Raw genomic sequence first — 144,179 nt, 5'->3', positions numbered from 1 at the left:
ATAATAAAGTAGACTAATATCTATGTATAATTTACACATTGATGACATATATAAAGTTTTCTTGTTTTTTTTTCTGTGTTTTTAGGCAATGCAGTTTGTTTGCAAGTTTTTTGAAATTGTCACCAACCTCCAAACAAATTTCCAATATATTTATTTTTAAAAATGTGTATAAAGGGACTCATGCCATTCAAACCTGGGTTGTTCGAGGGTTAACTGTAGAGACCATAATGGTCTAAAAAACACCCAACTTTCCACTTACTCTTTCTCATGAGTAGATATTTGAAGATTTACTGCTTTTAAAAATTGAGTTATTAATTTTTAAAATAATTCAGTTGTAGGAGTTTCTTGTACATTTTGAAAACTAACTCCTTGTCATATATATGGTTTACAAATATTTTCTCCCATTCCATATGTCAATTGGTTCCTCTGCTATGCAGAATCTTACCAGTTTTATATCATCTCCCTTAGTTATTTTTGATTTTGTCTTCTGTGCTTTTAGTGTCCTATGAAATCATTGCCAAAACCCATGTCGTGAAGCTTTTAGGTTTTATGTTTAAGTCTTTCATCTATTTCTAGTTGATTTTTTATTAAGGGTGTAATATAAAGATTCAATTTTATTCTTTTGCCTGTGCATTATTTTATATGTGTATTCTTTTGCAGTTTTCTCAGCACCATTTGTTGATAAGACTATGCTTTCCTCATTGCTTATTCTTGGTACCTTTGTCAAAGACCAGTTGACCATATATACAACAGTTTATTTTTGGGCTTTCTATTCATTTCTTTTGGTCTATATGCATGTTTTAATGCGGTACCATAAGCTCTTGATTACTGTAGTCTTGTCATATATTATGAAATCATTATGTGTAATGCCTCTAATGAGCTAAGGTCATAAATAGACCATATTCAAAGAAGATACAGTCGTCCATTTTCACACTGATTTAAAAAACTTACTGATGCTGGGTAGTTTATAAAGGAAAGAGGTTTAATTGACTCATAGTTCTGCATGGCTGGGGAGACCTTATAACTTACAATTATAGTGGAAAGGAAAGCAGGAATGTCTTACATGGTGGCAGGTGAGAGAAAGCTGTGAAGGAGGAACTGTTGAACACTTATAAAACCATCAGATCTCATAAGAATCCACTTACTATCACAAGAACAGCATGGGAGAAACCGCTCCCATGATCCAATCACCTCCCACTAGGTCCCTCCCTTGAACCATGGGGATTGTGGGGATTACAATTCGAGATGAGATTTGGGTGGGGACAAAGAGCCAAACCATATCATAAGATGTACAAATAGCCAAGAGGTAAATGAAAAAACATTAACATCACTAATCATCAGGGAAAGGCAAATCAAAACCATGATGAGAGATACCTCCTAACACCTCTCAATATGGCTACTATCAAATAACCAAAAAAAAAAAGTGTTGGTGATGATATGAAGAAATTTGAACTTTTCAGGTTGTTGGTTGGAATGCAAAATGGTGTAGCTGCTGTGGAAAACAGCATGCGATTTCTCAAAAAATTAAAAATAGAACTATCAAATGATCCAGCAATCCTGCTTCTGCATATTTACCCAGAAGAATAAAAATAATGACCTCTAAGAATATGAGCACTCTTTCATTCATTGCCTTACTATTCACAACAGTCAAGATGTGAAAACAACCTGAATGTCTATTGACAGATGACTGGATAAAGAAAATGTAGCATATACATGCAATAGAATAGTATTAGCCTCAAAAACAAGAAAGTTCTCTTATATTCAGCAATATGCATAAATATTCTTCCTCTTCTTCCCCTCTTCTCCTTCTTCTTCTTCCCCTCCTCCTCCCCACTGTCCCTCCTACCACCCCTCCCCATTCCTCTCCCTCATCCTCTTCTTCTTCTCCTTTTCCTTCTTTCTCTTTATCTTTCTCCTTCTTCTGATAGAATCTCACTCTGCTGCCCAGGCTGGAGTGCAGTGGCACAATCACAGTTCACAGCAGCCCCTACTTCCTGGGCTCAAGCAGTCCTCCCACTTCAAATTCCCAACTAGCTAAGACCACAGGCATGTGCTACCATGCTCAACTAATTTTAAAAACGTTTTGTAGAGATGAAGTCTCACTATGTTTCCCAGGCTGGTCACAATCTACTGGGCTCCAGCAGTTCTCCTGCCCCAGACTCCTAAATTATTGAGATTACTGGTATTGAGCCACTGCTCCTGGCTAGTATATTGATAAATCTTGAGAACACTGTGCCAAGTGGAATACACCAGTTACAGAAAAACAAATACTGTGCTGTGTTATTCTACATATATGTGATATCTAAAACAGTCAGATTCATTCAACGGGTTGCCAAGGGCTAGAGAAATGGGGAAATGGAAAGTTACTGATCAATGGACATAAACCTTTAGTCAGACATCATGAAATAGTTCTAGAGATGTGCTGCATGACATGGCGCCTATAGTCAACAATAATGTATAGCATGTGTAAAAATTTGTTAAAAAGGTAAATCTAATGTTAAGTGTCCACAATAAAATTAAATTTAAAAAGGTTTACTCAACAAAATAAGGAAAGAAACCAAAATAAGAAAAAATCAGATGCAAGACATGGAATAGTGTCACCAAACAAGGGCTCCAGCAGGCCTGCAGGATGATCGGACTGAATTAATGAGGAAATCATCTAAAAACGTCTGAAATTCAAAGGCCAATAAGCATTTGACTTCATTTTTTAAAGCAAAATACAACTAGAACCAGCTTATTTTTATTGCTCTGTAAACTAGCATGGGACTACGCATTTCCTATGAATTTATGTATAGGTTAAATGTGACAAATGGCAAACTCTAAACATAAAAACAAACACAAATTGGTAAAGCTAAACACAAGTTAAACCTTCTTTTACAAATGCAAGTTATGTCCCTCCATTCAACACAGAATTTTTGTTTGTTTGTTTTCCCCAACAGGTTTGCCTGTGTAAGCCCATTCCACACTGTAGGCCCACAGTTAATGCTATGACATGACCAAGTGAGCCTTTGTCACTTGCTCACTCTGTCTCTCTACCCTCTTCCTTCTATTAATGTCTACAGATTTCTCCCTCTGCTAATACCTGCCCTCTGCAATTCCTCTAAGACCAGGCAAAGTGTCTGGAATGTCAACAATTTACCCGTCCTAGCGGCACATCTTTGACAAGAACCAGACTATTCCCTCCTACCCTCTTCTTCCCTTAAGAGAAGACAGAGATATCCTTCACAAAATTGATGCTAATACTTAAATTTTCATCATTTCAAGAGTTCCTCTGGCTGTTATTCTCAAAACTCTTGGGAAAGTAGAGTTGTGAGAATGATTAGAAACCTTGTCAATAGAAATTACATCAGTTTCTTTTTAATCTCTTGATCAGTGAAAAAACAAACAAATAATGCAAGGCATTGTGGGTTTGGCTGTCTTCAAGAGGACTTAATGTAGACAGATCTGATTACCTTAAAAACCATCCTGTCTGCCTCTTACTTTATCTTTTAGTGAGTTTGTCATGTTGATCGATTAGATGAATTTAGCCAAGGGCTGAAGCATCAACTTAATTTCATTTTGGTATACGGTCAGTTTAGGGGTGTCTTTCCTTTTTAAATAAGTATAGTATGGTTTAGTTTTAAATTTCAATTTAGGATAATTTATACCTGTTTAGGATGATTTATATCTGTTTATGTGTCAATGAGGTAGGTACTTTTTAGCTCTTGCTATATGGGGAGATTTTTAATGATATCAGGCATTGGTGCTGCAATTAATTTTCATTAGTAAATCCAATGGAATCTTTTTCCTTGGCAGAAAATTAAGTTAAAAAACTGTTGGAAGTTCAATGCTGTGTGGCTAATATATGCTAGTATTATTCTGAAGAGTTAGCACCCTTCAGTAATTGTTGAACTGAGAGTCAAAAAACCTTCTTTGGTTAGAAACTAAATATGTAATAAAATCACTTAAATTTTCTAGATATCAACTTCTTACTAGTAAAATGAAAGGATTGGACCAAATTATCTCTAAAACCAATTTCTAGGAATATCTGATTTATATGCTTATGATTGAAAAAAGTGATAAAAATAAGAAAGTTAAAAAGTCTTACTAGAAAAGTGAATACAAGTAACTGGCCTCAAATTCATTATTGAGGTAAAAATGATTTAAGTGTTGCCTGCAGAAATTATTGTAATTATGAAAAAAAATGTGAAATGAAAGAGATCTACTTCCAAATTGTTGTTTTCCTTTTGGGTATCCTTACAAGTTTTGAATTCTACAGTTCTTATTAGTATAATACTGGGCTCCCAATTATGTAGTACTTTAGTTTCCTAACCCTCATCCATTGTTTATTAACAAGAGCTATCACATGTAGATGCTTATTATAAGCTCTTTTAGGAACATTTTCCAATTTAATTCTCATATTCATATGAGGATAGTATTAAACAAATATATTGAGGCATAAACTGAGGCACAGTGAGCTTGGATAATTGTTCAAGATCATAAAATTAGCTGATGACAGACTTTTTAACCTGGAAGCATCAGACTTCACACGCATCCTGTTAACCAAGGTATTAACTTGCTTTTATTTCTCCAACAATGCTTTCCTCTTTTTTTAGTCACTGTGTTACGGGCTGAACGTTCACATTCTCCTCAAAGGTACATGTTGAAACTCCTCCCATTGTGATAGTGTTAGGAGGTAGGGCCTTCGGGAGGGGATTAGACCTGGGTGAGGTCAGGAGGGAAGAGACCTCATGAATGGGTTTAGTATCCTTATGAGAGTCCCTAGAGTCTCTACTCTCCTTATGAGGACGCAACAGGAAGTCCATAGTCTGCAGCCAGGAGGAGAGCCCTTACCAGAACCTGACCCTGCTGGCACCCTGCTCTCTGACTTTCAGCCTCCAGAACTGTAAAAATTAAATTTCTGCTTTTTGTAAGCCACCCAGTCTCTGGTAATTTGTTATAGCAGCCTGACCTGACTAGGAAATTCTGTAAAATGTTGTCAGACTCTTTTTTCTTCTGAGCAACATTCTCACCATTGCAAAAAAAGAATAAAATAAAATAAGTGATCAGCCATTTAAACACAAATGAAAGTGTTAACCATAGAATATATATGTTTCTTTGCCATTTATATGAATCCAAGATCTTGTGAAACAACCAGAAAATTAAAACAAAAGATTCGCTTGACATTGTTATTTAAATGTTGTTTTTTCATGAACTACATGAAGCAACTTTATTAGCTACAGAGTCAGTGGTGAGTTAGAGACTAGTAAGTTTGAAGAAGGCACAGGTCACTTCCCCACTCAAATCATTAAAACAATGCAATATCTAGTTCCAAAAGAACACATGTTTTCTCATAGCCAGTTGACAAACTCTACTTGTAACATTCAAGTAAAAAAAGAACAACAAATAAATTTAGTCTTCTTGTAATCCATGTGTTATGGGTTAAATCATGTTTTTCCAAAATGATAGGTTAGAGTCCTAACTCCCAGTACCTCAAATGTGACTTTATTTGGAGATGAGTCTTAATTTGGAGATGGAGTCTTTAAAAACTTTTAAATTGATTGTACTGCAAAGTTTTCTAGGTCATGGACTAAATTTGGAAAATGACAGGATTTTAAGTAGCTACTGCTTTAAGATTTAGTACCATACTTTCTATTATCCCAAAATAGTTTTTTTTCTTAACCTTTACCTTCTACTTCTGAATATGTTATAAACAGTCCACTTTCATTTTCAAAATTAACAGCTATCATGAGTACATTAAAAGGGCACCATTGTGAAGTTTGTTTTATGTTTCTTTCCATTAACATGTATTATTTTCAACATCTTGCTGTTTTACTTCTTTTCCCTGGTGTGGAACACAATTACCACCATATTCTTATGACTCTACTTTAAAGCCTTCTTTCCAGCTGAAAGCCACACTATATTGTTAACTCCACGAGGTCCAATAACATTTTCCCAAACATGTTGTGACTGTCACCACTGGAGAGCAAGGCTTTCAGGGAAAAATGTAGAGTTGTTATGTAGCCCATTCCTTTCTTTCTTTTATGCTTTCCTAATTTCAGGTAATTATCGAGTTGAAGTTTATTAGCTAATTGTATACATGCTGTGGTATTCAAGTACTTTCATTTATGTGGTTGACAGTAACTAGAGTTTTCTTCCATATAGGATTTTTTTTCAGATTTGGGAGGTGAAACCTACTCTAATTGTGGTACTTGGAAGCCTAGGGTGACTCTAACTAGAATTTAATCAGTTGCATTTATTACAGAATTATTCCACGCAACTTAGGGAATTACAATAATTTTTCTATACTAGGATATCATCCAGTGAGAGATACACCGAGATGCCCACGAACCACAAATATTGCTTTGCCTGTAACACTGCGGACAAAGTCAGGAACAAAAACTTGAACCACCTGAATCAAATAAATGGGTTCGGGTTCAGTATTGTGGTGACATTTGCACATTTCTAGTTCTGCTCCTCTCAATCGTTTCAGAAAACATATAACTGATTTCAGTTAAAATTAATTTCTTGGGCACATACTTAAAAAACCCTTAGCTTAGTTTGAATTGACTTACTGGTCACTAAAAAATAGATTTTATACGTTGAATTTAATTTCACTGCTACCTTCAGCAAAACTTCATGGCATCCTTTATTTTTAGTTCAAGGTGCCATTTGGTGTAAAGCCCTGTATGAATAAATCTCTTTGGTAGGGATGAACATTTAACAGACAAGATTGAAATTTGTTCATCAATTCTCAAAATTGGCCTTGGGCTAAATAATTGCCAGTGCTTTTCCTAGGATTGCGTATAAAGGTTGGTCATCTGACAAAGGGTACCATGTCCTGGGAACTGAGAGAAACCACTCAAAAGAAGCCCAGGAATTCTGACCAAGATCAGTTGAGAGAAAACAGTGATTTAAGACATGTGAGACACCTCATTCTTCTTCTTCTTCTTTTTTTTTTACAGCTTTATATTGGATATGTAATAAACTGCATGAAGTAATTTATTTTCAATTAAGACTTTGTTTGAGTTGAGGTCTTGCTCTGTCGCCCAGGCTGGAGTGAAGTGGTATGATCATCATTCACTGAAGTCTTGAACTCAAGTGATCTTCTTACCTTTGCCTCCTGAGAGCTGGGATAACAGCTGCATGCCACTGAACCTGGCTAATTTTGTATATTTTTTGTAGAGAGGGGGTCTCACTATGTTCTCAGGCTGGTCTTGAACTCCTGGCCTCAAGCAATCATCTCACTGGGCTTCCAGAAACACTGATATCACAGGTATGAGTCATTGCACATGGCTGCACATATTTAAAACTTACAATTTGATCAGAAGCCCAACTGTTATTCCCCAAAGATTCCTCATACCTGTCTGTCACTCTCCCCCCCAATTCTCTAACTGCCTCATTCCCAGGAAACCAACAATGATAGATCACATTTTCTAGATGTTTACATTGATGGGGCTCAGGACATGCCACCTCCAAATATGGCATGTTGGCATTTGAGAAAACAGCAAAAGCAAGAAAGTTACTCTCAAATTCCCCTCACCCTTTCTCCCCTGAGGTAGGCCATAAAACCAAGCTGATCTTCTCTTGAAGGAAGTCATAAAACTCTCATTCTGGAGATGCCATTTGTATATTTCATATCCAGAGGAAAGAGACATCCTTATCCCTGAACACACAGAGATGCCAAAAAGAATCTGAATAAACAGGCCTAAGATCCCCATAGTTTATTACCATTAGATCATACCCCATTGCCCATTCACACTTCTGCACAATTGTCCACTGTTCACCAAATGTATGCCTAGAAAATACACACATTTCTCTATTTCTTGAATCTTCATTTCTCAAGGCTCCCATGCCACATACAATTTACATAAAATATATTTGTATGATTTTTCTCTTGCTAACCTGCATTTTTGCTATAGGAGCCTCAGCCGTGAACTTCATGATGGGTGAGGAAAAGATGTTACTTTTCCTCCCTGGTGATATAAATGGTATCATACAGTATATATTCCTTTTAGATTGGCTTTTGTCACTCAGAATAATTAGCTTGAATTTCACTGACATTACTGTGTGCATTAAGAATGCACTGCTTGTGTTGCTGACTCATGTTCAACTGTATGGATATACCATGATTTGTTTATTCATTTACCTATTGATGGAAGCCAGAAAGAAAATAAGTACCTCAGCCTTACAAACTACACGGAATTAAATTCCACTAACAACCTGAATGAGCTTGAAATGGAATCTTGAGCCTTAGATAAGTTTGCACATATTTTTTTTTTCAGTCTGGTGAGACTCTGAGCAGAGGACTCTGGTTAACTGAGGTTAACCGAGGTTAACCAGAGTCCTGATTTACGGGAACTGGGCGATAATAAATTTGTCTTGTTGCAAGCCTCTATACCTTTTGTGATTTGTTACACATCAGAGATCAAGAAATGCTGCCACAGGGAAGGAACACATGAAGGAGTAGGCTTCTCCAAGGTGATATTAGGACAGAGGCAGTAGCCTGCTCAGATGCCCAGTGGTGGTAGAAGGGAACACAGAGCATTCAAGGAACAGAAAGAATGTTCTGGCTGGAGTGCAGCTACTCAAAAGAAGGAACTGAGTTGAGGCTGGAGATGTAGTCAGACCCTATGATTTTTTTTAAGAGGAAAAGTTTTCAATGGGTGTTTGGGGGTGGAAGAGAGGGTTGAGCGACTTAACATGATGAGGCTTACTGTGTTGGAAAGATTATTCTCACTGCAATTTGGAGGATGGGCTTGGAGAGTTCAAGAGCGAATGTGGAAACTGGTGAGAAATGCAGTGTTGTAGTCCTGGAGAAATAAGTGGGCAGCATGCATGTGGGCAATAGCAATGGAAACTAGAAGTAAAGAAATTTGAGAAATACTTAGGAAGAATCTTGGCGACAACCAACTACACAGAAGTATTGGGTAGAGAGTTACATGTACTGATTCAAAGCTAAAAAGGTAAATCCACACTGGAGAAAGACTCATTGGCCCATAGAGGGTAACCAAAGCTGTGGGCATGTATGAAATAATCTAACATACTAGATGTTTCAACACTTAGTGTCTGCAAAATAATCTTGCAAAAGAGACTTTACAAAGGAGTTACCAAAGATATATAAGGTAAGAAAGTGTCAAGAAAGCCAAAAGAAGAATATTTTGAAAGAGAATTTTGAAAATGAGGAAATAATCCACCGTAAAAATAAATGCTGAAAAGTCAAATAATATGATATTTGAAGATGTCAGTTGTATTCTGAGGCTCTTAGAAAGAACTGCTTTGGCGTGATAATGAGGGTGATGAGAAAAACGGGAACATGATAATTTGGCCAGTATTTGGGAAAGTTTGTGGAAAAGAGGATGGAGAGACTCTAGCTTAGAGAGAAGAGAGGTCGATGAGACTTTTTGTTTGTTGATTTTTTGCTTGTTTGTTTAAAAATAGAAAATATTTAAATACCAAGGAAGAGATCCAGTTAAAGGGTGAACCATTAAGTAATTCACTGTTGCTGTGTTTTTATTGCTTAGGGTGACTACTTACTTACCCCATGGAAAATGAACACGTTCTTATTAACAGCATAATCTTCAAAGGCATTTGATCTATTCTTCTTTTACCTCATTTTTTAATAGCTTGTCTTAAGCTTGAATCACAAATAACTCTGAAGAAAGTTTTTTTTTTTTGTAATAAATAAGCAAATACAGAAACTCATTTGGAGCTCACAGTACTTGTTTTCATAGGTGTTCCATGGCATGAGTTCATCAGTTAACAAGGCAGTAACCTTTAATAAGAGTCCTTTTCTTCTGAATACTGTCTAAGCATTTGTGATAATTGTTCAGGCTCTTAAAGTCAGGATTGCTGCTCCCCATGAGTTCAAAATTCAATGGATGGAGAGATGAATAAAAGCACTGGAAGGCTTGTGGAATACTAATGGCAGAAAAACTGAAGGAGAATTTCTCTTTCCTGCAGTATCATTAAATCTCACTTTAAAAACTAAATCCAACCAGGCATGGTGCCTCACACCTGTAATCCCAGCACTTTGGGAGGCCGAGGCGGGTGGATCAGTTGAGGTCGGGAGTTCGAGATAAGCCTGACCAACATGGAGAAACACCGTCTCTACAAAAAAAAAAAAAAAAAAAATTAGCCAGGTGTGGTGACACATGCCTGTAATCCTGGCAATTGGAGAGGCTGAGGCAGGAAAATAGCTTGAATCTGGGAGGCAGAGGTTGCGGTGAGCCGAGATTGTGCCATTGCACTTCAGCCTGGGCAACAGTAGCGAAAGTCTGTCTCAAAACACAAACAAAAACTAATTCCTTATCCTAAGAAGTTTATATGATTTTTTTTCATGACATATATGAGAACTAGAGCCAAGAAATTCTATTATTATCACCTTTAAAATTGGGCTGTATTCATGCCACACACACAAAAAAGATTTTTCAGAAAGCCTGACAGTCATTCTTTCACTGATTAGTAAACTTTATGAAGTCAGTCTAGCAGACAAACTTTTTTGTTCCAATAGCATGACCTCAGTCTTCACCCTCTCAAGCTTCTATTTTTCCTACTGAAATCCTGTTATTCAGGCAGCAGCCACGACTTTTCTATATGTCCTACCCTTAGGGTCTGCTTGGTATTTTAATACCGCTGAGTCATCACTTACTTTGTGTTTCAAAATAAAATTGACAAGTACAGCAGAATAAAATACAGCTTTGAAATAAATAAACCTGGACATTTTGAGTACCAAGTCCAAAGTTTACTGAGCATCGGCTGTGCTGGGAAATACTTTCTGTGAGTACCCTGAAAAGTTGTTTCACGATTAGCATCTAGCACACAGTCTATTGATCATCTAGCAGGGGTGATAGACAAGTACACAACTCAGTCATTTTCAGCATATTTGCAGAGCTGTGCCACCATCCCCATAATCTAATTTTAGAATATTTTCATCACCCCCAAAGAAACCTTGTACCCATTATCGGTCACTCCCCTTAGCCCTTGGCAACCACTAATCTATTTTCTGTCTCTGCAGACTTTTCTTTTCTGGACATTTCATGTAAATGGTATCGTAGAATACATGGTGATATGGTTTGGCTGTGTCCCCACCCAAATCTCATCTTGAATCTATTGTGGAAGGGATCCAGTGGGAAATGATTGAATCATGGGGGCAGGTCTTTCCTGTGCTGTTCTCGTAATAATGAGTGAGTCTCACAGAATCTGATGGTTGTTATAAGGGGGAGTTTTCCTGCACAAGCTGTCTTCTCTTGTCTGCCATCATGTGAGACATGCCTTTTGCCTTCTGCCATGACTGTAAAGCCTCCCCGGCTATGTGGAACTGTAAGTCCAATAAACCCCTCTCTTTTGTAAATTGCCCTGTCTCAGGTATGAGTATATCTTTATCACCATTGTAAAAATGGACTAATGCACATGGTCATTTGTGACTGTCTTTTTTCACAGAGTTCACCCATGCTATAGCATTTATCAGTCTTCATTTCTTTTATTATGTTTCATGTACAACATAATATTCCATTGTACACATAACTACTGTATCAGTTGCTGCACGTGTGGGTTGTTTCTACTTATAAATATTGCTGCTATGGACACTTTTGTACAGTTTTTGTGTAAACATATGTTATTTCTTTTGGCTAGATAGCTATATAACACATGACAATTTTTAGCAACTACCACTGAGAGCTTTAGACCTCTATAGACCTGGTGTTTGGGAAAAGTCTAATTCTCCCAACCCTTGCCCTCACATGCAATCTATAATTGGTATATTAGTCAAGGTTCTCCAGAGAAACAGAACTAATAGGATGTATGTACAGGAAGAGACTTATTAGAGAAATTGGCTTATGTGAATATGGAGGCTGAGAAGTACCATGATCTGCTGTCTGCAAGCTGGTGACCCAAGGAAGTTGGTAGTGTAATTCCAATTCAAGTACAAAAGCCTTGGAAAAAAACCAGAGGAGCCAAGGGTGTACATTTTAATCCAAAGGCAAGAAAAGACCAATGTTCCAGCTCAAGTGGTAGTCAGGAAGCACAAAAGGGCAAATTCCTTCTTCTTCTACCTTTTGTTCTATTCGGGTCCTCACTGGGGAGGGCAATCTGCTGAGTCCACTGAGTCAAATATGAATGTCATCTGAAAACACTCCCATATATATATACCCAGAAATGATGTTTAATCTGGACATTCTATAGCATAGTCAAGTTGACACAAAAAATGAACCATTATACTTTGCTAAGATTAATCAGCATTAGAGTAAGCTCTATGCCAAGCACACAGTGTGGTGAACTTTTTTTGTCTTTGCACACATCATTTATAAATATTTTACCTAGCTCTACATTGATTTATGTAGTCAGTACACAGGAAGTTACAACAAACTAATTGGAATTAATATAATACTTAGAAGAAATTGAGGAAACTCGGTATTAATGAATGGTTTCATGCAAAATAAATGAGTCGTCTAAAAATAATTTAATTGAAATAAATATCTATAAATAATTGAGAAGTTTTGGGAGCAGAATATAGTCTAGTACCGAAAAAATATCCTAGTAAAATCATAGACACTAGAAATAGACCTAGTTTTGAGTTTCAACTTTTTCACTTACTTTTTATTTCGCTTTGAGGAAGTTGTTTAACCTGTCTGTAAGCCTGTCTCATCATTTCTGGAGCAGGATTAAAAACAGTACTTATTTTTTAGGATTGTTGTTAAAATTAAGTGAGATAAATATTTGTAAAGATTGAGTGTAGAGCGCAGTTTAAAACAAGAGCTCAAGAAATAGGCTTTTCTCAGCTGCCACCAATGTGCTCTTTCCTTCTGAGGAAGCTAAGGCTGCCTTGGGGTGAGACCCATTTCAGCAGATAACTAACACCGCACCTGGCTGGCAGCACCAACCCCAGACTTGCCTGCACCATGGCCTCCATCTCCAAGCTACCTGCATCTACTAAACCCTCATTTTGCACAATGACGAGGTGACCATCACAAAGGATAAGATCAACGCCATCTTTAAAGCAGCTGATATAAACGTGGAACCTCTGGGCCTTCCATGGTTATTGAAGTAATGAGCATTTTACAGGCATTCTTGTGGATTACTTTATGCAATTCTTCAGCATGAATATTTCTGTTTATGTTAAAAAAATCATTTTTGATAATTTGATGCTATCAGGTAAAATTGCCCTGTTTTCCTGCTGCCTTCTTTTGAAAAGTGATATTTATGATATGGAAGTTGCTTAATTATATGGCTGACTTGGTTTTTGAAGTCTACCAAAGAATTTGTTTTTTTTAACTTAGGGATTGTTTGAGAATATCTTTCATGTGAAATAGTGTAAAATCATGTAACTAAGAAATATATAAAATATATACATAGAGAAATTTCTAGAAAAGTATAGAATAAAATGTTTACAATAGTTAGCTTTTGAGGAGAATGTTGAACAGCAGAGATAGGAATGGTGGCAAAGGCTGGGAAGAGAGAATTTAACTGTTACTGTGATATTTCTACACTGCTCTTTTTGATGGTTGAACAATGGTCTGCTATTAGCTTTGTAACTGAAAACATGCGTGCCTCTAGACACTCATCTGGCGTTTTATGCACATCCTTGACTTCGCATTTTATGATCCATTTTCCCCCTTTTCTAGGTATCACTGTTTCCAGTTTTACATATAAAATACACCAAAAGAGATACCTCCCTGACTAGAGAATGCTTTTATTATTTTCTTCTTTTTCCTATGAAAAAAGATTCATAAAATGAGAACCCTAGAACATTGGGATTAAGTGAAAATCAATAATGGCATGAAATTTTCAAGACAGAAATTCAGTAGCATCCATTAATCACACAGTATGTGTATCTTGCTTATAAATCATCTCCAAATAAACTTACTTTGGTAGAGTAAGTGGATTTTGGTTTAGTAAATGTTTAGAGTGATATGTTTCCAGAATAAGAATTTCAACAATGGAATATATTGCACATTCATGTTTTGTACAGGGAGTGACAAATCCAATCAATGCTTATTGTACTTTTTATTATTCTCATAATAAGAAATACATTAAAGTAGAATATAAATGGCCCGAGGTATTCACTGCTTTATATAAATAAGATTTTTAATTAAGGAAGAAAAGACATAATTATCTATTTTAATTTAGTAATATTTTTTGTCATTTTATACCTTTACATCAACTGTTATAAATTCATGTCTAAAATACCATTGAACCAAATGAAAGGCCGGAAATGGTAAAGTGAATGTTGCTGAAGAACCTGAGATGTTATTTCAGGTACATTCTTCAGGAGGAAATCTCCTTCGTCTTGTCTTAGATGATGATCTTGAAACATTTGATTTTTTTTTTAGCTACAATTATGACTTTTCATTCTCTTAATGTCACAAAGTAGTATTGCAATCTCCAAGTGATTTTGAATATGGCAATTTTAGCTTTTATAATAATTTCTTGATAGTTAAATTCTAAGAGTATCAATTAATCACAAAAAAGTCATCATTCTGATTTTGGAAACAAATCAAAATAATAGGAAGGAAACCTATCTAAAATCATTTTTAAAGTTATTAAGACAACTTTTAAGGAAAATATTACTATTACTTAAAAATAACGGAAAAAATTTTAAAGACCTTAAAAATATTTATTTCATAATCTAGTGAATATTTATCAAGTGATTCCAAGAATGAGACAATCATACAGGTATTTTAGGATATTCATTCATTCATTCATTCAAAAATATTTACTAGGTAGCTACTGTGTATCAAGTTCTATTCTAAATTTGACCACTATTATATTCCAGACACTATGCTTGATACTGGGGTATGGTAACGAATTTAAAAGAAAACATTCTCTGTTCTCATGGAACTTATATTCTAATCGATACAAACAAAAATATGAAAGATAATGACTAAAACAGATAGTATGTTTGACAGTGGTGAGTACTAAGAGGTAACATAAATAAAGCAAAGGTGGGTGGTTGTATGAAATTTTAGATAGGGTACCAGGGTAAAACTAACGGAGAGCATGATTTCTTTAATAAGCACTTGAAAGAAGCAGGCATCGCTCTATCTGGGAGATTATCTGATATCTATGTGAAGAGAATCGTAGGCAAAGGCAACAGAGTATGCAGAAGCCCTGAGGAAAGATTGGCCAAAATGTTCTGGGAAGAGCCAGGAGGTAACATGGCCACTGTGAGGAGAGCAAGATGGAATGGATAGGAGATAAGGTTAGAGGTGCAATGGAAATCGGCTACCTTTGTAACATTGTGTATGATCTTATAGGTCATTGTAAGAATTTGAGCTTTTACAGTAAGAGAATGAATCAATAGAATTTTTCAAGCAAGGAGTTGACATGACTTATGTTTCAACAGGATTATTTTGACTTCTGTTTCAACAGTATCAATTTGTCTGTTGCCTTCAAAATATATGGCAGAGTGGCAAGGAAAAGCAAGACTAATTGGGAGGCCACTTTAATTAGACTTCAGAGATGGTGTTGGCTTTGGTTGTGGTGGTAAGGTGTTTGACACCTAAAATATTGTGAGGGTGGATCCAACTTCAGCATTTATATGGAGACAACTCTATATAAATATTGTCACAATATTTATACAGAGGATGACAGAAAGGACCAAAAAAGTGACTCTAAGATGTTAGGCTGATTTTCTTCAAATAAGTGTCTGCCATTTATCTGAAATGGGATAAAGTTATAGCAGTGGAAGAGTCCCCTCTGTAGCCCCACCCTTGGGAGAGGTGTTTAGTAATTCAGTTTTGCATGTGTTAAATTTGAATGCCTCTGGTCATTCAAGTGGAGATATCAGCATGTATAGTGAAGATCCAGGCTGCTAAAAACATTGAACATCATTTCCACATACATAATAATTAATGCTACAAAATGAAATAAGTTCATTTAAGGAGTTAGTATATATGGAAAAGAGAAGACTTCCAAGGACTAAACCTCAGATAATCCAATATTTAGACTTTGGGGAGATAAGGAAAAAAAACCAACAAATGAGACAGAGAAAGAGTCACCAGAAGCATAGGAGGTAATCCAGGTACATACTGTGCCTTGCAAGCCAAGAAAATGAGTACTTCAAGGAAGCAAGAGTAGTCAACCATGCCAAATAACACTAGATAAAGTACTATGAGGACTGAGACATAAAAAAAATGAGATTAGCAAAATGCAGAGGTTTTAAAAAATGACCCTGATGAGAACAGTTTTACTGGCGTGTTAGGAATAAAACTTTGAGTGTGTTCAAAAGAGACTGGGTTGGAGGGGAATAGAAATTGCAGGCATTGAGTAGAGCATGCACACCTCTGCCAAGGAGTTACGTCATAAAGAAAAGAAAAGAAGGAATGGAAGCTGGAGGTGGAAATGAAGTCAAGATATAAAATATGTGGATTTACATAATGTTTAAAATTATGTTTTTGAATCTTTTATTACTGCATTTTGATTATAGCATCTCATACAAGTCACGTTACCACCAATAATTAAGAAAAAATAAGAGATCATAGTCTGATTCGAATGTAGAAAATGAGAGAGCCGTGATTGAAGAGACATAATGCCTAAGAGCTCACCTGTCAATCAGCATGATTTTTACTGTTGTGTTATGATTGTGGTGAACTGATAACTCAGAAATGTCAAGTGATTGGCAACACACTTTATAGGAAAGTTAACTAGCAAGAAGCCATTGTATTAGAAAAGGCCTTGACCTTGGTGAAGTCACAACAGATTGCCAAGTCATAACGTCATTTTTCACTGAAATTGGAATTAAGACTTTAGGAGGAAAATGCCCCAGTGGGAGGAGAGACTTTCCAGAAGGAATTACAAAAAGTCATATATATGTTATGAATCCTTGCTCTTTGTGAAGAAGTGTTCTTGAAATAAGAGATGGGAATCATAAAACTTAAATATTTCATATGCTGGGTTTATTATTATGTATTATGAGTTAAATTGTGTGTTCCTAAAAGACATGTTGGACTCTTAACCTTCAGTACCTCAGGATGTGGCCTCATTTGGAAAGGTGACTGCAAATGTAATGAGTTAAAATGAGGTCACGCTGGATGGAATAGGATGTGCCCTTAACCCAGTATGATTGGTGTCCCGAGAAAAGGAAAAGAAACCGAGAGAAATAGATATATAAGAGGAGAACACTGTGTGATGACAGAGGCAGAGATTGCATACTGCAGCTGTCAGCCGCAGAACGGCAAGGAGTGCTAGCAACTACCAAGGTGATAAAGAAGCAAGGAAGGACTCTCCCCTCCAAGTTTCAAAGGAAGCATGGCCCTGCTGATAGTTTGATTTGGATTTCTCCAGAATTATGAGATAATAAGGTTTTCTTTTTTATTTCCAGATTTTGTAAGCTATTAAGATCATGTATATGAAAGCCACCCAGTTTATGAAAGCCACCCAGTTTGGGGTACTTCGTTACAGTAGCCTTAGGAAACAAATACACCATCTGTTGCCAAAAGGAGGAAAATATAGTGAAAAAAATCTTGCCTAGAATTTGAGTTCCAGTCTGAAAAACAAAAACAATGCAGCAATGGGCAGCCATGGACGATTAGCAATATAAACTGAAGAATCCAGCAGTATTGCATTATTAAATACAGTTATCAAGAACCGACTATGTGATACTTTCCCTGCATTATCCCAAATATCCAGAATAGCCTATCTGCAGTGGATGTATTACAGCTCATATTTCATAGATGAGGAAACCAAAGCTTAAGGGAGTTATAATAGTGAGTGAGACAGAATTCTGGCAGATCCAATTTCTATGAAACGTCTCCCTTCCTTAAGGTACAGAAGAAAATTACACATGAGAAGGTTATCAAAGATGAAAAAGTATGTGTGTGAAGACATGTTCCCAAAACTCATTTAATAAATTTTCTGCTATTAATAAAAGGCCTGTGTATGACTTTCTCATACTTCATTTTTTAAAATACAAGAATTTTGCTTCATGTTTTATATGAGGGTAAAGAGATTTAATCTATAGAGCCACCAAACAAGTATTGAATTGGTGCATGACCTGTATAAAATTAAGACTTTTAAAAAACAAATACCATAATTTCTAGAAAGACTGTGCAGAAATTGTCCCCAACCCAAACAACCAAAGAAACAGAAAAATCTGACAGAGATCTTTATTAAAATGTATCACCTCAGGTAAGAAAATATACAATCTGTCAAAATCAGAGTAAATGAACATAAATAACAAAACGTTAGTAAGACAAACATTAGTTTAATAACCGTATTAAGTAGAAAATATGGAAACATTTGAACCCTAAAACGTGAAAGAGAGATAAAATGTATTGGTGACTTTTGGTTAGTCAGATGTCTGTGTTTTGAAGAAAATGAAAAAAAAATATTATAAGGGAAAATATTCTGCTAAAAAAAATTAGCATGAAAGTTAGAGAGAGCATTTTTGGTCCTATGTAGCAGAGGTCCCCAACCCCAGGGCAATAGCCTGTTAGGAACCAGTGGCACAACAGGAGGTGAGTGGTGGGCGACTGAGCTAGTGATACATTTGGACCGTGTCTCCACCCAAATCTTACCTTGAACTGTAATAATCCCCATGTGCCCATGGTGGTGCCAGGTTTAGGTAAGTGAATCACGGAAGCAGTTTCTCCCATACTCTTCTCGTGGTAGTGATAAAGTCTCACGAGATCTGATGGTTTTATAAATGGAGTTCCCCTACAGACACTCCCACTTGCCTGCTGCCATGTAAGACAAGAAGTGCCTTTGCTTCTTCTTTGCCTTTTTATTGTGAGGCCTCCCCAGCCATGCGGAACTTTGAGCCCATTACACCTCTTTCCTGTATAAATTACCCAATCTCAACTATATCTTTATTAGCACCGTGAGAACAGGCTAAGACGGCTAGCATTCCTGCTTGAGCTCCGTCTCCTGTCAGATCAGCTGCGTCGGTTCTCATAGGAGCACGAACTCTGTCGTGAACTGCGCATGCAAAGGATCTAGACTGTGCGCCCCTTGTGAGAATCTAATGCTTGATTACGCCTGAGGTGGAACTGTTTCATCCAGAAACCACGCCCCAACCCCGGTCTCTGGAGAAATTGTCTTCCCCAAAATCCATCCCTGGTGCCAAAAAAGTTGGGGACTGCTGCTATATAGAATCTGCATATGTGTTTTAATGTTTAGGTTACTGACCTTTTGCATTATCTTATGAATCTCCCACATATCAATGTTTAGTGAAGAAAAAAAAATTTGAAAAATAACACTTGATCAGATAACAGGCTTCAGCCTTGATGGAAAAATTTCCTTGCATTCAATTCTTCAAAATGATCTATTTATACGAGTGTCATATGGCTAAGTTCCTGGCCATAACCTCAGTTAAATTTCAGTCTTTCTTGTCCTAGGAGGACAGACATCTTTATCTTTTTGTCAGATGGGAGAAAGATAAAAGATCAAGCAACTGGAGAGAACTGTGGCTGCGGAGAAGGAATAGTTACTATTCTTTGACTCCAGTCCTCTCCATCTGTGGCCACTTACTCCCCTTTACCTCTGCTGTCTTATTCCAAAAAAAACTGCTCATTGAGGCAAGTGGCATTTTCAAAAAGGTATTGCAATGGCATCCACAAAGCCGATTCATGTTGAGAAAGGAGAGAGAATGTGCTTCATACAGTGGTCTCATAATATAGGCTTTTATGAGCCAAGATTTCCTCTTCTTTAATAGCAAAAATTATTTGTAATAATTTCATGCATTATTGTGAAACAAACAGCATAGTAATTAAGAGAATAAACTTAGGTACTAGACAGAACTGGTTTCTAGTTTCAGGTTTTTCAACTTCTAAGGTGATGCTTGGCAAATGGTTTAATCTCTCTCTAAGCCCAAATTGCCTCTGGTGATTGGGTTTATGAGAGCAAAGGACATCATACTTAGAAAGCACCAATTTCAGTGACTGTAGAAAGTGCACAACAAGAGTAGCGTGTTGTTATTGTCTATCTATCTGGCCTTAGATAAGTTACTCAACGACTCTGTGCCTCAGTTTTCTTATCTGTAAAATTGGATCATTATATTGTCTGCTCCATAGAGGTATTGTGACAAAAAAAGAAAGACTATCTGTAAAGCACTCAGAACAGTGTTTGATATGTGCTAAGTGTTCAGTAAATGTAAGTCACCATTATTATTGTTACTACCATTATTGTCAGAAATGGCATTTATTAATGTAATAGTAATAAAATAAGACTTGAGTTGTGTTCATTTATACTTGATACACATTAAGGGTGTCTAGCTAGCATTATATAGGTATGATTTGGTGGTTGCTAGAAAAAATCTCCCTCTCACTCCACCTCAATCCACACACATCTTGTGGGATTGAGGTGGAGTGAGAGCTCCCAGCAACTAAAAGTTCACCATGAGACTGAATGTAGAAGTCTCCTCTCTGAAGTATCTCCCTTAAAATGAGAGAGATTAAAAAATGTAAGCAGTCTAGTTTTAGAAATAAAAATACCCAAATTAAATTATAACATGGATCAATTTATCAGGTAGTTTTTCTTCTTAGAAGTAAGAACAGGATAAAATTCAAGAGCAATAAGATTCCTAGAGTGTTGAAGCAAGATCTAAGCCAGAATAAAATCAGAGCAAAAACAAAGAGAGAATGTGTGGAAATTGACAGAGATAAGCACAGTCACTTTAAAATTTGAGTGGGTTTTACTCAAATGACTGACAATATTGAAGGTACCATTCTTGTTATTCCCTTGATGCAAAGGTAACTCCAAAAAGGATTGGGCAGGGAATCAGTGGCAAACATGGTTCATGAAAAATTTCCTTAGACTGTTGCAGGAGGCAAGCCCAATATAGAGTGTCTTTTCTCAGAAACCATGAAACAAATGGATGCATTCATTCGAATCTTCCATAATGGGGAAAAGAGGCTGCTGATAGGAAATGGCTGCCTTATTATTCTTTTGAGGAATAAAATGTAACAGAAAATGTGCATAAGAAAAGGAATTTGAAAAGCTTTGGCTTACGAAGAGGAAAATGTTATCAGTAAAAAATCACTAAGTTATAAAATAATTTGCTAACTAAAAAATGAAAGGTGGAATTGGAAATTCAGTATGGTTATATACTTTGGATGTTTGTCTCCTCCAAATTTCATGCTGAAATGTCACCTCCAGTATTGGAGATGGGTCTAATGGGAGATGATTAGGTCATGGGTGGATCTTTCATGAGTGTCTTGGTGCCATCCTTACGGTTATGAGCGAGTGCTCACGCTGTGAGTTCAAGCGAAAGCTGGTTGTTTAAAAGAGCCTGGCACCTCATCCCCTCTCTCTTGCTTCCTCTCTTGTTATGTGATGTGCCCAGTTCTCCTTTGCCTTCTGCCATGAGTAAAAGCTTCCTGAGGCCTCACCAGAAGTTGAGTAGATGCTGGTGCCATGTTTGTACACTCTGCAAAATTATGAACCAAATAAATGTACTTATAAATTTCCTCAAGTGTTCTTTTATAGCAATGCAGAATGGATTAACACATCATAGGTATATTAAGTATTAAAACTTGCATGACATTGTTGGTTTTAGTGACTTTTACCCAGCAGCAAATTAATGTAGGGTTATAAGCAGTGTAGTGACTCTACATTACACAGACAACAAATGTGAACATTTTAGAGAAAGTAGTCCCATCACACAGAATTTTTAGTTGACTAACCTTAGAAATTCTTTTTATGGCACAGGTACAAAATAATCCAGATTGACTTTCCATGTGTTCACATTAACCACATAATAATCAATCAAGAGATAACAGTTTTTGAATTCAGTTTAATTTTACAGGCTCAGCCACTGTAACAGGACCTCAATTTGCAGGGTTGTAGCCTAAAGAAAAGTGACTATAGGTGATGAAATATGTAATCAAACTAGTATCATTTTGGTCAACTCAAGAGTAAGTACCTGTTATGGTGAATGTACAGACAAAAATAGAGATAATTTTATATTTGAATACCAGGATGAGTCTGAGGCAAAGCCAAACAATGGGCTATCAAAAGAAGAAAGAAAGAAAGAAAGAAGAAAGAAAGAAAGAAAAAAGAAAGAAAGAAAGAAAGGAAGGAAGGAAGGAAGGAAGGAAGGAAGGAAGGAAGGAAGGAAGGAAGAAAGAGAAAGGGCTTCTGAGGGCCATCAAAAAGCAGATTGACCCCCAAATTATCTTCCCATCAATTTACACAGTAAAATTCCTATCATTAAATTATCTTGTTTGAGTTGACATGCCCAGAAGATATGATTTATTTATCTAAAGACAAGTTAGCTAAATGGGTGATGGACATGAACACATTTGCTTCTATTAGTTATCAGATAAGTTTGCTGTCACCAAGCAGAAGAGAAAGGGACCTAATGTATGATATATCTAGGATAAGGACTTACCAGTGGAGAATTGATTTAGATTATCATGCAGGATGAGAGTGCCCAGTGCTTGTTTAAAACCTTGGGGTGGGTGAAGTTTGGGGTGGCTGTGGCAATTTATTAAAATAAGACAGCAATGAAGTTTGCCACATTGATAGACTCTTCCTTTCGCAACAGATTTCTCTGTAGCACGTGATGATGTTTGGTCACATTTTATCCACAGTCGAATTTCTTTCAAAATTGGTATCAATTTTCTCTAAGACTCTAAAGGTTGGGGATGGAAAACCAAACTGGGATTGGGTGGGGGTGAATGCAAGTTCCATGGAAATTGTCACTGACTTATCAATTTTACTTAAACATAGTTCTTTACAACATTTTCAACAAAGGATTTTACTAAAACAAGCACCAGTTCAAAAATCGTTGAAACTGTTTAACATGACCTTAGAAACTCACACATACATGTAATATGTCTTGTTATCTCTAGTATTGAAACACAAAAGTGAAAGCCAAACCTGTAATTCAAGTCAGATCATTATCATCCTTATCTCTATGAAAAAAAAAAGCAAAGCTTGATTTCTATCTCACTCCATACTCTAAAGATTTTGTTTGTTTGTTTCTGTTTTTTGAGATGATATCTCACTCTATTGCCTAGGCTGGAGTATAGTGGTGTGATCTTGGCTCACTGCAATCTCTGCTTTCCGGACGTAAGCTCATGCCACCATGCCTGGCTAATGTTTTGTCTTTTTGATAGAAACAGGGTTTCACCATGTTGCTCAGGCTGATCTTGAACTGCTGAGTTCAAGCTATCTGCCTGCTTTAGTTTCCCAAAGTGCTGAACTTACAGGTGTGAGCCACCAAACCTGGACCTACAACCCAGAGTTAATTCATGATGGATTATGGACCTAAACATAAAACAGTACTATAACACATTTAGAAGAAATTTGGTAGGTAGAAATTTCTTGGACAGAACACTAAGAGCAATACTATAAAAGCAAAAAATTAATAGATTAGATTTAATCAAAACTGAATAGGTTTATCAAAAGTCACCACAAAGAAAATAGACAAGCTATAGATTGGGAAAATTATTTGCAGCATATATATGGCAGAAGACTTGTGTCTAAAACATATAAAACCAACCTACAAGTCAGCAATAAAAATATAAATTATTCAAAAGAAGGTTGGAAATAGAGATACTACACAAAAGAACATGTACAAAATACCAATAAGATATGAGATTATTAATTGACAAGAAAATTAAAATACCAATAAGCATATAACATTAATTGCCAAGAAAATTAAAAATAAAATGACAATCAGATACCATTTCACACCCACTAGAATGGCTAAACTAAAAAAAAATAATAATCCTTAATACAAGCATACCTTAGAGATATTTCAGGCTCAGTTCCAGGCCACTGCAATAAAACAAATATCCCAATAAAGCAAGTCACACAATTTTTTGGTTTCATAGTGGATATAAAAGCTATACTTACACTGTACTATAGTCTGTTAATTGTGAAATAGAATTATGTCTAAAAAGCAATGTATGTATCTTAACTAAAAATACTTTATTGCTAAAAAATGCGAACAATCATTTGAGCATTTAAAGAGTTGTAATCTTTTTGCTGGTGGAAGGTCTTGCCTTGATGTTTATGGATGCTGACTGATCAGAATGATGATTGCTGAAGGTTGGGGCAATTTTTAAAAATAAGACAACAATGGAGTTTTCCCACTTTGATTAACTCTTCCTTCCATGAAAGATCTCTCTGTAGCATGTGATGCTGTTTGGTTGAATTTTACCCACAGTAGAATTTCTTTCAAAATTAGGGTCAATCCTCTTAAACCCTGCCGCTGCTTTATCAACTAAGTTTATGCAATATTCTCAAGCTTTTTTTTTGTTTGTTTGATTATCATTTCAACAACGTTCACAGCGTCTTCATCAAGAATAAATCCTGGCCGGGCGCGGTGGCTCAAGCCTGTAATCCCAGCACTTTGGAAGGCCGAGGTGGGTGGATCACGAGGTCAGAAGGCCGAGGTGGGTGGATCACGAGGTCAAGAGATCCAGACCATCCTGGTCAACATGGTGAAACCCCGTCTCTACTAAAAATACAAAAAATTAGCTGGGCATGGTGGCACGTGCCTGTAATCCCAGCTACTCAGGAGGCTGAGGCGGGAGAATTGCTTGAACCCAGGAGGCGGAGGTTGCGGTGAGCCGAGATTGCGCCATTGCACTCCAGCCTGGGTAACAAGAGCGAAACTCCATCTCAAAAAAAAAAAAGAAGAAATCCCAACTTTCTTAGCTTTTCTGTAAGAAGCAACTCCTCATTCACTCAGGTTTTACAGAGAGTTTGCAGCTATCCAGTCAGGTCTCCAGAATCCACTTCTAATTCTAGTTATCCTGCTATTTCTACCACATCTGCATTACTTCCTCCACTGAAGTCTTGAAACAGTCAAAGTCATCCATGAGGGTTGAAATCAACTTCTTCCAAACACCTATTATTATTATTTTAATCTCCTCCTGTAAGTCACAGATGCTCTTAATGGCATTAGAATAGTGAATCTTTTCCAGAAGGTTTTCAATGTAATTTTCTTAGATTCATCAGCAGAATCACAAACTCTGGAAGCTATCACCTTACAAAATGTATTTCTCAAATAATAAGACGAAGTTAAAAATTAGTCATTTATCCATGAGCTGCAGAAAAAATGTTGTGTTAGCAGGAGTAAAACCAACATTAATCTCATTGTACATCTCTATCAGAGTTCTTGGGTGATCAGGAGCATTGCCAATGGGCTGTAATATTTTGAAAGAAGTGTTTTTTGTTTTTTTCTTTTTTTTCCCAAGCAACAAGTCTTGAGAGTCAGCTTAACATATTCACTAAACTGTGCTGTAATCACATGTGCTGTAAATTAGGTTTTGTTTTTTTCAGTAACAGAGAAGGGTAGATTTAAAATAATTCTTAAAGGTCCCTGGATTTTCAAAATGCTAAATGAACATTGGCTCATTAGTGATTTAAAGTCACCAGCTGCCTTAGCCCCTAACAAGAGATTCAGCCTGTCTTCATAGGTTTGGAGCCAGACATTGACTTCTCTTCTCTAGCTATGAAAGCCTTAAATGACATCTTCTTCCACTTTAAGCCTGTTTTATATAATTGAAAAGCTATTGTTCAGCCACTTTCATCAATTACCTTGGATAAGTCTTCCGGATAAATTGCTGCGGGTTGTACATTAACACTTGCTTCTTCATCCTGCACTTTTATGTTATGAAGATGGCTTCTTTCCTTACATCTCATGAACCCACCTCAACTAGCTTCAAAATTTTCTTCTGCAGCTTCTCTAGGTCTCTTTGCCTTCATAGTATTGAAGAGAGTCAGGGCCTTGCTCTGGATGAAGCTTTGGCTCAAGGGAATGTTATAGCTAGTTTGATCTTTTATGCAGGCCACTCAACGTTTCTCTGTAGAAGCAATAAGACTGTTTTGTTTTCTCATCCTTTGTGTTTTCACTCGAGTGCCACTTTTAATTTCCTTCAAGAACTTTTTCTTTGCATTCACAACTTGGCTGTTTCATGCAAGAAGTCTATCTTTCAGCCTATCTTGGCTTTTGACAAGCCCTCCTTGCTAAGCTTAATCATGTCTATCTTTTGATTTAAAGTAAGAAAAATGTGGCTCTGCTTTCACTTGAACACTTAGAGGTCTTTCTAGGGTTGCTAATTGGCTTAATTTCTGTATTACTGTGTCTCAGGGAATAGGGAGCCTCAAGAAGAAGAACAGAGATGGGAAAATGGCTGATCAGTGGAGCAGTCAGAATACATTTATCAATTAAGTTCGCTATCTTTTATGAGCACTATTTTTGGCACCCCAAAATAATTTCAATATTAACAATAAGGAACATTGATCACAGACAACCATCACAGATATAATAATAATGAAAAATTTGAAATTTTACAAGAAGCATTAAAATGCGACAGAGACATGAAAGGAACACATGCTACCGGAAATGGTGCCGATGGACTGGCTCAGCACAGCGTTACCACGTGTCTTCAATTTGTAAAAAAATCACACAATCTGCAAAGTGCAAGAAAACAGTGTGTAATAAAAGGAAGAATACCTATATGGGCTAGGCTATAGGGCAACTGAAATTCTTTTTTTTTTTTTTTTTTGAGACAGAGTCTCACTCTGTCACCAGGTGCCAAGCTGGAGTGCAGTGGCACAATCTCGGCTCACTGCAACCTCTGCCTCCCAGGTTGAAGCAATTCTCCTGCCTCAGCCTCCCGAGTAGCTGGGACTACAGGTGCACACCACCACGCCCAGCTAATTTTTGTATTTTTAGTAGAGACGGGGTTTTATTATATTGGCCAGGATGGTCTCCATCTCTTGACCTCGTGATCCGCCCGCCTCGGCCTCCCAAAGTGCTGGGATTACAGGCTTCAGCCACCGTGCCTGGCCTCAGAAATTCTTATACATTGCTTGTAGGAGTTTAAAATGATCCAGTCATTTTAGAAAACTGTTTGGTAGTTTATTATAAAGTTAAGTATATGCCTACCCCATGATCCAATAATTCTACCTCTAGGTATTCATTAAAGAGAAATGAAAACATAACATCACAAAAAAGCTTGTACAAGAATATTGCTTTCAGTTTTATTCATAATAACAAAAAAACCGGATCACTCAAATGTCCATTGAAATGTTAAAGGAGAAAGAAATTGTGGTATAGTCATACAATAAGACATAAAGCAATAAAAAAAACAGTACTTACTACATTCAACAGCATAAATTAAATCTCATAAAAATTCATTATATTCAGCAAAGAATGCCAGGCACAAAAGAAGACATACTCTGTGACTTAATTTACTAGAGTTGGGCAAGTGTATAATAACACACATTTTGTGGGGTTTTTTTTTGAGACGGAGTTTCGCTCTTGTTACCCAGGCTGGAGTGCAATGGCGCTATCTCGGCTCACCGCAACCTCCGCCTCCTGGGTTCAGGCAATTCTCCTGCCTCAGCCTCCTGAGTAGCTGGGATTACAGGCATGCGCCACCATGCCCAGCTAATTTTTTGTATTTTTAGTAGAGACGGGGTTTCACCATGTTAACCAGGATGGTCTGGATCTCTTGACCTCGTGATCCACCCGCCTCGGCCTCCCAAAGTGCTGGGATTACAGGCTTGAGCCACCGCGCCCAGCCAATAACCTAAATTTTAAAGGTTTGCCTAAGTGATGGAAAGGTGGGGTAGGGGAAGGGGGATGGTAAAATGGACTGGAAAGGAGTTTGAAGGAACTTCCTGGAGTGATGGAAATGTTCTACATCTTGTTTTTGGTGGTGTTTTCATGGATGGAAAGAATATCCAAAATCTTAAAATCCATGCATTTTTTACACATTATTTGTACATCAATATAAAATAATTCTCAAGTGGATTCTCGTATGTTGAATTCCTATTGCATACCAGGCATTCTGCTTGTGCCTTTACAAGTAGTATCTATAAATAAACCTATCAGTCCTTATGGGAATTGGTCTATAATTTTTTTCTTATTTTATTATAGGAGGACATTGGAACTCTTTAGATCAACTTCATGAAACTTATATGGCTAGTAAACGTCAGAAATGGTATTTAAATCAAGATTTAATTTAAAAAGCATGCCAGGGCCACACATGTCTTGGAGGGACTGGAGACAGGCCAAGGAGCAACTGGAGCTATACCTCCTGCACCATAGCTGTTTGCTAAGACAATACTGAACTGTCCTGCTGAACTCCGGCTGGCACTAGTGGGATTGGGTCTGTTGCCTGGGGATTGAGGCTGGCTACAGGACCGGCTCCTCCAGTTCCGGCATAGGACCAGTGGCCATGGCCATCACTGGCCTCCTCGCCAATGCCAGGGTTGAATGACGCCTTTCCAGTCTGTGGGTAGCTACAGACGGGTTGTTAGTGTCCCAGACCTGAGGATGGACTTTGGGGAGGAGTTCGGATAAGGCTTTTTGGGGTTCGGTATCTGAGGTGAGGGCTAGGAGAAAGAGGCTGTGTGGGTTGGCGGTGGGGAAGGTTATGACGGCCTTCAGCTTTGAAAGGATGTCTCGTCAAAACATGTGCTCTTCCTAAAATGTCACACTTGGAAGTCAATGCCACTTATAGTCTCTAACAGCAAAACAAACAGACTTGGAAATTTGTGGGTGCAGTTGAAATAGATGGAGTTTTGGAGAATGCAACTCAAAAGACTGTGACTTGATGTGAGAAATTTTGTTTGTAAGAACTCGTGTCACACAGAGAAGTACAAAAGGATTCTTAGCATAGTGCCAAACTTACAATGCCCATTATCTAAGTAATTTGGATGTGAACTATTTTAAGAAGCTAAGTTATTTGGTGCACGTGACTGTTAGAATAAATCACTTTATAATTCTTTCATTTGATAGAATTTCGACTGTCAAAAATATTCAGACAAAAAAGGTTTTCTTTCTCCTTCGATTGTTCCCTGCTAAAATAGCATTTTACTAAGAGAAAGCAACAATAGAAACATGGAGAACAAATATGACTTTTAAAAGCACAGCCTAAATACTACTAAATGATATAGCTAGAGAGGCTCTCAGAAAGTATCTTTCTATACATAAGTTTCCCTTGCTCTTTATTACAGTATTCAATTTTGTTTCTGTATCAGAGATCCATTTCTTTTAGGGTTTGATGGTATTTTGCCCCTCATGAATACCTTAGGGAAATGCAAATATCTCTCAGAAGAAGTGAACCATTAAGCTTTATCAATAAAAACATGAGTTTCTGGATAAGAAAGTAGAAAACAGAAAGCAATTATGTTAGTCAGGATAGGATAAGCTATGCTGTGGTAATAAATAAATCTTGAAATCCTGGCCAGGTGCAGTGACTCATGCCTATAATCCAGTACTTTGGGAGGCTGGGATGGGTGGATCACCTGAGGTCAGGAATTCCAGACCAGCCTGGCCAATATGGTGAAACCCCATCTCTACTAAAAAAAACAAAAATTAGCTGGGTGTGGTTGCAGGCGCCTTTAATTCCAACTATTCTGGAGGCTGAGGCCAGAGAATCACTTGAACCAGGGAGTTGGAGGTTGCAATGAGCCAAGACTGTACCATTGCACTCTAGCTTTGGTGACAAGAGTAAAACTTGTCTCAAAAAAAAAAAAACTTGAAATCCCAATGATTTTCATAGCAACATCTATTTCTCACTTACAAACTTTTTGATGTAGGCTAGGTGACTCCACAGACACTTTTTATCCTGTGTTGACGTGGGGATCCAGATTGTTTTCACCTTATTGTTTTGCCTTCTTTAAAGGTGGCATTCTGGCTGGGTGCGGTCCTCACGCCTATAATCCCAGCACTTTTGGAGGCCGAGACGGGAAGATCACCTGAGGTCAGGAGTTTGAGACCTGGCGAACATGGCGAAACCCCATCTCTACTAAAAATACAAAAATTACCTGGGCATGGTGGTGGGCACCTGTAATCCCAGCTACTTGGGAGGCTGAGGCAGAAGAATCACTTGAACCTGGGAGGCAGAGGTTGCCGTGAGCCAAGATTGCGCCATTGCACTCCAGCCTGGGCAACAAGAGTGAAACTCCATCTCAAAAAAAAAAAAAAAAAAAAAAGGTGACATTCATGGTCTCATGGCCTCTGGCAAAAAACATGGTGAACATCACTTCTGCTCACATCCTGTTGATCAGGACTCAGTCTCCCTGCCCATTTTATGGAAAATGAGGAAATATTTTCCTACATGTGTAGGCATAGAAAATGATGTCATAAAATAAACACAACATGCCACAGCAGAGTTATCATGTTGTGAGAAAAACACGGAAACAGAGGCTTCCAGATTCAAATGTGAATTTAGTCAATTTCAAGAAACATCTAGGGTGGTTAAGCCTGTATGAAAATGTAAACTTTAGAAACCACATCTACCTCGTCACATATTTATATGTTATCTCAGTGTATTATGTAGACACCTGCAAGGGTCCAAAGCCCTTTTGATTGTGCCATCTTGTTAACTTTCAAACCTTATCCTTAGGAGAGATCTGATGTGCCCTTTTCTATGAAGGCATAGGACAGTCACCATAAAGACTGTGACCAAGCATACATCAGTATTTTTTCCCATTCCTAAGAAGTACATAGCTAGAATTATGTGGCATTCCCTCAAGTAACATAAACTTAAGAGAGTGCTATTTATTGTAAATCTGTAAAACCAAAACAAACAACAAACCATTTTATTTGTAGATTCTGTATGTTCTATAAATTCCATAATTTACAAGCTCCTTTGCAACATGAAGCACAGCTTCCTAAAGAAAGAGACATAAAGGGAAGACAAAGCAAACTGACTATGAATAAATCACAATCTTAATTAATATTCATTTTCTTTAATTATTCTTTACAGAAAGTTATTTTCCAAGTTTTCTCATCAGAAATTGCAATTATGATGAAATGTATCATTGAGAAATTGGATAATAAAATTTTGCCTTGTGTTTGAATATTACCTTTGCGAAAATTAAATTACATAGCCTTTAATATCCAGTGGATTAAAAAATAAAACCAAAAAGGAAACAAAAAATTTTTTGAGACAAATGAAAATGGAAACACAGCATATCAAAACTCAAGGGGTGCAGCGAAGCAGATCTAAGAAGGAAATCTACAGCAATAAATGACCATATTAAAAGAGTAAAAAGATCTTAAATAAACAACCTACCTTTACACCTTAAGGAACCAGAAAAAAAAAAAAACAACCAAGCCCAAATTCACAGGAAAGAAAACATAATAATAAATATCAGAGCACAGAAATAAATTAAATGGTGACTAGAAAAATAATAGATAAATAAAACTGAGTGTGTTTTCTTAAAATATGAACAAAATTAGCAGACTTTAGCTAAACTAAGAAACAAGAGAGAAGATTCAAAGAAATAAGATAAAAAATTAAAGAAGACAATTCAACGGATTCCACATAAATATAAAAGAGCATAAGAGGCTATAATCAACTATGAATAACTATATGCCTGTAAATTGGATAATTTAAAAGAAATGCATAAATTTCTAGAAACACAGGCTACCAAGACTGAATCATGAAGAAAAAGAAAATATTAACAGACCAATGATGAGTAAAGGAATTAAGTGATCAAAAACCTCCCAAAAAGAAAAGCCCCAGAATCCATGGCTTCACTGGTGAATTCCAGCAAACAGTTAAAGAAGTAACATCGATCCTTCTAAAACTCATCCAAAAAATTTAAAAAAAGGGTACACTTACAAACTCATTATATTAGACCTTTATTACCCTGATATCAAAACCAGACAAAAATACTGGAAGAAAAGAAAATTACAGGTCAATATTTCTGATGGGCATCATCAATGCAAAAATCCTCAACAAAATATTAGCAAACTGAATTCAACAGCACGTAAAAGGATTGCACATCATGATCAAGTGGGATTTTTCTCTGGGATGTAAAGATATTTTAATATATGCAAATCAAAAAGTATGATTACATCATATTGATGGAATAAAGAAAAAACCTATAATTGTCTTAATAGACGCAGAAAAAACATTTGACAAAACTCAACATCCTTTCATCACAAAAATTGTTAGCAAATTAGTTGTAGAAGGAATGTATCTCAGCATAACAAAGGCCATTTATGACAAGCCCACAGTGAACATTATACTCAATGGTGAAAAGCTGAAAGCTTTTCCTCTAAGATAAGGAACAAGATGGGGATGCCCAATCTTACCACTTCTATTTAATAAAGTACTGAAAGTTCTAGCCAGAGCAAATAGGCAAGAAAAAGAAGCAAAATGCTCCAAATTGAAAAGAAGTAAAGTTGTCTCTGTTTGCAGATGATATAATTTTATATGTAGAAAACCTTAATGCTCTACCAATAAAGTGGTTAGAACTAATTAACAAATTCAGTGAAGTTGTACAATACAAAATTAATAGTGTATTTGATTTTAATGTTTCTGTGTATTACCAATGAACTACCCAAAAGAGACATTTTAAAAATGCTATTTACAATAGCTTCACAAAAATGCAGATAAATTTAACTAAGGTGGAGAAATAGCTGTATAATGAAAACTTTAAACCTTGATTAAATATTTGATGAAGATACAAATAAAGGAAAGATATCCTATATCCATGGATTGGAAGAATTAATATTGTTAAAATGTCTGCACTGCCAGGCACAGGAAGACAAATTATTTGTGGGATCTAAAAATCAAAACAATTGAACATACAGAGATAGAGAATAGAAGGATGGTTCACAGAGGTTGGAAAGGGTAGTGGATGCAGGGAAGTGGATATTGTTAATGAGTATAAAATACTAGCTATAAAGAATTAAGAAGACCTAGCATTTCATAGCACAATAGGGTGACTATAGTCAATAATAATTGTTATACATTTAAAAATAACTAAAGGTTATTTAGTTATTTACAAAGTGACCTGTTTGTAACACAAAGGATAGATGCTTAAGGAAGTGAATATTCTGTTTTCCATAGAGTGATTAGTACACATTGCATGCCTGTATCAAAATATTTCGTGCACCCCCGAAATATATACACTTACTATGAACTCACAAAAATTAAAAATTAAAAAAATAAAGAAAAATGTCTGTACCATCCAAAGTAATCTACAGACGCAATGTAATTCCTATCAAAATTCTAGTGATTTTTCCACAAAAATAGAAAAGGAATACAAAATTCATATAGAACCACAAAAGATCCCAAATAGCCAAAGCAGTCTTCAGATGAAAGAATAAAGCTGCAGACCACACACTGCCTGATTTCAAAACATACTACAAGGCAATAGTATCAAAACAACATAGTACTGGCATAAAAACAGACTCATAGACCAATGCAACAGAATAGAGAGCCCAGAAGTAAATTCATGCATTTACAGTCAAATGATCTTAGCGAAGGTGCCAAGAATACACAATGGAGGAAAGGGCAATGTCTTCAGTAATAATGATGGGAATAATGGAAATCCGCATGCAGAAGAACGAAATCCATCCATATTTCACAATACATACAAAAACTAACTCAAAATGATGAAAGACATAAATATCAAACTAGAAATTGTCAAACTACCGAAAAAGAAAAAACACAGGAGAATAGCTCCATGACATTTTTCTGGGCACAGATTTTTTTAAATGTGACCCCAAAAGCACAGGATATAAAGGCAAAAATAGACAAATGGGATTACAACAAATTAAAAAGCTTCTGCATAGCAAAGGAAACAATAAACTGATTTAAGGGATCACCTATGGGATGTATGAAAACATTTGCAAACCATACATCTGATAAGGGGATAATATGAAAAATACATAAGAAATTCAAATGACTCAATAGAAAGAAAACAAGTAACCTGATTTAAAAACTGGTAAAGGATCTCAATGGATATTTTTCAAAAGAAGACAAATGGCCAGAAGGTATATGAGAAAATGCTGAACATCACCAATCATCAGGGAAATGCAAATTAAAACCACAATGAGATATTACTTCACACCTGTTAGAATGACTATTAGGAAAAAGATAGAAGATAAAAGAGAAGGGAATCCTTGTACCCTGTTGGTGGAAATGTAAATTAGTACAGCCATTGTGGAAAATACTAGGGAGGTTCTTCAAAAATTTGAAAACAGAGCTATTATGTGATCCACGATCTCATTTTTGGATATGTATTCAGAAGAAATGAAATCAGTATGTTGAAGATATATTTGCACTCCCATGTTGGCTGAAGCATAATTCAAATATCCAAGATATACAAACTACCTAAGTGTTCATCAATGGATGAATGGTCTATATGTACAATGAAATACTATTCAGCCTTTAAAAAAAAAGAAATCTTATTTTTAGGACAGCATACATGAACCTGCAGGACATTATATGATGTGGAAAAAAAGACAAAGAACGACAAATACTGCATGATGTCATACATCTAAAAAAGCACAGAAGCATAGGGTGGTTGCCAGGAGCCAAGGTGGGGTTGGGGCAATGAGGAGATGTTGGTCAAAGGGTACAAAGTTTCAGTTAGACAGGGTAAGAAGAGTGATCTATTAGACAGCATGGTGACTATATTTAATAACAGTATATTGTATACTTTAAAGTCACTAAGAGATTAGATCTTACACGTTCTTACAAAAACAAAAGTATGTGAAGTGACATAAATTAGCTTGATTTAACTATTTAGCAGCACATATTATATCAAAACATGTTATATACCATATATGTATAACTTTTGTCATCTATATCTTAATAAAAAGATAAGAGTCAAGAAATAAGTCTTTAAGAAAAAAAAATTATCATTACAGGGTAAGATTTCAGTTTATCACCAGAAAGAAAGATTTAGGCAAAACTTTAGCTTAGCTCGGGAATATCTTTTTATCAAGATAAGGAGATGAAAAATAAATTCTTCGTGGAAACCAATTTCAAAAGGTTATACCACTCTTTTACAGGAAATACTGTTTCATACCATTATATGTAATAAGAATTGATTATCACCAGATCAATTTGGCAACACATTTGCAATAATTACTTCTGACACTGTCACAAGCATTAAAATGATTAACAAATATTTCATAAATGTAGTGATAATTATAAGTGATTTTTCACTATGTTTCTTTGTTATTTGGTAAGTGTAGCAAAATGCCAGATGATTCTCATTACCATAGAAGTCAATTGGCAGGTGACAAATAATTTTTACAAAGTTATTGAATCAATGTCAGAATCAGAGTAAAAAAATTGTGATGAACTTGCTATGAATAGAATAACTGATTGTTTCTGAAGTCATTGCTTTCTGAGTATGAGGTTTAAATAAGTAATAGAATTGTAAGTGTTAGAGAAATGGCCTCGAAATTAAAAGGCAAGATTGGTATGCATTCTGAATAGAAACAAGAGGAGAAACCACCCCCACTACAGAAACATCCAGCTTTTGATTACTTATAATCATAACCATTTGATTGCTATTTGATAGAAATAGTCTTTTACAGCAAGTCAATTTGATGAAAAATTCCCGTCACATTGAGTATTTCTTTCAGGACACATGGCTTTGATGACTTTGATCCTCCTTCTCTTTTTTTTTTTTTTTTTGTCTTGGTGGCCATGATGCAATAATCTGTAAGAATAGGGAGATGATGAGCCTGAATAGAGCAGCTGTATGATTGACCATCACAGTGGTCAGAATCCAGAGGACCCAATCAGCTCACTGGGGTGAGGATTAGCACACGGGAGCTGCTGATTGACGGGCGCCGCCTCTTCTCGTCTGTCACACAACATGACTGGTCCTGCAACTATGACATCTGAAATATGAAATTGTAGAATGAACATGACTTGAAGTGAGGGTGCTTTCCTGAGGGAAAGAGAAAATTAAGGAGAAAGAAAAAAAAGGCTTGATTATAAGTACTATTATTAGGACCATGATAACTACAGCTGAAGCTGAAGCATAAAAGGTATTTGGGTTTTTTTTTTTTTTTAAACGTGAACACGGGAGATGCAGCTTTGACTTGCCTCCGCAATAGCCTTTGTTTAGTGTAAGTCTAGCCTCCTTAATACTTAGCAATTTAAATGTGTTGAATAAGATTCTTCAAAGAAAAGGATACTTAGTACTCAAGAATATTAATACACGTTTCCTAAAGATTATGAGGGAAAAAGATAATGTAGCAATTATGTGTTCTGAACTAGTACAAGTCTAAAGTTAAGCTAAATGCAGTTTATCTTTTTGTTAAGAATTCAATGCTTGGCACAAGTTAGGAAAAAATGTGTTTTTCAGGTCAGTACCTCTTCAGAAATTGTTTTCCCAGCCCTATCCACAAACACAACTTTCTCTATTCCCAAATACCACACATCTCATAAATGGAGAATTTTCTTATTCTCATTAAATCAAACTGGTAAACATACAAAGTTAGTATTTCTACTGTTTTTGTCTAATAATTCCATTCTGGTGTGAGTTTTAATTTGTGGGAAGTAGAGAGAAAGGAGCTTAGATTTTGGAGTCAGTTAAAGGAGAGAAGGAAGTCAGCAAAAAAAATTTTGCTTTCTTTAATTTTTTTCTAAGTATATAATTTTTGGTATTGTTTTAAGAAGGCAAAGGACTGATACCATAAAAATCCATGTGAATACTTTAATCCTAAACATATAATTTCTAGACCTACCAAATGCTAATCAATGTTGGGAATAAATTCATGTAATATGGGAGTAAACTCCTACAGATGAGAATATTTTTTAGTGCAAAGAAGGGATTTTTGAGGTATAACTTGAATATGTCTTCAGCACCATTTTTTTTTTAAACTTGGGAAATGAAATTCTCTGGAATTCGTTACAGAGGAGCAGTTTATATGCAAACTAAGTTAAGACTATTTCTCAATAATTTTCTAAATGTTATTAATAAATGGAACACACAAATGAAAAAAATGGTTCTTATTGTCTCAGATCAACTCCTCAAATATACCAAATTTTCCACTGGCAAGAACCCATTCTGGCTGGGCAAAGATATCACACCTGTAATCTCAGCAATTTGGGAGGCCGAGGTAGGAAGATCACTTGAGCCCAGAAGTTTGAGACCATCCTGGGCAAAATAGAGAGACCCCATCTCTCAAAAAAAAAAAAAAAAAAAAAAAAAAAGACCACAACAGAACAGTCATGACAGCAGTGGGAGGAGCACGTGCAAAATAAGGGAGGCAATGAGTGACAAGCCTTTGTACAAACCTAGAGGCTATGTTAAGAATGATTTTGCTTTTGTTTTAGATTTAGTTTTAGTTGTTTTTCCTTTAATTTCAAGAACACTAGGATACTGTTTAACATTTTTTTGTTTGTATTTTAAAAATAATAAAGGTCAGATTTGGGTTTTGAAAAGATAACTCTGCTGATGCTGAGATAGATAATTAATTAAAAGGAAGCAAACGTATCTAAGGGAAGAGTATTTGGGATATCATAATAGTCAAGGAGGAGGATGTTGCCTGCTTGGACTAGGCTGGTGGCAGGAGAGATGGAGAGAAGGGAATAGAATTGAAAAATACCTAAGACATAAATCAGTAGGCTTTGGAGCTGGAGTTGATGTAAGATTGCAGGAACACTTCAAGGGCAAATTAGAGGTGCTCGTGATTTTGAAGAGGGACTGTCAGATGAAGTTTGAAGAGAGGGACTGTCAGATGAAGTTTGAAGAGGGACTGTCAGATGAAGTTTGAAGAGGGACTGTCAGATGAAGTTTGAAGGTGGGGATGGGGAAAGAAGATCTTGAGTGTAGATCTAGACAACTTGATGTTGAGGTGCCAGAAAGGTTCAAAGAAGAGATACAGAGCACGGATTTGTTTATACTCATCTGGAACTTAGAGAAGTAATCCAAACCAAAGATAATGCTTGTGATTCAAGTCTTATAATCATAGCAGTGAGAATGAATGATACAATCCACAGAGTCAACAGAGGAGAGGGCCACATATTGAGAAACTTCATTACTTTATGCCTGGATAAAAAGGGAATGAACTTGGAAAAATGTCTGAGGAGAAACACCCAGACACATAGGAAGAAAACTATTGCTTACCAGAAACCAAAAGAAAAGAGTATCTTAAAAAGTGGCAAGAAGTCAAAATGTCAAACACATCTGAGAAATCAAGGATCGATAGTGTGCATTGGATTTACTGACATATATCGTCCACTCATGGCCTTGGGGAGAGGGAGAAGAGATTCATTTATGACGTGGATTGTTGGATGAGGTAAATCCTAAGGTCCCTTTCAACCTTAAGGTTTGTCAGATTTTTGTCATGGAAAGATACATTTCCAAACTGTTTTATGGTAAGAATTTTTTTTTTTTTTAGACAGAGTTTCGCTCTTGTTTCCCAGGCTGGAGTGCAATGACTCGATCTCGGCTCACCGCAACCTCCGCCTCCTGGGTTCAAGCATTTCTCCTGCTTCAGCCTCCCGAGTAGCTGGCAATACAGGTGTGCGCCACTATGCCCAGCTAATTTTTGTATTTTTAGTAGAGACAGAGTTTCACCATGTTGACCAGGATGGTCTCCATCTCTTGACCTTGTGATTCACCCACCTTGGCCTCCCAAAGTGCTGGGATTATAGACGTGAGCCACCGCGCCCAGCCTATGGTAAGATTTTTAAGTCATCTGCCCCTTCAAAAAATATTTTCTAAATTTGGAACAATATTTATTATTAAAAAGTGCAAATTTGTGTAAGAATGTTCATAACTTTTCAAAGACAATGGTAAACACGGAAAAATTAATGCCTTTTGTTCTCATGTTAATAAGATCTCCAGCTGGGCTATTTCTTCCTGTAAACAAGAATTCACACAATGTTCCAAGTGTAATCCAATTCCAATCTGGAATTGGTCACAGAGGAGCAGCTTGTATGTAGACTAAGTAAAGATGAAGGTTTGACCTAGACTAAGTAAAGATGAAGGTTTGACCAGTTCTTGCTCATAAGAAATGCCGGAAGATCTAGGGGTCAGGGTTATGGAATTTCACTGTTGAGGAAAGCTGAATGAAAATGATTTTAAACATCTTTATTCTTTACTTGATCTGGGAAATCAATGGAACATATCAAATTCTGGTCACTGTACTAAATTACAGTTTAAGGAATGAAAGATAGTTTCCCAGTGATACATTTATCTAAGGCTTGGAAAACCTCAGTAACCTTTTGGTCATTATCAGAGATTGCTTTCCATGGCCAAATGGCAGCTAGGGTCTATTCTTGGCTTGGTAACTGATTGGAGGCCTGATTTGCAATATGGCTTCCACCATGCTCTGTGCTCTAATTCCTCTGCCTATAAAATATGTTACTTATAATAATCTCAATTGCAGAGTCCTGTGGATGCAGTTTTATCAGTGATGGCCAAACATAAATAGTTATAACAATTCACAGTCTGTCGTAAAACATAACTATCTATAATTCTCTTTTCTAGGTTGACACTCGACACTCTTAGAGTGTCAGGTGGCTGTATTATGATTGTTTTCTCTATGGCTTGTTCAAACAACCTCCAGAATTTCTGGATCTTCAGTTCAACGAGGTGGCCTTACAAGTAAAATGGTTATTCTGGCTTTCTACTGAGGGTGAATAGCACAACCTGTACCTGCTCTGTGAATAGCAAGTCAATAATGGAGTTGGTTTTCACTCTTCCCTTTGTGCCATTGCTAGCTGTCTTCAAGGGAGCTTTGGCTCAGAGGACTTGCGGGTTTGCTTCTCTTTCCCTTGTCTACCCCCTGTGATTTCCCTCATCAGTGCTATCTTCAATCTGTACTCTCAGCAGTTTTTTCTCCTACAACTTCCAGAGGAACCTCTGGGCAACTGTCCGTGGCAGTGGCAGCCCTGCTTTTAGTAGCTTCTCAAATTAGCAGTTTACTCTCAGAGTCAGCTTCCCTCAATTGTGAGATCCCATGACCCTGATCCCGGGGTCTTCCTGCATTTCTTATGAGTGAGAACTGGTCAAACCTATTGTGTTTGCTGCTCTCAGTCTTCCCTAGTAGTTACTTTCACTGCCAGCCTCTGCTGGGTCTCTGGCATCCCTTGCTCCCTGCATGGCAGGTCTTGGCTAAATCCCTGACCAGCTAGGTAATTCAGAATCACTCTGAGTTATATCTGGAAGTTTTAACAAAAAGGTCCTTCTAGAGCTCTTGAAATGGCTTTCATGAGCATATTCTCTTAAAAATAGCCCTTCCAAGTTACTCATTGAAAATCATCCTAAAAGTAGGGAGAAAAAGCACCTTCAATGCTTCCTCTAGTCACTCTGTTGATTTTCCTATTACACTTGCCTGTGTTTTAACATTAGTTTACTCAGGGAAAGTTTTCTAAATCATCAATATTCTCTGAAAGGCAGAGTCTGGACCAGTTCTAGGCAGTGTCCCAGTTCAATATAGAGAGGTTTTAAAAACTGTCCCAGCAAGAGCATCTACTTCACAGGCCATTTGCTAATAACACATGAAGTGGCTTAGGAATAGTTCTGGATATTCTGCAGTGCAATGCAAGGAAGACAGCCTAGCATTGTAGCTGAATATGATATATGACATTAGAATAACCTGTACTAAGTTTCTACCTCTTTTACTTACTGAGCATGTAACTTTGGGGAAGTGACTTTACCTTACCAGGTTCTAATAACCTCATCTGTAAAATGAGGTAATACCTACCTTACATGGATGTTACCAATAGCCTATTGTAAGGAGTCCATACATTTTAATATTGCAAGTTTTCCCACACTACTTGCAGCTGGGCAGGAAAAATAGACTTTTTTCTAAAAACGATTCTGATCTTCCTCATGAGCCAAAAAATGAATCTAATAAATCAACCTGGTAACTTTAGTCCAATGCAATTCAAATGGTCCCCGTAGGTAATGCCTGCTTTCCTTTGATAAAAGTAATCAGTCTCTCAGAGGTCCACTCTTCCCTGCAACTCTCTGAGATGGCATCAGATATATGAAGGTGGTAAAACTAATTATGTCCTCATCACAGTAGAGAAGAAAGGGTCCTGAGAGCCATATGACACTCTTGTGCTTTTCTCTGATGTCCATGGTGATGACTCTGGATCCTGCTTGTCCTGCTGACATCCTAGCTCAGGTCTAGGCATTTTCCCGTCTTTCTCTAGGTTTCATTATTTCCCTGTAGAGCACCCCACATGAGTCAGCTTTTCCTTGGATCTTGCTTGCACTCTGGACCCCTCCAATGACATCTGGGCTTACACCTAGAAAAGGACCTGAATGTCTTCTTCCTTGTCTCTCAAGGTCAAAAAAGACAGATTTCTGTACCTCCTCTAGATCCTGCCTTCCTTGTTCACAGATTCAGCCTTGTGACTAAAATCTAATGCCAGGTTTGATGTAGATATCAAAGTGAAATTTGCTTATTGGTAAAAGAGCCCAAATTGGGAGGTGTCTTAGTCCTTTCACATTGCTATTTTAAAAATCTCTGACCAGAAGTAATGGGTCATCCCAGCATTTTGGGAGGCCAAGGCAAGTAGATCGCTTGAACCTAGGAACTCAAGACCAGCCTTGGTAACATGGCAAAACCCTATCTTTACATAAAAAAGATACAAAAATTATCTAGGTATGGTTGTGTACACCTGTAGTATCAGCTACTCAGGAGGCTGAGGTAAGAGGATCTTTGAAGCCAAGGAGGTCAAGGCTGCAGTGAGCTGTAATTGCACCATTGCACTCCAGCCTAGGTGACAATGCAAGACTCTGTTTTTTGTTTTTTCAAATACAACACCAATAAAAAGACCTCGAGACTGAGTAATGTATAAAGAAAAGAAGTTTATTTGGATTATGGTTTTGTAGGCTGTACAAGAAGCACAGCACCAATATCTGCTTCTAGGGAGGGCTTCAGGGAACTTCTAATCATGGTAAAAAGTGGAGGGGAGCAGGCATCACATGACAAGAGAAGAGGACAAAAGGAGGAGGTGAGGTACCAGACTCTTTTTAACAACCACATCTCATGGGAACTAAGAGTGAAAACTCACTCAGTCCCTCCAGAAGAGCATCAAGCAATTCATGAGGGATCTGGCTCCACAATGCAAACCACTCCTGTGAGGACTCCTTCCAACACTGAGGATCTAATTTCAACATGCAATTTGGAGGGGACAAATATCCAAACCGTATCAGGAGGTATTTCAAAATATTAAATCTTTATTATTAGTTTCCAGTTAAACTTCCAATTTTCCATATCAAATTTCCAAAAAGGTGGATTTTAGGTCTCTAAAGCAGAGCTATTTCTCTGTTCATCTCTGGTTCCTTCTAACTTGACCAGATAATTCTGGGTATCAATGGGAAAGTCCATTCCCTACCATAAAAGTCATTACATCCTACAGTCTTAATTCTTTCCCATCACTGAGCCCATTCCTCTTACAGCCAAAAAATGGTAACATCCGGAAGAAAACTCTTGAGGATTGGGTACTAACAATAGGGGAGGGGAGCAGATCTCACCTAAAGGCAACAGGAACTGGAATCTGGCTGCTAGCTTTTTCCAGGCCTTCCTTTCTCCCTTTGTTTCTAAACTGAGAGAAATGGCTGAACTGATCTGAGTACCTCAGTTTCACGTGATTCCTGCCTTGATGTCTACATTATTAATTATGGATTTTCTTTCTGAGTTGGCTAATACATTTTTAAAAATGATTACTGGTCTCAATTTTATGTCTCAAGTTTTCATAGAGTTAGGCTTCCCTCTGTTGAGTCAAAGGAGGGAGATTAAAGATGACTTTTCATTACTCCACCCTTTCTGCCTTCAACTGACTGTCCCTTATCTGCCTGAGCATTACATTTCTTTAGCAGAGCTACTGCCTTGATCTCAAGGTGACTAAGATTTGAAATCAGTTCGAAGTGTAGATTTTTTTCTGCACACAGATATTTTCAAAAGAATAAACTCAACAGGTTTCTGCACTACAAAATTTCCATTTTCTGTTTTTTTTTTCTTTCCTACTCACCTTTGTTGGCTTTTTACTTTTTTCTTGTGTTCAAGTGTATACACTTGAGATCAGAAGTCACACACTGTTGTTTAGTACATGAATCAATGGGTACTTCACTTGGTTTCCTAATGAGAATTCACTCAGGTCTGGGATAGAATTTTGAAAGCCACCTGCTGTTTAGTTCATTTGTAAAAGTCTAAGTAGTTCCCTGCCAGGAAAGTTTAACAGCACTCCCCAAAATGCTGGGAACATTTTTATTAATAGTTTTAGATGGGGAAGTCAACTTGTAGCATTCCTGGTATACGCTTAATAAGGCCACCAGAAATGAGGCAATGGCTTTTTCTTCTTATATCTTGATGTTTTGGCAAGAATGTCATGGGTGTCACTTTGATTGAGTCAAAGAGGTGAGGTATAGAAAAACCTCACTGATTGTAGAGTTAACCTCGAACCAAGTAATGACCCTCAGACCAAGTTCGTGAAAAGGTCATCTGATAGTCATAACCCCACTTATTCTACATGTGGAGTACAGTCAAGTATGGCTCTCACAGCCAAATGTAGCTTGTGAATGAGAACAAATTGTAAAAGACATAAACTCAGGACAGAGACCTAATTTCCTCCCCAGTATCTATTTCAATCTCCGGGAAAAGGGGAGATAAAACATGTAGACTAAAGTGCAAGTACTTTATAGGAATATAAAAATTCATTTCTGAGAGTGGGCATGTTGCCAGATAATGCCCTGAAATATTTATCTATGCATTTCCATTTTCCACTACCTAGTCAGAGTCATACAGTGCCTGAAGGCAAAGCATAAATAAAAATAAATAATGAGCTAAATTTAAAATAAGACAATAAAAAGCAAGAAATAGTCTGTCCTTGTCCATTTTGTGTGGTTGCAATAGAATACCCCAGACCAGGGTAATTTAGAAAGAGAAAGAGTTTGTTTGACTCATGGTGTAGAGACTGGATATCCATGTTCAAGGGAAGGCATCTGGTGAGGGCCTTCTCTCTGCATCATCCCACAGCAGAAGGTGAGAGAGCAGGAGAAAGAAGACCACACTTCATCCTTTTATCAGGAACCCATTTCCACAATAACAGCATTAATCTTCATGAGGCCAAAGACCCCATGACACAATAACCTCTTATTACGCCCACCTCCCAACACTGTTGTATTGGTATTAAGTTTCTCATATGGTTTCAATATTTGTTCCCTCCAAATTTCATGTTGAAATGTGATCCCCATGTTGGAGGTGGGGCCTAATGGGAGGTATTGGATCGTGGGGATGCATCCCTCATGAAAGGCTTAGCACCATCCCCTTGGTGAAGAGTGAGTTCTTGCTCAGTTAGTTCATGGGTTTAGAAGTCTGGGACCTCTTTGTTCTCTCTCTCTTGCCACATGGCATGCTGGTTCCCCTTCACCTTCCACCATAGTTGTAAGCTTCCAGAGGCCCTCACCAGAAGCAGATGGCAGCACCATGCTTCCTGTATAGCCCCCAGAACCATGAGCCAAAAAGGAACTTCTTTTCTCTATGGATTACCCAACCTTGGGTATTCCTTTGTAGTGATGCAAGAATAGACTAATCCAGAAAATTGATACTGAAGAGTGGAGTATTGCTATAAAGATTTCCAAAGATGTGGAAGTGGCTTTAAAACTGAGTAAGGGGCAGAGGTTAGAGAAGTTTGGAGGGCTCAGAAGAAGATAGAAACTTCAGGGAAAGTCTTAAACTTCTTAGAGAGAGGTCAAATGGTTGTGGCCAACGTTCTGATAGAAATATGGACATTGTGTTTTCTTTTTCCAACATGGTGGATAGAAAGCAGGGCTAGTGTGCCTCTCCCACTTCGAAGGAGAGAAGTGTGTGGAGATTCACACTGTGAACTTCTGTTCCAAGCACTATAGCAGGGATTTACCAGGAAAACTGAAAGAATTCATATGCCTTTTAAAAGAAGTAGCTCCCAACTAAATTTTGTGATAATTATGAGTGGACATGAATTCCCTTAAACAGAACCCAGGGGGCGAATGAAAACCACTGCAGATACAGATGCAGGAGCTGGATGCTGGCATTGTGGACAGACAAAGAGGGGCAGGGCCTGAAGGGCATGCTTGCTTTCTCAGCAGAGAAGCTTATGGCCTGGGCGGGTCTGGGTTCTGTGTGCAGGCTGCCTGGATCTAAACTCAGCACGGTTAGTAGGGAACTGCAGGTGTGAGACTGACCTTGCCAATGGCATGGGAGCTGAGTGAGGCCTATAGCTACCAGTTATTCGCTAATCCCTTTGTGAACTTTACTGCACAGCAGAGGGAGCCATACTCCCCTCTGTAATATAGCCCCATTGGCCTGAGAACCACACCCCCACCACCCACAGTGGCTATGGTAAGCCTTGCCCAGGGAAAGTCTTAGCTCAGCACTGCCTAACCCAGCCCCCACCCAGTGGTCTTTCTCTACCCACCCTGGTTGCTAAACACAAAAGACATAAACTCTTGTGAGCTTTATGGCCCTGCCTGTCACCTGAGAAACTAGAAACTTCCCTTAGCCAATTTAGGGCAAGTTTAAATCCGACTGCTCTATTGACAGCACCATCTCCTCGCTGGAGGACAACCAACCCAGGCCGTTACAGTAATTCTTGGCTCCCAAAAAAAAGAAAACAGCAGGTAACACCGCTGCCTGCAACACTCTGGCTAACCAGAGGTCCTGAGTCTGTTCACGTGACAATTTCACTGCTAGCCTAACCATCATTTGAGAAAGCCAGCACACTAAATTTATCTACAACCAAGGAATCTCACAGAATCTACATAATTCCCCTACCACCTCTGATATCCACAGCTAGGAGACCTGAAGACTTATCGTGTCATTGGATTCTTTGCAGATATTCCCTGTACCAGCCTGGAGCCTGACAGCTGCACTGGGTGGTTAGAACCAGAAGAGCAATAACAATCACTGCAGTCTACCTCTCAGGAAGCCCCATCCCTAGCAGAAGGAGGAGAGCACCACATCAAGAAATTGTGACCAAATTTTGGGGTACAGAGGGAGGCTCAGCTCCCCTGAGAGGATGTTCTTTCAGGCTCTTAGTCTCTCACTCACCCAAGAATGGGAGAGAGGACCATGCCAGGTACGATGCACTCACAAGTAAATATTGGACCCCAAAGAGTTTTGCAGAAAGTGATTTATTTAGGCAGAGAAAGAGAAAAAGGAGAAAGAAAAAGATAAGAGAGAGAAGCTTCCATAATGATGTGGAAGGGGATCCAGATATGGAGTCTGAATCTCAATGAGAGAGAATGGGACTTTTAACCTGGGAGGAATTCCTGCCCCCTTCAGGTTTTCTGGGCCTATGAAAGGAGTTCCTTTAAACTTCCGCTGGAGTGATTGATCTTTGATTTTTCCTGCGTGAGTGAAAGTTTAAACAAAGACCTCTAATCCCTGGATGGAGAGGTGGGGGGTATGGCACTGGGAAGTTCTTGCCTTTGAAACTATATCCCCTTGAGGACCCAGGAAGACAATACATTCCCTCAGGATCACCCCACGGGACAAAAGAATGGGAAGAGCCGACCTTGTGTTCCAGATCCTTATACTGGTGGGAAGTTTCTTGCAGAAGAGGCACAACTACAGTGTTGGGCATGGTAGGGAAAGTTTGCACCTACACTCCCACAGGCAGGCAGCCTCTGTGATCATGAAGGGGCTTGGTTCACCCTGGCACTCCACTTTAGACACATTTGGGGCTTTCTCCACAGGAAGACAGCATAGAGGCACCTATAGGCAGCATTCCTGGAACAATCCAGGGTAAGTGCAGCCCCACAAGAGGAGCACACCCCAGATTCAGGCCTGCATGAGAAGCACAGTCACAATTCTTCCCTATTTGGAACATCAACATTCCAACAGATGAAAAGAGGTGCCTTCTGACCTGAATAGCTGAAGCACTGGGAGAGGAATAAAACTGCAAGGTGAATAGCTTTCCTCTTTGCCTGGCGCAGGAGGAACTCTTCACCCTATCAAACCTCAGTACATCTAATTGAGAGCTCCCCAAGCCACCCTCATTAAGGCTGTGTCCTCAGCCCACCACTGGGTATTACATCTACTCACCTGCCTTAGCTGCAACAGGTGCTTACCCAGGGATCTGTGGAAGGTTGAATTTAAGAGTGATGACTTATGGTATCTGGCAGAAGAAATTTCTAAGCAGCAAGGCATTCAAGATGTGGCTTGGCTGCTTCTAACAACCTATAATCAGATAAAAGGAGCAAATAGATGACTTGAAATTTAAACCGAGATTTAAAAGGGAAGCAGAGTGTAAAAGTTTGGAAAATTTGCAGCCTGGCCCTGTGAGAGAGAAATAATCTAAACAGACTAGAAAGCAACTACTTGCTGGAAAGATTAGCATGACTAAAAGGGAGCCAACTGCTAATCTCCAAGACAATGGGAAAAAGGCCTCAAAGGGATTTCAGAGATCTTTGAGGCAGCCCCTCCTATCACAGGCCAAGAGGCCTAGGAGGTAAGAATGGTTTGAGGGGTTAGGGCCAGGACTGTGCTGCCCTACTCATCCTGGGAACACTGCTCTCTGCATCCTGTCAGCTCCAGCAGCTCTAGCTTCAGCCTCAGCTCAAAGGGCCCCAGATACAGCTCAGTTGCCACTCTAGGGGTGAAAGATGCAAGCAGTAAGCCTTGGTGACTTCTACATGGTATGAAGTCTGCAGGCGCACCAATGCAGGACTGAAGGAGGTATGGAGCCTTTCACCTAGATTTCAGAGGAGGTATGCGAAAGCTTGGATGCCCAGGCAGAAGCCTATTATAGGGTGGAACCCTCACAGGGAACCTCTGCTAGGACAATACTAAGGGAAAATGTGGGGTTGTATCCCCCACAGAGAGTCCTCAGTCCCCACGAGGTTACTGCCTAGCAGAGCTGTGGGAAGGTGGCTGTGGCCCTTCAAACCTGAGAATGGTAGAGCCAGTGGCAGCTGGCATCCTGAGCCTGGAAAAGCTGCAGACACTCAACCTTAATCCATCAGAGCAGCCACAGGGCGGCACCCTTCAAAGCCACAGGGATGGAGCTGCCAAGGCCTTGGGAGCCCATCCCTCACACTGGTGTTCCCTGGTTGCAGGACATGGAGTTGACGATTATTTTGGAGCTTTAAGATTTAATGACTTCCCTGCCAGGTTTTAGACTTGTGTGTGGCCAACTGCCCCTTTCTTTTGTTTAATTTCTCCCTTTCGGGATGAAAATCTCTCTTAAATGCCTGTATCACCATTGTATCTTGGAAGTAAATAACTTGTCCTTGATTTCACAGGCTCATGAGTGGAAGAAGTTGAGTCTCAGATAAGATTTTTAGGACTTCGGCCTTAAAGCTGGAACAGGTTAATACTTTAGGGGATTATTGGGAGAGGATGATTGTATTTTGCAATGTGAAAAGAACATGGGATTCAGGGTGTTGGGGTGGGATGATGTGGTTTGAGTGTTTTTCTCCTCCACATCTCATGTTGAAATGTGATTTCCAACATGAGATTTGGAGTAGTGGGTAGTATTGGATCGTGGAAACAAATCTCTCATGAATGGCTTAGTTCCATCCCTGTAGTGATGAGTGAGGTCTTACTCAGTTTATGTGAGAACTGGTTGTTTAAAAGAGTCTTGGACCTCCCCCTTCTCTCTCTCTCTCTCTGTCTCTCTCTCTCTCTCTCTCTCTCTCTCTCTCTCTCTCTCTCTCTCTCTCTCTCTCCTGCTCCTTCCCTGTGACATGCCTGCTCCTCCCTTGTCTTCTGCCATGACTGGAAGCTTCCTGGGGCCCTCAACAGAAGCAGATGCCACCACCATGCTTCCTATACACTCTATAGAACTGTGAGCCAAAAAAAAAGGCTGTTTTCTTTATAAATTACTCATCTTCAGGTATTCCATTATAGCAGTGCAGGAACAGACTAACACAGTTGCCAACACAGAAACTGTGGGGGACACGCTCCAATTATAGCACAGTCTATGCTGAGATTTTTACTTTAAGAACAGGCTTTTCCATTTCCATCTGACCAAAGTCACAGGTCATCTGAGAGAAGGGAGTCTCCTTACCTGCTCCATCACTGGGGTACAAACCTCCCAACTACTGCCTATATGGCATGTGAGGTGGTCTACCAGTGGGACAATTACTTGTTCCCCTAGGTATTGTCAAGCCAGGATACTCTTACGTGAATCTCAGTATCAGTGGACATGAGTACGCTTAATACCCAACAAGCTAGTGATACACTGCAGCATGACTGCCAGAGAGAAATCAACTTCGTTCAAGTAAATGATTAATATTTTATTGACAATGTCATTATAGCAAACCTAAAAGTTACCTTAGGTGACCCACCAATGCACACTTCAGAGAGGAATCCAAAATAACTAATTCAATAAGTTCCTAAATATTCAGGAGATCATAAATTTCTTGTCATTTCAGCATAACTAAGTGCTAATGGACATATGGCCATGCAACTAATATCAAATAACCATGGAGGCCAACTGTTATTATTTTTATTTTATTTATTTATTTTTTTGAGACGGAGTTTTGCTCTTGTTACCCAGGCTGGAGTGCAATGGTGCGATCTCGGCTCACTGCAACCTCCGCCTCCTGGGTTCAGGCAATTCTCCTGCCTCAGCCTCCTGAGTAGCTGGGATTACAGGCACGCCCAGCTAATTCTTTGTATTTTTAGTAGAAACGGGGTTTCACCATGTTGACCAGGATGGTCTTGATCTCTTGACCTTGTGATCCACCCTCCTCGACCTCCCAAAGTGCTGGGATTACAGGCTTGAGCCACTGCACCCGGCCCTGTTATTATTATTATCTGATATCATAAGAAGAGATCGTTTTGCCTTTTAAAAGATCGAGAGGATTGGATATTTAAACAGATGCAACAGGACCTGTTTTATCCCTACTGTCCCTCAAAATAATATAAGGTGCTGATGTATTGACATTGGATATGAAAATGGTACACTTATGAACACATTTTGATTTTTGCAGGCCCGTGGCACATTGGTTCAAAATAAAAATTTTCATAGAGACAAATCTATTTAGCTCAGTTGGTGAGGGATACAATATCATGTGGAAATCCTGTGACTCCAGGCTAGGATACTTGGGGAAATATTTCACCCAGGAGCACGTATGAAGTACTGCAATTACACCTACAGCCTAGGTGTAGGGGAGCACACCTTTATGTAAGCAAACTGAAACCCATCCTCTGTGGACAGTTCTGTACAAAAATGAAAGTGCGATAGCAGCAAATCAGCATGCTGGCTTCTCAGTGTAGGCTGGCCGGCAGCCAAGGCTCAGCCTGCTGAGAGAGAAAATTAAAAGAAGAAATAAAGCAACTGCACAAGATAAAGTCTGACGGTGGATGTGGAGACTCTTCTGGGAAAGCTGAGAAAGAAGAAGGTCAAGGTTTTGCTTATGGGCATCTTTACAGCTGGACCCACTGCTGGGGGTCCTACTTTCATAAAAGGTCAGGTCCTTTTTTCTGGGGAGAAATACACACAGTTACAAGCTAACTCATAGTGTGAGCACTGAAGTGTGCTGTTATGAACAGATATTCACCAGCAGCCACTGTTTTGTTTTTAGTATCTGTCAATTGCAGTAGATCTGGATTTCCAAAATGATTCTCTGACCACTGGGCTAGGATCAGTGACTCCCCAAAATTAACACAGTCTGTAGATGTGCTTCATACTGAGAAGGTACAGAAGGAAAGTGACATCATTGCAGAAAGATGTCCTAAATAAGAGTGCAAAAAGATACACTTCTCTGACCACAGGCTTTGGTTCCCAAGTCTTAGTCAAATATCTCTCACTGCATCATTGCTTGTCACGGGGTCCTTGCTAAAGACCACAGAAGTCATTTTCCTGTCAAGGTTTTTCTCAACTCCCAAACTCCTGATGACCTGTCTGACAATTGCTACAGTTCACTTAATGGACGATTACTGAGTTCTTCATGTGTGCTGCATAACTTGTTAGTATTTTTTGTTCTTAACATATATATATACTTTTATAGTTATCATTTTCCTGATTATGTCCCACCTAGGGCTATGAGGTGGATAGCTCTAGGTGACACCACTCATATTGTACTCTATATAAGTGACCGCCTTGGACTTGTGTCATGCAGAGTCCTTGCTATTTTGACCAAGAGGACAAGTTCTTTGAGGGCAGAACCAATGCGTGCTGCCACTTGAATTTATTTCTAGGGTTAAAGACAAAATGCTGCACATGGGAGTTACTCAGTTAATGGAAGTAGATTATTATGACAATGATGATTATTTTGAATATGTCTCCTTCAATGTAAGAATTACTTCAAGTATGTGCATAGGTTATTCAGGTTGTTTGGTCCCTGAAAATTTACCAATCAATGCTCTTTTGTGACCTTCTTATTTTTGTTTCTTGTCTTGAGAATGTGAATAGTTAATATATTTGGGAAAGATTTCACTGTGATATCTGCTTTTATCAAAAAAAATAATTGCATTTAAATCAAACACAGGTTGAAAATGATATAACTACAGATTACCATTGTTTACATTAACCAGAAAGAGACGTCTTTGCTTTTTTGCCCAACAATGAATGCAATCTAAACTGTTTTATACTAAATAGAAGTATTAACTTTTTTTATCACCATGCATATGAATATAGCTCTTCATTTATGCTTCATTAATTTTAAGATTGATAAAACATTCTCAAGGGTCTCTGACCAAACCTGTGCCCCAGTGTTTACCTAGACCACTTGTAATGAGCTAGCCCTTGTTTGGCTCCAAAACTGATTTTGTATTCCATGATAAGATTTTCAGTTATTGCATATATGTGAGACAGTATCATATTTCATATTTGGAAACTACATAGTTTCACAAATTAAACTTTATAATTTATTTAATTTGAAGACATAGTTTTGAATTGGTGTAATTAGATATTACAATTATAAATAAATAAAAGGAAAAATCAAAGAACCAATTTACAAATACGTATTGTTCAGCAAAGTGATAGGTCTTAGACTGGAATATAGACGATTTTACAACGTGGTTCTTATGCTCAAAGTACACATAATTTGAAAATTAGTGAAAACAAATACAAGTGATTGAAAACAATACACAGTCATATGTTGTTTAACAGTGGGGATACAGTCTGGAAAACACATCCTTAGGCAATTTCACTGTCGTGTGAATATCATAAAGTGTGCTTACACAAACCTAGATAGGGCAGCCTACTACACGCCTTGGCTATACGGCGTTACTTCTAGGATACCAACCTGTATAGTGTTACTATACTAAATACTGTAGGCAATTGTAGCACAAAGGGAAGTATTTGTGTATCTAAACATATCTAAACACAAAAAAGGTACAGCAAAAATACAGTATATTTGATAAAAATGGTACACCTGGGTTGAACGCAGTGGCTCATGCCTATAATCCCAGCACTTTGGGAGGCCAAGGTAGGGGGATCACGAGGTGAGGAGTTTGAGACCAGCCTGGCCAACATGGTGAAACCCCGTCTCTACTAAAAATACAAAAATTATCAGGCCATGGTGGTGGATACCTGTAATCCCAGCTACTCAGGAGGCTGGGGCAGGAGAATTGCTTGAACTGGCACCCAGGAGGTGGAGGTTGCAGTGAGCCAAGATTGCACCACTGCACTCCAGCCCGGGCTACAGAGTGAGACTCTGTCTCAAAGAAAATAAAGGTAACACCTGTATAGTAGAATTTCACTCTAAAACAATGATTAAAAAATGTAGTATGGTATAGTATAGTATAGTATAAACATAAACCCATATAGTATCAATATAAACCCATAACATAGTCGTTTATTATCATTATCAAGTATTCTGTGTTATACATATTTGTACGTGCCATACTTTTTTTTTTTTTTTTTTTTTTTTTTTTTTTTTTTTGAGACGGAGTTTCGCTCTTGTTACCCAGGCTGGAGTGCAATGGCGCAATCTCGGCTCACCGCAACCTCCGCCCCCTGGGTTCAGGCAATTCTCCTGCCTCAGCCTCCTGAGTAGCTGGGATTACAGGCACGCACCACCGTGCCCAGCTAATTTTTTGTAGAGACGGGGTTTCACCATGTTGACCAGGATGGTCTCGATCTGTTGACCTCGTGATCCACCCGCCTCGGCCTCCCAAAGTGCTGGGATTACAGGCTTGAGCCACCGCGCCCGGCCCGCCATACTTTTATATGATTTTCAGTGCAGTAGGTCTGTTCACATCAGGAGCATCACAAACATGTGAGTATTGTGTTGTCCTATGATGTTACAACTGTTACAAATGTCACTAAGTCATAGGAATTTTTCACCTTCAGTATAATCTTATGAGACTTTCAGTGCAGTAGGTCTGTTCACATCAGGAGCATCACAAACATGTGAGTATTGTGTTGTCCTATGATGTTACAACTGTTACAAATGTCACTAAGTCATAGGAATTTTTCACCTTCAGTATAATCTTATGAGACCATGGTATACATACTGTTCATTGTTGACTAAAACAATGTTATGTGGTGCTTGAGTGTACTGATATTAAGGCTGTGTTTTACATTTAGGATTGTGGTATTTGCTCCCCCCGCCCCGCCCACCCCCCTCCGCCAAATGCTAGAAGATCAATGAAGAATGGGCTGAAGCTTGAGCTGGGACTTTAAAAATAAATTAAAAGTGAATGTCCCTCTCTTAGTCGCCATCATTACTGGAATAACTAAGTATTTAATAAGCAGCAGCATTTGTCCAACCTGGGGCCTACACTCATGATTTCCCCTTACCTGAAACGTTTTCCTCTTGTTCCTGCCCACTGTGTCTTACCGTCTCTGATTATCATTCTTAAGGTTTCAAATTAAATGCTACTTTTTCCACCTCGGCTATGCCTCCACTCCAGAGCAGATTAATTCTCCATTATATATCTTCATTTTACTCTACATTCTCCCTTTGTGGCATTTATCAAGACTGTCATGAAATATTTACTTATGTAATTATATTTTAATAGTTGTGTTTTTGTTAAAAAAATGTATAATCCAAAGGGCAAGGATCAAATATATTTTGCTTACTACCTGTCACAGCACCTAACACTTATTAGGAACTTGATACCTCATATGAATGAACGACTGAGCCAAGCATAATGGATACTAGAGAAATAAAGATGAATAAAGTCTTCTATGAGTCTTGGAGAACATGCAATATAACGAAGAAGAGCAGGTGCTCATAAAACAGTTAACATTTTAGGACCAGCTTTTCGAGAAAAGTTTTAAAATAAAGACTATTCACTGGAGAGAGGATTTATAGCATTCCTGACTTGTGAAGATCACTTTGTCCCACAACATATAATTCAAGCTACTTAATATACGCTTGAATGGTCGCACTAGCAGATCTACTTGCAGATTTTAAAGAATTATGAGTCGAATGCCTTTGAGAGAGTAAATGCATTTGAAGCACAGTACCCTTAAAATGAATGACAATCTGAGATGGTACTCTAGGAACAATGGAGAGATTCGAAATGCTCTTTGTTCTTCGATTTTTTTCTTTATTCATATGTAATTATTCCAGTAGTTTGTCTTTAGAATTATTGTTTTATGCTTCACATTTCAGATTGTTCATTGTAGTACAAAAATTAATAAGTGTCACACAAAATAACCAGCAGTTATGTGCATTTGCTATTTTATGAAGCCAAAGAGATGGCAATTAACAGGTTTTAGATCACTGGTGATTTTATTTTTAGAGATATTTTCCTAATATTAACCAGTATATGTAAATCATCACATTACTCAGTTATAGTGGTTTTAATTGTGCCGGATGAAAGCAACAATGATAATTAAGAAATGCATATGAATTTGTGAATAAATATAAACAGCAAAGGTAAAAATTGTCTTTAGTGAAGGCTTAAGAGGTATTTAACTCAAACAACACTAAGCATTTTAATACAAAGTGAATTAGAAAAATTGATGTCTTCTTCTGAATAAAACAAAAATAAGAACCTGAATAAAATGTTATCCATGATTGCAACATGAAATAAAGATTTGCTCAAGGGAGAGAAGTGTATTGAAGAATTTAAGTCCGCAAAATACTTGGATGGAATAGCATCTGTATCACTGGTACAGAAAATGAAGCTTAGTCATCAAACGTTCTGCATATGAGCCTTATGAATGGATTTTAGGGTCTCGCAATTGAAGACACCAAATTGAAGAATAAACAGATACCCAGTTGAAGAATACTCTCTTCTTCCTTTTATTCCCCTTTCAGTTGAGCCACAAATAAATGTCCCTCTTCTTACGTTTAGTTCAAATGAATAAATATTACATAGGTAGGCATATGTAATGTGATATATGTTATGTACAATATCATGCATAATTGAATCACTTAAGGATATATTCACCCAGGAGTTACATGATATCTAACAATGGCTTCGTTCTGGAGAAAGGCAACGCAGAGCGGGTGTAGCTGCTCAGGAAAGTCATGGGAGGCCCAGGCTGCTCCTGGGTTTATGCTTTGCCAGGGCGGGGGCATGTTCTAAAATCTGTTAATTGCCATCTCTTTGGCTTCATAAAATAATAAATGCACATAATTGCTGGTTATTTTGTGCGAAAGTTAGTAATTTTATAATATAATAAACAACTTGATATGTGAAGCTTGAAACAATCATTCTAAAGACAAAAGACTAGAATAATTACATCTAAATAAAGAAAAAAATCGAAGATGCTCTACCAGCATCTCAAAATAGCTATTGCATTTTCAAGTAAAACATCCACGTTCCAGGTAGGAGGAATGGGAGAGAGAAGAGATTTTTTTTCCCCATTGAGCCTATATTAAGGAATAACAACTCTGTCCAGGAAGAGTTGTTTCCATCTTACCGCCAGAATCACAAAGCCACCTCCAACTGCAAGAAGGGCTAGGAACTCGAGAGTTCTATTTTTAAGCCTTATTGGAAAAGATGATAAAAGTGTAAGGGGGATAGAATGGGTGTTGATTGAGCCAATTTAACAGAATCTACAATAATACTATTTAACAAGTTCTACCTCCCCTTAGAGAGAGCCTCATAACACAGATACTTAGGAAAGGTAGAGAGAGGGTAACTGCTAGGTTTTTCTAGCTGTGTAACAAACCGCCCCAAACTTAGTGGCAAAAAGAGTTACTTTTCTTATGGTCCTATGATCTGTTGGCCAGCAATTCAGAAGGGCACAGTGGGCATGGCTTGTCTTTCTGCTCCAGTGTCTGGGGCCTCATACGATACAATGGTGCACATGACTGAGAGTGACTTTCATCACAGGGGCACTGCGATTATCTGGAGGCTGCTTTACTCACATGTCAGGCTCCTGGGCTGGGACGACTTGAAGGCTGAGCTCCACTGGAGCTATCAACCAGAATACCTACACAAGGTCTTCTCTGGTGGCTTGGGCTTCCATCAGGGTGGGGGCTGGATTCTGAGAGAAGACACTGCAAGAACAAGTATGCCAACGGATCCAAGCAGGAGCTACATGGCTTTTAAGACTAGCCTTGGAAGTCACATGGTGACTTGTAAAAATAGTTACAAGCCAACCCAGATTCAAGGGGAGGGGACAAAGGCCACTTCCTTTAAATGGGAGGATGCCCCCAAAATTTGTAGCCATTTTTAAAAACTGTCACAGTCACAGTGATAGTACTCAATATTGAGCATGATTTTCTCCTCTCCGCTCCGCTCCACTCTGCTCCTTCCCTCTCCTCTCCTTTCCTCTCCTCTCCTCTCCTCTCCTCTCCTCTCCTCTCCTCTCCTCTCCTCTCCTCCCCTCTCCTCCCCTCCCCTCCCCTCCCCTCCCCTCCCCTCCCCTCACCTCCCCTCCCCTCCCCTCCCCTCCCCTCCCCTCCCCTCCTCTCCTCTCCTCTCCTCTCCTCTCCTTTCTCCCCTCCCATCCCCTCCCCTTCCTTTTCTTTTCTTTTTGAGTCAGGGTCTTGCTCTGTCACCCAGGCTAGAGTTCAGAGGCTCAATCATGGCTCACTATGAACCCTGGCTGATGACGATTGTCTAAGAATGGCTTTATTCATCTTTCTTTCCATTTTCCCCATTCCTCAAACACACTAAGAAATGACTGTGTTACAGGACACATGGAGGGGAAGAACACACACTGCGGCCTGTTGGGGTGAGGTGGTGAAGAGGCAGAGCGTGAGGAAGAACAGCTAATGGATGCTGGGCTTGCTTAGTACCTAGGTGGTGGGATGATTTGAACAGCAAACCACCATGGCGCACATTTACCTGCATACCAAACCTGCACATTTTCCACGTGTACCTCTGAACTTAAAAGGTGGAAAAAAAATAAAAAAGAATGTTTCTGTCCAGGTGAAGTTCCCCAGCAACAGCAACAACAAAACAGAAAAGAATGCTTCTGGAGTTCCTGGGGCACAAATTCAGTCAAGTGATACCCTCCAGCGTCAAGTCTCAGAGAGAGTCAACAATGCAGTGCAGGAAGGAGTGAGGCCCTCCAGGGTGACTGGGTACAATAAAGTTACATTCTTTTTTACTACCTTGCACCTGGTGCCAGAGCCATATCCCACAGATTCAAAATTCAGCTCATTTAGTACAGTCTATATGGATAATCATAATGGTTTCTGACCTATGTGATTCCACAGGTGCGTCTAAATCTCAAGACTGTAAACCAAAAACAAAACTCTAAGCCCCCCTAACCATCTGAACGAACTTCCTCCTCAGCCAGGGCACTCTTAAAATTTAACCTGAAAGACTGGAAGGCTGGTTCAGGTCATGTCGGGACTTGGGAGTCGTATATGCCTCATTCTACAGCTCTGGCATTAGCATCAACACAGCCCTTAAGTCTGGTAAGAAGCATTTACAATTGATTCTCTCTGAAGCATGCTGACTGAAGCCTTCCTCTGCAGGATAAGAACTTTAGTCTTCACAATCCTTTAACCCAGATACTTTCTTTCAATTGATCCCAGGTCTTCTGATAAACTCAACCAATTGTCAACCAGAATTTTTTTTTTTGAGACAAAGTCTCACTTTATTGCCAGGCTATAGTGCAGTGGTGCGATCTCGGCTCACTGCAACCTCCACCTCCCAGGTTCAAGTGATTCTCCTGCCTCAGCCCAAGTAGCTGGGACTACAGGTGCCTGCCACCAGACCCAGCTAATTTTTGTAATTTTAGGGGAGACAGGGTTTCACTATGTTGGCCAGGATGTTCTCAATCTTTTGACCTTTTGATCCGCCTGCCTTGGCCTCCCAAAGTGCTGGAATTACACTTGTGAGCCACCGTGCCCAGCCCAGAAAAATTTTAAATTCACCTATAACCTGGAAGCCCACTCCCCTACCACCCATCCCCCTCCCACCCCCTGCCCCGATTCAAGTTGTTCCACCTTTCTGAATTGAGCCAATGTATTTCTTAAATGTATTTGACTGATGTCTCACGCCTCCATAAAATGTATAAGACCAAGCTGCTCCCTGACCACCTTGGGCACATGTTCTCAGGACCTCCTGAGGGCTGTGTCATGGGCCATGGTCACTCATATTTGGCTCAGAATAAATCTCTTCAGAAAAAAAAAAAAAGTCTGTTAAATCTATTGACAAAAGCCTCTTTCCAGTGTTTATGAAGGAGGGTCAAGCTGTTGATCCACTAGCCGGGAGAGAGCATCCAGAAATAAAGCTGCTACACTAGGGCCAGCTTGGTGATGTCTGCCTAGGGAGCATGCCCAGGATACGGCAACAGCTGCAGAAATAAGCAATCTCATCTTCACACAAAATGGCTGCCCTCTGAAACTATTGCAGGAGATTTTCTATGTGCATGTTCAGAGTGCAGGGAACTGCTTTTCTATTTTCCGTGCAGTTTGGAACGTATGACCTGCATTTGTACCAAGGCAGCTAGATTTAAGGTTAGAGCATGAAAAGGCAGAGAACTGGAATTCAAGAAGGCTCCTCTTGATCTGAAGTGAAGAGTGACGTGTTGTGATCTTCTTAAATCACAGGAAAAACATCACAACAACATTTCTGAGTGAATGAAGTCTATGAAGAACAATTTCAGGCATTAGATACCATTTCTGGATTTTGAGGCCTTTACAGTACTATTCTTTGCAGGTAAGTGCAGTGGAATTATTTAATCTTATCTCTGACATGTACTAACTCTGGGACTCTGGGCAAGTTCACAGAGCTCACTCTTAGTTTCCTTCTCTCACCTCAGATGATGGGGATAAAAATGCCCATATTAAACCACCATTGTGAGAATTAAATGCATATTCCCCCCTGCCCTTGCTTCCCAGAACTCCTATTTTTCTACCTCTGCCCCAATGATGAATGGTCTGCCGGTGCTGAAGGATGTCACTTCCTCCTGGAAACCGTATGACATGCCGTCAAAGACTGGGTCAGCTCTCTCTCCTATGTGCTTCCAAATAGAGCTCTGGGCTTACCTGTCGTAACCCTTAACATTCAGCAATTCATTTCACAAACTCTAGTGGGAAAATGAGTATGTGCCAGGCACTGTCTTAGAGTCTGCAAATAAAGCAACGGATAACATAGGAGAGGTCTCTGCCCTTGTGTGTTGAACTCTCTAGGAGGCAAAAGAGACAATTCACAATCCAGCAAATAAGATGAATAATAATTCCACAGAGTGACAGGCCCATAAGGAATTAAAGAACATGGAATGAGAATGACTCTTAGGTGAGCCTCTTTTTAAAAGACTGATGAGTCGCAAAAATAAAATAAAATAAAATAAAGACGGCTAATTGGGAAAATTCCAGTCGAGGACATGACATATGAGCTGAAATCTGGATATTGAGAAGTAGCTAGGTATACAATGTAAATACCAGGCACCCTCAGAGGCACTCACCGTGTATTAACTCATTTTATCCTCACAACAACTTATTGAAGTAAATGCTCTTCTTATTCCTACTTTACAGATGAGAAGACAAAGGTCCAAGGGTGAAGTAACCTGCACAAGATTACAGAGCTAGCAAGTGACAGAATTTATATTCAATCCAAACAGGCTGCCTTCCAAATCCATGCTTCCAGCCACTTTGTTGTAACTGCCTCTCAAAAGCATTTGATATTTGATAATGTATCAACCTTGACTTTTTACCTGTATGTTTCTCCTACTGGACAGTAAATAGGTTTACAGTTAGAGCTGGGTCCCAAGCATGCCCAGCTCTTAGTATATTCTTTTTCTTTTTTTTTGTCTGAGTGAGGGTCTCACTCTGTTGCTCAGGCTGGACTGCAGTGATGCAATCATAGCTCATTGCAACCTCAACCTCCCAGGCTCAGAGAGTCCTCTCACCTCAGCCTCTCTGGTGGCCATAACCAAAGGGACACACCACTACACCTAGCTAATTTATAACCATTTTGTAAACCAAAGGTCTCCCTGTGTTGCCCAGGCTGGTCTCAAACTCCTGGGCTCAAGCGATTGCTCCTGCCTTAGCCTCCCAAAGTGCTGGGTTTACAGTTGTGAGCCACCTTAGCATATTCTTAATAAGTATTTACCAAATGAATTCATGATTTCAATGAGCAAATATACGACATGAAGGATCTCACTTAGTGCTTAGTGTCAGATAAGTGATTAACATGTTAATTCTTCCTTCCTCCTTCTCTTCCTTACTCCCTGAGTTATACTCATATATCCTGCTTCTGCACTAAAAGTAACTAGAAGATTTATAGAGGAAAGGTAGGGGGTTGGCTTCATAACATATCAAAGGAGAAATTAAAAGTTTTTCAGTTTGTTAGCAAAAGATGAAAAAGTAACTTTGCTGAGCTCTGAAGAAAAACACATGTAAGCAAAGAACTTGGAAAGTAATAAATTTCTCCACTCCAACACTAAAATGATGTCCTCTGTGCTTTAAGGAAAAGTAATTTGGAAAATTTCCACACATACACGTTTTGGGGAAACTGTAGGGAGAAATGTGAAGTTGGTTAAATATCTTTCATAGGCACTTCAAAGCCATGAACCATTACATCATTTCCACAGCTTTTTGACTGTTATCACCACCCCTCCAGAACATTGCCAAAACCACTCCTTTAAAGGTTGCAATAAATTTGGAAGCCAAATTCGATTTGAAAATGTTGCACAAAAGAGAACTGTATCTGTACTTTAGATACTTTTTTCTCTTTTAATGTCAGCACAGAGCTATATCCTGCCAAAGATGAACTTGGAAGCATTGACCTTTGCGGATGACTTCTCTTTGTTAGATTTTTGCCCTACAGGAGTTTAGAAGCCTCTAGTCATAGGAACACTTAAGGATACCAGGTGGTTTCGAAATGCATGGTCGAGCTGAATGACTTATCTGAGCCTGCATGTAAATTTGGAAAAAGAACTCTGTCATGAAGAAAGTGAACATTTGTACGAGAAGAATCAGCCACAATGTTCTCAAAAGTAGCTGTAACCTTCCTGCTGCTGCTGCTGAGTTTGATGGAGAAAGATGGTGAGCTTAAGAAGAAAGCAAGAGACCATTCTCTATTTTTTTAACCCAATGCTGTGGTGAATTTCTTTCTAGTTACAATTGTAAAGTGTCACAAACAAAAGTCATTCAGCCTATGCAACTTCTGTCACTAACGCTCTGTTTGTCTCTAGAAAATGCACTAAAATGTTAGCAGATGCTCCAACAATGTTAGGGGGAGACCTCCCCACTATATGAATTACTGAATTGAGCACACTTATAAGAAAAGGTAACATTTTATGCACTTAAGCACCTACCATTCACATAAAGGATGGGGAACAACATATATTTAATCTGTATTGTGAGCCCAGTTTATAACTCCAAAGTTAGAGAACTGAGCCTGCTTGGTAGTAAAGGAGCACAAAGGGAATAATTGAAAGCAATGTTTACTGCAGTCCAACTCTTCTGATAGTGTGTGTGGCAGAAAGAGGAGAGCCAGGTATATAAGCAACCAAGTAGCCAAGCGGAGGATGGGCAACTGGAAGCATGGAGTACAAATAAATGCTGTTAATTCAATAGTGGATTGCAGTTACACATAGTGGCTCCAGCTTAAAATTCTGGCCTCAATGATTTAAAGACTGATTGCCTCAATGACCAGCCTGCTGTTCTCGAAAGGAGAAAGAAATGGGATTTCTTAGGTTATTCTGCTGCTAATTTGGAAGACAGAGTGTGACAAAGGAAGTCCACTTCTACAAATATTAAATGCAGCTACTGGTTCAAAGGTCATGTCAAAGTGTGATCACATGAAAGGGTCTGGCAATGCACCAGTTGTGTTATCCTTACCCAGCCCTTACGTTAGAAAATACACCGTCAATGATGGATCGCATTGACAGCTTTCATAAATGTAGGCTGAACAGCAGGTGGCAGCAAAGGATACTGTAAGAAATACTTCCACTCAAATATCCAAGAAAATTCTAGAAAACTCATTTTGCTGGGGTGCAGGTAGAGAAGGCATTCAAAGATGATTGCTCTCTTACCTCTGACTAAAGCACATGATAGAAAAAGAAAGTTTTGGGGAAGGTTAATCATGGTAACTAAGTTTAAATGCTTTTCTGTCATTTTAATCACCTTTCCACTAAATGAAAGGATTGAAAAAGCTTACCAAAAGTACAAGTATCCCACAGCAAAGCCCAATTAATCCTCTTACAAAATGGACATGCATGCTGAAGAGAGATTTTTATCATAAGGAATGACATGCAATATTTATTATAAAATTATCTTTCAGTCCAGTATGGAAATATGCCAGTTGGAGGTTGTCTCTTGGATCAGAAGAAATATTAATGGAAGAATATTAACATTCTTCAAAGAAAGAAGGATATATATATATATGTAAAGAAGACAGGAAAGCCTCATTCAGCATGAATGGCTCTTTGAGAATGACACAGTGGCATGAGACAAATGAGACAGCACAGAGCATCTGGATCTTCTGATAAATGCCCCAAAATAGGAAGGATGAAAATTCTATAAGGAAAAGGATGTGCCTTAATTTGTTGGAGGGGTAGGTTACTGGGAAGAGGGGAAATGTGACTACCTATAAGTAATTATAATCCAGGGGAATCAAGCTATAAGCAGATAACAGAGATAATTCAACATTAACACCAGCTTCGAGGTTCCTGAGAAACTCAAAGTGATGATCTTAGTAAATCAGATTTCGAAAAAAGACTGCAACTTATTGCTGTACATCTCAGCTGTGATATTATCTGTTTAACCTGGTGCCCAACTACATCAGTGAGTAATAAGATGAAGTTGAATATTCCCCCAAGATATTCAAAGAACTAAGTGATAGAAAGCAAGGCACATTGCAGAATGATTTTAGATTCTGGAGTTATAACCACTGGTCTCCAAATGCCATTTCAGCTCCAGGATAATAATCTTTGTTGTGGTCTAAGTTATGAAGTTCTTGATTCCCAGTTTCCTGACTGCAAGGTGGGCATGGATGACTATTCCTTGCACCAGGCCATGTGAGGGTTAAATAAGACACTGTACTGAAATGCTTGCCCCATATAAATTGCTTCTTAATGCATTTTATTTTATCTCTCTCTTCAATAACATTTCCCATGGTGTTTTGAGAAATGTCTTCAAAACATTCTCACTAACATCCGCAAGTGTCAGGAATTCCTCATCGTAAAGTTCTATCTTTAGATGGAGACAAAATATCTGGGAAGATTAACTGAGTATGACCAAGGACTGAATGCTATACAATCGCACATAATGATGGCGATGGGCACAGTTCTCCATTCTAACCACAAATAGTGTCTACCTTTATTTGAATTCCTTTTTTTCTTTTTTGAAATGGAGTGTTACTCTGTCATCCAGACTGGGGTGCAGTGGTGCGATCTTGGCTCACTGTAATTGTTGCCTCCCACGTTCACGTGCTTCTCCCGCCTCAGCCTCCTGAGTAGCTAGGATTACAATCGTGTGCCACCACACCCAGCTAATTTTTGTGTTTTTGTACAGCCAGGGTTTCACTATGTTGGCCAGGCTGGTCTTGAACTCCTGACCTTAGGTGGTCCGCTCAACTCAGCCTACCAAAGTGATGGGAGAGAGACTTTCAGAGATTTCTCTGAATCCTTGTAAAAGAGATTCATCCCTTTCCAGTCAGTTGTGGGCAGGGAGAAGGTAGAGGTAATGGCGGTCAGATTGGGTTGCATAGGAAAAACCTGGCTGCCCAGGTTCAGGTCTGTGGCAGGAGGTGGAGTTCTCACAGTGGGTGTCATGAAGTAGACAGTTACCCCGACCTGTGTGTACTACCACCACTAGTATTGCTATACATATGCCTGCACATGCCCAAGCATATTCTCTTCTTTATGTCACATTATCATGTAAATTACCATAAAATGAAAGCAAATTATTTAGGAACTCTTGTTTTCCTTAAAAATCGCAGGTGAAAATTTTTTACGTAATCATAAAAAATAATATTTTTGGAATATCACAGTTGCCAAGGATACTGTGAAAATCTCAAATACCAGCAAGACTTCAAAGCGAGTCCTTTAATCAAACTAGTGCTTATTTACTAGGAAAAAATTCAAAAGGCTGGGACTCATAGCCCAGATAAGCCAGTTCTGAAGTTGCTGTCCTAAGTGAGGTCTGGGCTGTGAAACAATTCAGTGCTTGTGTCTTTGAAATGTCCATTCTCTCTGTAACCTTAAAAATAATTACCCTGTATGATTAAAAATGGTATTTTTCGTATGGTTGATACTTTATTTTACTAAAAGATATTAAATGAGTGTTGATGTAACCATCAAGCATGTAAGTGCTATATTGCGTTGTGATTCTTGGTGGGAATTAACGAAGTGAAAACATCATGTTCTGTTGCTGTTTACAATTTTTTTCTGTTTCCTTTGAGATACTTCACCTTTAAATGCTCCCTTCCCAACACATTTTCTGCTGCTACTAATAATCACAGCCTCCTCTTTTAAAGTTTCTCATTGATGCACATCCAATTCTTGAGAAATGAAACCGAGAGAGCGTCTCAAATATCTCATACTGAAGCCCCTCAAAGGGCAGTTAATCACAAATATCTGTTCACCACTCAGCCAGAGGCCAAACATTCAGCCATTTCTTCCCTTTTAAATGTCAATTCATTTGCAGAGACAGTAGCAAAACTATCAAAAATACTATACCTGGATTGCAGGACTGGTTGGGTGAATGGGGCAGTAATGACAGGTTGTTTAATTTTATTTTAGTGTATGCTTGTGTATTTCCCTCCCTAATGTTTGTATGAGGTTTTTTTTTTTTTTTTTTTTTTTTTTATACCAGGCAAACATCTCTGGATGTGCCTTAGCTACAGAAAAGGCCACATTTCAAAAATCTGGATTTATAATAATAATTCCTCTTTAAAAGGACAAATATAATGTATGAAACATATATTTGCAATCTTATTAGTAACATGTTTTCTCGAGTTGTGCTTTAGGTTTATAAATTCACTAAATCTAGAAGACAACTTAAAATTATCCAATGGGATTACTTTATTTGTGGAAGAGGAAACTGAGGCACAGTTTGATTAGAATAATTGTCCAAAGTGAGTCAACAACTTACTGCAATAAGAATCTTGGGTCCACGTTAGAGTGGTGGACTGCTATTAGTTGCCCTCCTCACAATTATAATTTTATATTAATTCTACTGTCATCATTATTGAAGTTTCTCACTATGCATATTTTACCCCAAGGAAAGAAGGAAGGAAACAAGAACCTAGTCTTAAAAATCTTAAATTATTCCGAGATACTGAAACTCAAATCAGTTTTCCAATAACGTGAAAAAAATACCTTCAAAATAATATAGGAAATAATGGTGAGCCTGTGGTTTTCTAGATCAAATAAGTAAATATCAAATGATATATAAATGTTAAATGTTAAGCCAATTACTTTTTTCACTCACTCTAACCATCAATTATTTTCGAAAGGCCAGGAAATTCTCAAATATTGGTACTCTTCAGTGATGGCAGATTATATTATCTGGAAAAAGAAAAAAATTGCCTAAGGCCAATAATCAGAATATCAGAATCCCTGAAGGTGAACGCGGGCGCGCGCGCGTGTGTGTGTGGTGTGTGTGTGTGTGTGTGTGTGTGTACTATTTCGGTTAGAATACCTGTGTGACCCGCGGTTGGTAACGGCTTTCCTTGTCTCAGCACTCGGCCCTATCCCACTCTAGTCCGCTAAGGGACAGCATCAGACCGCTCAAACCCAGAGGGCACGCCGGGATCGCGTTTCTTCCCATTGAGGCCACCAAGGGGAGCTCCTGCACCGGCTTTGCTCCTTGGCGTCCTCTCATCCCCTGCCCGCCCCCGCCAAACGTAGAGACAACACCGCAGAAAAGGCTTTCATTTGGAAGCCGGCAGAGAGGGAAAGGCAGGGAATTGCCTTTATACATCCCAGGGCAGGCGGATAATTGGTGTAAACAACAATAGCCCCCAAGATGAGCTCTTCCGAGCTTCCGACCCAGCGGCAGCTCCCCGTTTTCTTCTTTGGACTTGGAAAAACTTCCCTTCCCGCAAGGAGAAAGTCGGGGGGCCGGCGGCGGGGTGGGATGGTTTATGGCTTTGGATCTTGAGCAGTTCGCCGTTGAAATAAATCTTGGTGAGCCAGAGAGAACAATCTCCACATTAATCTTGTGTAATTAGCGTTATAACCCTCGGCAGCCTAAGCAGCAGGAAAGACAAAGCTTTATGCAAATGTGGCTTCCCAGCCTCGGCCCCTCCTCCGCCCGGGCCGCTCGGTCGCGCGCCGCACATCGCGAGCCTCTTTTTAATGGCACGGTACCTTAAAATCAGTGATAAGGTTCTTGACTTTAAAAATAAAAAATGAAAAAGGAGAAGCAGCGGCAACCGAAGGAGGGGAGCGGCGTGCGCACGCGGAGGCTATTAGAAGGATTTAGCCTCCGGGGAATTGTCACCTGCCTTTGGCAGCCTGCACGGTCCAGTCGAGGACCGAACCCAGAACGTGGGGAGACTTAGGGGCTGGAGGGTGGCGTTTTCTCCAGCCAGCAGTTCTTGGGGGTAGGGGGGTGGGGATAGGTATAAGGAGTGCGGGGCACACCCGTGGTTGGGGCTCTTTTCTGGAAGAAAGGGGCAGCTTTACGAGTTCGCCCCAAGGACCCCACTCTGCCCTCCAGATCCCCACATTTCCCAGGCAGGAGTCTTGAATCGAGCCCTCAGTTGACAGTGTCAGTTAAGCCGAGACTAGGCCCCACAGGAGGAGGCGGGGTGTGAGGAACCCGAATACACAAGTCTTTACTTGCAAAGGTTGGGGCGGGGGTTGGGGGAGCTGTGCCCGCAGAGGCCGAGGTGCGCGCACAGCCGCGCACACGCGCCGGCACCGGCACCGACTAGAAGCGGAGAGGATGCAGATCCCCTGCCTGGCTCTGGATTATCTGCTCTGTGTTTACTGTTTCGGAGGGCTTTACGTGAAACGAATAAATTTTTACTTGCTCCCGGGGACCGGCTTGTTGTTTTATGGCATGTACTTATTTAAAGCCTCTTTTGTCGGTGTTGAAATGGTCCAAGCTCCCAAATCCTGTGCCGGGCTATGAGTGTGGAACCAGGAGAACTGCAATGAGCGTCTTTGGTGCAGCAAAAAGCAGCGAAGAGAGGAGCCTTATTCTTTTCAGTACTCTCTCTCTCTCTCTCTCTCTCTCTCTCTCTCTCTCTCTCTCTCTCTCTCACGCCCTGAATGCTTTTCTTTTTCACAAACCAGAACCTAATGCTCTTCTTTTTCACAAACCAGAACCTAATGTTTTTTTAATGTCTTACACAGGGTGTTAAGGGAATGTATTCTAGAGAATTGCACCTGAGATACTACAGGCGTTGAAAATTTTCTACAGAAACTGTATTCTGATTAAAAACAAACCTCAATACAAATCTATTTATCCTCCTTCCATCTGTATCCGCTTAGGGTTTATTCCTCCCTTTTCTGACTCCCCCACTCTCAAAAAGTACGCATAATGCCAGGCAAAAGCTAAGACTGGGCTCTTTTAACCCGTGATCGCTGTCGTCTCTACACTTTGTTTATGGAATGGAATAAGAATGGAAGAGAGACTTAATTTAACGGCACAACCGGACTGTATAAATACAATATTCATTTTTTAAAAGCGAAGTGGATTTGGTTTACTCTGAAGAACAGTAATTCAAACAGCACCTATCTGCTCCAGATAGGGTAGCTATGCACAGCTATACAGGCAAGTTTGAAATTTAGAACAAGGCTTTGATTTATTCCCTTTCTATCAGTGATTAATGCCCCTTAATTAGCTAATCTCAAAGCCATTATTTACAACTAGGGCAGACAAAGAGAAAACTGATGATCCAACACTTATGTCAGTTTGAAATTTTGAAACAACAAAAAGTGCTTTATTCAGAGTGGAATTCTGAGTCTCTGAGATGAATCTCAAAATAACAAAGAAACTCAAAGAAAAAATTAAAACAAAAATAAAACAAAATAAATGGGAACAAATAAAACTCCATCCCACAAACAATCCCAACCGCCTCCTCCCTTTTCGCAGAAATTGCTGCCTGGAGCAATTTGAAATGCGGTTATTTAAACGTAAAAGGAATGTATTTTGTCTTCATTCCATCTGAAATTTATAGAAGTTTTCAATTTTAGTATAAGACGAGAAAGCGTTTATAGCTGAGTTTTTCCAAATTGTTTAACAGGAAAGGGCTTTGGGATTTGAAAAATCACTTTTCTCTTTGTACATTTCCCAGGCGGGGTTCGAAGCTGGGCACTAGGTTTGCTTCTCAAGATCCGGTGCCTTAAACGGTAGGGAAGGGGCTGCGGGGGCAGTGCGGGGAGAGGAGGTTTATAAGGCGCCCTTTACGCGTACGTGGCCTAGGGTGCCGAGGATTTCTTTTTGAACTCTGCTCCCTAAAGCACCGCCCTCTCAGCGGCTCAGTTTCAAGTGACTCTTAAAACTCGTTTCTGGACAGAGCTGCAGGTCTTCTTCGGGGCCTTTCTCGGTAGAAAACCATACAGATTGGGATCCTGGGTTCTCGAATATTCCAGCGAGCATCCTCAAGAGCCGGAAAGCGCAGGCCTCGGTTGCCTGACGCTGCAGAGGAGCCTAGGGAAGGGCCAGAGCAGGCCGGGCCAGAGCCTGGGCCGGAGCCCTCCACCGCGGACGCCCTGCAGGTCGCCTCAGGCCACTTAGGTCATCTCCGCGGTTTATCCAGCTCTCCCCCACTTCAGAGCCCGGAGTGAGGAGAGCACCCCGCCCCCACCTTTATCTCCATCATTTTTGCGAGGGAAACCTGTTCATTCACTGCATCTGGGGACCCTCGTGTGCGTTTGTCTGTTCAGAAATAGAAAATATGAAAGGAACAATACCCGGGGACACGGTGCCAAGTCGATGTGGGCAGCTTAAGGTGTGCAAAAGTGGAACTCAGGAGGGCCTCGAAAGTCTTTCGATCTGAATGATTGGGAAAAAAAAAAAAAGCTTTGGGTTTATTGCTGGGCTCCTGAATCCAGGACCTGAACAGGAACCAAAAAAAGGCCTCTGGAAATGGGAAATCGCCTTCAGGCAGCAATATAATGGGATTAGAAATCCCTCCTGGAAAGCTGGAGGCGAGGGAGAGGGAAAGTACAGGGGAGTGGAACCTGGGGTAGGAGAGGCAGAGCTCGGGAGAGGTGTGTGTGTATGTGTGTGTTCGTGTGTAAGGCGTGGAGGCTCAGGGCCAGGGAGGAAGGAAAGGAAGAGTTTAAAAGGAAGCTAGCGGAGCGAACAAGGAAAAACTAGAAAACCTCGTGCCTTTCGTGTGAAAGCGCCCGCGTCCTAAATCGTAAGAACAGGTCGTCATTAGCGCTCTGACCCTTAGGAGAGACACATTAGAGAAAGAAATGAAGGGAGAATCTCCCTACCTGGTTCATTTCGCTTTCCTTGAAATCCCTGGGCCTCAAGGTTCCCATCGCTTAAGCTTTCTCCATCTCTCCCTCCCCCGCCCCTTCAACATACAATGCACTGAGGCTGAGAGGGGAGGAACCGAGGCAGTCTGGGAGAGAAACCAAGAAGCTTTTCAGGGCAAAATACAAACCTGCGCATCCAGCTTGCCAACACGGTTTCAACATTTGCATCGGCTTACTTGTAAACAGTCGTTGGGGTGACAATTTCGCCTGAAAGATTAACCATTCAAGTCTCAAAGTTCCCAAGGATTGTGAAATCCTGCTTGTAAAAATACAGATTTTGAAGTGTTTCTTTTTTCTCCCTTTCCCACATGAAACCCCGAGGATGCGCTTTGGACTTGGGGACTGAGGGTGTGGTGGGCAGACAGCTGTTGGATCCAAACAAAGACTATTCTGGATCTGACGCCGTTTCGGTTTCCATCTGGGAGTACTTTTCATTTCCTTCTTCCCATTCCAATGGAAAGAAATGGATTAGGAATGGGGCAGTCAGAAATACATGTTTATGGCGGACAGATGGAACAAGAGAGAATGAACCTTCGGCAACAAAAGGGTCATTGAGATTTGGTTCCTGGGTGTGCAAATTTGGAAACAAACAAAATAACCAAGGAAGTTATGAGGATACCAAGATTCTTGAGCTATCGACAATGTTGACTCGTAGATGAATCATCTCTCCTCTACTTTCCTCTGATCAATCAAGAATTGTGGCCCCATCTCACAAACTGCCGCAGAAGCCAAAATTGCAGGACATTTTGAGACACAAGTCTTGAAATCTGCCTGAAACTAACAAAAGCCACCCGACAGTCAGCCAGAGTCAATCTCTCTCTCTCTCTCTCTCTCTCTCTCTCTCTCTCTCTCTCTCTCTCTCTCTCTCTCTCTCTCTCTTCCTTTCTTGCCTCCTCTCGCCCCCTCCTCCTCTCCCTCCCACTCTCCCATCTTTCTCCAGCTAGCCTCGCCCCAATTAACTCCCTACAGCACGTCGGCCTTACACCTGCTGGAGGGATCTTTGTGGCAGTGGTAGGAGGTGATGGTTTTGGTTTTCAGCAGAGCGCGGGAGCACCGTGTCACACCCTCCGGTGACCCTCGTCGGACCGTCCTCGGGAATATCCTGGAACCAGGAGCCCTGGAGGCTCTCCTCAGCCCCAGTGGTTGCCTGTCTCCGCTTTCGGTTTCTCTTCCCTAACAGCACCCGCCACCCCTTTTCTCTGAAATTCTCAAAGCAATTTCATCCTTTGCAGAGTTTGCAAAGCTCTCCTACTGACTTGGGGTGTACGGCTTAAAAGGGGGAGAATGGAGTAGCTCGAAAAGGAAGGAAGGTCAAATTGAGTGCTCCTTTTTAAAATTTTAATTTCATTGACACGTCTTGAAAGGTTTGTTTTTGTATAAGGCAACACTGCCAATTCCAAATACAAACAGACGGACACACACTGTGTGTATCAGATGTTGGGAATAAAAATGGTTTATTGATTGAAATAATAGAGGCATTATTTTGATTTGTCTTGACATGGACGCTGATTTATAGAGCTCTTCCCCTAGTGATTTCTTCTTGTAGTCCAGACACATGGAAATGATAAAAATCTCACCAAAGCTCACCTTGGTGCTAATCAAGACTGCTCGATACACGTTATAAATCTGATATAATATTTATTGCTTATCTGTATTCGAGGGGTTACTCTCCATCCTAGGATTGTCCCCTTTCAAAAATTTTTTTTCGGATGCATCTGTTTTCACTTTGCACTTTCAACGGGCTGGGGCAGACAATAGTGTGAAAAACATCTGAAAATATGAGGCGACAGAGCTGCATGTGTGTTTCATTTCTGCAGTGTTAGGGGAGAAAATAACAAAAGAAACATACACACACACACACACACACACACACCCGGGCCCGGGACCTCAGCACAAAAGGCGCGCTGACCCAGCGCTAACACAGAAGACAAATTAAAGAAAGGGGCAAATCGGAGGAGGGGCTAAAAAGCAAGGGTCCAGGCATTTCGGGAAAAGATCAAGGACAACGATAGTTAAGAAACTGAACGTGGACGAGGGAAGACAAGAGAGAGAGAAAGTAGTGTCCAGGACTGGAACTCACGTCCCCGAGGCGGGGGACGGTAAGTTTGCTTGTAACACCGACAGTTTTCCTTGACTGCAGGAAACAAAAATAGTAATCATAAAACAAGCATAACTCCCCCAAACATCGGGGCGGGGGGCAACCCCCCTACCAGCAACCTCAAACCAAAACCAAAACCGAGTCTTTCCCGCTGAATTGCTGCAAGATCACAAGATACCCGTGTCTGGGCTGTGAGCTCGGGAAAGATAAATTGGCCGGCGAGGTTGGAGGTAGACTGAGGAACACCTTTTCTGTGAAGGACACAAATATTTGCAGGAGTTAAAGCTGCAGGAATATAAAAGCAGGAGTGGGATTATCAGATTAAGGATACGGGATGTCCGAGTTGTTGCCTCCCAAAAATGATTGCGTTAAAAAATAAATAAATAAAAAGCCAGTTGGAAAGGGGGAAAAATTAATATCAGTGAAAGCATCAGAGGGAATCGGATTGAGCGCAGCAGCTCCGGAGCTGGACAACAGCTGCGTGGTGCTGCCAATCTCCAGGCCTGTGGGCGCGAGCGACAAATCTCAGGACCACGCAGGCGACAACAAGGAGGCTCCTGGCCACAGAGCCACGCGCGCGACGGAACCCAGCCGGGGATCCCACTGGCTGGAGTGTGCGAAGGGCTTCCCACCCTGGGACCCAGGGGGGTCTTGGTGAAAAAGTGATGACGCCGCAGTAGCCATCGCGTTGCCCTGGGTTCTCGATTTCTCCGTCCCGAGTCTCTGCCTCTGTTTCCCCATGGCCCGGAGGACGCACCCACGGAAGAGACTTCTCGGGAGAGGGATTGGGGAGGAGGAAGTTCGCATCCCTGGGACGCTGACACCCCCAGCCCCGCGACACTCCAGCGCCGAAGAGCGAGCTTCCGTTCCGCCTGCCTTCCAGACCATTTGCTTATTCTCACTATTGTTTTAATTTATTGTGCAGCCTGTTGCGCCGCGGGCCTGGGTGGCTGAGCCATTTAGGGCCCTCCAGCTGCCCTGCACGGCGCCTGACCCCGGATAACCACCCCGCAGGAGCAGCGGGAGCACCCGTGTGTTTTCTTGTAGACAACTGCCTCGGATTGGCGGGGCCGGTCCCTACCTGAAGCTCACCTTCTCTAGAAGTTCCAGTCCAGTCGTGAGCTTCCCTCTGGCAGGGACGGGATCCCCTTCAACTCCTGAGGGGGATCTTCTGGGCGAATCCCACGCTAATTGCGCATATCTTTCCATTTAGTGCTTTGGAAATTTAGGAAGCGCGCTTTCATTTGTGCGTCGCCTGCCGACAGCCCCTTTGCTGGTTAGGGAATCCTTGTTTCCCCTCCCCACACCTACGCACACTCATTTTTAGTTTTAATAAATGATTTTAAAAATCAAAACAAACCTCTGAGTCAGTCCGCCCAATTTTATGCTCCATCTCCTCTGTGTATGTGTTAGATTCTCTCTGCCAATCGATGGGAAAGAGCATTTAAGGGCATTTGCAATTTCCTTTGTCACTTGCCACTTTGTGTGTATAGATTTTACATATCATTTGTTTACCAAATTGGTTTGTATTTTCTTAGCCCAGGGTTCAGGGTTTTGCCTTTGCGGATTAATTGCCCTGTACCCAAAGGGTAGGATAGTCAGAGAAGCCACCTGATGCAGAAAGGGTCAGCTCACATTAGGACAATACAAGGAGGCTGCTGCTGTGAGTCCCTCTGAGAGCTCTGAATGAATTCAAACAGCCCTCTTTGCCCTCCTAGGACTTGTTAAAACGACCGTACCTTGAAGGGATAGTGTGGTGCCTAATGTCTCCTAGCCTGTAACTGGAGGCATTATAAGATCATTTTGCCCTGCCCAAAGAAACTGCATAAATCCAATATCCCTGTTTGAAGATAATACGGAGTCACTTCAATTCTGGCCATATGGTGCCTACCTGCATTCTAGCTTTGAACAATCTCAGGTTCCTTATTGGGTCTCACTTATTGATTTCTTTACTAGATTACATCATAATTCAATATGGCTGAGTGATGTGGAGCTTATGGATGATCCTATTATTGCCCTGATTACAATCCACACAGTAAAAAATTTTTTAAATGGAGGTCGATGATGGAAGCTTCCTCAATAAGCATCCTTCAGTTTAGTTTTTTTTTTTTTTTAATTCCAAGAAATGACTGAACTTTAAATCATAAGACTCTCAAAATTACTATGCAAGTGACTGGCAACCAATTTCAGGTTTTCATGACAGTAGGAGCCCAGTCCGTAAGACAACAAACTAAATTCAATGATCACTTGTCTACTTCTGCAGAGAATCTTAAAGAAGCTTCATTACAATTCACCCACCAAACAACTGGTATCTCAAAATGCTTCAAGAGCTTTGTCTATTTAAGCAGATAGCACATTCTATAGTATTTGAATTTTATAAAAATAACTAGTTAAAATTATATTTTGAAGTCAGCCTTAATTTTTGTTTGGACCATTTGCCTTATCATTTATAAAGGCATTCTTAGGCGTGTGTTTTACACCAAGCTTTCAGCTGTAACTAGGGACACACAAGGGTGAGGTGGTGATGCTAAGATGCTAAGGACAGCATTCATGGGTAAACGACAGAAAAGCCCTGTGCCAATAACCTTACTTCAGAGCACAGCAGTTCCACTGGATTCAGGGTGGCTTCTTCTTACCCTTGCCTTCATTATTGAACATAATTTGCTCTTAAGAGTATAATAAGTTCCTTGACAGTCAGACCAATGCTGGCCCAGGCTATAGTCTCTTTCTTGTAAATGAGAGGACAATGAATAGAAAACCCTATTGGTCCTCTAGGATATTGTTTTTGTTACCATGTGGGCAGAATGAGTCAATAAATAGAATTTGAAATAAGCAACAAATAAACATTTGCCCTCCAAATCTTAATCTACAATTCAATATCTAATGGATTTTGAGGAAAGAAAAAAGAGCAACTTGTTTTCTGAGCTGATAGAGGGTTAGATTATAACCTGATTGAAGGATTGACAAAAAGAGTAATAGGTACAGTTGATGGCTTATTTTTATTCAACCACCAGCTAGGCAGAGGAGATTTGGACCAAGGAAATTCCATCTCAACTTTCTTTATTCTGATTCAATGTTCGCCAAGCAACTTTATGATCATAACTGAAATTGTTGTTTGTATCTGCTGAGTAATGGAAATGTATTTAAGTCTCTGAGATATTTTTTGTGTGTATATGTGCGTGTGTACACACACACACACACACACACACACTGTTTTAATCAATGGATTCTGGTCTTAATCACTTTGGTTAAAGTGATTTTGCTCTGAGAGACAGAAGAGCTCTAGATTTGTTAAGAAGTCAGGTTCCTGGCCAGGTGCGGTGGTTCATGCCTGTAATCCCAGCACTTTGGGAGGCCGAGGCAGGTAGATCACCTGAGGTCAGGAGTTTGAGACCAGCCTGCCCAATATCATGAAACCTCATCTCTACTAAAAATACAAAAAAATAGCCAGGCGTGGTGGTGGGCACCTGTAATCCCATCTACTCTGGAGGCTGAAACAGGAGAATCGCTTGAACTCGGAAAGCGGAGGTTGCAGTGAGCTGATATTGCACCACTGCACTCCAGCCTGGGCCACAGAGTGAGACTGTTTCAGAAAAAAAAAAAAAAAAAAAGGAAGAGGAAGAAGTCAAGTTTCCAAGCCTGTGAGATCTAGGAGAATTAGGCCTGGTAGATTTTGAGAAGCTTTCCCAGAAAGATACTTAACCTTGTTTCAGGAATGGGCAATTACATCTTCCTAGTAGCAATGCCACCTCATTGGCCACCTGCCCATACTTCAACAGACAGCAACTTTGCCACTGCGTTTTAGTCCTTAAACTTAGAAGTATTTTAGAATTATTTTCTAAATGAACAAATCAAAATCTCACAAAACTTTCTAGCTTTTATCAAAAATTAACTTATCTAAACTATTGTTGAAATTAATTATAGCTTTTGTCTCCACCAAATCTTGGTTTACTGTTTGATACCTGTTACTGTAAAGCATCAGGTTCTTTAACATTTAATGTAATTTAATTGGATGTTCTCTAGATGCTGAATTCTGCTGCTTGTTGAGTACAGATATTTTATTATTTTATTATCTTTGTTTGTAATTCTGTTAACCCTTTTCTTTCCTCAGAAAAAAGTACTACCAAGTTTATTTAGCTGCTGTCCCCAGAGAAAACCCTTCATCTCCCCATTATAAATGTTGTATATCACATTTTTATGTTAAAATTGAGTGTTTCTTTCTTGTGTGGCAGACAACATTAGATCCCCTGCTTCAAAGATGAATGTACCTGAATTTTGTAAAAATGTAGTATCTGCCTTTAGGACTACCTTTAGGGACTGTTGCAGGATTAAATTAGATAGCCCACATAAAGGATTTGGCACAATGACCGGCATTTAGTGGATAAAAATGTATTATTTTTTGCAACTTTTAACATAGATGCCCCCCCAAAAGTTTTAAGGGATGGACTATATTGACACTTGTTGCCATTGCTTGTGGCAAATCGCTTGGAATTCTTAAACACATTTAAAATTATTTTTCCCTAAAAGTATTTCATTAAAGTTGTTTATGTTCAGGGATTCAACATAAATGTAGAGACTGTTGCTTTTGCTGTGAAACTCTTTTTACAAATTATTTTAAACAAAGTTAAAATAAAGTATAACTTATTTTATACCATTACTGATCTTTTGGTGACCTCAGTTTTTGCATATCTCTGCTCATAGATATTTTTACTTACCCCCTCCATTTCTTTGGATCCTGGAGGTCGAACACATCTCTGAAGACCAAAGAATTGTGGAATCATCGAGTTTTTAATTATAAATGAATTTAGATGTAGCTGGTTTCTAGAACCTAAGCCAATTCTTTATTCATCCATAGTAACTAAGCTATTTTCTCTTTAAATGCTCTTGCAAAAGTCCCTTTAAAAGTATACCTGAATTATATCTCCTAATTTCCTCTACTTCATAGGGGTTTTCAGTCCTCTTAAAAATGCTTTCCTGTTAGCAAGTAATAATTTACCCTTATATATTACATACTGCCTCTTATCTATTATCCGACGCTTCCTTTAAAAAAAAAAAAAAACAGATCCTTTGCATTTAAATACATTTCCTGTAATTGCCAAGGATTGAAGTGAAACTTCCTAGTTATCTGTAGATAATTTTTTATTAGATTTGTTTTAGCAACCCATCAGAACTACAGTCCAGTGAGGTAAGAATTTATATACTATCATTTAAAATTTCTCAATTTCACATTTAAGTCTTTAGAAACAATATTTGAATGATTATTAATTGGACAAATTATATCTGGACAAATTATCCAGATAATTTGTTTATGACCTACCTGTTAAGTAAGTCTTGAACACTCTGGACTGCTATAACTGTAATAACTTTGACCCCTTCCCATGTCTTCAGTGAATTTCAGAGCAAAAAAGTTTTACTATTATTGCTCTTTTACCTTGAGTACAATTTTTACAGATTAATAAATGTATGTAAAATGATTTTAAAGGAGCCATAAAACAAAAATCTGCATATTTGGGTTAGGCTCTATTATCATAATTTACTGTGTGACTATAATAAAACCCCCTAAGTTGTTTCTCTTTATTATTTATTCATATGTTAAATGGGGATAATACTCCTTTTACTATAAAGGTTTTGTGATGTATGTGTGTGTCTTAGCCAGTTCAGGCTGCTATAACAAAAATATCATAGACTGGGTGGCTTAAACATAGAAATTTATTTCTTGCAATGCTGGCTGCTGGGAAGTCCAAGACCAACGTGTGGGCAGATCTGGTTTCTGGTGAGGGCCCACTTTCTGGTTTGAAGAGGGCCATCTTTTCCTTGTATCTTCACAGGATGAAGAGCAGCAAGAGAAAGCAAGCTTTCTTGTGGGTTTTTATAAAGGTAGTCATCTCATTCATGAGGGATCCATCTTCATGACCTAATCACCGCCCAAAGGCCCTGCCCCTTAATATCAGCACATGAGAGTTTAGAATTTTAACATGAGTTTTGGGGGGACACAGACATAGCTCTGTGTGTGTATGTGCATGTGTGTGTGTGTGTGTGTGCATGCATATGAGAGACTGAAGTTAGACCATGTAATTTATACATGCAAGGCAAAAGAAGAAAACTATTTTAAACACTTCCCGCTGGGCATGTCTTGTTTTGAGCATGCTACATATATTATTCCATTTTATAGTATTGTCACTCACATTCATGAAGAATATTATTAGGAAAATTATCCAGTTCAAATTTCTAGTTCACTACTTTTTTCTCTATCTGATTCTATGTTTGCCAATCAGGTTTTTCCAATCAAATTCCAATACCTTGATTCTGTTCTTCCTCACAATGGCCTGTTGTTGGTTTAGGGATGCGATAGCCTCTCTGATCTCTTGTAGGATGTCAATTACTTATAGATTTTGATGTCCTTATCTGCTCTAGAGACTTTGTCTCTACAGATGGTAATACTCCCAACTTTAGAACTGGGAGCCTTGCTTTTAAGAGTCTGGCTTTGCTAAAATGTGTATTAATTTTTGGTTATGTTCTTGTTTTTGTTCTTGAGTGTTTCTATTTGTGTATGGACATCTCTTGTCTTTACTGCTTGTAAGGAAGGTTAAGGATATGTGGGAAGGTAGAGTGTGTAAATAGCTTATTTTCTGAGCTCACGCTATTCCTGTTATGTCTGGGTATCACCTGTCAATGGGATGCAGCACTGTGTCTCCAACCCATCATCAGTAGGTCCTGGTGGTAAACATTTCTGCTGTCCTGTCTTGCCGCAAAGAAAACAGGAAGACTCCTTTCCCCATGTCATTTGCCTGAGTCTTGCTTCTCTTGTTTCTGAAACTGGAACAGACCTGAAACTGCTTTCAATATTTGAAACAGTTCTTTTTTTTTTTGAGATGGAGTCTTGCTCTGTCACCAGGCTGGAGTGCAGTGACGCAATCTCGGCTCACTGCAACCTCCGCCTCCTGGGTTTAAGCGATTCTTCCGACTCAGCCTCCCGAGTAGCTGGGACCACAGGCACGTGCCACCACGCATGGCTCTTTGTGTGTGTGTATTTTTAGTAGAGATGAGGTTTCATCGTGTTGGCCAGATAGTCTCGATCTCTTGACCTCGTGATCCGCCCACCTCAGCCTCCCAAAGTGCTAGGATTACAGGTGTGAACCACCGCGCCCGACCCGCAAAAGTTTTTTTTTTTTTTTTGAGACGGAGTTTTGTTTTTGTTACCCAGGCTGGAGTGCAATGGCGTGATCTCGGCTCACTGCAACCTCCGCTTTCTGGGTTCAGGCAATTCTCCTGCCTCAGCCTCCTGAGTAGCTGGGATTACAGGCACGCACCACTATGCCCAGTTAATTTTTTGTATTTTTAGTGGAGACAGGGTTTCACCATGTTGACCAGGATGGTCTTGATCTCTTGACCTAGTGATCCACCCGCCTCGGCCTCCCAAAGTGCTGGGATTACAGGCTTGTGGACTGCTTACCTAGCTGGTTCTCAAATGCTTCAGGTGCCACAGCAGATTCACAGGGCACCACGGGATGTTTAAGCAATATAAAAGAAACAGTGATATTCACTATCTGTCAGACACTGCAGGAACTACTGGTGAAACAGCCAACTCACAGTTTCAGCGTTAGATCCTGCTACATTCCTTTGGATGATACCATATTTTTGTGAAGCTGATATTATAGAGGTTGCTGTGGTTAAAAAAAGTATCCTGTGAAAATCAATTTGAAACAAGATAAGGATGACAATGCCAACTTCCAAGGTTCGAAAAGTTGTGTACACATCCTACTAGTAAATATTTGTGGTTATTTAAGAATAAATATTTTCCTTTCCATCATATGCATTGCCTTTTTAAGTGGCTACAAAATATTTAAGATACCAGTACTTATTAAGTTGTTTGTACCTAAATACTTAATAAATGGAACTGCTGGGTATTTTTTTTTAGTCCCCCGGGCATGGTTTAAAAAATTAGTAAGCCACTAAAGGGGATGTAAACACAAAGGTCTTAGGAGCCTCTGACTTTAACATTTTTCATTGTAGTTTCCCAACCAGTTGCTCTGGTATATGCCCAATAAATATTTTCATTCATAAATGTTGAAACATGATTCATGATCTAGTTTGAAAATTTATAACTTTTATGAATTTATCTCTTTTTCTGCATTGAGCTTTTTAATAAAATAGTTCTTACCTTTAGACTTGGGAAAAACACTGAAGACTTCTCTTGGCCAATAAATGGGAGAAGAAATAACCTCTCCATCACTTTTCTTTCTGGATTCCCTCAATTTGGCTAGCACTATGCCTGGAAGAAAATTCAGGAATGTTTAGTCATATATTTCTGCTTGGGCAGACTAGACAGTTGTGAGAAGGTCAAATGAAATTATATTTACATGACATAAAATTACGATTAAAAATTCTAAATCAAACTGGTTATTAGTCAACACACCCGCAAACGGGCATGCACACACACACGCACACACAAACACAAGCACTGGCAGGCATGTGTGCACACATAAACACAGCCTGACCCACCCACAAGTACAAGAAGGCACAAGTGCCATGGGGCAGAGTTGCCATCACCTATGCCATTAGGAAGCTTTCTGGTTTTGTGTCAGTGGATGGGATAAAACTTGGAACATATTCCGGTCCCTGGTCTTGGCTATAGACCCATTTCTCTTACGGATGCTGCAGCACCTGAAATCAGCTGCACTCTTTCTCAGTAAATTGTCTAGTGGTACTAATCATACAATATTTTATAGGAACTTATTAGTTTAGTTTACCAGGTGAACTTTAACATAGAGAACCTTGAGCACAGAGGCAATGGAATAGGTAGATTTTAAGGGGTGGGCAGGATGAGAGAAAAGTTTCCTGATTATTTTCATGTAGTAGCACCCAGGCATCCTGGAATTAGATTTACAACAAACAGAGATGATGTATAAACCTCAGCTTCATCAAGAGTAGGTCTGGTGTCAACTTCGTGTGTCTCTTTGGGTTTATCCTTCAAATTCTACATTCTTAACCATCCAACGGACTAGGGAGGTAGAACCTGATCCTTTATGAGAACTGTATATCCCAAAGGACCATGAGATGAAAGACTTCTTTTGTACCTTCGAAACTTTCAACAGAAACATTCCAAACCTTTTATAGTGACAATCTAATCAATATCCAGAAATTTTCTAAAGAAAAGAATAGTAAAACTCTATTATAGAAATTGGCATCACTAAATTGGAATTTGTGTTAATTCACACGGGAGCCTCTCTGAGGTGACCCATGATTAGCAAAACAATTCAAGTTAGAGTAATAGTCTACATAAAGTTTCAGTGAGAAAAAATGTGGAACACTTAAAAAACAAAGTGCTTGAAAATATCCTGGAGTTCTTCCGCCTGCATTTTGTTGATCTAAACAAAATTTGTATGCTAATTCAAACAATAATTTAAAAAATACATAATGTGATTATGATTTCCATTATTTCTCCTCTTTCTTGGAAGGCAGATTGTTGCCCTATTGCTCCAAAACTAGTAGGGTATCTTGATTGATAAGAAGAATGCTCCATTTGTTAGCGTAGTTTGGTCCACAAGTACTTTAGAGATGGAAAACTTGAATATATTTACTTAAGGGATACTTACACGTAAGTTTCCTAGTTTGGCTCATATAATTGGTCATGCACTTTTATAACTAAAAATATAAATAAGTGAGTAAGTTCAAAATTTTCCAGGTCATGCTAGCTGAAGCGTTTCCAAACTGAGATAGTAATCTTGATGATAAGCCCAGTTTGGCAGGCTCAGTTCCATATGTTCCATTTCTTGTTTAAATATTTGATTTCTTAGAACTTGGGGATGAGAAATCTCTCACTTAAAATGTAGTTATTAGACAAATGACAGACTACTTTGTAAAGAAATCCTATTGTTGCTATGCTTCATAGCTGTCAGCAGGTTGAAGTATGCTGGGTGAGGTCCTTAATGTGTTTGAGCTTGTAATTCTCTATTTAGCAACTATAATCATTTCCCTACCATTGCAGCATTGCGAAAAAATAACTGCTGAGAACCAGCGAGAAAAGTTCTGATTTTCTTATTCTGAGGTAATATTCTTTTTTAGAACTATGGATCTGAATAAGAAAAGCAAGTGAGTCAGTAGCAGCTCAAAGATGATTGAAGTACCGCTCTCGTTTTACAAAACAGATACATTTTGGTTCATCTTTCTGTTCATTCTTTTGCAAATCTGTTTTCTTTGTCACATGCATACCTTCTTAGTCTCCCCAAATGCCAATTATTTCTCACTACCAGTGATATTTTTATTTGGCCAGTGCACAATGGCACGTTCCATTTGCAAATGTTATTTTGGGGATGAGGAAACAGACCCAAGTAGGAAAGTCTATTATTTATGGTCACACCTAGTTGGTTGGAAACACAGCAGGAACAAGAACCCACTTCTGGCTCCTAATCAAGTTCTCTCTTCTGACTTCAAAGCTGAGTTCCTCCTGATATGATTTCAAAATGCCTAACTATTGCTTAAGTTTCACTTTCAGCTTTTGATATAATTTGACCCTGAAAAGGCAAGTTAGATTGTGTTGATTCGTGAGCAAACAGCATAAAGAAAGTGATACATGTATTTCAGAGATAAATATGTTTAATTCGAAAACAAGTATGAGTCCCTATGATAGGAACCTCACTACTTCCAAAGGAAGGTAAAGCATAAGTGTAATTTTTCATGCTCTATTGTTTGGGAAATGAATTATGTATAAATTCTTCCTAAAACAGCATGACAATTTATTGACATGCTTTCAATGACTTCCAGGAGAGTGTTCTAAGATACAAGGCTATATCTGTATGTAATCATAGAATTTACCATTTTAATGTAGATTTTTTGTAGGACATCTTATCAGGCCAATTTGGAATGACAGTGGTATAATCAACTATCTTTTTTTATCTGTTGCTTTGTTCTATGGAAACAAACAGAAGCAAAAGGACAAAACACCACTTAATTGATTCAGTATGAACGCTTTAAATATTCTCTTCAGAACCGGTTCACCTTTTTTGTTGTTGGTTTGTTTTGCTTTTTAAATCCTTTCTCTCTCTCTGTCTCTTTTTCCTTTCAATAAATGTGAAATATGACGTAGAATGTACAGTTTTTATGAGGTTTCCATTTATGTCAACTCATTCTTGCCCATTCATTATTTATTTGGCAATTAAGGGAATCTGCACTGCTATTCAGTTTATTTTGTCAACAAGCATTTGTTACAAGGCTTTTGTTACAATTTTCCTGGGTTCAAAAGAAGTGGAAATCCTGGCATATTCCTGAGAGCCATAACATTTAATAACTCAAAATGCTTAGTAAATAATATACTAAATTATTGAGATTTTTTTCTGTGTGTGTAGGAAGGTATGGTTTTATTAGAAATGCAGTCACAAGGTGGGAGGAACATAGGAGATGCATGTAAAATACCATCATTACAGAACAAGTTCAACATTGACGTTTTGATGCAACATCATTGTATTTGAATAGCCAGTGACTAGTTTTACTAAGTCAAGCTCCAGTCTTCATTTAGGGATTAAAGAATAAACTTTTTCACTCTGCTCTTCATAAAAGACTTTTTCAGTTATGAGTCCATCTATAAAAGCCTAAAAGATAAGATCTGATTCATTAAAAAACTGTAAAACCTTGTTCATACAGATGAATTTCATGCATGTTATCTACATAAGTCTTTTAATATCTCTAAAGTTTCAATAATCTAAGCTTTGTGTCTTTCATTCTTCTAAGATAATTCAATGTCTTATATTCTGAATGACACAACCAAGGAACATTTGATAAAATAAGTTTTATGTGTTATTTATGAGGAAGACACTTAAGGATTTAAATAAGACTTTAAAATATTTACATTTTTACTTCTGACTTTTTGTTTCGCACTTTTTTTAAAAAATGGACTTTTCTTTTATATTTGATGTAGGTTTCAAACTTTAGATTTATAGTTCAACATTTCACAACAAATTTTGTAAATATTCGGTGGGGGCTTGGCCTGAAATATAAACACTTCTTGCTATTGAAGCACTGAAGAAAAGCAGAACCCCTCATTTATTATGAGACATCCAGAAGACTAAAGAGATTTTGAACTTTTTTCTTTATTCTGGAACATCTTCTTCAACAAGAAAAATGAAATGCCATCATGCTAAGGTGAATCATAATAAATGTTATGTCTTGTTTGACACTGAAAATAAATCCAAGTAAGTTTGGAGAAATATTGGTGGCTTTTTCCCCCATAGAGGTTTAGATCAGCTTTATAAATTAAACGGTATGCGTTGACAGCTCAGGGCAGTAAGTAAACTATTCAGTAGATAATCTCCATAGAAACAAAAAAAAGTTTAAGCATCTCAATCTAAAATAGCACTTCTGGAATCAGCAGTTAGATGTAACAGGAGCAAAGCCTTCCTTTCTTCAAATTAGCAACAAAATTACCTTTTATTTTAAAAAGTTCGATATAAAATAACTTAGAAGCATCAGGTAAGTATTAATGGTTGCAGTGGTAATCTCAATATAAATTTTCCCCCTGAAATTGTCTAGTAATCTTTGCTGACTTTCAGAGAGTACTGCTTGTTTACCAGACATTTTTCTAGGCATTTTACATGTATATCAGCTCAGTCAGTCCTATACCAATGAAAGGAGAGTCTATTATCCCCATTTGACAGATGAGGAAACTGAAGCACAGAGAGCCATTGACCCTACATAAATGGTGAAGCCTGGGCTCTGTGGTCTGTCATATTCATTAACTAAACCATGTGGCTTCCCTACAGCACAAACCTGCATGAACATTTGTAACTTTTTGGAGGACAAAGAGACAATATTATTTTCAATTATGAAATCTTAATTCAGTTTTAATCATCCATCAATCTCTGGTGGCGTAATTTCACAGATATTAAAAGGTATATTCCCTAAGATATACTTGCACTTGAACAGGGGTCCCCAGCACCTGGATATGGCCTGTTAGTTACTGGGCTGCACAGCAGGAGGTGAGTAGCGGATGAGTGAGCGTTACTGCCTGAGTTCCGCCACCTGTTAGATCAGTGGAGACACTAGATTCTCATAGCACAAACCCTATTGGGAACTGCACATGTGAGGGAACTAGGTTGCATGCTCCCTGTGAGAGTCTAATGCCTCATGATCTGTCACTGTCTCCCATTACCCCCATATGGGACAAGAGAGTTGCAGGAAAACAAGCTCAGGGCTCCAACTGATTCTACATTATGGTGAGTTGTATAATTATTTCATTATATATTACAATGCAATCATAATAGAAATAAAGTCCACAATAAATGTAATGCATTTGAATCATCCCCAAACCAACCCCACCCTCTGGTCTGTAGAAAAATAGTCTTCTGGCCAGGCATGGTGGCTCCTGCCTGTAATCCCATCACTTTGGGAGGACAAGGCCAGGAGATCAGGAGTTCAAGACTATCCTGGCCAACATTGGGGAAACCCTATCTCTACTGAAAATACAAAAAAAAAAAAAAAAAAATTAGCTGAATGTCATGGCACACACCTGTAATTCCAGGTAGTCGGGAGACTGGAGCTGCAGAACCTCTTGAACCTGAGAGGCAGAGGTTGCAGTGAGCTGAGAACTGAGTGAGACTCTGTCTCAAAAAAAAAAGAGGAAAGAAAGAAAAAGAAAAACAGTCTTCCATGAAACTAGTCCCTGGTGCCAAAAAGTTTGGGGACTATTGCTCTAAAGCCTGCAACTGCCTAAAATGCACATTCCCCCTCCTTTGGTGATAAAGGCACTGTCGAATATAGCAGGAAATCTTGTAAATTGTGAAGGGCAACAGGCATGTATTAGTTTTTATGTTTGTTTAGCTAGTGTAGAGTATTTGGTTTCTCTCCTGCAATTCATGCCCATTTGTAATCTGTGAATGTAAACTTATTTGGAAATAGGGTCTCGGCAGATGTACTTGAAGATGAGGTCATGCTGGAGTGGAGTGGGTCTTAAATCCAATGTGACTGGTGTCCTTATAAGAAGAAAATTTAGACACAAAGACACTGGCACACAGGGGAGTGGCCATGTAAAGGGAAGACAGAGATCGGAGTGATGCAACTATAAGACGATGAACACCAAGGATTGCTAGCAACTACCGGAAGCCAGAAGAGCAAGGAAGAATTCCTCACTAGAGCCTTTGGAGGAAGCACAGCCCTGCTGACATCTTGATTTTAGACTTCTAGCTTCTGGAAATGTGAGAGAATACATTAATATTGTTTAAGCCATCCAATCGGCTACACTTTGTTATGGCAGCCATAGAAACTAAGACAGCTAGTAATCAGCACCCATTGCCACCAGAAGAGTAGAAAAAAATCTAAGGAACAAGTACAGTAGGTGGATTTGAGCAGTACTGCCTGGGGTTGCTAAAATGTCTCAAATTAAACTATGAGTTGGAAGAGCACTGGCACTTAGAAGAAGCCAAATTAAAAATGTGGGAAAGGGACAGAAGAGCAAATCCTCAAGGGAGAACTAAAGAGTCACCCTCTCGAAGCCTTTCCAGCCTCACAATCCTAACTAGGGCTTGTCTTACCAAAAAATAGAAGTCTGCAAAGAATTAGTGAGTTTTACTTTATCCCTCCCCGCCTCTTTTCCAGAAGCATTCTTCAAAGGTACACTATTATGCTGACATTGTTTACTAAATTAATCAGAGACAGTGACAAAGTCTTTTTCATCTCTGTACCCATACTACAAAGCACATACCAGGAGACTAGGGCTGGGACCCAATCTACGCACAAAAATTACTTCCTCTTTGCGTCTGCTGCCTGTGACATTGGTTTCTCATTGGATAGAGCCTAATCTGCATTTGGATAGAGACTCGTTCACACGTTTCTCTCAAAATCATCCTAAGAACTGTCCAAGGTTTGAGCATCAGATACTATGCTACTGAATTCTAGCAGCTTTCACTGCAGTTCCACCTTTTCTAGGTGGGCCAATATGTTGCTGTAAATTTTGTAATGTTTTCTTTTTTTCTTTCCTTCTCTCTTCACTTGCCACGGTTAACACTTTTTGTCCAAAATAGAGCCCTTGGTATTCAATATTTACTTATTAAATAGTTAACTATCTTTAAAAATATGCCAGGCATAATTTTAATCTTAGCAGTACTGCAATGAACAAGACAGCCTCTGCTGTCATGGCATTACTGCTTGGTAAGGCAGACTGACACATAAAAAGGCAATTATAATTCAGTGGAATAGTGCTGGAATGGAATAGAATAGTGGTAGGAGAAACTTTCCTGTTGGAGGATGTGGGTTTTAAATACAAGTGAGCCCTCGAATTGAGATAGAAAAGCATATGAAAAACAGTTTACATGGAAATACAACTGGTTATCAAGCACATTGTCTCATTTCTTCCAAATATACTATAATTTTCAAACTATGAGCTCTTAATGGTAAAATTTTAGCCCTTATAGCTGGTCATAGAAGATGCAGTTTTAAAATAAATGGATTTTTTTTCTTTTAGTTTTCTTAAATAACTTGAAATCAGTAACCACTGACTTTGCTTTTTGTGTAGCCAATCTTTTGTCCACCTCTTAGCCTGGAAATCATGTTTTCTTCTTTGAATTTGGTGACAAGTTATTTTGGTGGAACTTTAGCAAATCCTAATAAAGTATCACTCTATGCTGAATTTTGTCTTTGGAAAAACATCACTCAAGAAGACAGGCAAGCTCCCTGCCCTCCTTGCAGCTTGCTGTCTTAGGAAAATAAAGAATTGTCTTTCTCAGAGAATTACTTGCATCCTCATTTGAATTGCACCCAAGCTTTGCTTAAGGAGATATGATCATAGCTATGAGATGATTTAAGGTAATTCCACCACAAAGGCAACAATGGTTGGAAATGGAAGTGTTCTGGTTGTTTTCGTTTACTTGATGTCAGTCAGCAAGCACTTGACCTGAAATACCCTCTCCCTTGATCACCAATAGAAATTAAACCAAGTGGTGGACTTCGTCCAGTCTGTAAATATTTGAATCTTTGTAGCTGCAAAAAACAAAAACAAGAGCAAAACAAAACAAAAAAACAACCAAAAAAAAAAACCCAATTAAAAGCTCAAAAATATTTAATTACTTTCCTTTGAGACTTTAACTTTATTCCTGTTTATTACTCTTAAAGTACTGCAAAGCACAATATTTTTTATTGGTGACAAATTGCCCAAACTGTTGCCCGAGACCTGATCTCCCTCACCAGACATGGCTGCATCCCAGCTCAAAGATGATGGGTTCATGCAGATGAGATTATGGGTTCATGCAGATGCATTACATGGCTCATGAATTTTCACTTGAAATCTTGGCATTGCATGTGGCTCAATATGTAGTTAGGGCTTAATTCTCTGACTCAGTTCCTCCTTAGATCATGTTGGTGGAAATTTGGTACTTGGTGTCTGAAGTCATTTACATCATGTGATTTGTGGGTCTAAGAGAAAACTTTTGTCTAGATCCCTAGCTTCAAATCCAAGTGTCAGAAAAAAGGGCCTATTTTTAACTTTCCTAATCACCTTTAGACACATCACTGACCTTTGTACCTTAGTTTTCATGTGTATTAAACAGAACTATTCATAGCTTTGCCTATGTATGGAGTTCAGATGAGAGCCAGCTCATATAAGATAAGGGTTAATTATTGCTGTCAAAGATAGTGGCAGGATCCACTGGCTTCATAATCACATTTTATTATCTCTTTCTTTCCCAGCACTTCGTGAAGTAGTGTTCATTGATTTAAATTATTTGAGTCAGAATAAAATTAGTTTAATGTGTCATATCAGTAAGGAAGCATGTAATGACAGATTTGAATGAAAAATAATATTAAAGAGTCTGTGAGATCCTTCCTGCCTTATCTCCTTGTATATAATATATGTAATCATGTGCCTGTGTATAAATATATAATCTCTTAATTATTAACATTTCAAAAGATTATTTGGCACTTGCTATCAATGAGTCCTTGCAGGAACCTGGCACAAGAATGTATATAGAGATAACAGGTGATTTGACAAAGAATTTTCGAGGCAAAAAATGTGTCCATTTCTTGCACATAAACCTCAATCATGTGTCCTCTTACTCCTTTACTGGCTATGAATTATAAGAAGAAGAAAAATGAGGAAAAAAAGAAACAGAAATTTTCAGTATCTACCATTTTAATTTTCAATCCCAAAGATAAAAATGTTTCAATGTTATGATTGGTGGGGAAATAAGTGACTTTAAATTATGTATGCATAATAACATCATAGGGGCTGGAGAGCTTTTATAGGTAGGCATGCTGCACAAAACTATGGAACCGAAAGTGGCAATGCTTACTAACCAATGAATATATGAAGGTAAATTTATTCCTTTATAAGCAAGACACTAATAAGTTATGGTTCTTATACAACCTAGATCAGATTCAATAATACATTTGCAAAAGGTTACATTTTGCATGTGGGAAATAATTGCATGGACACTAAGAATTTTACTTCCATCTGTGCGTGCTTTGCTGATATACGAGCTTTGGTAGAAGTTCAACCACAAGAGGCTGGTGGGGTTAGATAAATTTTAGGTGACATCCAAAGCATGGTTAGTTAGAACTTCCCCCAACAACCTCTTTCCACACACACACCCACTTTCTCCCTCTCTTATACAAACATTGTATATTTGACATTGTCACAATTGTAGGTTAACAAAGAGTCTTTGCTACCTTTTAGGAAAAATGCAAAAACATTTGAACACATATATACAAATAACAATTCTTACATTTATGGGCCACTTATTCAAGGATCTACTAATATTATTGACTGTTTTAGATTTTTTAGGTATGTATCATAATCTATTCAAAGTTTATGTTTAATTTTTCAGTAACAAAAGGTAACAAATATACTTTCAAAATTGAAATATTCCTGCAGTCTAAAAGAAAATATAATCAAAGCTGGGCTTTTACGCTAATTATCTAAACTGAGAATTTGTTTACTTTACTTTGGGAACAGATGTGATTCATCACAGTAGCCCATAAATATGGTGTCAGAATGTTAGGCTGATCAATGAATATAAATTATTAAAAAATAGTGTAACTCTAAGGTCACCAAGGAATCGAGCTTAGCATTATTTAAAAGGAAGACTTTCCATTCTTAACAATATATGTGCATACTTAAGAATGAGTGGTTCTATTCTAAATGGAATTTCTAGCCTTCAAAGGCAGACTTGTGTTTGCTCATAAGAATAAATGATAATTCTTAGACTCTCTTTCAGCAACTTCATTAGGGATAATTCTTTTAGATTTCTTACATAATTTTCTCTGGTAACTAAAATGTGTCCACATCCACAAATTCTTTGTTGCTCCTCCCTTTAAAAGGTATAGACTGATTTCCCTCTCCTTGAATGTGGGCTATTTATTATATTCAGTCATTCACTTTTAATGACTAGATTTGGGGCAACTGATTGTGTGTGACTTCCAGGGCTAGTCCTGAAAGACACTGTCACTTCTGCCTTGCTCTCATTTGGACTATCTGATCTGGGGGAAGCCCAGCTGCCATGTTGTGAGGACACTCAAGCATTCTGTGAAGAGGTCAACATGGAGGGAAACCAAGGTCTCCATGACAACTAGCACAACTCACCAGACACGAGGTCAGTGTGTCCTTCAGCCTCAGTCAATCTTCTAATAACACTGTAGCCTTGGGGGTGTGTTAATTGTGACCTCACGAGAGAGCTAGTTAAGCTGCTCTTGAATTCCTGACCCACAGAAACTGGGTAAGAAGTGCTTACTATGGTTTGAAATCTCTAAATTTTGGAGGAATTTGTGAATGGAGCAATAGATAACTAAAAACTAAAAACATTTATTTATTTATTTGTGCCCAGGCAAGGCTGGTGAAGTGGAGAACATCTTTCACCTTTACCAGTAGCAGCCTGTGGGCATTAGCAACTGTAGAGAATAACTCTATTGGTGGCAGACCAGCAGAAAACATATTTTAGGAAAAGAAGGATCTTTAAATTATAATAGGCAGACCAGGCACGGTGGCTCACACCTGTAATGCCAGTACTTTGGGTGGCTGAGGCAGGTGGATCAGCTGAGGTCAACAGTTCAAGATCAGCCTGGCCAACATGGTGAAATCCCATCTCTACTAAAAATACAAAAATTAATGGGGTGTGGTGGTGCGTGCCTGTGGTCCAAGCTACTTGGGAGGCAGAAGCAGGATAATCCCTTGCACCCAGGAGGTGGAGGTTGCAGTGAGCTGAGATCCCCCACCGCACTCCAGCCTGGGTGACAGAGCCAGATTCTGTCTCAAGAAACAAAAACAAAGACAAACAAACAAAAATTATAATAGGTAAATGGTTGCCAAATTCATAGTGTGTAACTTGGCTTTTCTGCTTTGCGCATCGCCGTCATGCTTCCAGTAATGAGACTGCCATCAGTCAGGGCATAGATACACTTCAAAGCCTATAAAAACGTTGAAAACAATAAGGATTCCAAAAATTGTGAACAAAAGAAATAGAGTTAAAAAATAAAAATTTTACATCATGCCAAACTTAAACAAATAAAAGGAAATTCCAAAATAGACACTAGTAGTTAATATAATGTTTATAGAATATCGCTAATCAACTACAACTTAAATAAACTCTTCTGATTATATAAAATTATAGTGAACGCAGGATGTTGTGCAAGGTAAGAGTTCCGGGGACCTGCAAAGGTCCTGAGTGCCTCTGCACTTATTATTTCTGTATAAGATAAATTCTATATTTATCTATATTTCTATTTGTGGATGCCCCTGGAACAAAAAAGGAAATACATATTCTTCATACAAATTGAGACTATTTACTCTTTCCTCTTGGTAGCTGGTGACAGGCATATCCTTTCAGGAAGTGAGACTCGGAATTTTATAAATGGCAATTATTTAAATGGTGTATCTAAGTAACTATAAGAGAAGTGTTGAAGGGAACAATGGAATTCTAATAAGGCGTAGTAGTCCTTTCTCCTTTCTTTCCCTCTCCCTCTTTCCCTTTCTTCCTCACTCCCTTCTTTCTTCGTTTCTTTTTCTCTTTCAGGTCATTAGAGCAAGCACTTTCTGAAGCATTTTGGATGACACATTGCAAGATAAAGCAAAAAAAAAAAAAAAAAGCTTGGTAGAAAAGTTTAAGCATGGGCAGAAACTTGGAAGTATGAACTGTCACATTTTAATGTTTTATTCATTTCATGGCCTGAGGTGAATTTCTTACTTTTGATAATTTTTCTGATCTACATAGTGAAAAAATAATAGCTCAGATTTTTGTAGAGTAATAGCTCAGATTTTTGTAGAGTATTATGAATACATTTTTGTAAGTCCCTTTGAAAATAAAAGCGTCACATAAATGCAAAGTATCTTGATAAGAATACCGCTGAAGGAAATAATATCTCTAAGCCACACCACAGGGCCTCCCGCAAAGGAACTGGATGCCATCTAAGTTTCAGCTTGGACAATAGAGTCCTGTAGTGCATAGTTTTCTTTATATTCTGATCATAGAAATGGCTCCAATTTTACACACTTTCTTCTTTCTGCTCTTCCACTACTGAAATGGAAATCTGATGAAAGATTTGATAAGTGGAAGAACAACAGTGCTGCATTTGGCTTTGGGGGAATACATATAAAAAATAAACCTTATTCGTCCAAGTAGATTTTGGGGATGCCAAAAATATCGGTGTGCCTACTTGAGCAGAAATCATATTGCTGTTCAAAGAGAAAGGCTATGCTACCAAGACTCTCTGTGAGATGTTTGCTGGTGGCTGTTTCCTGAGGAGGAGTGACAGTTTCACTTTAGGCTACTCACTAAATTCCAGTCTTCTTAAGAGATGTGCAAGTTCATGATAGAGTCTTTGGTTTATAAAGAATTTCAGATAAATGGGCAGCTCTAACGCAATCTATAAAGCCAATAATTACGAGATTATCTGTTAGGACTAGACTTCTCAGGAACTTTGTCTGTTCCAATTTTTTCTTTCCTAGAATTTAAGAGTATAATCTGAAACTATGCTCATTTGAAGAAATCTGAATCACTGATATTTCTTTCAATTCCAGGACAAGAAGAACGTGGAAAAGACATTTTGAGGCAAATAACATCAGTATTCTTTTCTAATTAGATATGATTAGAATATATGTGATTTATATCATATAAATATAATTCAACGAGTAAATGGGTGAACTATAGGAAAAATTAGTTTCGGTTTAATTTTAGTTTTCAAGACCACTTTTCTGTCCTAGCTATGAGTTAGTTATGAACTTGATCATATGGGATTTTTGGTAAAAAAGTAGCATTTTGTGGTGAAATGAGGCAAAAGGGGAATTAATATGCCATAGGCAGAATGCTAAGACAGTCCCCAAGATTCCTGGTTCCTGGACACATACCTTTTCTTAGTTATTCCAACACCAATCTATGCACTACTATGAGGGGATTTTGCAGATATAATCTAGGTCCCAAATAAGTTTACCTTAAGACAAGAGGATTACTGAGGTGGGCCTGACTGAATAACATGATCTCTTTAAATCTGGATTTAGAGTTCAAAGACTAGAAATGTCAGAGATTTGAAGTGTGAAACCAAAGTATTTCTGGCTTGAAAATGGGGATGGCCACATGGCAAGGGCTGTTTCTAGGTGCTCAGGACAGCCCTGGTTGGCAGTCATCAAAGAAATAAGGATCTCAGTCCTACAATTGCAAGGAACTTAATTGTGTAACCACAAAAATTAGCATGGAAGTGTATGTTTCCCTGAAGCCATCAGATGAGGACAGCCTGACTAACCAACGCCTTGTCTTCAGCCCTGCAATACCTTGAGCAGAGAACTTAGCCACTTCTGTCCTACAGAGGTCTGAGCTACTAAATGGATGTTGCCATAAGCTGCTAAATTTGCAGGACCTTCTTACACAGCAATAGAAAACTAATACATGATAAAATTAGCATCATATTTGTATTTAATTTTGGCTCATGGCCACAGTAAGAAAGAACAACGAACTGATTCTTGAGACGGATTCTTTGATACACCAGCATGCAACCATTTTTATCTAGATGCATTAGTCATAGTTCAAGCTTCAGGAACCAACACGAATGTATATGGCATTTTCAGTAATACGAAGATCCCTCTGTTCAGAAATGCTATGTAATCAGTAGAAGAAAATCCAATATCTTCTAGGTGGTTCTCCTTCCAAATGTTTCTGAGATGCCCTCAGAAATGGTTGTGTATGTGTAACCCTCTTGTTGGGTGATTAGCACAGTGACTTTCCCTCTCAGAGTATCAGGGCACCTTTCTGAAGTGCCACATTCCTTCATTCCGTTGCCCACCTTTGTGTTGCTGATCTTGAACCCTGTATACCGATTGTTAATTTCTTTCATGCACCTGCCTTTCCACTGCCTGTGGGCCCTGTGCAGTCGTGGCTTGTTCCAAATCGTGCGCAGACCACACAGAGTGTGATCTCAGGCAGTGTCCTTTGCACTTTCTCTCCCTTCCTACAGCTCACAGTGTGCCGCTGGGTCTCTGCAGTTTGGGTCTGTTTCTGGCCACTAGGAAACAGTCTACCTTTTCATGCACAAATCTTTTTTTTTTTTTTTTTCAGGTCTCTTAGCATGGATACCAGAACCTGCTCCAGTGGAGGACACAAATCTTTTTGTTTCTATTTAGGATGGGAGAGGAAGGAGAAAGGCTGTGATGAAGAGTAGAGCTTCATTGACCTCTAGGGATGAATTCTGACTGTTTTGGGAACAGCCTTTAACTTCCTTAGAGGTGTAGACTCTCCAAAAAGGTCTTCCTACAAGCAAGCAGGCTCAACTGCTGACTCTAGCTCCCATCTGCTCTTACTCATAGAGATCTTCCCCTCAGAGGCTTTGTTTTCTTCTCTGAAATACATTCAGCCATGTTTGTGTGGGTCTAGATTTCAATGACAGACGTACCTGAGTCCTTTCCCGTGAGCTCCTGGCTTCGGTCAAACCAAGGAGGTGATTGGACATTTATTTAAGAGTCCCAAATACTTTCTGATAAGAATCTGTTTACTAAATCGTGAAAAAGGGAGATGGGGGGAGCAGTGAGAGGGCTGGCGTTGCCTAACTATACCTAGAGCCAGCCTAGCTGGATCTGAGGGGCAGTCCAGCTAGAACACCCATAACTCTTATTTAAATATCATTTCTGATCTTTATCTGTAGGCAAGCAGCTAAAAATATAGCCTACTGGTTCCCCAGTGCGATGTGAAAGACGTCAAAAACTAAAAAATATTTGTGAATTGCAAGTATACATGCAATTACTAATAATTTCCTCCAGATTGTTGTTCTTAGCTTCTAAATTTAGACTTCTACATAATCAATCATGAACAGAGCATCACTTCACTAAATTTCTGTCATGACCATTAACCAGAAATGAACCATTGTTTTGTTTTCTGAGAAAAAGGCACTTAGGAATAAAATTTACGTTGAGTGGATTTAGTTGCCGTTGTGCGTATATGCCATGTCTCTAAGTGCAAGTAACTTCCATGGATTTAAACCTCGGGGTAAACTTTCGCTTCAGATGAATTATCTGTTAAATTAGGGAGAAAAGAGATTAAACAACGAAAGCACACATTTTACCATTGTGCACCTCCGAAGTGCTTCTGCGGGGAAAAAAGTATCTTAGGATAAAGGGACAGAAATTGATTATGGTAGGAAAAAAATACAAAACAAAAATGCAGTGACTCTTCAACTTTCAAAATGTCTCTGGCTTGAAAAGCACAAACTGTCTGTTTAAGGTGTTCATTATCTTGGAAGCTTTTTAAATTATAAAAAAAATTAATTTTTGTGAGTACATAGTAGGTGTGTATATTTATGGGTTCCATGAGATATTTCGGTATAGGCATGGAATGTCTAATAATCACATCAGTATAAATGATGTAAACATCATGTCAAGCATTTATCTTTTGTTTTGAAAACTTTTAAAAAATATATATTTTATTGAGATATGCTTTACATTAAATACATTATCTTAGCCAATTGAACTTAAAATTGTACATGGTACTCTTAAAGGCAACTAGCAGACTTAGGACTTTATTTAATTGTTTGACCCTTTCCTTGGAAGATTGTTTTGTGAAATTATTAGCTTTGGCACCTTAAAACTACATTATTCTATGAAAAATACAGAAAATATTTACTTAAATACTTATTCTTTGCACAGCTAAAGTAGAATAATCACCTCTATTTTTGTTCATTAGGTTAAAGGCTTAAAAACTGTGTATTAAATACCTAGTGACACAATTTTTCTACTGTTATTCTTGGAAATAATCTTGTGAAGAATTTTTCTTGGCTCCTTTTGAGTTTTTCTTTCTCTCTCAAAATGTATGTGATAATTCATATGCATGCATACATGTGTATATGTTATCAGTTTGAACTGATTACATATTTTACAACCAACTAGATTATGTTGGTTTCATCATCTCACACATTCTACCTTATCTCACTTATTACTCAGCATCCTGGCCCAAGGAGCTGGAATTTCACACACAAATGCACACACACACACACACACGTGTGCACGCACACACACACACACACAGGCAAATAGAACCACACAAAAAATAGAAGCCAAGAGAAATGGTGATGAGGTTTAGAGCTGTCATTGTCTCTGACAGTCCTCATACTTTATAAAAACAAAAGTAGTATGTCTAATTTCTGTTTTAGGATTATTAAGTTGGATAAAAATAAATCACCTAATCTTGCAGTTTCACTAAAAAAGTATAAGAGAAAAAAACTGAGTTTTTCCTTATCGCTCATGAATCCAAGAATACTGGTGTGTGTAATTCTGAGAAAACCCTTTCATATCATAAGTTTCAGAGTCTGGTCAATGTAAAAATAATTCTATAAGCTCTGTATCTACTGTCTGAAGCCACTACCACTTGTACGCATGTTTAAAAGCCACTTATATCTGATTTCTAAATCATTGAGCCATGAGGTAGAATTTATTTTGTGTGGCTTTGTGGTGCCAATGACTCTATTCTTGTTTTACACGGCATTAGCACTGAATTACTAAATTAGACTGGAAATGTAAGATCTATTGCTGTAATCAGTGTCTTGCCATTAATCACTTCCCTTGTCCCTTTGCCCCACCATCACTCCTTCAAGGCAGTACCTTAGGGGCTATTTCAATTGTCCACTTCCACTGGTGGTTTTCATGACCAAAGTGCTTGGTGCTGTGTGAGTTAGGGTGCAGACAGAAAATAGAAACAAATCTCTGTATTTTAAACAAGGGAATTTCATGTGAGAATTCGTTAGCTAGAACTGAAAAACCCACCTGAAACTGCAAATAAACTCATAGGTGAGCAAGAACAGGAAGTCACATTGCACTAGGCTGCAGGGACAAGGTAGGAGGGCTATTACAGAAAAAGGGAATGTCTAGGATAGATATGACATGAAATAAAGTTTGGATAGGCACAAAAAACATTAAAATACAGAGTAATGGCCACTAGAACTTTAACATCCCTTTGAAACTACTTACTCCACTCTGTGCCCCTCACACATTCTACTTGTTAGCACTCCTCGTTCCTGATGCAAACCCTCTTGTCCTTTCTGTCACCATGGATGCCTCTCTCCTCCCAGTGCAGTTACCATCCTGGGCTTTGGTTTCCATTTCCTTTCCTTTAATTAGGGACTTTAGAGCATTCATTTTAAACTGTCCTCTGTGTCCTTAGGTCTTTCCGCTAGTCACTGTCATCAACATTTTAACATGCTCCAGTCTCCTCCATTTCCCCCTTCCTCCAAAAAAGAAACCAAGAAAAAGAAGAAGAAAAGGCCTACTCCTCCATCTTCCCATTCCCAGTCAGGATTTTGCAAGCATTGTTTATCCTCACCTCCCATTCACTTTTCAGCTCACTGGAGTCGGCTCACTGCACTCGATTCTGGATCCTCAGAATCCATTTACATATACATGCAAATCTCTGAATTCTAGTTATTCCCTAGCTTTCATATCAAGAAACAAAATTGAAGGACTCAGAAAAATACTGTAGTGAATAATATGTTACTGTTCAGAGAGGATCTTCCGAATTTTAGACAGATGCCTTGAGGCTTAATTAAACCCCTTCTCGTTCCACCCTCCCCACCAATAGGCTGTAGAATAGTAGTTCACTAAGTGAGGCTTGGGACCAGCAACATCATCACCTAGGAGCTTGTTAGAAATGCAAAGACTCAGAATGTACCCTAGCCCAGCAATCTGGATTTTAATAAATTATTCAGGTTATCTGATCTATGCTAAAGTTTGATAATTACTGAGGAAGGGAATGTTCTTTTCAGGAAGGAAAAGAAAGTAGAAAATATGTAAGAAAAGAGGTAGAGGTAGAATGAGGTTGTTAGGTTCCAAAATGTTTGTTCCGTTCCCTCTGGTATGATGAGAATGGGGAACATCATGGGGACAAGGGGAATCAAGGGCTGAGAGGTGCAGCAGAAACTGCCAAAGATCCTTAGAACATGGCAAAGAAGGGTAGTAGATGAGTTGGGTGCTTCTCCAGGCAACCCCCCTGGAGGAGATTCATGCATCCTGACAAACCGTGGCTTCTGCAGAGGCTGTGGCCGCAGATGCACTGTGGCCGCAGATGCATTGCAGCCAATGCCTAAATCCCAAACCCATTTTGGTGAGCTCCAAGTACAGCTGGAATGCTAGACCATGTGAACACGGAGGCCAAGAACAGGCAACTGAGGGCAGATTCCTTGGTGACTAGAGTCAGTTTCTATGGCTGATTCTGAGCAGTGGATGGATGTTTATACTTGGCCAAAGGTCCATATGCAAGCACACAGAGCTTGGCAGTGACCATGCTAGTGTGGAATAAAGTAGGTGCCCACTGCAGGGACAAGAGTATACGAGTAAAAGTTTAAGGCATTTCTTCTTCTTCTCCTCTGCTAGGAAGACCCAGTAAGCTTCTGTACACTCCCACATCCTAGGGGAGGATTAAGTTGGGGAGGAAAGTAATTTGAAAGCCTGAAGAATTTATTTGAAAGGGACTTTTGTCAAAGGTATTAAGAAACTTTAAACTAGAAGTCTAAGTTTTTCCATTTCTCAGTAGGGTGAGAACTTGTGGAGAAGTTTGGATAACTGATGAAAAAAATAAAGAAGGCTGAACATCATCTTTTTTGATATCTGCTGCTTTGCATGCTGTTTGCCGCTGCTCCCTGGAATGCTTTCTCCCCTTGGCCTCAGCAGCACCAGGGTTTCACTGCCTGCCTCCTTCCTCTAGGAAAACTCCTTCACCATTTGCATAACAGGTTGGTCTTCCTCCATTAACTCCTAACATGTTGATATTATACAAAATATTATGTCCACACCTTTTCTTTTTATGCCTCACAATCTTCACATTCTTATTCTTATAAACCCGAAATGGCTCTGGTGCTCTCAGAGTCCAGTCTTCAAGAAAAAGGAAGGAAAGAGGAAAGGCAAAGGAACTCTACTTGTGAAGCTTTGTTTTTTTATTTAGAAAGGAGGGCGCTTTCCAAGGAATTCCTGTCTGTATCTGAACAGTTAATTTTGTGTCACATGGCCATTTCTAGCTGCTAGAGTTTTGGAAGGCAAATATTGTAGCATGGTTTATTTAAGTTAACAGAAGAGGTGGAACAGAGGGAGAAAAGATTTTAGGTAAAAAAATGTTAGTGTCTGCCTCAATCCCTTATAATCAGTTCTTCATGAAGAAACCATAGTGATTTGACTTAAAATGAGAATCTTTTAAGGGTCTCACTCTGTCACACAGTGGCACAATCGTAGCTCACTTCAGCCTCTAACTCCTGGGCTCAAGCAACACTCCAGCCTCAGCCTCCCAGGTAGCTAGGACTACAGGTGTGCACCACCATGCCTGTCTAACTTGTCTTGTCTCTTAATACTCTCCTTCCATCATTTGCTCCTTTAATCAATTTGAAGTGCTTGAAGTGCTATTTGTATCTTTGTCTATATTGTTTTGCTTGTCTGAACATTTTTTCCTGCATTTTCCTCTGGATAACTCATATTTATTTGTAGGCATTCCAATCAAGTGGTAGGAAACCTCCTGTTGACACAGGAGGTGGGTCAGGCGTCATCCTATATTCTGTCTTATTCATGCAAAGCAGTTACATTCTATTGTAATCTTCTGTTTACCTGCCTGTCTTCTCTCATATGACTCGATAGAAGGTATTATATCTCATTTATATTATGCATGCATCATGGAACATAGTACATACTCAATATATATTTGTTGTTTGAACAAATAAAGTAGAACCAAAGTTCAGTTTTGAGTTAGTCTATTATAAACAATCCAATCAAATAGAAAATGAGGTCTATTTGCACTTTAACCGACTAGAATTTGCATTTGACCTTTATGTGACTGCTGGGGAAGACCAGGGATAACTATCTGGAACCTGTCTGGAGAGAGAGGACCACCAACAAGTAATTGCGGTTCTAGTTGGAAGTGTTGCCAGTTTCAATCATCTTTTAACTTTCATTCTTGTTTAGCAGGGCTTTCATAATTCTGATATCTTTCTGTGCAAAATCATTCAGCCAATCCTCATGACTATATAATCAAATTAAACAGATACAAGCTGATTATTAAGATGTAATGAGTTTGGAGATACTTTACTTCTAGTTTAGATGGTCAAATAATGAACCTTTTCAATGTAGTTAAATGGTTTCAACTGTTAATAGTGACAAAATATGAATCAAATAGAGCTTCGGTTCACTGTATAAAGACTATGATACTGAACCTCCCTGTGGTTTTCTATTATATATAAACTCATGCATGACACTCATAAGTTCATGAAAATGTGTTCACATATAAATAAAGATACTAATGTGCTAAAGTACAAAACCCACACGAGTTCAGCCATTCACCCAAACACCTGCAGAAATCTTGTGACAGACATTGTCCAGTATACCAGTCAATACTGCATTTATAAAGTTTCATGTCAATTTTTTAAAAATTTAGTACCAGGACAAATTTATACTTTTCTAACAAATTGTGATTATTCCCACGTTCCTCTCCCCTTCCTCTTTTCAAAAAACAGTGTGCATTATATAGTTGACCTCTCTTTATTAGCTACAATGAATAGGGCCAAACTTGCTATTTTATTAACGTGTTTACATTATTTCTTATACTCTAATTTCTTGCCTTCTCATTTTACATGGTCTTGAATTTTTGCCTAAGCTTGCATAAGCTTTAATACTTCTTCCAGATTTCTACTTTTATCATAATTTTTTTATAGATGATTTTGTTGTAATTTTCTTTAAATTCTCTTTGGAATGAGTCGTAATGCAAACAAGTCATAAACTTACAAGTGTATATTCATACTTGCATAAGATTGAAAATACATAAAGGAGAAACTTGTCTATGCTTGTGCTGAGAATGAGTCATAGAATAATTCTAAATGTAACATTGAGTCTAATCAGTATTTATTTATATTTCTTTGGTTGGTATTTTCTTAGTTAATGTGCTTTTGCCTCTCCTGATTATATTACCATGCTGACTAATCTGACCTCAGTTTATACTTGCAAAACTTCCTGGAATTATCCTGCCAGCTTAAACATCAACAAAACAAGGGAGAATGGAGAGATTTTGTTAAAAGCAATGGCATAATAAACATTCTGATCTATAATAATTAATTTCAGATCTATTGTAGCAAGAGAATAGAAATTGCATTTATTCAGGTTGTTTGAATAACTATAATAAAGCTTACATATCGCTATCTCTCATGTTATATATGAGGAAACTGAGGCTCAGAGAGATTAAAGAACTTGCCCAGTGCCACAGAGGTAGTAAGAGATATTTTCCAAAAATGTGATGAGATAAAAAAGAAAGTCACCCTTTACCATTCATCTGGAGGCAAGAATCATCACTAGAGGAATTTGCTTTCCTCCCAGACACAGGTATGAGTCCTACCACCTAATCCAGCTGAGTGAACCTGGGAAATTATGTATTTCTTTGTGCCAAAACTTCATTATCTGAATTGGATAACAATTTTATTTATCTATATAAAGTTGTTTTTTTAGCAATAAATGAGACAAATATACAGATTTGGTAGCACAGAGCTTGGTACATAGGTGGTGTTTAGTAAATGTTAACTCTTATAAATGAATGGGAAGATTAAGTATTTTCTTTCTATATGACCATGAACTACAGATCCTTAAAAATATTTCCATAGAAATATATACATATACTTATATACCTTACAAGGTAGGTCATTTTAACCGTAAGCTACTTCATTTTCCCCCTCAGTGAAATGAGTGTATTCTTCATTTTAATTTCCTAAAATATCTAGTGTGATACATGCGATCTTTCCTGCATTTTTATCTGGGCTGCCAGATTAATTTAAATGGGACCTGACAGCTAGTAGTTTTCCTTTGTGTTCATGGACATCTTAAACATTCGTAAGGCCAGGAAAAAAAAAAAACCTTAGCCACCTGTGTTTCCAGTTTTCATCTTTATTTTATTATCATTCTCATCATCATTGTCAACAACAAATATTGATTTGTCATTTACCATGTAAAAGCTAATATATTAGAGCATTCAGGGACATTTAATAACTTTAAGTTTCAGTCTTTAAGAAGCTTACTCTCTCCTTAAAGAGAGAGAGAGAGAGAGAGAGAGAGTGTGTGTGTGTGTGTGTGTGTGTGCATGTGTGTGTGCATTTTTTTGAGACATTCGCACTCTGTCACCAAGGCTGGAGTGCAATGGCCTGATCACTGCTCATGGCAGCCTCAATCTCCCAGGCCAAAGCAACTGCTCTGCCTCAGCATCCTGAGCAGTTGGGACCACAGGCATGTGCCACCACACCAAGCTAATTTTTGAATTTTTTTGTGGAGTCTCCTGATGTTACTCAGGCTGGTCTCAAACTCATGGGCTCAAGTGATCCTCCCATTTTGGCCTCCCAAAGTGCTGGCATATATTTATGTAATTTAAAATATAACAATATAATATTATACTAATAATTCAAGATGGAATGATACAGATCTATGAATAGCAGGATCAAAACTGATGAACACGGTTTGTGTGGGACAAGAGGACAGGCAGAAGGAAAATAAAATGAGCTGATGTTTTAATGAAGTAGAATTGTGGTCTGAGAAAGTGGAGGAGAAGAAGCTACAGGAGAACAGCCGTCAACAATGAGGGGCTTCAATCAGTTAGGGTGGGACACATATGAAGTGTACATATGGAGGTCTGTGGAGGGCAGTGGTGGGAGATAAGAGATAAGAAGTAGATTTGGACATCCCTCTAGGTGGAATGATTCTAAAGAATTTTGAACAGGAATCAGAACCAAGAAATTTCTCTTACATGTTGTTGAGACTTTCTAATTAAATCAAGTTTGATCTCTAAGCAGCTAGGATTCTGAGATGAGTGTCAGCTTGATGGGAGTTTATTTCTTCACGCCATTTAAAAACAAAGTTTAAATTCTACATCTTTTAAATTTTATGTCAAAAAGTTGGAAAATCAAGGTGTATGATTGGGAATAGGAGGATGGATGGGATTATAGGTGAACAGCTTTTCAATATAGAGTTCACATAAGATTTGAAATGTCACTTCTGGAGTAAGATTTTTTGACAGTAAAGGATCATTTTCACTCTTTAAGCGTTTGTTTCTTAGAGGAAACTTTACAATTCTGTATGGCTATTTTGGCTCAATTGTTTATATATTTCTACCAATTGGCCTAATTTGTTTAAATTATTTGGAATATGGGATACCAGAACATTCCAGAAATTGATCCTCTCATCATGCAAGATCATCTTTAAACTTCTAGAACCCACATGGCCAAGACAATCCAAAGCAAAAAGAACAAAGCTGGAGGAATCATGCTACCTGGCTTCAAACTATACTACAAGGCTACAGTAAGCAAAACAGCCTGGTACTTGTATCAAAACAGAGATATAGACCAATGGAACAGAACAGAGGCCTTGGAGGCAACACCAGACATCTACGACCATCTGATCTTTGGCAAACCTGACAAAAACAAGCAATGGGGAAAGGATCCCCTGTTTAATAAATGGTGTTGGAAAAACTGGCTAGCCATGCACAGAAAGCAGAAACTGGAAACTTTCCTGACACCTTACACTAAAATTATCTCCAGATGAAGTAAAGACAAACATATGACCTAACACCATAAAAACCCTAGAAGAAAACCTAGGCAAAACCATTTAGGGCATAGGCATAGGCAAGGACTTCACAACTAAAACACCAAAAGCACTGGCAACAAAAGCTAAAATAGACAAATGGGATCTAATTAAACTCCACAGCTTCTGCACAGCAAAAGAAACACTCATTAGAGTGAACTGGCAACCAAAAGAATGGGAAAAAATGTTTGCAATCTACCCATCTGACAAAGGGCTAATATCTAGAATCTACAAAGAACTAAAACAGATTTACAAGAAAAAAACAAACCTATTCAAAAGGGGGCAAAGGACATGAGCAGACACTTTTCAAAAGAAGACATATATGTGGCCAACAAACATGAAAAAATGCTCATCATCACTGGTCATTAGAGAGATGCAAATCAAAATCACATTGAGATACCACCTCATGCCAGTTAGAATGGCAATCATTACAAAATCTGGAGACAACAGATGCTGGAGAGGGTGTGGAGAAACAGGAACACTTTTACACTGTTGGTGGGAGTGTAAATTAGTTCAACCATTGTGGAAGACAGTGTGGCAATTCCTTAGGGATCTAGAAATAGAAATTCCATTTGACCCAGAAATCCCATTACTGGATATATACCCAAAGGTTTATAAATCATTCTGTCATAAAGACACATGCACACATATGTTCATAGTGGCACTGTTTACAATAGCAAAGACCTGGAGCCAACCCAAACACCCATCAATGATAGACTGGACAAGGAAAGTGTGGCACATATACACTATGGAATACTATGTAGCCATAAAAAACAATGAGTTTGTATCCTTTGTATGGACATGGATGAACCTGGAAACCATCATTCTCAGCAAACTGACACAAGAACAGAAAATCAAACACCACATGTTCTTACTCATAGGCAGATGTTGAACAATGAGAACACATGGACACAGGGAGGGGAGCATCACACACTGAGGATTGCTGGGGAGAGGTAGGGAAAGGACAGTGAGGGGTAGGGAGGTTGGGGAGGAATAACATGGGGAGAAATGCCAGCAATAGGTGACGGGGGGATGGAGGCAGAAAACTACCTTGCCATGTATGTGCCTATGCCACAATCCTACATGATCTGCACATGTACCCCAGAACCTAAAGTACAATTTAAAAAAGTTATTCCTGACCCCCACAATGCTCAAGTTACTATGATACATACAAAAACATGGATAGGACAAGTCTGGAGATCTACCTATTTGTTAATAAGAACTCAGAGCAGGAGAGAAAATACCACGCAAACACAACTGTCTTCATGTCAGTGGGAAAGAAGTAGGTAAACCATGGCTGTTCTATCAAATGTCTCCAATGATAATAGAAATGGGTCTATTATATTTCCCATTTCCCATTTTCCTGGGCATTGCCCATTTTCTTAGCAGAGACAAATGGATTTGCTCAAAGAACTCTGACTGACTACGTGGGTGGCCCATTTAACTGGTAAAAGGAGTCCCGGTCATGGACATATTCAGTTGGTAAATTACACCCACATATACATACACATAAAGACATATCACTTTTATTTTGGTCTGGCCTAGTACAAATATTGTGTATGCTCTTGGTGTCCCTCTCTATTGGTTGCAAATGTAGCTATCATTTGTATACACACTCATTAATTTTCTTATTCTACATATAGTAATACTGCTCTTTCTGACTCTGAATAGCACAACCAATTTAAATAAGAATCTTTGCAAGCTCAGTAGTACAAAAATAGCAATGATAAAAGTGTATCCATCACACTTTTGAAGAGCATTTCATTAATAGATGGATCAGAACATACTTCTTGTTGTACATCATTTAATTGTTATATATTTAAAATGAGACATATACCTAATATTCTCTTCAAGCTTTCATATGCCTCAAATTTATTATGTCAGTTGTTAGTGGCAATGACATCACAAGATGAATTTGAAGCAATGATTGCTTTAACATTTAAAAGGCTTAGAGTGTGCCGATTATTCAGGCTGCTAAGTGAAAGTACAAATGTCAGTTTAGCTATCTATAATCTCATACTGTTTAAAGGTTCATGAATTACACATGCAGTGGATAGAAATGGAGGAACTGAATTTGACTAAAAGACCTTTTTCACAAAAAAATTTGCTGAAACGATTTCTTCTAATGTATTTTAGTGATTAATCAATTTGATTTAAAATGTTAGAATTATTTAAGGTCTGTACTTTGAATTTACTGTGAACTCAAAGCATGTTTATATTTATTGCATCAACTAAGTAAACAGCATATGCTTAATGCTTTTAAAATGTTCTCCAGTAAAATTTAGGTCAGTACTTACTTGTTAGCTCTCAGCCCTGAAGACACATTGACATATTTGATTAACAGTGTGCTTCTCCCACACTGCTTTGTGTAATTTCTGCAATTTTGTGTCATTGGCAAAAATTCAGTATCAGCTGCTGTCATACACTTAAAGATGTTTTACTTGCATTAATTTTTCAATATTTATACTTTAAAAATCATGTTTGTCTTTTTTAAAGAATAAATAATTCTACCATTTAGGTACTTTTTAGAACATAAAAATAGAGATACTCAGGATGCATTGATTTCCTACTAACACAAAGTGCTGATAAACCTGGTTTCAAATATAGTGAAGACTAATAATCATTGAAAATTAAGATTATTTGAAGTTTTAACCACTATCTGACCCCATTAAACGTGGTATATTACTATTACTATATAGGTGTATTAATGGAACTAAAAAACTGGATTGTCTGGAAAGAAAGATTTTACTTCCCTTCTCCAGCAAGCAGTTCTTGGTTTTGATCCAAATTATTACTGGTAAATATTAATGGATAAGTGCTATAATGGACACCAAGAAAAATCGGGGGAGAGAACTCAGCCAGAGATATTAGGAGGAGAAATGGTTTGATTATATGTTGTCAACCACCAAATCTCACTTCTCTGTACTGAAGAAGATGCTTCCTGCTTATAAATCTTTCCACCTACTTAGGAAAGAAAAGAGGAAAAGAAAATGACAAATGTCAGTCCCAAACACTGAAATCCTCTCTCTCTCTCTTTTTCTAGCTACGTCACATAAAATAATATATGAATATATAAATCATTGTACCAGTTCTGGCACTGAAAAATACTGATATGGCTGCATTTATCCAGCAAGCAAAATATCCTGCTGCATAATGGACATTTGGTTCAACAGAAGGGCGTAGAACCACAGGCTGATGAATGGGAATTACAAGACTGATTTCACCCAGTTAAAAGTTGAGGCCACTGGACACCCCTGGCTTAGCTGAACAGTCTCCCTTAGGGTGAAAAGTGTTAGACTAAACTGACCGGGCATTTCACCATTGGTATTGAACGAAGAGTCCAGTGAAAAATTATCATAGGATTTTTTTCACTTTTGAAAGATTTTGAAAAGGTAGATGAATCAGTAAGCAATTGACTGGATTCATTTACATCTTAGTAAAGGAAAAGGACGGAGGATTCAAGGACTTTTGCCTCATGTTTTGGAATTGTCCCTATTGTCCGTGTTTTTAAATGACTCACCTTGTTCGCTTAGAGTTACTTGAGTCAGAGCATCCTTAATCTTCACCCAGATATCTTCCATGTAGGCCCATGTCATTCAAAAGTCTTCAGCATATTTTCTCTTGGAGGTCACTTTATACTTGGCATGTTAAATCAGAGCTCATTATATTTCCACTTTAAGTGAATCTCCTTCTCAGTGTGTCCTTCCTGTGATTGGTGTTACTAGTTTTTAAGTCAGAGAAGTGATCCCAGTAAATTTTATTATTTCCCACTTGATCCCATCTTTTCAATCTGCCATCAACCCAGCATTCTGCTGTCATTTACCCTGCCTTGGTTTCAATATTTTAAATTTATTTTTTAACTGACTACCTTCTTCCAGGTGATCCAGCCACCACTATTTTTAACACTGCTGCCTTGTAACTAACATATCTAAAATATGTTCATGTTCAGAAATTGTTATAAAGTTTGCAATTAGCTCCAAATTCACCTATGTCTAGTTTTCAAAATCTCTTCAGTTTGGCTTCCCTTGTTTTAGGTTAGTCTCTTTTGGTTTCAACCAGGTTAATTCCGTCCTGAGTTTTGCATATGCAATTTTAATTTCAGATTGGAATTTAGATCTAATACTCAGAATAACATATATGTTTTCTCAGTCTATCCAAAACCTACTTCTTTTTTTTTTAAAGTCTTTTCATGCCTCCCAAAATCACCTTTGACGTTACTTAGTCCAGTCCTTTTCAATGCATGACTATGCATTTGTCTTTTGACAATTATTCTTCCCATTTCAAGCTTTTGGGAGTATACAGAACCATAGCTATAATTTCTTAGTCTCCTGTATATTTCTTTTTTTAATCTGATTTCCTTTTCCCTCCTGAGGTCAATTCAATTACAGTACTCACCAGTGGGACTTAAGGGCATTTTTTTTCTTAATTTTTTTTTTGAGATGGAGTCTTGCTCTGTTGCCCTGTCTGAAGTTCAGTGATGTGATCTCGGTTCGCTGCAGCCTCTGCCTCCTGGGTTCCAGAGATTCTCCTGTCTAAGCCTCCCAGGTAGCTGGAACTACAGGCACACCCCACCGTGCTCTGCTAATTTTGTATTTTTAGTAGAGCCGGGGTTTCACCGTGTTGGCCAGGCTGGTCTGGAACTCCTGACCTCAGGTGATCTGCCCGCCTTGGCCTCCCAGAGTGCTGGGATTATAGGTGTGAGCCACTGCACCCAGCCAAATTTTTTTTTAATTAACAAAATAATAATTATGTGTATTTATAGGGCACAATGTGACATTTTGCTATAAGGTTCCAAGTGGGATGATTAAATGAAACTAATTAACATATGTGGTGTATATACATGAAACAATACTATTTAGCATTAATAAAGAAGGAAATTCTGTCATTTGCAACAATGTAAGTGAAATAAGCCAGGAACAGGAAGAAAAATGTTGCATGATGTCACTTATATGTGGGACCTAAAAAGTCAAACTCATAGAGGTAGAGTGTAGAATAGCAGTTACTAGAAGCTGGCAAAAGAAGGCAGTAAAAGGTGGTAATAGGGGATGTTCAAAGGGTATAAAGTTTCAGTTAGACAAGGAGGAATAAGTTTTAGAGATCTATTGTACAGCATAGTGACTATAGTTAATAGTAACGTACTGTATATTTCAAAATTGCTATAAGAATAGACTTTAAATGTTCTCAATACTACTTTCTGACCTTGGGTCTCACCAACTTTAAAAAGCTTTTCCTGGTAAACCTAATCAAGAGCACTACGTTCTGGAAATCAACAACACTATTTTGTGTGGGAATTCAGTATGATAAGTTGCAGCCCTTTACAATAACTCCCCGGATTCTTTCAATAAGATCTACATTTCCTAGATGTAGGGGAAATTTTGGCTTTCCTAGCTGCTTCCTGATTTCATCAGGCAATTAAGCAATATGTATGTGATTGAACTGAACTGAAAAACAGGTAGAGGGATAGGAATGATGTAATATGGAGTAAGATGGTAGATGTTGAGTTGACAGAACAGCAGAGAGTCAGAAGAGGACTTCGGCAGTTTGCTCTGAAGACTCAGCAGCTTGTGGAATGGGGCAGGTAAATGAGCGCCATTTGATTTCACTAGCATTCAAACAGATCAATGGGTCTCAAATGTGGTTGCACTTTTCTACCCTCTGAGAGCTTTAGCAAAGTATTATTACTTGTTAAACTCACTCCCCACCCCCTGCACAACTGCTCTCATTCTTATTTTGGTTTAATTGATCTGGGATGGAGCACTGCATAATTTTTAAAAGGTTTAGTAGTTAATTCTAAAGTACACAGATAGCTAAGAACTACTGATATAGGACTTGGTTACTCAATATGTGGTCCCAGAATAGACAGCATAGGCATCATCTGGGAGATTAAATTTCCTTCCCCCAACCCCACCCCTAAACTTTCTGAATCAGAGTCTCTATTTTAAACAGGATTTCCAGGTGATTTATATGCACATTTAAGTTTGAGAAGCACTGTTTTATGGGATCTATAATGATTTCATCCTAAGGGACTCTGTGACAAGCTAAGAGTCTAGTTTGGTGTTACTTTGGGCAGATTCCCTACACTGGAATTAGACATGGCCCATCAAACTCTGATGGCTGCTGGCATGCTGAATGGATCAAAGACAGGCAGAGGGTGGGAGAAAGAAACTGGGGCCAACAGGAAGGCACAGCTCACCCATATCCAGGCAATTACTCCACTTAGACCTGGGTCCCTATATTTTTTTTAGGATCAATTTGATGTACTGTGACTCAGGACCTCTCCTCCTTCTTGTCTTCTGACAATTTCACCCTCCCCCAAGAAAATCTATTTCTTTGTTGATCGTCCTGAGTTTTAAAGCTACTTATCCAAAGCTTCTTATGGGGCGTATTAATGCTAATGGATTTAGTGCTAACCACACCAGTCAAGACGGCAACCACATCCTTGAAAGGATATTCCTGTTTCCTGCCTCTTTCATGCTGAGGAAGTAATCAATAGGAAATTTGGAAAGGATATGAGTGTCGGGGGAAGAGGACATAATCTCCTAATGTTGACAAGGGCTCTCTGTCTTTCAGTAACTAACTCAAAGTTTCCTTTTAAACTTTGAAAATGTGAAGTGCTACCTCTGACTGAGGAGATCCATCCTGGTTTACTTCCAAAGTCATCTGGAGCAGAATGGTCTAGAGCTGCACTGTCCAAACTTAAGCCTCCAGCCACAGGTGGCTCCTGAGCATTTGGAATATGGTTAGCCCGAAATTGAGGTGTGCTGCATGAGTGAAATGCACACTGTATTTGGAAGACAATATCAAAACAGAATACAAAATTCCTGAGTAATAATTTTATGTTGATTACCTATTAAAAACATAGTATTTGGATATATTGGACTAAATACAAATATGACTAATATTAATTTCACCTGTTACTTTTTATGTTACAAATGGAACAATAGAAAATTTAAAATTACATATGTGGCTTGCATTATATTTCTATTAGACACACTAATCTAAAATAACAGAGCTGTCCTTCCAGGCAGTAAAACATCTAGGTTGGTGTTCACACTTGCTCTGATTTAATTATAATGCAAATTTACAGTGAAGTAGTGGGTCTTATAGAATTAAGCTATGGTTTTTAGGAAGCAGCTATGTCTTGAGTAGCAAGGGCAGTGACAGGAAATGGCAGAAACATCAAATCACAGATAATTTAGTTTGAATGTATTTTTTTTCCTTTTACAGCAGCCTGTCCAGAAAATTTACAAGCCTTCGTAAACAGTCTTAGGGTGATTCTCCCTAGTTCAGAGAAAATTTTGAAGATGGTTTGCTAAGATGATAGCATTTAGTGTTTAAGAGCACATACGGGAGAGAAGTTCTATCTAAATAGCAAATATTTATGGAAACTGCGATGTGCAAGGCACCGTGTTAAGTGATGCTTCATGATGAAAGAATTTCATATTTTATAGAGGAGATGGAGAAGAGGAAACCATGAAGATATTCAGCCTATTAGCCTAGTATCTCCAAAAAAAGAGGTAGGTCAATGTCAAGAATATGGCACACTGTGGAAGTTGTGCATGCATGAACTCGATGGACTGAATGCTCCACGTCTGTATCCAGTTTGTTTTTAACATACTGACACTTTCAGATCAGCCCTCAACATGATCTCATGTTTTCTTTTCTCTTTCTACGTTATTGTGAGTATTAGCTATGTTCCTTCTTGGGCTTAGGTGGGCCAACCATCTGGCTAACCTTGTGTCAGATTGCACTACTTAGGAAAGATGAATTGCCAATACTCGCAACAAATATGGTATATTTAGTCTTTCTTGAGGGAAAAATGTGATGATGAAATTCGACTCATGTTGATCTGTGGATGCCAGATATTAAATTCTTAGGATATCACAGGTTGGTCACTGATTTAGCTGTGCATCACTTGTAATTTTTTTTCATGGTATCAACATCTTTCAATATGTATAACAGCTGTTTCTTTGACATTTAAAAAAAAACTATTTAGTGGAACGATCCAAGATGGCTGATCGCTAACATCACGGGATTGCAGTTCTCAGTGAAGGCGCGGAGAACTAGAGGATGCCACACTTTCAGACAAATTCTGGTTGCTCACGGAGCAGAAGATCTCCAGTGGAGGAATCACACAGGTCGCCAGCGTGACTCTTGTGGCCGGCGCAGCGGTTCCGCCGGCGCCTCGGTGCGGCAGCTCTGGGAGCAGAGTAAACAGGGTTGGAGGACCTACACGGGCCCCCAGCACGACACCAGAGCCCGGCGCAGCAGCTGTGATGGCACCTCGGCACAGCAGCGCTTGGCGCAGAGTAAATGGGACCTGTTCCCCTTCTGACCGAGGTTTGGAGCCCCAGGAAGGCAGAGGCGCCTACTACAGACACAAGAAGGAAGCCAGACAGGAGAATCCTGGGCAGAAAAGCACCATCAGTTTTAACTCTGCTGCTCTGGCCCTGGGAACTAACAACCTGGACGCCCACTCAAGAGACCTAGTCTGAAAGTTGGTAAATTCAAAGACCACAGGAGGATAAATTTACAATGACAGGAAGAAACCAGCGTAAAAAAGCTGAGAATACTCAAAGTCAGAACGCCTCTCCCTCTAAAGATGATCACAGTTGCACATCGACAATGGAACAAGGCTTGATGGAGAACGAGTGCATCCCAATGCTAGAATCATGCTTCAGGGAATGGATAATAACAAACTTCGGCGAGTTAAAAGAACATGTTGTAGCCCAACATAAAGAAACTAGGAACTTTGAAAAAAGGTTTGATGAAATCCTATTGAGAATAGACAACTTAGAGAGGAGTATGAGTGCATTAATGGAACTGAAGAATACAATACAGGAACTGGGAGAAGTTTGCACAGGTTTAAACACTCGAATTGTTCAAGCAGAAGAAGGGATATCAGAGGTCAAAGTCCAACTTAATGAAATAAAACGTGAAGAAAAGATTAGAGAAAAAGGGATAAAAAGGAATGAGCAAAGTCTCCAAGAAATGTGGGACTATGTGAAAAGACCAAATTTACCTTTGATAGGTGTACCTGAATGCAACAAAGAGAATGAATCCAAGCTGGAAAATACCCTTCAGGATATTATTCAGGAAAATTTTCCTAAACTAGCAAAGCAGGTCAACATTCAACCCCAGGTAATACAGAGAACACCACAAAGATATTCCTCAAGAAGAGCAACCCCAAGGCACATAATCGTTAGATTCACCAGGGTTGAAACGAAGGAGAAAATACTAAGGGCAGCCAGAGAGAAAGGTCAGGTTACCCACAAAGGCAAGCCTATCAGACTTACAGCAGATCTCTCAGCAGAAACTCTACAAGCCAGAAGAGAGTGGGGGCCAATATTCAACATCCTCAAAGAACAGAACCTTCAGCCAAGAATTTCATATCCAGCCAAACTAAGCTTCACAACTGAAGGAAAAATAAAATCTTTTATGAACAAGCAAGAACTCAGAGATTTTATTACCACCAGGCCTGCTTTACAAGAGCTTCTGAAAGAAGCATTACACACAGAAAGAAGCAACCAGTATTAGCCTTTCTAAAAATATACCAAAAAGTAAAGAGCAACAACATAAAGAAGAATTTACACCAACGAATGGATAAAACAGCCAGTTAAAATCAAATGGCAGAAACCCTAAATTTAAATTGACTAAATCTCCCAATCAAAAGACACAGCCAAAACCCAACAGAATGTTACATCCAGACCTGTTTCACATGCAAGGATACACAAAGACTCAAAACAAAGGGATGGAGAAAGATTTACCAACCAAATGGAGAGCAAAATTAAATAAATAAATAAATAAAATAAGCAGGAGTTGCAATTCTCGTATCAAATAAAATAGAGTTTAAAGCAACAAAGATATAGCGGTAAAAGGATCAATGCAACAACAAGAGCTAACGATCCTAACACCCAGATACATAGAGACTTAGACTCAATGAGACAGAAAATTAATAAGGATATCAAGGACTCGAACTCAGATCCGGAACAAGTAAACTTAATAAATATTTATAGAGCTCTCCACTTCAAATACACAAAATATACATTCTTGTGAATACCACATCACACCTACTCATAGGTTTAAATGAAACATTGATTGGCCATTATTAATACCCACTTTTTTTTCAGAGTAAAGCAATATTTCCATTCACTCTCCCTCTTTCTCTTCCTCTTTCTTCCTCTCCTTTGCTCATTTTTTTTTTCTTCTTTCCTTCTCTCAAAAAAAAGAAATCAACTTGTAAACCTCTAGATCCAGGTCGGCAATGTCTCTCTCACTGCTTGATTTCCTTCCTTCCCTTCCCTCCCTCCCTCCCTCCCTCCCCCCCTTCCTCCCTTCCTTCCTTCCTTCATTCCTCCCTTCTTTCCTCCCTTCCTCCTTCCCTCCCTTCCTGCCTTCCTCAAAACACACACACACACACACACACACACACACACAAACTATTTAAAAACACAATGTAACCTACCAATATATGGTAAAGAAATGACACAATATGAACAGAGAAAAATTATTATCAGTCTTCACTTAGAATTTATGAGGCTAAAACAAATCAATTCTAAATAAAAAAATAAAAAAAGAAAACATCTCACAAACCAAAAGAGATTTGATAGAGTGTAATAGCATTAATGGCAAAAATGAGCAAATGTACTATCAGAGTCCATGAGAAACAACATATTCATATAACCCATTGAGAGGTGGGTAGAGATAGACCATGATTTAGACATCGGTCATTTTTTTTCAAACATCGAGAGCAAAACCTAAAAAGTTGTAACTGGAATTTTTAAAAAAGATAAAAATATCAATATTCATTGCAAGTTGTAAGGGTAAGTACTTGTTCTGAAAAATCTTGCTTTGTGTGTGTATGTGTGTGGGAGGTGTGTGCATGTGTGTGAGTACTGGACCACCATGTGAAGTATTTCTTTATTATGTGTGGTCAAAATTATTTGAAGAGCATTATAAAATACATTTTAATGGACAACTATCCAAATGGTGAGTCTGAGGTCTGGGAAAATTAAGTATTCCCCAAAGCTGCAGAACTGATTTTATGTTTATTATTTTTTTAGTTTTTAATTTTTGTGGGCTTATAGTAGGTGTATATATTTATGGGACATGTGAGATATTTTGACAAAGGCATGCAATGTATAATAATCACATCATGGAAAGGGTTATCCATTTCCTCAAGCATTTATCCTTTGTGTTACAAACAATCCAATTATACTCTTTGAATTATTTTTAAATGTGCAATTATTATTGACTATAGCACCCTATTATACTATCAACAGAATTGATTTTAATGAACAAAATTGGTATAGATACTTAATGACCCCCTATAAACTTCCGCACACTAGACTGCTATTTCATTTTGGTCTCAAAGATCCTACATTTGAATATAGAGAAAAGATTCTGCTTCAATTTTTATAAAGATTGAAAACCTTATTATGTTATAGATCCTCTTGTACACAACTTTGCAGTGTATACAAGTAAGGTGAAAGTACACTGACACAGAGTTTTCTTCTAGTCCTATGTTGGGTTTAAGTAACAGCAATGGTTTTTATATTTAAGAAAAGGGTGGATGCCGTTTTTCTCTTTTCTGACCTAATTCTAGGTGATGAATACAAGTCATTAGACCAGGATTACTAGACAGTAAATTTGGTGATATATCTTGAAAGTGTTTTCTTCAGCTCTTTGGGAGTTTCTGATCCAATAGAGAGCACAATCATGAATTTTAACCAACTGCCGAAGGGTTCATTCAATAGATTTGGGTATAGGATTCAATATGGTTGTTGTGTGAACAGAAAAAAGTCCGAATGGAAGTACTTAAGGAGATTAAGCCATTTTAAGCTATTGTAAACTATTGTAAACCGCCATTAGTCATTGTAAAAAGCTAAATGGAAAAGAAAGACGATTTGTAACCATAAAAATGTACGTTCCAAATGGAAACGTGTCACATATTGAGAATGTGTCTCCAAAAATGGGGATGTAAGATAGTCATTAACTTTTAAACATATTACAAAGATATATTTTTATGCATCTTTAAGATCATTAGCATCCCCTTTAGGTATATATTAAGAATGCAGTATCATAATACTTTTTAATGTCTCCAGAGATGAAATTTAGATTGAGACAATATGAAGAACTTTGGACAAATCTTACTACAGGATACATTCTCTTCTTTTTTACCAACCTATCCTGAGACCTGAATCTTAATAAGACACACACAGAATGAACCCTGGTATTTCAAGTAACCCTGGCGATTTGCTTGTTTCCTTTCAGTAATAAGCACAAAAACATGTACCTCTTTCTAGGAAAAGTACCCTCTTACCCCTTAATTCTATAATATCTTAGGGTTAACTTAGGTCCCTTTTCCAAAGAATGTATGAACTGCTTCTATACATGTATAGATGCAAACACATAGAACTTAGATAGTTATATTAGAGTATTTATAGAATTATTTTTAAATTACCGATGGAATAAATATTTTTAAGTATAGCTGTATTAACCTCACCAGTATTTTTATTGACATCTTAATTGTTGCAAAAACATGTATTTCCATATAATTATCATTAACCTACAAACAATAACCTTCTGCATGTTTAAAGTGGTTGCAGGGCTTGTTATTATAGACTGCTTTCAGTGCTATTCATTTAGTGTGCTGTGTTTTTAACACAAATGTAATCCACTCTGCATTTTCCTTTTAAAATGCATAAGGCAAAGTGCATCATAACAGGATGTAACTATGTATTAATCAAATTAGCACAACACTTCAAAGGCTTGGGCTTTTTGCTGGGCTACTGTTAGATCACAATTCATGAAGGAAAGAAGCAGCATAATGAAAGGCTTGGCAAGGGAGCAGTTTATTTTCTTTCTAGAAAGATATAGAGTGGGTTAATTTTCATGATGGGAAAACGTGTCGAGAAAGGGTAACAGTAAGCATTAAGCTAAAGAACAATAAGTGGAATTTAGAATACTAGGGTGATTTTGCTGCTGATCAAACATAAATTCTATAATTATTTGATGACACAACAGAACTACAATGACCTATGGTTAAATTATTAAATCTTCATGACCCAAACAAAATCCAGTATAGTTGATATTAATATTCAGAACATGGCAGATCAGATGGTTCTTTGTCACTGTGAAGCACATGCTGTATAGCAATGGAGAATATAAAGTGTAGCGTATCCAAATACAGGACTCGGTGCAAACATAACATGTGCCATGTATCATGGCATAATTGTAATTGAGTATTGATCTTTTGGCCAGTGTTTTATTTTTCATAATCCTAAATATGTACACAAAATAGTGCACAAACAAAATAAACTGGATAGAACTTAGCTAGGACAAACAATAAAGAAGAAATTAGCCAAATAAATTGAAGTAAATTATTTTGTCGACTATTCAACTGATTGTTATCATTAGATGCCTGATGCACTGCAAAATTCATCTTTACTGCTACTGACAGATAACAAATGAGCAACTAATTTCCTTTTAACCTAAAACTTTATTTTTCTTGGCGTGGGACTTAGAATGAAGGGGGCCCAGTGAGAAGCACTCATCCGCACTCCAGCATTTTTCTAAATGGCAGTACGAGGTTGTTTTAATGGTAGGTTCCATTTTTCTTGTTCCCCTGTGTAAGACCGGGAATAATGTGATATCCTTGTTGCAAAAGAGAAAACACTTTTCAAGACTAGAACTAGATGACAGTAATTTTTATTTCTGAGTAATTATTAAGTGTGTGCTACTATATACAAAGAATGTCGTCTTTCATAGTACATAAATCCAGATATCTGCACATGGGCAAAAGATGTGTGGTATTTAGAATAAGAAATGTAGAAGGAAAGAGAACTGAGCTTGTTTTGGAAACTTGACAAAGGGGAGAAACAGAAGACTGGCAAGAAATGGGAGAAATGATAAGGACATAAAGGCAAGAAGAGAGAAATTGGTGGGGAAGGGAGAGAAGCAGAGGTAAAAGAGAGACATGAGGGCCGGGTGCGGTGGCTTACACCTGTAATCCCAGCACTTTGGGAGGCCGAGGCAGGTGGATCACGAGGTCAAGAGATCGAGACCATCCTGGTCAACATGATGAAACCCCGTCTCTACTAAAAATACAAAACATTAGCTGGGCAGGGTGGCTCGTGCCTGTAATCCCAGCTACTCAGGAGGCTGAGGCAGGAGAATTGTTTGAAGCCAGGAGGTGGAGGTTGCCATGAGCCGAGATGGGGCCATTGCACTCCAGCCTGGGTAACAAGAGAGAAACTCCATCTCAAAACACTAAAAAAAGGAGAGACATGAATGGCTCATCCCCAGGACAAGCAGGTGAGTTTAACTGGACACCTCATCTCTGCTCTTGTCTATAAAATGTTGGTCATGGTGCTTGTGGTGATGGACTAGAGAAGCTCTAAGGAGTTTATAACTCTTTTTCTTTTTCATTCACGTTCTGCTTTAATCGTTTATTAAAAATTCCTAAATATGTAAATACAAAAACACTGTTGCTTACTACTGACACGAGAATGACAATGCACTAATGAGAAAATCAAAGTAGATGCCAAACTGTTTAGAAGTAGTAGCAAGCTTAAAATTCAAAAGTTCTGTGACCTGTGGCTCTATGATTCTTTCTACAAGTACCCATCAATTTTTCCTTTTTTTTAATAAGAGAAAGGCTTTTATTATTATTATTATTATTATTATTGTTATTATTATTTGAGACATGGTCTCACTTTGCCACCCAGCTTGGACTGCAGTGGTGAGATCAAGGCTCACTGCAAGCTTGACCTCTTGGGTTCAACTGATCCTCCATCCTCAGCCTCCCAAAGTGCTGTGATGATGGGTGTGAGCCACTGTACCTGGTCATTTTTGGTGGGGAGGTGGGTAGAAATAGGATCTCACTGTGTTGCTCAGGCTGGTATCAAACTCCTGGGCTCAAGGGATCTTCCCACATCAGCCTCCCAAAATGTTAGGATTACAGGTGTGAGGATTTTAATTTTTAAAAGGGAGGTTGCTACTTGCAGTAAAACCAGCATTGCTCTCATAGAAGAACTAAAAAACCAGGAGAGTTCACATCACTAAATCCTACACTTTTGTTTTAGTTGTCCAGCTTTCTCTTTGATACAGAGTGGAATCCACAGGAACCAAGGATTTTCTATCAGTACATTATTGCATTTTGAACAGATAATTATTTGGCAGTGGTGAGGAGGGGTCACTGCTGCCCTGTGTGTTGTAGGGTGTTTGGCAGCACCCTTGGTCTCTACGCATTAAATGCCAGTGACAATATCCTCCAGTTGTGATAACTAAATATATGCCAGACATTGTCAAATGTCCCAGGGTGGCACAAATTGTCCCTGATTGAGAAACACTGATCTAAACCGAAGGTAGTTCATGCAGCCAGACACCCAAAAAACAGAGGTAAACTAAATAAAAAACTTTTTAGATTTCATAGCATATGACTCCAAGTGGTCCAGGTAAATTGAAAAAAATCTCCAGGCCGTAAGATACATTTGTATTAGACCACATTTATTAAAAAAACAAAATAAAGCACCCAAATATAGTACAGGGAGAAAATAAATGAGTTTTAAGTAATATCTGAAAGAAGAATTGCAAGTATAGTTATAACAGGTTTTACAGACAGAGAAAGAGAGTGTGTGTCTTACTCCATTTACGTCAAAGTCCACACGATTTGACTGTGACACACTTCGAAATACACCAAATGAATTTAGTAGACACATGATGCACTGTTCTGAAAACCTTCCTAGAGAGACGAAAAATTAGAGTTAGGCCAGTTTATACTTACATCAGTCACTGATTAGAATCTTGTAGCAGCAGGAGCAGCATGTCCCTCAATCTGATGACTTTCCGGTGAGGGAAAAATAAAATACCCTGTGCTGACCTTATTGAAGTCAGTTTTTCTTCATAGCTTTACTGAAGTCAGAGGATTTAAATGACAGGACTGTGACACCGAAGGCTAAGTCTGGCGGTCATTTTGATGAAGACTGTTTTTTAGACCCTCAGATACTTAAGGGAGGCATATTCCATAGGACAGGTAATTCAGTGCTGGGACATGGAGATTTTCTCTGTGGTCATTTCAAAGTCCAGCGTGCATCAGAATCACCTGGAGGAGGCTTTGTTAAAGTAAAGCTTGCTGGGCTCCAACCCAGGGCTTCTGATTCATCGATTTGGGGTGAGACCTGAAAATGTGCATTTTTAACAAATTCCCAAGTGATGCTGCGGATGCTGCTGTCTAGGCCCACGTGCTGGGTGTATCTCCCTCAGTGTTTTCCTGAATTAACCCTGCACCAAGTCATTATTTCTTTCAGCTAATTATTTTTATTGCTCCGGTTTTAGCCATTGTGACTTTCTCACATGTGCTTATATGTTGCCTCTGAATATGTCACTCATTTTTTCATGGTAAAAACCTTGTCTCCTCCTATAGAATATTTGCTCTGCCTTTCACTTATCACATAGTGCTGAGTACACAATAGATTCCTGATAAATGACTCCTGAATATAGAATGAATGAAGACAATGTAAAGTGTAAACTACGGTATATTTTATCCTTTTGATTTTTCTTCATCAAAAGTAGCTATGTTTTAGCTTGTCCTAATACCAACTCCATTTTCTTCCCACTTTAAATCTTTTTTTTTTTCTGCATATAGACCTCATTTAGGAAGAAGAGGAACACATATTATGGCTTACATACTTCAACATGAAAAGCATATAAAAGGACTTTATAGCCATACTTCTATTTTCATTATCTAAGTGTATTAGTAAAAGCAAACCTATTTCATCTTCCTTTTGAGAAGCCAAAAACATCTGGAATTTATGTTATGAGAAACAGCTTTGACAGACTTTATTTGACATGCACATCAACTGCTGAGAAAAAAGATCACTAGAGGAAATGTTAAACTAAGTTATGACGCTGTCCTGCCAACAGAGATTGAGGTTGGTTGGTTGGCTGTATCTTGAAGATGCATTAAAATATGAAGGCACAAAATGGACAGCTGTTTCAGAGAGATCAACCCCGCATTATCCTAACTGATAAATAAATGTGCAATATAATATATAATTCCAGTATGGGGCTCCAGATCTGAGATAATTCTTAAGAGCAGGGCTCAAGTGATTTGTCATCAGGCCCTTAGAAGCAATGTTTTGTGTTACATTGCTGCACACTCTGCTTTTATTTAATGGGAGCTATATCATTTTTATTTGATTTTTTATTTATATTTCAGAATTCTTGAAAGGTTATTCTGCTATCAAAGTGAAACTATGTATATACTGCTAAGCCATTTGAGCTCATATATGTATAAATAAGAGATTTCCCCTGCCCCCGACTCCTCGATGTTCACAGAGATGTTCCACCTTTCATACTGTGATGTGTAAGAGGGAATAGACATCATATATCTGTCCTTTGCCTCCTTCACTCCAGAACACACCTCCAGATGTCCACTGAAACGGTAGAAAGGAGAAAAACCTTTTTCCTTTCCTATGTTCCTCTTATTTCTGCATAAGATGGCATGTATACATATATACACACACATTTACACATATATATGCATACGTATATATTTGAATTTCAAATTAGGAAACGTAAAATAATATTTGAAATTAAGATTGTCCCAAAAAATGCAGGACACAATGCCATTGCAAGTGTTTGATTTGAATACACGGGTTTTCTAAGAAATGTATGCTGATAGCATCATGGCTGCTTGTAAGCAAGAGCCAGAGGTGTTTGTGCTCAAGCTTTCTTATTTTCTCTTCAGCATCTGTTTCTTTTCTTTCCTCGTCAGATTTCAACATTACTTTCCAGAAAGATCATGGTGCCTCAAGGGAGACACAGCGAAGGGACCCCAAAGAAATGACACAAATGTCTGGTTGTGCTGTGGGCCAAGGATCTGATGGCACATTGCCTTCTTGTCTTCAAATAAGTCTGCAAAGAGCTGTTCTCCATTGTTGTGTATGTATGACCTCTTCAAAGTCACTGGAGAGAGGTAGGTCATAAGATCTTAAATATTTTTTAAAAATGAAGAAAAGCCAAAACAGGATTACAAAGATTAAAGTATGTAGTAAATATTTACGTTTAATACTACTTTTAATCAACCAAATAGAAGACAACATAATCAGGCAACTCAACAAATAACAAATGAAATAAAATATATTAAATTATAATATGTGTTGGGTTGTATGTTCTAGTTATGGCATGCACATTTAAAGTGATATGAAGAACATCAGCTTTTTTTTCAATCTTAACAGCTTGTCTCGGTTGTAATCCCATGTGAAAATAGCATCTCAAATCTAAATCTGAGGCCTTTCATGTCACCTTGAATAGGCGTTGTATGAAAGATATTCTCCAGTCCACTTTGAAGAATTAGGCTCATTATTTCACAGACTTACAGCATCTTATAAAAACACTGTACATCAAGCTTGTCCAACTTATGACCAGTGGGCCACATGCACCTGACAGCTTTGGATGGTGTCCAATACAAATCTGTAAACTTTCTTAAAACATTAGAATTTTTTCTGATTTTTTTTAGCTTATCAGCTGTGATTAGTGTTAGTGTGTTTTACATGTGGCCCAATACAATTATTCTTTTTCCAATGTGGCCCAAGGAAGCCAAAATATTGGACATTCCTGCTTGACATGAAAGAAACCAAGAATTGAAAAATATCTAGACTTCACTTTTTATCTAGTAATTAAACTAAATTTATGCTTTGGGATATATATATATATATATATGTATATATATATGTTTTATGTTTTACTACAGGTTAACAAACAAAAGAAAATTCTGGTGCTTAGGCCATAGTACCTATCTATCAATGTAGTTAAACACCAGTGAATTTTATGTCCAAGGTTCTTGTCAAATGTTAGTTGCATCCAACTAGAATACTTTATTGGAGAAACTTTAGTGGCTCAACCCATTAAACTATAAATAGAGGAATTTCATCTTTCAATATAATTATCATGGTCAAATGAGCTCTCTTGATTTTTTTTTAAATAAAAGAAATCCTTACTACCTTTTCTATTTTAATACTTCATTTCTGAAGAATGTTCAGAATGATCACACAGCTGAAGATCAAATAAATGACCCCTTTTCCATTTTTAGCTAAAGAAACATATTGTGGACAATAACTTGAAAGGAATTTCTTTTTGTTACACACCAAGCCAAAACAGGAACCATCCATCAATTTTCTTAGGTGAGGCCCACACCAGTGAATGTACTTCATAAAACATTTGGAGAGTGGACCCCAGTATATCTTCACTGAAATGCAGCTTCTCATATGTAATGTTCTCTGCTCCAAGTCAAGAAGTAATATAGCTGTAAACAAGGATGAGTTCATGTACTTTGCAGGAATATGGATGAAGTTGGAAACCACCATTCTCAGCAAACTAACACAAGAAAGAAAACCAAACACTGCATGTTCTCACTGATAAGTGGGAGTTGAACAATGAGAACACATAGACTCAGGTACAGGAACATCACACACTGGGGTCTGTCATGGTTGGAGGGCTGGGGAAGTGATAGCATTAGGAGAAATACCTAATGTAGATAATGGGTGGATGGGTGCAGCAAAGCACCATGGCACGTGTATACCTATATAACGAACCTTCACTTTCTACACATGTACCCCAGAACTTAAGGTGTAATAATAATGAAGAAGTAATACAAACATGTATACTTCTATGACTTTGCCTTTTCAGGGTTTTGGAAATGATTATCTTGAATAAGGTGTTATGCTTTGATTTTAGATTGTATATGATACTCTATGAATATATGAGCTTAATATATACACCTACAATATACCTACAAAAATTAAAAATTAAAACAGAAGAAGAAGAAAAGAGCTAAGAACATCATAGAGATTTTGTTGCCAAGTCATTTCATGAGAGTAAGTTAGATTTGTCTGGTTAGGCCATGTTTCACACTGTAGTTAGGATTGTATTAACACAGCAGGGTTTTTATGCTCATTTTCAGTTTGTACATCCTAATTATTTCTAATTTCTCTATCTCAAACCTTTCTAGTTGCCTCTCTGAAGAAGGTACGTATACAGTTATTTTTATGTGGAGCCCAGTTCTAGCAATTCCAGCCTACTTTTGATACCTTTCTCATATTCAGTCTCCCAAATTTTCCTAAACTAGATGCTCCCTTCACTAACCTAAGGAGTATCCCTAAGAAATGTTTCTCCACTCACACTGTTGGCCAAATATTTATGGTTTCAAACTCAAGTTCTCTACAACTTTCTTATTTTCTTTTGCTTCCTACTGACTGTCTTTTGAAGTGTCGACTTCATCTGCTTCCAATTTTACCTTTCCTATGGGAACACTAGAGGTCTAATCTGGAGACATGAATATCATTTATTTTTCCCTTCCCAATGACTCATCTACCATCACTCTTGGTAACAGTCAATCAGTTTCCCTTTAAGCGATCACCCTTCTTAACATCAATCATCTGAGTGGGGTTAATTTTATCCCTTGCTCCAGTAATAAACATGTTCCCAACCTTAGCCAGTGAAATTGTGACCTGGGACTTCAGCTGCAACAACTGGGAAAGAAATATGCTGTTTGTTTTTCTCTTGTTTTTTAAAAAACTTCAATCATGACATGGCATTTATTAGATAAAATTTTGATTGACAAATAAATAAAACAATGTCATAGAAGTTTGGAGTCCACAAAAATACCCAGTCTACTTCACAAAAACTCCCACAAAATCGCAAAGGAGACAATCCACAAAAGAGGTACTAGCCATTGTGCCTTATTCTATTTAATGTGCATTCTATAATTCATAATTCTGCTCCCAGATACTCCCATCTTCACACTCCACAAGGTATAACATCCTCTCATGGTCTAGTTTCACATGGCCTGACCAACCTTATCACACAGCACTTACAATACAACGTCTTTGTAGGCAGGTGGGTATAGACGCATACACAGAATTTCACTGAGGAAGTGTCCTTGAATTATTAAGACTCTTTAAGATGGTCAGAACAGCTGAAAGGGATTAGAAACCAAAATGCTAATGCAATGAGTAAGGAAAGAGAGAAAGTCAGTTGCACATTTAGAAGGGGAAAAGGGACAACAAAGTTATTTGCCTGTTTTTCTAGGAGCAAAATTGAGGCTAAAAATAGCCCAAGAGGGTGATGAATACTTGTTTAGAACTGGCTTTTAGTCTTCAACCATTTTCAGAAGTGACTATTATCCCATATTATCGCAGCTCCATGGGGATTCTAAAATTGTGAACATTTATAGATTTGCTCCTGAGTGAAAGAAAAGCTATTTCTGCTAAGGGGACTTAGCTTGTGAGAAGTATGCCTGAAGGTGCTGAGGGCCACAACCTGGAAGGGTCTGCCCAAGAATGAAGCTAATACCAAGGGAAGCAGAGTTAATGTGACTGACTTTTTTATATTAGCCAAAACATCTCTCTTTCCTCATGTCTCTCCCTATGTTAATTTATGAGTACTACTATGGATCCACAAGTGTAGAAGGAAATGGGATGCAATACAAAGAAGTGCATCACAAGTTAGTTTTATAGACGAGACCAATGCCCGTGATGCAGAAACCAGCAAACAGAATGTATTTAAATCTTAAGTGCAAAGACCCAGATGATAAATGTAGTTAAGTCTGAAGATGGCAGGGACCATCAAGGTGATGTTAGCTAAAAGTACCTTTGGACAACAGGTGTTAATTAAACTGAAATTTTAAGAAAACACAGAATTTTGATAGTTGTAGAGAGGCTAAAGTTTCCCGGCTGGATGCTGAGGAGTTCTTCCACCTAAAAAGAGATTGTGTCGAAAGTGCTATGTGATAAAGTTAGTTAGGTCATGTGAAACTAGACTGTAAAAAAGTCTTTAAGATAAATAGAGAATTTTATACCTTATGGAGTTTAAAGAAGGGAGCAATTCTAATTTAGTAAGCAAGGAATGACATGGTGAAAGCAGTGATTTAAGATTGCTGAATCCTCAAAGCTGTTCTGCATTTAACTGCCTTAAGTGTTTGATAAAAATACAGATTTCTGCTACTGCTTCAGATCGGCTGAATCAGAATAGCTGGGTGGGGTGATGAATAATCTTTATTTTCAACAAGTACCTATGGAGATTTAAATATCAAGCCAGATTTAGTGGTTTGCAAATTGAGCAAGGGTTAACTTCAAAATCATATTGACTTCTGGGCTTTCCCCAATATTTTTCATACTGTAATTTCATTTACTCTCTCTATCATGAAATCACTCATCTGCCTCCTCTTCATCTTAACATACAATCTAAGATGCAATATTAAAAACAATGAAAGCTCCCTACCCTCTATATGACTCAGCTTCCTCATTTGCAAAATGGGCTTAATTATGCTAATTGAAATTGCCTGGTACTTAATGGGGCTGATAATTATTGTCTTTCTTCATTTTCTTGTTCTTATTTTCAATGGCATTGGAAGCCATTTATTTTTTATTATACTTTAAGTTCTGGGGTACACGTGCAGAACATGCAGCTTTGTTAAACAGGTGTATATGTGCCATGGTGGTCTGCTGCACCCATCAACCCATCATCTACATTAGGTATTTCTCCTAATGCTATCCTTCCCCTGGCCCCCCCAACCCCCAACAGGCCCTGGTATGTGATGTTCCCCTCCCTGTGTCCATGTGTTCTCATTGTTCAGCTCCCACTTATGAGCGAGAACATGTGGTGTTTGATTTTCTTTTCTTGGGTCAGTTTGCTGAGAATGATGGTTTCCCACTTCATCCATGTCTCTGCAAAAGACATAAACTCATACATTTTTATGGCTGCATAGTATTTCATAGTACATATGTACCACATTTCTTTATCCAGTCTAGCATTAAAGGGCATTTGGGTTGGTTCCAAGTCTTTGCTATTGTGAACAGTGCCACAAGAAACATATGTGTGCCTATGTCTTTATAGTAGAATGTTCTCCTGCTTATTTCCACTATGCTGTGCATCAATCTCTGTTTCCCACCTTTACTTTTGAAACCTTGTCCACTCAGTGACAAAGTGTCTTATTTTATCTCCTCAGGGCCCAACTGTGGTTTTAAAAGAACGATTTCTTTTCTTCTTACAGTCAAAATATCTTGAAAAATTATTCATTCTTATATTCTTCACTTCTTGACAGTTGATTCACTTCTTAGTTTCTTCTGTTGGTGTTTTGCAGAGCTAACCAATAGTTCCCTTCTCTCCCCTTCCTTAAATTTGGTGCAAATTAAGGGAAAGAAATAGTGATCAGAGTGAAAGAGATCAAATTATCAGTTTTATCAATAAAAAAAGACTGGGGTATATGCTTACCTAGGAACTTTACTAAGCTTGATAGCAATATTGAAATAAAGTTGCTCCCCCAGAATGCAGACTTTAGGAGTGTGTGTGTCATGAGAAGGTGACAGTACCTATCCTACATCCTACTTGCTTGTAACCTAGCTGCACATACCAGATGGGGCACTCACTGTAGACAAATGAAAGACAAGAAATAATCTACAAGTAGCTAAGCTGAGCATACTCATTCTTACTCATTTTGGGGTAAGAAAATAACTCACTCCCACTCTTACCCCTGAAGGTGCAAGTGAGGGGCCAGAAGCAGACCTAAAGTGATTTGCAAATGGAAGCAATTCTACAGGAAAACTGGTGGAAAGAATATCACCCCAACACCCGATGAAACGGGACTGCATAACTGAGCAGCACAAATGCCAAATCTCTGTTGGTTGCCTGCCTCTACTGTCTTTTTCGTGCACTTCTCTGAAGTGTTGACTGCACATGGTGTGCACATTGCTCTTTTGCCAAAGGCACCTGGCTGAGGGAAGAGTGGGAGGCTGAATTCTGGCTTCTGTGGAGCTTGCCCTTAGGAATGTAGCCACTCAGAGGAAGGGGCATCATTTTCTACTTGTTAGGCAGGTGCACCTCTGGTAGAGTCTGTTTGTAAAGGCCACCTGCTTATAATTTGTCTGGCCAGAGGCAGCTTTTAAAAAATTGGTATAAAAGAGCTCACACTGCACACTCCTAGAAACTCTTCTGCCTTTCTCCCCCAGAGGGCATACAGCTCTTGTTTTCCCTTTCTATCTCCCTTACAGTCCCCGGAATTCTTTTCTGACTAGTTTCCTCCATATAACCCCTTTGGTCATCACTGTTTAGTCTTTGGACTCAGCTAAGTTTTCTTCTGCTTTGTCTCAACAGTATTTAAGGCAGGGCTGGCATGCTTACAGTACTCTTGGAGGATGGCCTGAGCAAATCACAGTGGACTGAGACCGTCAGTTCCAGTAAGACAATGTAGGCTTTTCTTGACTTTAGCATCGATCATGCCACATCGTTGGCTCAGAATCACTCACAGTGTAAAAGCAGTAGCCCTGCAGTCTTGTGTATATATGCTCCAATTACCAACATCTCTTCTGCTATTCCTGAATTTGAACTTAGTAGGTGATATATGCCATTCACTTCTGCAAATTTGACCCTGGAATGTGCTAAGGTAGGAAAAGCATAAGGAAAGGATAGATGCACTATGTGGGATGAAGGAAAAGCAGAAACCTCTGTTTTGTGTCCATTTTCTCATTCACTTACTGATTCACCACACGATCATTCAGCTAGGCCTTCTTATGGCTACAGAAGAATGGCACTCTGTCCTCACATTCTCTACCCAAGATATGATCTTTGGATCAGAAACCCAAGGGAAAATGCTGGCAAGAAGCAACAAACAGTCCAGCAGAGGAGATAATAAGAGAATCCTGGCTGGACTAAATGTGCTTAAGTCTATTTATGTGGATGAAACACATTTCCTTCTCCATCTCTCAACGTTCTTTGTTGTGATCCCTTCCCTAGGCATTCCTGCCCTCTTGTAGTCTCATCTGTGGTTAGATACTCGTTTTTCTGTCTTTATATGGGCCCTTTATAGCTGCACCTGATGAGGAGCTCCCTGTTCTGCTACACTAGCTTCTTAGGTGCTTGTTCACCATCTTCTTATAGGTAAGTCAGAAATATCATTGTTGCTGTTAAAACGATTCATGTAAGCAATTCTTCTCAGGATCAGAGATTATTTTTCCTTTTGCAGCATTTGAAATCTGATTTCCTAGAGTCTACAATGCGTGTCTGACTTCTTGTCTATCACAAGTTCTGAAGTTATACTACTACTAATGGTGATAAACAATGAGATTTCATTGTTATGAGCTTTTAATTTACCCAGTTTGTCTATTATCATTTTTTAAAAAGATGTGAGAGTAAGACTCCTTTCAACAAATATTACTGTCCCTTTTACTTCACCACCACAGTCCTCCTAGCACATCAAAATGGTGGCAGTAGCTCCTGCCACTTCTTCTACATCTTAGAATAGTAAATTGTCACCAAGACACGTTGAGAAACAGCTAGATATCCTTCTTTTAGTTGAAGGAGCTGTCTAGCAAGTGTCTGAACTATCCAAACCCATGCCCCTTTGCCTTGTTTCTTGCATTTACCAAGTCTTCTATTTTCTTATTTTTGAGATGGAGTATCGCTCTGTTGTCCAGTCTGGAGTGCAGTGGTGTGATCTCGGCTCACTGCAACCTCCACCTCTGGATTCAAGAGATTCTCCTGCCTCAGCCCCCGAGTAGCTGGAATTACAGGTGCGCACCACCACACTCAGCTCCTTTTTATATTTTCAGTAGAGATGGGGTTTCACCATGTTGGTCAGGTTGGTCTCAAACTTCTGAACTCCTGATCCACTCACCTCGGTCTCCCCAAGTGCTGGGATTATAGACATGAATACTGAACCTGGCCAAGTCTTATATTTTCTACCCTTACATACCTTTGGAGTATTTCTCCTCTTTTTTTTTTTTTTAGCAGTTAAGGGCACTTCAAACTGGATCAATGAATAAAGCTTCTAACTGGAATCTCTGTCCTCAGGTTCTTTTCCTTTCAATTTATTCTGAAACCAACTATCAGATTAATCTTAAAACTGTGCTATTAATACCTAACACTTCAGTTCAAAAATCTACAATATACCTCAAGTAACAGTAGGATAAAGCCGGAACTTCTCAGCTTGACCTGCAAGGTCTCCAAGAGCAACTTTACAGATTTGTTTTCTACTTCTCATTACTTCTTGGTGGTAATCCACAGGCCCAGCCACATTTACATATCCTCATCGTTTTGCTACCATTTCAATGCCTTCTCCCTTCTGGCCTTCCTGTACATTCTAATCCTACTAATTTTGGCATACCTTCTTAATTCAACCAGCAATGTATTTTTTTTTTTTTTTAACCATTACTCACTATATTATGTTATGGGAGATTCATGAGGCAAAATTCTGCCAGAAAGGACTTGTGACTTGTAGTTTACTGAAGGAGACCGAGTACTATATAGAGCTTTATAATGTGAAGAACATACACTGATATGGAAGGGGGCATGTGATGGGCTAATGCAAATGCCTTTACATAAGTTTTGGTAAAACAGGATAAGACAAAATTATTTCTGTCTGGAGTTTTGTGAAAGACTTTATGGAGGCAGGGCCATGTGAGTTAGGCTTTGATTGATGGATAAGATTCTGATGTATCAGAGTACGGGCATTCTAGGTTAGATGAGTAGCCAATAGTAAGGGTTGCGGGAGTATAGCCTATGTGTCTGTGGTGGGTGGAGAGAAGCTAATTTGAGAGAAGGCTGGAGAGTTAGAGGGAACAGTGCTAAAGGGTTTGCATTTTGCTGTCTAGTCAAGGGGAGACTTTGGCAGGTTCTGAGCAATGGAACAAAATGATAGAATCTGCACTTAGTGAAGATCTCTCTGGCAGCAATGAGAATCTAAAACTGGTGATCAGATGGGCAGTTGTTGCATAGTCTATGCCAATGGTAATGAACGCCTGATCCAGAGAAAACAGTGAGACAAGAAAGGAAGGGTTAGTAGGCAAGACATTTCTACAATAGATTCTGTAAGCTTGGAAAGGGACAGAAGATAAGCATTGGGCATTTGGGAGGAACACTAATTTATTTAATAAGATTTCATAAGACATGATATTTGTCAGGAACTCTGTTATGAGCTAGAAACACAGAAATGAAAAATATAGTCTGGAATTGAAAAACTTCACAATCTAGTTAAATACATGAATATAAACAAATGCCACACAATGTAATTAAGATCAGTCATCTATCTATTTATCTATCTAGCATCTATCTATCCATCTTTTTTTCCTGAAGGCACAGAGATATGAAAGATAGGTCCTAATAACAAGCCATTGGAACCAGTTCATTAAAGATAAATAGAAATTCGATAAATAATATGGAGTAGATGGGATATTGAGGCAGAGAGAACTTTTGCAAACACACAAATAAATTAAAGTACGTGGTGTGTTCCTAGTGTCCCTGAACAAATAGGGAAGGCAGTGGAAGAACCTGGTAGGGAGCAAGAAAGAAAAATTAACTAGATTCCACTCAGCATTTCAATTTCTTCTAAAGGTGATCATAAAACATGAAAGGGTTTTTAAAGATGTCTGCATTTAGAAAGGTGACATTAAGCTGAAGATGAGCTTGGGGTAAATGTTGAAGACAGGGAATTCATTAGAAAGCCACTGCAGTAACTCCGGTAAGGTAATGAAGCTCTGGGCTTGGGCACTAACAAAGGGAAAGAAAGGAAGGTTAAATATTTATGTTGTTGGCAGAATCTGGGTTAACTTACCCTGTTTGTCTATTAACAAACTGAACTGAATTTGGAAAGAGGTTAGAAGGTGCCTGAAGAGTTTAGAATAGATTATTGAGCTGACACTGTTGTTATTGGTTGAGAAAGAATATTCAGGTTAAAGAAGATAATTTATGCAAGAAAGGGTCAGTGATAATCAGAATGGTTAATATTTACTAAGCATTTATGTAGTGGGCTCATTCTGGTACTTTGAATTAACTGTTTCATCTACACAAAAATAATATGAAATAAGCATTCTCATTACCTCCATTTTACAGATGAAGAAATCAAGGATAGAGAGTTTAACTTGTCTAAGTTTGCACAGCAGGTAAGATAGCCAGAATTTGAACCTATACAATAATTTAAAAAATTTTTGTTTTTAATTATTATATTTTAAGTTCTGGGATACATATGCAGAATGTGTAGGTTTGTTACATAGGCATATACATGCCATGGTGGTTTGCTGCACCCAACAACTTGTTGTCCACATTAGGTATTTCTCCCAATGCTATCCCTCCCTTAGCCCCCCATCCCCTGACAGGCCCCAGGGTGTTATGTTCCCTTCCCTTTGTCTGTGTGTTCTCATTGGTCAACTCCCACTTATGAATGAGAACATGCTGTATTTGGTTTTCTGTTTCGGTGTTAGTTTGCTGAGAATAGCATGGAAGAAGTTTCCAGCTTCTTCCATGTCCCTGCAAAGGACATGAACTCATCTTTTTTATGGCTGCATAGTATTCTATGGTATATATTTGCTACATTTTCTTTATCCAGTCTATCATTGATGGGCATTTGGGTTGGTTCCATGTTTTTATGGTTTTTAAAGTCACTTTTGCCTAACCTTGTATCTGACAAGGTTGTATGGAATTTTTTTTTATTGGTTGAGAGTTGGAATTCTGAAGGGTGGGAGAGAGGTGAAAAGTAGAGATGTGAAAATAATAGGAACATAGTGTAATAAGTAAATAGAAGTTGAGTGAAAAAGGGAAAGGACTGAGGATTGAACTTTACAAAATGTTTCTAATTAGTGTTTGGAAGTTGTACATGAGTCAAGGTGAGACTCAGGTGTGATCAGAGACATAGGAGGAGAGGAATATGAGTGATGTGTTAGAACTCAGGAGAGGGATACAGCCAGTAAGAAAGATGTGTTCTCCAGTACTGAGACGAAGAGGTCAAAGACTGATGGAAGGCCATGAGTTTTGGCATCTGAGGGTGTTTATATGTTTTGAGAAGGGAGAGAAGCTAGAGGTCAATGGGTGGGGTTACCTTCTGCAAGTGAGGAAGGAAGGTAGTAAGCATAGACTTTGCTTTTTTTGTAGTAAGAAATACATGCAATCTACCCTTTAAAATTTTTAAGTGTAAAATGCAATATTGTTAACTACAAGCACAGTGTTGTAGAGCAGACCTCTAGAAATTTTCATAACCAAAATTTTATACCCATTGAACAGCTAGAAGAAAAGGTAGGTAAGTAGTTGGGAGAACTAAGAGTTAAGGGAGGTTTTAACATCTTATTTATTTATTTATTTTAGTGGTGTTGGGGTAATTGATATAGCAAGCCAACAAGGAGCTATAAATAGTGAAGATGAAGGCACAAAAGAAAGACATTGTAAAAAAAGGAATAACTTTTTGGATGGTGGAGACTGGTTTCGGCATACAGATTAAAGATTAAAAGGGGCCAGGTGCAATGGCTCACGCCAGTAATCCCAGCACTTTGGGAGGCCGAGATGAGTGGTCAGGAGTTCGAGACCAGCCTGGCCAACATGGTGAAACCCTGTCTCTACTAAAGAAACAAAAAATTAGCCATGTGTGGTGGCACGTGCCTGTAATCCCAGCTACTCAGGAGGCTGAGGCATGAGAATGACTTGAACCTGGGAGGCAAAGGTTGCAGTGAGCCAAGATCCCTCCACTGCACTCCAGCCTAGGAGAAAGGGTAAGACTCTGTCTCAAAAAAATGTATATTAAAATATTGGATTTTAAAAGAAAGATGAACACATCCTTCTCTGAAAGATTAGGAATTTTTGAGAAGTTGTAGGACCTACTCTAATCCATTTAAATGAACTTAAATGAAGTTTTAAATAATCTCAGAATATTCATCTGAGAGTTTTTTGTATTACTGTAGTGATATTACAAAACGGTTTCAGGCCTTTGCTACATCATCTGTGGGATTCATCCAGACCACCTCCAAGTGGGGAGGTGCATTTCCTTCTCAGGATTCTCAGTCCCTTGACATCCTTGTATGGAGGCTCCATTTGGGTTTGCCCTCCCTCCTTGAATGAACTCTCTATATTCAGTCTCTATGTCTGTGTCCCACAACCCCATGTAAGAAGCACTGCTTCCATTCCCTCCACTATCCCTGGTAGGATACACAGACTGGATCTTCTTCTGGTCTTCTGGTCTGCATTAAGGGAGTGTAGTAAAATAGAAATAACCTATGAAGATAACTTTAAAAAGTGCACGTTGGATGACTTCAGTTCTCCTCAGGGAAGCAAAAGGTGAAGCCATTTGCAAACAGCAAGGGAAGGGAGTGTGCTTAAGGGCTTGAGAAAAATGGAGGAAATTTGGATAGTCACTGTGGAGAATTTAATTGAGAGTCAAATGAATAAGAGGGTTTCCAAGCAGTCCTGAGGGGTTAAACGAGATTAGATGTCATCAATTTGCAGTGGAGCCAACTGGCAGCTTCTTGACTTTCTGTAGTAATACTTGGCAGTGGAATAACAAAAGGAAAGAAAATATGTGTTTGGATTTGCCCAACACTGGGGATTGGCAGGACAGCTGCAGAGGGAGCTTGAGATGGGCTAAAGGGTCTTGATTACTAGTGAGAGAGTGCCCAGGGTGTTCAGGCAAGGCAGAGAAAAAAATGATCCAATTGAGGCCAGAAGCTGACTAAGGAACAAAGGAGAGAGGTGTGGAAGGAAGGGTCCAGAGACAAACCTGAGTCCAGAGGACAATTAACAAATGTGAGGAGGTGCGAGAAAGAGCTGACCTGGTGGAGGGTTTGGGCATTACTTTTAGAGGGATCTTCAGCATCTGTGAAACTGGTGGCAGAAAGAGAAAATGTTCAGGTGAGATAGGATGTAATATATGCTTCCTACATGTTGCTTCCAGAGTAGACTAAAGAAAAGGGTCATTCTAATGGGAGAGGGAAGTAATCGAAAGTCTAGGATGTTGAAAAAGGAAGATGAAAAATGGCCATTGTGAGAGGTTAGAAAGGCCTAGCATGAAAAGTCTTCCAAACTGGGTTATTATCCTCAAATCCCATTCAGCCATGCACTACCTGTGTGGAAAGATGGAAGATGAGAGAGTAAAAAGGGACAAATAGTTCCTTTAAATTTTTATTGCACTGGAAAAAAACATTTAAAGAAAAACAAACAAAAATTACTCTTACGTGCAGATTCTCCTTAAGTGAGATATATGTATATATTTAAGATGCTTTTGCTATATTTAATGCCATCAAAAAGCAGTGATTAGTTCTCTTTTTCTAAACAATAAAATGTCAAAGAAAAATATAAAGAAAGTTCTTTCTTTCATGTCTGTAGAAATATTCTTGATTTGATTTACATGTCAGGCCTCCAACTCTGTTATTGACTTATTATTTGTTCAGTTTTATTTCTAGACCATGGACATTATTTGGTAAATTCTGAAAATGTAAAATTCCCTGTTTAATACAGGATCTTTTAAGCTGCATGACCAGCACATTTCATGAGCAAAACTGTCTTCTCGCTCTCTCAGTTCTCTTCCCAAGACTACTCCACCCCATGGAAATAATTGTCAGGCAGCAATTCTGCAACATTTAGAATAACTGAAAATGATGACCTTGTTGTCATGGTGTTGGATGATGTCATCCATTTCCCATCCAGTCAACAATCACACCTCACCATGGCCACAGTGAGAATGGAGCTTTGCTGACTGTCAAATTGAAAGACCTGTTAGGTTACCAAATCCATTCCCAATCTATAAAGATGATCTTTACTTACATATTCCTGAGTGTTTTAGCCACCATGCTTTTAAATAACTTCAGCAACATGACTTAGCTACTTAGAATAGTCTTAAGTATTCTGATAGTCTTTAAGAAAACACCTTAATATTTGGTTTAATTGTCTTTTATTTTGTTTCATTCAAGTCAGCAAAATCTTGATTTAGGTGATTATATTTTACTAAAGACATATAAACATGAGTTATCTTTTAATGTATTTTCAAGGTAGCACTCCAAATAATGAATTATTTTTGGTTAATGTGAATATGACATTTACTAATTTGTGGTGAGCAGGAATTTCTTGTTATTGGAAAAAATGTTTTTCATGTGTCACATACAGTTTTGACCAAAATCATATGTACTAAAAAAATCTTTGAAAATCTGGTTTAAGATGGTTTCCTCTAGTTGTCTTCATGTAAATCTCTTCCAATTAAATTCTTGGAGTCACATTTTGTCTCACTCTCATGCTCGAGAACTGGCTCTTCCAAAGCTGATCAATTGTTTAGTGTTCACTTTTTAGCCTTTAAATTACTGGAGGTCCCTGATGCACGTGGTTTGCTGGTGTATCTCTACACATCACTATTTCTTACTCATCCCATAATCTTTGGCTCAAGGGTCAGCTTCTTCAGTAAATCTTTGTGTCACCCTCTCCCAACCCCCTGGGCTGGGCAAAGTACCTTTCTTCAGTAATCTTCTAATATTTAATATGTTACTCTATCCATGCACTGGTTATATTGTATATAATATATAATTACTTGTTCGTCTGTCAATTTCTATCACTGGATTTTTGAAGGTAAAATTATCTCACTCTTCTTTGTATTTTTAGTATTTAAGCCTAGAGTAGGCAATCAAACATGCATTTGAATGAAATAATGTACAAAAATAGCAAAATGTAGAATATTTTTAGCATGTGTTCAATTCATTTAGATTCTTAATAACCTCAATATACAATAATAAAGCAGTGTGCTTGTTTTGATTAAGAAAAAAATCAAGGCAAGATAAAATGGGCTGTTGTATATTACTGTATATTTATGAACAGGTAGACTGGTTTCCTCTATTCTCCCTGCAAAGGCCAAACAAACAAAGAATTGGTGACAGTGTGTGTTGGGAGATAGGGAAATAGCTGTAGAATGTATATTTTTATTGTTATCCACATTTTGATCTTCAAGCCCAATTCTACTTAGAGAATTGATTAGATCACCTGTGAGCCAAAATATCTCCTGTCTATTGAGAATCAAACATTGGGCTAGATAACACATCCACATTTATTTGCAGCATTAGTCATAATAGCCAACAAGTAGAAACAATTTACATGCCTGTCTATGGATGAATGGGTAAAGAAAATGTGGTATGTGCATAAAATATAATATTATTCAGCCTTTAAAAAGGAGGAAATCCTGTCCATGCTGCAATATGAATGAACCTTGAGAATATGCTAATTGAAATAAGCCAGTTATTTGAAAAAAAATAGTGTGATTCCACTTACATAAGGTATTTAAGTAGTGAAACTCATAGAACAAAGAGTAGAATGGTAGTTGCCAAGGGCTGAGGGAGAGGGAAAATGGAGAGTTCTTCAATGGTATAGAGTTTCAGTTTTGTAAGATGAAACTATTCTAGAGGTTTGTTACACAACAATGCGATATAGTTAATGCTACTGAATTGCACATTTGAAAATAGTAGAGATGACAAATTTTATGCTTGATGTTCTTTACCATAAGTAAAAGTAAAATTAAGAAAAATAATTATAGTGAAAAAAAAATTAGACTCAATGCTAGCAAGGTGTTGCCTTTGATCTTCTCCCCAGGCCCAAATCCTGACGTTGGTTCTCTGGTACCTCAAACTCTAATGTTGACAAGAGAAATGGAATAGTTAATCCAAGAGAAGAGAGTCTTTCCTGCTTCCACACCAACCATAGACGAAGTCTAATATCACAGTTTATTAATCTTTTACCATAAGCCTCACACTGGTGCCCATGAGAAGATTCAAGAGGCCAGTACCCTCACTCTAAAGTATGAGGTAATCTAAAGGAGGTTCATCCATTGAACCAGCTGCAAGAGTAGCCTGGGATAAAGAAGTTAGACAAGTGACATGTTAAGGAATGTACACTTTATACTGTGAATAATGTCAGCTTCTCATAGCCTTTTAGCATTATTAGTGATCAAATATGTGATTAACACAATTGATCTGGCAGAAACATAGAAGAGGGTTTGGAATGGTGTCAGAGATGCTAAGGGAAAAAAAGCCACTGCCTAGAATGGAAAGAGAATTTAAATGTATCAGTTCACTTTAGTGTCAATGATTGGATAGCCATTGGAACAACCAATTTAAATTTAATATTATGATGGAAGTAAAATGACAAGCTTATTGGCCTAAGAAGTAAATGAGAGTTAACAAATAAGAAAGAGCAAGTATACCTGGTCTCCTGAGAATGGAAGCAAGTAAAGTACTATTTAGGGGTGAGAAGATTTTGTAGATTTTTTTTTTCTTCAGGTGGAAGAGACTTAAGCAGACTAGGCTTAAGGCAAAGAATTAATAGAGAGGAGAATTAGAATATACAAAAAGCAGAGGAGATAACTGACAAATGGAATTACCAAAGGGATCATGAATATCTAGAATTAGGAAGAGGAATTAACATTAAGCAGGAGAGGGGCACATGTATTTTCAGAAAAGTAAGAGAGAGAAGGAGAGATATGAGATACTAGGCTTCTAAGGCTGAACAAAGACACTAATTTCTAATAGCTTAGAGCCAACTTTTCATAAGTATTATTTTGCTTAATTTGGACTGGATGGATTTAGATTGTTTTCTAGCCAAGATGAGTTTAACTAAAATAATAGGTGAAAGCTTCAAAGTGATTATTAAGGTATTTAGGAATGTACAATTATATAGATATTTCTTACCATCACTGGAAAATATATAGATCTTTCTTACCATCACTGGAAAATAGAGTAAGACAGACATAGAGGTTTTCCAAAAATATCCTTTACTGTGTTGAGCATAATGACCATTTACCAGGTAGTCTGGCCTCTTGGGGAAGTGCAGGGAAGGGCTCAAGTCAGCCCAAGGGATGCCAGTGAAGGACGTGTCCAGCAAAGAGGAAGATTGCTTAAATAATGCAGACTGTGGCTTAGGCTGGAATTCTTTTATTTTCTTATTAGGTGATTTCCCAGTGATCTCTCTATAGGAGATACTGGAAGGTTGGAAACCTTTTAGAAATGTTTTTGAAGTTATTTCATAATGATTCAGTTTCTATTTTTGTTCAGAGTACTAAGGTTATTTATAATCTTCTAACTGCTTTTTTTCCAGCTATTTTTATACCATTACAAAAGAACTCCTTCAGAATGGTAAATTGCTGACACCTCTTCATATTGGCTTAACTATTCCTCCTCATTTCTTAGTTTTGATTATGTAAAAAACTGTATCATAAAATTCTCAATACAAGCTCCTTTTGAGATGTGAAGGACAAGCATTCTGAGGAAATACAATCTTATTAAAATGCATTACTTCATAGGGAACACTAAGGCCCATTGTGAGCACAAGAACATGCAGTCATAAAATGATTTAAATGTCCACGGTAATAAAATGTTGACCTTAAGTTAGTGACAGCAGATTGGTATCTTGTAAACATCAACCACTACCTGTTACTGTGGGAGGTAGAGTTAGAGAAGTAGAACGTCATGAAACTTTGATGCAAAGCCTAGATAAATTCTCACATACAGCTGAAAGATAACTAATTGATGTCATTTTCCATTATAAAATCAAACACAGTCTCCAAAATATCTGGTTATTCACAACTATTTTGACTATCTTCTTGCCTCATTGGAAGAATATTCAGCATGACTGTGTGTGGGTTCTCAGGGCGTTTGTTGTGCATTAAAAGTTAAAATGTGTTGTTAATAAATAATACCTTTTTGTTAATAAATGAGGATACTATCGTATGCCTCAAAACAATCTCTTTTTGATCAGGAAGACTTAAATGACCAAACGAGATATATAGATGCACATATATGGTCATATAAAGTGCAAAATGTTAATGGATGTTTTGTTACATAATCATTGTAATAGCTTGAAGGAATTCTGAGAAATATGAAGACAAAAATAATCATCTGAAATCCCATTGTCTAGGTTTAATTAATTAATTGCATTTTTGACCTGATAGATTTCAATGTTCAGGGGACAAAACAGAGAAAAGTTAGTATGGTTCCTGCCATCATGAGAACAGCACTATGTAATATTTGGGCACATTCTCTTCCAGATATCTCCTCGTGAGGATGGTTATACATGAGTGTGTGCATATATATATATATATATATATATATATATATATTTGGAGATTGAGTCTTGCTCTATTGCCCAGGCTGGAGTGCAGTGGTGCAATGTGGGTCCACTGCAACCTCCGCCTCCTGGGTTCAAGCAATTCTCCTACCTCAGCCTCCTGAGTAACTGGGACTACAGGCGTGTACCACCATGCCCAGCTAATTTGTTGTATTTTTAGTAGAGACAGGGGTTTCACTGTGTTAGCCAGGATGGTCTCCATCTCCTGACCTTGTGATCTGTACACCTCAGCTTCACAAAGTGCTGGGATTACAGGTATGAACCACCGTGCCCGGCAGTGCTCTTATTTTAAACACACAAACATACATGTATATTTTATAAAAATAAATAAATTACAACCCATTATGCATATATTTCTTTTCTCAGGGAACAAGAGATTGTAATGATCTCAATTTGTCAATAAATACAGAGTATAGCATCACTTTCTTTGACTGAATAGTCTTTTACGAAGTTACTGCCTTAAGTTGGGTTCCTTAGTAAATAGAGTCGATTGGTAGAGCAAAAAAGATTATGGGAAAGTGATTCTGAGAACACCTTGGAGAGAGATAGGGCTGTAGCACTGGTCACACAGACGAGATGGACGGCAATGCAGTTGCACCCAAGGTGTCATACAATGACAAAGGAAGCTCAGGAGCTGGCATGGCCTTTTAGGGATATCCCCAACTGAGGTTGCCGCCTTCATCACTCAGAAGGAAGCTGAGTACCTGGCAGGTGCTACAGGTTCTCAACACAACATATTTTATTCTTAAAAATATTGCTCCAGTCCATTTCCTGGGTACAAGAAAAACTACACATTTTGCGTGGAACTCATAAAGAAAAAGGCTTGTGCTACAGGCTCAGGCTGCATTTCAAGTGGCCCTTCCAAAGGGGACCTTTAACCTGACATTAGTGATATCCTGGCTGAGACAGAGACTATTGTAATAATTGAGGTAGTACTTGGTGGTAGTTTGGACCAAGATAGTAGAAGTAAAAATGGCAAGAAGGAACTGAATGTATTTTGAAGGTGGAGCTAACAGGATTTTCCGACTAGCTGGATGTGACTTATAAGAGAATGAGATGAGCCCAGAAGGACAACAGAGTTACCTATCATAGACTATTATTTTAAATAGTTGTTTAAGTAACACCTCCAGGAACAAGACAGTAAATTCATAGAGGGCAGCAATCATGTCTTATTTATCTTAAGTTTTGTAGACCTTATTTAATGCCTGGTGCATAGCAGGGCCTCAAAGAAAGTGCTGAGGGCATTTTAATACACATATATGTCTGAAGCATTACACTGCAAATATTGTGACATATTTTATTCATTAAATAAAGATTACTTAATATTTGATAATTATTTATGGTTGTCAAGCATTCATATTCTTAGCCTGATTATGGGTTTTTTTAGTACAGAAATATAGGAGATAAATGAACAAGACGTGACCTGGAATAGTTCAATGTTATTTTTCCTGATTCCAAAAGTGCAATTATTGATTTTATTTTTATCATGGTTAGAATAATACTAACATTTGTCATCTCTGTCTTTTAGCACTCAGCTCATGTGGAACTATTAAAAATTGCCCTTATAGATTGTGCTATAAATAAAACAGGGCTGCAGTATATGGTGCAACACACCCTTTTAGAAGGGTAGACAAATGCAGTCTGTATGCTTTAATGTTAGCATGACTAGGACATTTGGGGAGCCATCAGTAAAGATAATGAGGAGGATACTTTATGGATAAATTATGTATCAACTGTTTTCTTGAAAAAGAAATATAGTGGAAATGAACTTTATTTATGACTGGCTTTCTTTAAAAGGGTTAGGAAGGTTGCTGTTTTATTGTATGCTCTAGGTTCTCAAATCAATATTTACTTTGTCCTATGCTAATGCAATTCTATCCATTTGTTAAAATAAACATTAAAATGTGACCTAGTTACTGTGCTCTCAAGTCAACTTGCCTAAGGGTAGATATTGGAGAATTAGTACCATAGGACTTCTTTTACCAGTGGTATTTTAGAGTATTTGATGAATACATTACTTAAATATTGTCACTCTTCTATATTTATTCTCTGGCTACTCAGTACTTCCAAGGGTCTTTATCTATCATGTAATGATTCCGGAATTAGTGTCTGGAGTCCTTGTGAAAAAATATTTCTCTACCAAATTATAAGATTTATGAATAAGCTCTAGATGTCAACTCCACTTTGATCTGTGGATGGCTGGCCCCACCCCCATCCCTTTCTTATGAATGAAGAAGGTATTTTTGTCCACTTGCACATTTATCTTTGGTATTCTTTTTGAAACCAGGATGACAGATTGGCATGGCCAGGGTACTCTTTGGATAACATTAATTTAGCTGGCTCAGATCTAAACAGAAACTACTAATCCCCCCCAAACCTTTTTCTTTTTTTAAACCTGAGCTCTCTGTTCAGTATGAGAAAAATGACTCGTATATGCTTTTTCTGATTTGCACTTAGAGTAGCTACCCGGTGTGGCAGCCTAGTGAGAAATTCATCAGTTGAATCCACCATTTGTCTCATTTGATTTGGAATTATCTTAAATCATTCTTGTTTAACAATTTAATTCCAGGAAGTTCAGGTTTAATTCATGAGAACCCATTTACCAATAATGATTATAATTGCTTTTTTTGTTTTACTTTTAGGTTGCTCTCTAAAAGGGGTATGAATCATGTAGATTTTTGGTCAGCAGACAAGCAATAGATTTAGATGTTTCAAATGTAAACACAGCAACTTCTAAATCCCCAAGTAGGGGTTGTGCAGTCAACCTTTGGCTTAGTAGGACAATACTCACTATAAGGTACATCGAAATTCTACTTATGGCATAGTTTTTCATAGACAGTGAGTGTCATGAAAAGTATTAATATGCTAAAATACAAGTCTAGATCAGAAATTTTCATTCCTTTGTAATTGTAGCACTTCATGTTTTGATTCAATTTTGAGATTCTCCTACTCTACTACTTTCAGAACTCTAAAATATTCTCATAGAATATGCTAATTAATGATTAAAAATATGCTAACAATGGAGGAAATTGAACAGTTTAATAAATTTTACAATGATGAAGGAACTATTGAAACATAAAAAATGTTAAAATTAAATAAACTGGTATTTAAGTCATTTAAAGCGAAGTAGGAAACTTTGAGCTTACATTTATTGTAAAAACCTATTATTTAAAACTGTTCTATAGTTTCTTACAAGCCTATAACATTTATATTTGGGCATTTTAAACTTTATTAAAGAGTAATTCTATAAATCACTAAATGACATAAGCATATATATATTTTTTTCTTTTTGCAAAAAGAAACTATAGAGAAGAGATTAGATGATTTATTCAACCAGCAATCATATGTAGTTGATTTAAAAAAAAAGTTGAAGGACTGTCACACTGCAGCAGAAACAGGAGAGTAAGCTATGCTTAAACCATATTTATTTCACAGTGTCTCTGAGTACCCTCAGAGATTTCAAGATGTTTTCTATATCCTATTAGAAAAACATGGAAGAATATAAGAGAAAGAACATTTTATTCAACTTTAAAATTGGCCACTTATTTACATTTTTGAGCATTTTGGATAAACTACTGTAATTATGAAAGTTACTTTTCCTTAGATTTTTTTTCTTGTTACCTTTGATTTACATTAGGTTCTCACTGAGTTACCTAAAAAGGGGAACACCAATTTAAAGAAATTGGTGCTGACAGTCTTTTAAAGATTTTCTATAGGGCCAGGCATGGTCGCTCATGCCCAGCACTTTGGAGGACCAAGGCAGGGGGATTGCTTGAGCCTGAGTTCAAGATCACAATGAGCTATGATTGCACCACTGCATTCTTGCCTGAGCAACAGAGAAAGATTCTGTCTTTAAAAAAATGTATTAAAGTTTTCTATCATGATGGACAGTAGTAAGAAATATTCAAGCAAATCCTCTCCAAATCCCCTGAAGTTTGCACTTTTTATTAGTGAACTTTGACAAAATGCAATGTTGGTTGTTATAAAATATAAAACTAGACAAGTTTTGATATGACTTTCCACCATGGGAAAGTATTTAGAGTGTTTCGGGAAAATAAAACACAAATGAACCTACTCTTTAAAGACATATTTCTTTTTTGCAAAAAGAAACTATAGAGAAGAGATTAGATGATTTATCCACCCAGCAATCAGATGTAGTTGATTAAAAAACAAAAGATGAAGGGCTGATACACTGCAAAAACAAAAATATACAGGAGAGTAAGCTACGCTAGGCAAGTACTTACTGTTGAGTGGTCTGGCCTCAATAACGTAAAGTGCTGGGTAGGAAGAGAACAGTCACTCAAGGAAGCTGATTAATTCAGGCAAAGGATTCGTTAAGCAAGTCACTACTGTGGGTAGTGGAAATATTAAGGAAATACCCATAAAGATATTTATAAATAGCATCAAAACAAATCCAGCTGAATGCTGATTTTGTCAGTTTCATAAGCTCAATGTACCTTGTACCTTCCTACCGTTTTTATGAAGAAACATGTATCAAGAAAATCATATCCACATTAGGTCAATAATTCTTGCTCTTAAGCTACATCGTTTGGTTTTGTGTGAAATAATATATATAACAGAAATTCTCTAAACTTCACAGGAAAAAGGCACTATATAATTGTTGGTATTGGCACCAATACCAACATTGGTCACCAATAAAGCTTGTCACCTCTATTTCAGAGATGCATTATGGACATTTGAATGAGGTAATGTCTGTGAAATCTTATGAGTTTTCTAAATGAGAATTAAGATGTAAATACAA

The 144,179-nt window shown here is 38.4% G+C and overlaps 1 long non-coding RNA gene across 1 annotated transcript; it reads right to left on the bottom strand.

The window, feature by feature from the left end:
* Window positions 1–30,629: 30,629 nt before the first annotated feature.
* Window positions 30,630–69,431, bottom strand: LOC118151556 (uncharacterized). Its single transcript, XR_004739934.3, has 2 exons — window positions 69,333–69,431; window positions 30,630–35,551 (listed from the first exon to the last, which is right to left on the bottom strand). It is a non-coding gene; the product is annotated as an uncharacterized LOC118151556 (long non-coding RNA).
* Between the last annotated feature and the right edge of the window lie 74,748 nt (window positions 69,432–144,179).

This window comes from Callithrix jacchus, chromosome 2 (genome assembly GCF_049354715.1).
Source record: "Callithrix jacchus isolate 240 chromosome 2, calJac240_pri, whole genome shotgun sequence".
Taxonomy (NCBI): domain Eukaryota; kingdom Metazoa; phylum Chordata; class Mammalia; order Primates; family Cebidae; genus Callithrix; species Callithrix jacchus.
This window is presented reverse-complemented; position numbering and strand designations above follow the sequence as displayed.